The sequence below is a fragment of the Lepisma saccharinum genome, chromosome 1, assembly GCF_977018435.1.
Source record: "Lepisma saccharinum chromosome 1, izLepSacc3.1, whole genome shotgun sequence".
Taxonomy (NCBI): Eukaryota; Metazoa; Arthropoda; class Insecta; order Zygentoma; family Lepismatidae; genus Lepisma; species Lepisma saccharinum.
The window spans coordinates 97,735,734-97,879,912 of NC_139229.1; the positions used below are offsets into that span (position 1 = coordinate 97,735,734).

Here is a 144,179-nt window from a genome sequence, read left to right on the forward strand (position 1 = left end):
AACGCGGTTTCGTTTGTTTCGTACAACAATTCCATCTAACATTTCGTTTCTACGCATTTTCTACTTGTCAAAAGTGCCTTTCATATAGCCCCAAGGCGTTGTCTACTCGGATGCTTCGTGATCGAAGGTCACGTGTACAAAGTTTCAGGATTAAGATTTTCAGATTTTGCATGGTGCTGCTGCTATCAGTTCGGTTCGCCTTCTCAAGGTCGCGCAACAAGCAATTATTTTTCGTCTTCCGATAGGAGAAAGCTTGCCTCTCGCTTAGGTGGACGAACGCGTGGCACGGATGATTTTTTGGCTCGACCATGGTTGGTCCTTTATGTTTCGTCCTTCAGCAACTTAATCTAAGCACGAATCATTCTCATCGCCAAACAACTGTATTTTTTTAAAAAAAATGATGTAATACATGTAAACATAGAGAGAGAGAGAGAGAGAGATAGATAGATATAAACGTTTTCCCTCAACAAACGTTTGCTTTGCTATCGTATCAAGTGAACGTACATGTTAAAATTCATCTAGCATAAATAATCAAATTAGAACAAATTCACATAAAGCGATTAAGTATGCAGAAAATAAATATACCTATTTGTGATAAATACATAGTTAATATGTAAATTCCAATAACCAGAACTTTTGTCACGCCGAATCTTGTTAACGGATGTTTTCAAACGTTTTGTTTTACAATTTAATTTTTTCACTGACATCCAAAACGAAAATACGTATTATAACTTAGTGACTTTCAAGGGGTCAAAGTACTGTAATGTTAGTATGCTGCCGATCATAATTATGAGGCTTCTTCGAAAACGCCTTCGATAACGGTATTTGCTATTCGTAACGGATATGTGTATCACTTTTTCGAAACAGACTTTTGTGGAGGAAAAGAATTGTAACGTTACAAAAGTAACGAGCACAATTATACGAGAGACCTATGTTATTCTCTCCGGAACACGGCATCGGACACGGTATTGCACATCGGAACGTCTGTATCATACCAGCTATAAATAACGTTGTTGCTTTGAAAAAAGGAGTGTAACGTTTTTACAGCCGTAAAAAGGTAAAGTGTTCCCCTGTGCATAGCACCACGCCATGAAGGCGTATAGGTTTTTTTTGGGGTAACGAGCACAATTTTACAGCCGTGACCTCAATTAAGTTACTGGTTAATTGTAACGTTACTATCACTTTCCACACACACTAAAGTTACTAGTCAATACGTGACGAACCTCTTTCTTACCCTGTAACGTTACTGGTTGCCGGCAATGGATGTAACGTTAAAGTGTCACGTGAAGACCTACTCCTTTAGAGATCAGTTATGGTTCGGTACCGTTATGCACACCTGTAACGTAATGTTCATATACCTGAGGTAACGTTTCTGTTCACGAAAAAAGTTATTCTGTTTCTGGTTGTAACGTAACGGAAACCGTAATTGAAAATACCGTTCCATTTCGTTACGTTACGACTCCCTGGTTGACTGCCAAGGCCAGGTTGTCTGGATGACATCGTGGGGCCAAGTAAAAAAAAATGTGAAAATGGATCAAGTTGGTGTAATTAGATCTGTGAAGCACAACAAATTTCAAAACAATCCAAAAAACCGTTGAAAATTCAATTTAAATTTGAGACCCAGTTTTGGGTATCGTGGCCTGGAGAAGAGAATTTTGATCAGAAGGCCATGAGACCCATTTCTGTGTCTCATTTTTTTTGTAAATGACTTCGTTTCTTCAAATAACGAACTTCAATTACTTGAACTATCAAGCTCGTCCAGTGTTGCACGCATATTTTCTGTTTCTTGGTCATACATCGTCAACAGAACATACAACAACAGAAGTGCTTCCTTCCATAAAATATTGCACGAAATGCAATCTACACGTTCAATCACACTGAATATAGTCTTAATTTCTTCTTCTTCCTTTATTTTTCTCCTTCTTTGTTTAATTCTTGCCTGAAATACAACAAATGTCAAACAAGGATGCATTTTTTAATGTGGCCTGTTGTAGCGGCAGTAACTCCTGCCAAAAGAAATAAAGAAATAAACGGCATTATTTTTGGAAACATCAAATAAAATGTTTCCATTCAAAGACACATTAATGTTAAAAGACATTAAATTATATTAAATTTTAATTTCAAACTGTGAAATGAAAGACACATAATTTCTCAATTTTCACGTAAAATCGTAATAGGTATATTTTTATTCTTGCCATTTCTACCGTTGCCATTTTTTCCTTTTGCCATTTTTTCCCTTTGCCATTTTTACTTTGCCATTTTTTCCGTTGCCATTTTTACCTAAATTCGTGGGGGATGATCTTTCTAATTGTCACCTATTATGGCCATTTCTTCTTAAAAGGTGCGCAAACGTTCTTTTCCACGTGGTCGCTCGGTATACTTTGCTATCCAAGTGATCATAAGATGATTACGGTTGCTAAGATATCATTTGATTAATCAGTTTTGTATTGTATTGAAAAATAATTAAGAGAGTAGTAGTAATCAAGGGTGCTTGCAGAAAGGGGCCAGGGGTACACTACCTACCCCCCATCCCACTGGATAAACTTTTTACAATTCGAATGGTGAAATGGTAGCGTGTGAACATGGATCAGGGATGCCACGAAAGACAGTAAAATAAAGTAAGTCTCTGTGCATCGTGAAAAAGTACAAAAAGACAAACTGTTCATGGAAAGGAAGCAAGGTGAATCCAGTTTCTATCTAAATAGTAGACTCGAGTCTTAACTTCAGAACAGCGCCAATTTTTTTATTAAATTTCAATATTATAGCTTCAAAAAACTAGTAATAATAAAAGGTAAATTTGAGTTTTTATAACTGAAGAGAAAGATATGAAATTTTACTCTGCTCCCCAGTGCTCGAAGTGGAAATCCTAGCTTGTGGGAGGGAGCTGCTATACCCAGTTTGGGAAAGGTGAGGGATGCTTGAATGGATTAACATGAAGAAAATGCAATTGGTGGGTGCAAGTTTGATGCTTCTTGTTTTGTTTACACTCAATTCTCGGAAGTATTAGAATATTACTGTATTTCGCAAATTGTCATATTTTCAAATTTCCATTAATTTTCTTTTACCAGTATCATTGAACAGCCACGATAATTCTATATTTAGAAAATAATATATTTATAAATTAAATGATGTAGGCCTACGTATTAGCAATGATTCTTGTAATGAATTTAAATCGGGTATCGGGAGGTCTGTTAGCCTCCCATCAATTGATAAAAAAAATAAAACGACCAAATATTGCAGACTGCAGACTTCTGGAGCTTGCCTATCTCCACAAACAACCCATTCGTTTACGCAAGAGAAAAATCGAAATTCATTCATAATCTGAAAATTGGTCAATGATATATTTTCGTATGTATTTTGAGGATCGCATGTAAATATTTTATTGTTAGAGGGGCATGGCCCCGTTGGGTACAGGGTTGCAGCTAACATTCTAAATGCAGTGGGCAGTACAAGTGATACGTGTGCCTGTTTAGTTTAATTGAACACATTTTCAAAGTCTTTTCTCGGGCTGCGACGCCAAGGGTCCGGGGTTCGAATCCCGCTCGGGCTTGGTTGTTTGTGAATGTCCATTCATCAATTTCATCATTTCATCACTTATCCCCATCTTCGCAAATTAGCCAAGAGGAACAAAACGCGAAGTAAAATAAACTAAATCAAAGTATTTTCTTTGTTCTCTCTTTTGGTCTGTTGACCATAACTTCCTACACCTAAGAAAAGCCACGAGTCGCCACTGAGTGAGACCACCAATATTAACTGGAAATTATCCATTGTCTAGCGCTTCGCGAGAGCACCTCTTATCTCGCCTTCAGGCGAACAATTTCTCTTTATCTGTTGTGGTTGTGGCGATCGAAGTTACTACGTCAGACGTGATCTCACTCTTTATCCAGTCCAGCTTCATTTGAGGCACTGGTACCACTGATTCTGTGCAGTGGCGTGACCAATCGGGCGTGACACAGAAGCTCACTGTGGCAGCTGTATGCAACCTATAAATCCCTCATTCCCGCGACAATAGCCCCGTTCGGCTGGCCGTGGAGATATATATGCGGTTTGGGCTGTGGCGTGCCCAAGATTTTCGAAAGGGAGGGGTTGTGTACACTTTCTCTGGTAGTCAGCCCACATTTCGCCATCTTTTCCTACCTTTGATGTTATTTTTTTTAGGAATACTGGGCCAAAGGGGGGGAGGTTATAACCCCCCCTTGGGCACGCCACTGGGTTTGAGATAATGTTATTACGGGGATGGCGATGTCTGACAACATTCTTTGTACTCAAGATAAATAAATGATACTTTGAAAATGTTGAAATATTGTTTTGAAGTTAGAGAAGTTCATTGTTTTATATGAAGACCACGTTCACTATCTCCTCCGATTCAAAGAACGAAGAGCGTGACTTCGACACAAGATTTGAACAATTAGGCCAGTCAATAAGGGGGTCCAATAAGGAAAAAAATCAGGGAAAGCTGGAAGAAATTTTATTATCTTCACAAAAGGGTTCTTAACAACATACTAATTTTACACCCCTCTACCACGCCGGATTTGGGAGCCATCTTGGAAAAATGGCGCCCAAAATCAGTTTTTTGCAAATACCTCGCTAAGGCAGCATTTTATAGCAAAAGAAGTTATGACAAAAAATAATGCACATAAAATTCTCTACACAAAATATTCTGTGCATTTTTCTTCTAGGATGCGCCGTTTGGGTGCTAGCTGACAGAGTTCCGTCCAGTTTTGAAAGTGCGGAACTCACGAAAACATCTTTTCCATTATGTTTTGTAGTATTTATCTTATATAAAACTGTACTAATTACATTTGTTCTTTCTTACAGAATGTCATTTATGAGTTCAATTGCTTTTATTATTGCATGCAGTTCTTTATGTGAAATAATTTAATGTTAGCTGTGTGCAGGAGATATGTTTGGTGTCAAAGAGAAGATAACTCGAAAGGAGCATGTTGACTTTGTCCGAAAAGGTTGTTTCACAATAAAACGCCATTGTAATCAACGGGCCCCGAGTTCGATACCCGGTGGAGACACATGCACAGTAGTTAAACTATAGGTCTAGTCCCGATTAACCTTACTGTGCGTAAAGTGGACTTAAAACAACAATTCAAACCATAATAAAATGATCAGAAAGCTCTGGGATCTAGTCAGATATAACGAATGAGCCGGGATGCGTTCCATTAAGAGTTGTGGGGGATGGCAGAGGAGTGACCCGACTAAGTGAATTTTTTGCATACTCATTAGTTTCCAGGTAAAATAGATGAGCAGCATGTCGATGCACGAAAGTCTCGTATATCAAGGGATAACCAACATAGGCGTGCGCAGACCCTCTGATTAGGGGGGGCAAGAGCCTTGATGACATTTCAGTCGGGAAGATAAAACACCATTATATCTCACTGTTTTAGTTTCATTGTATTGATGGACATATATATATGCAGCAACATAGGAAATGTGCCGCGCTTCTTTTCCTCCAAACATTTGTGTTCATGCATTTAAGATAAAACTGTTTAGCAGCAAGAGTCTGAAGTACTTAGTAGTTTGTAACTTCTCTCTCTCTCTCTCTGGTAATTTACAATGCATTACAGAAAACAAGAAAATTGCGAGCAAGAAAATTTTTAGATCCAAATTTTTGTAAACTGAAAACAATATTGATTTATTATGGCACAAAAAATTTCATGGGACACCATGGCATCCGTTTTACAATTTTCTTCATTTAGATCGTTCGGGTAGGACCAACTCCCGCCGCCCCCTAGCTACAGCTCTGAACTTGAAAAGTCTAAGAAAAGTAGACACTGCGAGTGAAGGGAGCAAGAAAATTTTACGAAATGTATTATTATTTGTATAAAATTTGTTATCGAGGGCTTCAATTTCCCTTTGTGACACCCTGCAGGTGCTGTTGGCCGTCTGGAAGAAATAATGCAAGAAAGACGTGAAAACTAATTCCATCTTGAGTTTAGGCTACTTTTGTCCTGCTACTCTAAGATTCTACTAGTCTTGCTTTCTTTTACCTCAATGTTTGCCCCCTTTCCCCTAGAATTGATTTCCGTCCAAGGTTGGGGAGGGGCAATGCTCACTGCTCCCCCTGTGTGGATTTCTCACTACACTCCTTTCTACCATAGTCGCTTTGAACTTTAATCGGCTTGAAAATACTTTATTTTCTTTAAGAATATAATAACGTTTAATAACAGCGATAAGATTCCTCTACACTAAATTTCTAGGTGAATGTATACTAATGTAGGGACATCGACGTCTGGAAGGGGGAGCAAGGCTGGCCACACGTCCCCTTTAGAAATCGAATGTCGAGCTAAAAGTATATATTTCACACGTATAATTTGATTTCAGTCATAGTAATTCACGTTAATGCGATAATTTCAAATTCAGGTGTTGTTTTTTGAGGGAGCAACACTATTATCGGGGTAATATACCCCATGAAAAAATATCTTGCTTGTCCCTCCGTTGAAAAAATCTGCGGACGTCCATGATTAGAGGGGGCGACTGTCCCCCTTGTCCCCCTACCCGTGCGCACGCATATGATAAGCAAAACTTTCAGTTCTTTTGTCAGTGAGGCCTCCCCGATGGCGCAGTGATAGCGTCGTCTCCTTGTAATCAAGGGGTCCCAGGTTCGATACCCGGTGGAGGCACGTATTGGTTCGGATCCCACCTTAAACTGTACGTTCATTCCCGATTAGCCTTAATGTGCGTAAAGTAGACGTAAAACTCAAACAACTCAATCAATCTTTTGTCAGCGACTCTTATCTCACCCACCATTCCCTGATTACGGAAGTAGCAGGCATTAAGAAAACCAATCCTTCTGATGCTTATGATGTTGGAATGTCTTCAATGTTGAGTATAGTTGGTAAAAATTTGGCAAATTATCAAGTTTGAACAAAATAAGAAAGTTATTCACTGGAGCGGTCACTTCTGAAGTGAAAATCAGATGTGTTGTATCCAGTTGATCCAGAGTTTTTATTTAATAAATTACTTTTACTAAAAAAAAAACCAGGCCAGGTCAGAGAAAACTTTAAGTATAAACTTTCCCCATACCAGTTATAGCTGACGAAGTAGGGATAGCCAACCAAGACGCCTTCTCTTAATGATCCTCTTTGTACCATTCTCTGAAAGTATCCAAAGAGACAAAGAAGCTGCACCGCCACAGATTCTTCGCATTAAACCCTGTAAACGCCTTAAAGATTGCGCAAGGGGACTTGTAGCTGTAGATAAATTGGGCTAAAATGTTCAAAAACGTGTTCAAAATCTGACACTGTTGCATTTACTTCATAAGATTGGTGGAGCGATTTTACAATACCGAGAATTTCTCCAGTTTGTTTGAAATTCGGCATACTCACTAATTTTGGCCCCCTAATCACGAATCTGCAGTCAAAATTTGGCGTTCACACATGGAAATAGCAAAATAATCGAAACTAAGTTCTTATTTCCACACCCTCGATTTCCAAATTTCCCGCCGGTTCCGGGCTCCGCCCCTGGGGTAATTGACCTACCGCCCCCAACCGCTATCGCGGCCCCGCCTATATTTATAGACTCCCTGTTAAAGGCATGTTAAAAATTGGCCGGATTCACCTGCCCCCAAATAAGCGCCAAATTTATACGTGATCGCCAAATTTTGACTGCAGATTCGTGATTAGGGGGCCAAAATTAGTGAGTATGCCGAATTTCAAACAAAATGGAGAAATTCCCTGTATTGTTAAATTATACCAGATTGGTTTCAAAGAGACACGTGCCGCTTCCGTCTGAAAGCTCCCTTCCTCTTCTATACTCTGTCTCGGGAATCTTTGGAACAAGACCGCGTGTTACGTTAGAAAGGGAGAAAGCTTGTAGGCGGGGCGAAGCAGTACACGCTCCTGTAAGCGGTTAGTAGCTGCAGTAGTTTTCCTTCCACCATGCAATCAATTCTGTTCCCTCTCACGCGTTCATTGGTCGAGTTACTGTCCTCTCGAGGTACTACACGTGCAAACTACAAACACTTGTTTTCGTTCGCTCGCTTCAGAGATTCCCGGGACAGAGTATAGAAGACGAACAGAGCTTTCAGATGGAAGCAGCACATGTCTCTTGAAAACCGATCTTAAAGGTTGGTTTACATTGGTCGAGTGAGCGGGAGAGTTACTAGGAGGAGTTACTGGCCTGTCTGCTCGACTCGACCCTTCTATGGCGAGTAGCTGTTTACACACTTTCTACTCTACTCCAGCAAAGTGGGACAGTAGCTGCAGCTGTTTGGTGCTCTTTTTTCAGAATGAACCCACCAACGTCGTTGTCGATTTTAAAAAAAAGTAGTTCTGAAACTATTTACACACTTTTTTTTCACGAGAAATGAATACAATAATGCACAAGGACATGTCTGGAAATAAAACTAATTTATTTTATTTTTCTATTTTCGATCATTCTTGGTTTAACGTAAATTTCCTATTTTTAATTTTATTTCTCCTACACCAAATACATCAAGTCTCACTCCTCCATATACCCGTAGTTTATTTTGTTTGTTCCTTTAATCGACACAAATTCCATGGACACTCACAGACACAACACAACACAGACTCTATACTGTCCTCAGAAAGCGTTTACTCGGTCGAGTCGCTGTCCTGTCAGGACTGTCCCGACTACTGGAGCGAGTACTGGCTCCAGTGCTCCCCCCAGTTGTTTACGCGGGGAGAGTAGCTCGCTTTACCCTACTCGCTCCAGCTACTCTCCCGTATACTCGACCAATGTAAACCAGGCTTAAGAAATAAATGCAACTTTTCGAACTGACTCGACACGGCAAGCTGCACGTGTCACTCCAACTGGGCCTTGTTCTCAATACCCTGCTTTGTAGCACCTCGTCAGTTTTGCTCGCATACAAGGTGAATGTTTTCCTTTAGACTAAAGGGAGCCGTGTCACCACTTAGCTTTGAAATCCCTATGTAGATTGTGGCCTGTCGCTTTCGCTTCGATCTGCAAGCTCACGTCAATTCTGATGATATATTTCACATTCACTTACAATAATTCTTTATGGTAGAAGACAAGAACAACTGTTTTGGTTTCTAACAGTAGCAGAAATACAGACATTATGTTCATTTGTTTTATGTTAAATATTACAAAATTATGTATTAATTATTATAATTACCACTTGAGAATACATTTTCAAGAAGTCCTTAGAACATTTACAATAGGCATTTTAATAAGAAATAAGGTCTCAAGCTACCATCCAAAAGCGTTTTCTTGAGTTTAGCTCTTTCACTTTCACAATGGAGCGGGGGGAAAGGTGAAAATTCTCGATTCTCTAGCGCCATAATGGTGCTTCCTAGAAGAAAAATGCACAGAATATTTTTTGTAGAGAATTTTATGTAGATTAATTTTTTGTCATAACCTCTTTTGCTGTAAAATGCTTTCCAAGGGAGATATTTGCAAAAAAACTGATTTTAGGCGCCATTTTTCCAAGATGGCGGCCAAATCCGGGGTAGCAGAGGTGTCACAGTCAGATTTATCGCCTACCTGCCTCATTATTATTATTATTCTAATCCTTAGCCTTGAAAAATGTGTTTAATGAAGGTGTTGAGTGTTTTATTTGTATGTATATATATTTGATCTGCCAAGCCAGCGGGAGTAAGGGAGCAAGTCGCGAGTCTGACGGGCGAGCACCAGAAAGGTCACGTTTCAACCGGCAGCAACAAGACCCACCTTCACCGCGGCGGAGGCGCCCGTTCAGAGGCAGGAGACGTCGAAGGGGCCCAACTTGTGCGTCGCCGAGGAGGAACGACGGCTTTTTTCAGAACGGCCAAGTCCGGGATGGATTTTATCAGCGCCACGCCGATAGCAGATCAGTCAGCCCGGAGTCTGATTGGGAAGATGCAGGACGCCGTGGGGCGAGAATGCAACGGAGCCAAGCGAGAGACGAAAAGCGCCGAGTGGACAGCACTGTAAGAAAGAGCGACGTAAGAATACAAGCTGCTACGTAAATGCTCACACTTTAAAGTCTTGTTTTGTGTAAATTTATAGTCCATACGTGAAAGGGTATATATTCTTCATATTATGTTTATATTCATGGTATTAATATATGTGTCTATATGTAACTAGAAAGTCACCGTGTCAGTGCAGTTCAGAAAGTAAATTTTTATATACAGGGTATTCATGGATTTGTTTGTCAATTTTTATATACATGGTGTTCATGGATTTGTTTGTCAATGTTTATATACAAGGTGTTCAAGGATTTGTAACCAAATTTTTTTTGTCCATAAGTCGAGCGAATTTTTTCATGCCTACGAAATCCTTGGAAGAAAGGGGGTGAGGTTGTCACAGTCAGATTTATCGTCGACCTGCCTCATTATTATTATTATTATTCTAATCCTTAGCCGTGAAAAATGTGTTTAATTAAGGTGTTGAGTGTTTGTATGTATATATATTTGATCTGCCAAGCCAACGGAAGCAAGGGAGGAAGTCGCGAGCCTGACGGGCGAGCACCAGAAAGGTCACGTTTTGCGTCTGAAACTTAGGAAATTCGACCTTCACGACAGCCATTCAAATATCTCGGGTGTCAGCAGCCGGACTGAAGTGAAACTCTTACCAGCGCAGCAACATGCATGCAAGGACGGATGTGTGGAGATTCGTTGCAATCAAGCAAGAATTACGGATGCCAGATCGAATTGGTTATAATCGATCAGTTTATGGACACAGATTGCAGTTGAGCTGTCGGCGCCAGGCAGACCGCCACTTAATCCTAACGTACCATACCAGAAGCACGATCTGTCCAGGCTGGGAGACAATGGAGCGAAGAGGAATGACGTCTTGGGAAGCGTACCCTCAACGACCGTCAAGCGTTCTTTTTCGAAATCCGCATAAAACTAAAGGACCTGCCATTTCGACACACAGTTTTACAGCGAGTTCCAAGGAGAACACATCCACGCGCTCCGAACGTTGAGAGTACCATTGTGCCGACTCGTCGTGTGTTGTCACCTTTTTAGTGTGAGAACGAGCGGAAGTGCGCCAGCCTACTGTAGTCTTCAGAGTGAGTTTGTGAGAAGTGGCTGTAAGCGAGATTTTGTCCTTTTGTGAAGTGAAACGCGCATAAGGATGGCCGGCTGACTGTAGAAAAGAGGAGGGGGACCACCCTCGGTCCGCCCCGATGCCAGACGAGACACTACGACGGTTGCCTACATCATGCTGAAACCCGAGCTACGCCGCCTGATGCCTACCAGACGCCACAGAGAGGGAGAGAGATGTCGAACGTTGCCATATCGACGTCCCGACGCTTGAGATCGTCCGACGCTGCTGGAGAAGACGCCGACGACCCATAAACGACCACCCGCTACCGCCCAGATGCGACGTCCGAATCACGCCTGACCACGGAGATGCTCACCGACCCCCGAGAGGAAGAGACGCCGAGGCCCTTGACGTTTCCCGAGCGTCGCCGACGACCCATCGTCACTGATCCGCCGAGGAACCAGGTGCATGAACGCTCTTCACCTTCTCATCGTCGCGATCGAGGAAGAATAGGAAAAATCTTTGGTGTGCATACTGAGTGATTTCAATCGCCCGCGAAGACACCAGGATGCACCGTGGAACCAGAGAGATGGTAACGTATTCATCTGTATGAAGGTCAACACGTACCGGCTCGATTGATATTTAGAGAATGCCCTAGAAATTCGTCGATGGTTTGAAAACGCCCACAACTCGAAACTTCGTATCAGACTCCCGTTGCGCTTAATATTTGTATTTAATTGTCTCAGGTCAATTTTACTCATTTCTTGTGATTTTTAATGTTCTTAAGTTCACTGTTGTTTGTGCTCCTTTTGTATTGATTGAAGTGCGTACTGCTAGAGTAAAGCGCCGCCCGCTTAATTGTTTAATCTATTTGATGTTTTTTCATTTTAGTATGTGTCAGCGCTGTGTCGCTGCTAGCTACGTCAGGTCGCGTATGTGATTATTGTTAGAGTATTTGCCTGGTAATATTAATTGCTCGTCGCGGCGAAGTGTTGAAGTCCCGCCCGCTAGAAAGTATATGTTTGCGTCACTCAACGGAGGTTATTGTTATGTTTAGGACCACGTGAGGTCAAGTAAAAGGAAAAACGTCCGCCCACGTGAGCGTAATTGCTGTTGAGACGCGTTGTTTATTCTGGACAAATAATGTATTGTCACCGCACCGACCTATTTTTAAAGGTAAACTTAAGTAAGGGCTGGCTAGTGATTTGAAGTAGCACTGGAGCAAATTCACAAATGACCTGATTAAACAAAAGTCAATGTAAAAGTAAATGCGAATGCAATAATTAGGGCTCGTCGTCAAAAACCTGTGCATTTTATGTATTATTTTTGTTGATGCGCCCCGTAAGCTGGATGTGTGAGTGAATGTGTGAATGCAAGAGGGGGACCTGTACTGAATTGTTTTTCGTTTTTTTTGTTTTTTTTGTTATGAATAGAATATACTTTTTATTTTTTATGTTGATTTTGTAGTTTTTGTTTTCCCGCGAAAGGGCGTTTACAGAGGGGTGCAAAATTAATATGTTGTTAAGAACCTTTTTATGAAGATAATAAAATTTGTTACAGCTTTCCCTGATTTTTTCCTTATTGGACCCCAAAAGCATCCCGTTGACTGGCCTAAATACAATCTACTCTAATGAATGCTAAGTATGAGACTAAACGTGGTCTGGTAACATTTTTTTCTATTCAGAACAAATATTTTGATTGAACTCGGAATATTATGAAGCTGAATATGAAAATGAACTCAAAATTTATTATAATTACAGTAGACTCGCGATTATCCGAGCTAATTGGGACAGAGATTACCTCGGATCATGGGCACCGACTCCATGGGGCTTGGGGGGGACTCGAGCCCACCCAATGTTAACGATGCGGGGGCAGAGCCCCCCAAATAATTTTGCTTAAGAGAATCTAATGCATTATTTTGCTTCTCTTGTAAAGTTTACTCTGAATTGTGCCACATGAACTTAACTTTAAATACACATTTGAAATGTTCTAGACCATCAATTTGGGGGGCTAAATAATCAACTTTGGGGGGGGGGGCTGAGACGGCTAAACCATCAACTTTGGAGGGGCTATGACCAGAGAGAGACAGCAAAACACATGATTTATTACTATATACTAAGTATGTAATTATGAGTATTGTTAAAATTTTTACTAAAAAGACTTTTAAAAGACGATGTGCATGAACTAGTTAAGTGGATGGGACGTTTGGGCTACAAATTGCTCTAACATGACATTCAGAACGAGATCCATGATATATTAGAGATATCTATCTGTTTTGCGCTCCGTGGTAGCAGATATTAAAAGTCGAGAATATTTTGCTATTACCAGTATGGTTGACGAAACTTGCGACATATCCATCCGTGGACAATTAATATTCTGCATTAGAACTGTGAATATTTTTTTATATATATTTTTGAGGAATTCATGGGCTTTTATGAGATTCCGAACACTGAGGCCAAAACTTAAAAAAAGGGAGAGAGTGAGTCATTCATTAATTTATTTCAGTGATCAGAGCCCCCCCAAAAAATTTTTGACAAGTCGGCGCCCCTGCCTCGGATACAGAAAAACTCGGATAATACGGAGATAATGTGTTAATAGGTCGTAAATGACGAAACAACACTTAAAACTGTATAGTAATTACTTATTACTAGTACAACATAAATGAGAAGATTACTTTTTCCGCTTAGAATAGACCTACACAGACTTAAACACAACCGTAACAATCGGATACACCGACAATGTAACGAACACGTGCAGCACGGACGGTGACTTGACTCCATAAACAAACAGGGGAGGGGGGGGGTGTTATGAAGAGCGATGTTTTCCAACCACTCCCTCGGTTAACCCGGAGCCTCGGTTAATCGCGAGTCTACTGTACTTAAATACAATTAATCGTATGACCTAAGATGATATACCATATTTGCTCCCCCTCTGAGAATAGTAGCTACTTGTTTCATTCTTTCCTAAATATATTTATTCTCCGTAATCCTCCTTTTCGCAGCTTGTATGCTAGTTGTTGCATTGACTAGTTTCATCCACAGACCGCGTGTGACTTTATTGTCGTCCGGCAATGGAGTCCATTAGTGGTGACGTCACAGCAGACGACGCGCTGGGACTGAGTCTTCGCTAGGAGAGAACTTGTTTTCTTCCTATCCATTTCAATGCTATTGCCCTTCGGAAGGGGTATCTTTAATTATTGTGACAGCAGTTATGAAACAAAACTATGGTGCGTATCGTACATCAATGAAAAGATGAGATTTCGGAGAATACGACTATATATCACACATACCTTCCAGAGGATAAGGTAAAGAATAACCGGAGTAAGAAAATCATGCATTTTCAAATCATTCCAGTTCCGAGCACAGCCGAAGCTCACCCGATCTCAAGTCGACCACGCTGCCGCTATGGATGATGGGAAACAAGCTGCCTGAGGCGATTGAACAGACGACGCCCATTGGCTGAGATTTCTTTTGGAGCATTCGCTTTACTCGATTTCCTACTCCAACTAGCCCTGTCTAGTTGGCTGCACTTTTTAACACTCTGTGCACTGCAGGTGTATCCAGTGTCAGAGTGGTGCAGAGAAATTACGTTGAACAACTAGACGGAAAGCGATGTTCGAGTTCAGAAGATTCAACAAATGCCTGTCTGCTGCTTTAAACGGTCATTTGATTAGTTAGCACGCACCACGTGACCATACACCAAACATAGACCAGTCCGAAAGGTAGTGTAGTCGTGCAGACACCAAATATACTACTTGACTCGAAATCAACGAACTAGACGACTCGGTGTTGCACCGTGCAACCAACTAGACGCTTCGGTGCAAAGAGTTCAAAGCGAGTCAAAAAGTGCAGCCAACTAGACGGGGCTAATCTTAAGCCGGAAGTTGGTAGTCACGTGTTTCCTCTCAGATGCATCTTGCAGTTGTCTGGCTCGACGAACGGGGCTATCAATTCCACTACAGCGCCTTGGATAACGTAGTGTGGAAAACGGCACTGTTCTGGCATCTCTGGCTGGTTCCACTCGAAAATGATACCGCTAGAGGCGCTGGCGGTGGTCCCGGTGCGTGGTATTCGTCTGCTTATAATGGAAGTAAATGGGATTTTCGCTGCAACGTCTGATTCTTTTACATGAAGCATTTCTATGAATATGGTAATTGCTATGATATTTGGTACAGTGGTCGCGAAGATATTAACGAACATTCTAGACAGTCGAGCACGTCCTGTTATCGTCATACTTTCGTTAATAATACGGGAGAAAAAGTACGCGTGGAATGCTCTTGGCAACTAAATTTTTGTGTATGAATTAGGTTCATTATTATTATTATCATCATCATAATTTCTTTTAAAGATATACACGCTAAAGCATTTGTATTTTTGATATTTAGTGTCTCTTTTCTTCCGCTTTAAACTAATCGCGCCGATGATGATAATCAGGGCTCGAAAAATCCCGGTCACCAGGTCGCCATGGCGACTAAGAATTTCAGCCTGGCGACTGTTATCTTATGCTGTAATATATACGAAATTTTGATGATTCTAAGTTCAAATTGCAGTACAGCGTAAGTTAGCAAATGATTTTTTTTTTTAATCAACGTTGTGAACATTCCAGAGAGTCAGTAATAATTTAGTACTCTTTGTCCCCCAAAAACCCCATTTCCTGTTTTCTCGAATTATTTAGCGATGTTTTTGAATACCGTGATGCTCAGCTTCTTATACAGAGTGTTTCAAAAGTTGCACATCCCAAACTTTGAAAATGTATATCATGAAAACCGTAAGAGATATTTACACCGGGTTTTCTGCATTATAAAGTCTCATTCATTGAGATATTTTTCAATGCTAAAAATTATCAGTTTTCTCCATACAGAAAATTTAGATAAATTAATAACTGGCGGAAGGCAGCGTTAAATTTTTTCCAGAAATGCACTTTTGAATGAGAAAAATACTTAAGAAATTTTCGAAGGGTCATAATTAGATGTCTGGGCCTCCCACATGGCGCGATGGTAGCGCCATTGCCTTGTAATCAAGGGGTCCCGGGTTCGATACCCGGTGGAGGCACAAGTGGTTCGGATCCCACTTTAAACTGTAGGTCCAGTCCCGATTAGCCGTACTGTGCATAAAGTGGACTTAAAACACCAACTCAAACCAAACCAATAATTAGATGTCTGATGCCATGTCAATCTGTCATTTGCGACCAATATTGCTCATATGCAACATTTGATGGATTTTTTATTGGCGATGTTATGGTTTGAGTGAAAAAGTGCCATTTTTGGGGCATATATGGCAATGCTAGGAGGTCGAAATATTGTCAACAGACGCACGCCACATGTGCCTAAGTATTGGCTATACATTTACGTGAAAAATCATAAACCAAGAATTTGTGCCTAAGTTGGAAATCCTAGTCTGCCTCTGGTTACACTGAATTATCTTCGCTCACTTTCGACGCTACTATGCCTGTTCTTTTAATTGATTCAGCATGGCATATTCTTTGGAGCAGCTCGCGTGCATTGCTGAAGAGTATTTTACCACTCATTCTTACACTCATGTGCAAGAGGTTTTCCAAGAAAAATCCCTGCTTCTGCTGTACCTCACAAAGCAACTGTTTCTTACGACTAGTCAAACACCAACAAATGCTCCCACAAATTGTTAAGAGTTGGTATTATTATTGAAGATTAGCACACACAGGAGATGTACTACGTAGAAAGTTTCAGCGAAAAATGCAGGCTCGACCAGGACTAGAACCTGGGTCTCTGGTGATAATGATGATTGCATGAAACGACAAGGGGAACCCCACAAAACTTTCTTAGTGCCATCGACATGAGTGTAAGGAAACTTTCAAAACAATGGGACAAGCGACACGGGATGTTCACACTGTCACACTAGTGACACACACTTCCAGACTGTAAAATAGCATTCATTGCACATGAGGGTCCAAACAGCAAACGATACGTTCATATGGCGTATTCGCGTGCTACTTGTTACTTCGGTCGGAAACCTCCTTAAAGGAAGGGTGCTGAGACCGAAGCGACGCGCTACAGGGGGAGTTCCCAACTAAGTAACAAGCGACATGGTGCCTTCAGTCTATTAGCAAGTGTTCGCTGCTAATTGTGCGAACAACAGATAGGCGACACGATAAACCGCACATTACAACAACAGATCTAGGCGACAAGGTAAGTCACACGTGTCGCTTTGTCGCTTGTGCGTCGCTCAAACTGGGCCATTACCTCAATAGCTTGCAACATGCCGTGGTTTGTTGTTCGCGTATGCGCGATGCAATGAGTGTCTTGCTTTAGAGAGATTGCGCACTAAAGCGACAAGGGGCACGCGACACTTATCGCTTGAGGATTTCACCAATCGAACGCTGGCCTGTGCTGCCCGTCATGCCGCTACTATGTGAAATGTTGCTCTTGATTGGCTCGTTTCCAAGCATCATGTGTCGCTTCGGTATGAAAGTTGCCTTGAACCGAAGGACCCGTGTCGCTTTGATGTGAAATCTTCGTATCGTTTGTCGCGTGTCGCTTTGGTGTAAAATTTCCTTGAGGAAACGGTGCAGTCAGAACTTGTGTCCCTACGGTTGGAAAAGCTGCATTGATTACAGACTGCTCGCTTTCAAGCGACACTTGTGGTTTGTCGCCTCGATATGAAATATCTCTCTGGATACTATTTATATTCTGATAACATAGAAAAATAAAACTCTAGTACACAATCCAACACCTGACGTCCGGAATTACTTTGCGATGTTTCTTCTTGTGTTACGCATGCTATTTATTTATTAATTTTATTTCACTCTTCTTTCCAAATTAATGTCATTTCGTGAATTCAAATCACTCCACAAATATAACTGTTTCCATCAATTCACTTACCACCTTTCTAGACAAACAAATCTACACAATATATTCCAAAAACTAACTAAGCCGCGTTACTTTCATAACAAAATTAGCACCTGTTCCGATCGCACTGCCATCTATATTTTCATCGTATCGGGAACCAGTTTCTTGGGTCGTTTTCCACACTACGTTATTCAAGGCGCTGTACGAGTAATTCCACTATCAAGGACACGTGAAGTTATTATCTATCTTCTCGCATGCGCACTTTCAACCTAGAGCGACGCTGCAAAGTCCAGGAATTGTGCATTCCTTCCTTTAATCTGTGTTCCTTACTTCGTCCTTACGTTCGAACTTAGCAGAAGTGTCAATCTGGTTTGAAGCTTTTCAGGTATTTATCCCGCTTTGCATTCTAGTTATCTCTTGTTACTTGCTTGTATTGATTTCTTACCAACAATGTTCTTCGCGGGTCGAATTCGTCACATGAAAGAGTTAAATAAGTTAGAGCTGTATTTGCTGGGTAACCGCGACACGCTCCGTAGGTGCTAGGGATGGTATCAGGCAAAGCAAGGGCGCCCGCAGGGAGAGGCCAAAGGGGGGGGGGCACTTGCCCCACCCCCTGAGATTTCTGTAAAGAGTTAATGTAATTCTAATGGTGAAATTGTAGCGATATTTTTATATAAAAAATGTTGTTTTCTGTGTAAGTTACAGCAACCATTTTGCTAAGAAATCATAAAAATTAATTTTTACGTATTTCTCAGTTTGTCATGTTTCAAAAACACTCTTGTAAATTTCAAAAAGCCTAAAAACTGTGGGGGGCAAGTGATCCCCCTTGTCCCCTCCAAGTTACGCCACTACATATAGGTCACACACCAATAATTGCTCGAGATAGACTTCTACCCTGAAGATGAGAGTGACGTTAGCTCTCGAAAGCTTGGAATCTTTTCCACAACAAACCTGGTCGATAGCTCGAGAGAAACTTTTCATTAAATATTTCATTACACGTATTAAAACTACTGGTTTCAGTTCACGAAATTTTATCTCTGTACTTGTAGTGGTTTCTGAACAATCAAATAATATCAATTTGTTCTGTTGTTGACTCGAAATATTAAATGGGCGGTTCGATGTTTAGTTGCAATTTTGTCCTAGAAGTTCTAAGCGCGAGGATGTACGTATTTTCCAGCACCCTTTGCAGGAATCCAAATGCACAAAAAAACGCGAAAGTTGCATCAGATGATTTCCGGGAAATGTCACTGAATAGTACATAGTTTATTCACGTTTCCTGTTTTGGCGACCTATAAATCTGAGGGACGACACCTCATCCTGATACAACCAACTTTTTTTGTTATTTCATTATATAAAGGTGAAATCTAAGTGCCCTAAATTGGAATCAGGGCCTTTTTTTGACTGCAGGAATTGATGCCCTTGCCCACTTCACCACTCAAGTGTCAAAAATTGAAATTTTGTGTCCATGAGAGATATAGGGTGGGCCATAAGTCAGTTGTCACTAGCTAGCAATCGTTAGACTTTGTTTTGCCTAGCGTAGTGGAAGTCAGTTGTGAACTTGACTAGTGCGTATAATAAGATATAAGAATGCTGGGTAATACGCAATAGGCAAGTTCACAACTGACTTCCACTACGCTAGGCAAAACAAAGTCTAACGATTGCTACAGCTCTTTTCAGTTCTTACGTCGTCCGCTCTAGAAGCTGGCAGGGGAAGTGGGGAGCGGGGAACGTGCCGCTGACCAACCAGAGAACAGACCACCTAGCGGTGGAGCCGAGAGTTACGCAGTTGCGGGAGGAAGCTGCAGCGCTAACTTCGTTCTGCACGTTGCTGTGTTGCCAATTCACCGCGTTGATGATGGTGTTTTGCCCCAGTGTTGATTCCTGTTTGTTATGAGCGGAATGTAGGAATAACATACGTGGGAGTAATTGTTGTCGCGTCGTGTATTATCTAACTGCATTGTTTCTTCGATAAACGTGTATGTGGCATGTGATGTGACGTTTATTTGTACTCTCGTTGTTCCATAGGGAGCTTTGTGCTTATTAACGCAGTAAGCATAGGCGCCGACTCCATGAGGCTTGGGGGGCTGGAGACCCCCCAATGTTTTGCTTAAGAGTTCTAATGTATTATTTTGCTTCTCTTGTCAAGTTTACTCTGAATTGTGCCACATGAACTTAACTTTAAATACACATTTGAAATGTTCTAGACTAGACCATCACCTTTGGGGGGCTGAGACCGCTAAACCATCAACTTAGGGCGGGCTGTGACCAGAGAAAACAAAACACATGACTTATTACTATATACTAAGTATATAATTATGAGTATTGTTAAAATTTTTACTAAAAAAAGAGTTTCAAAAGACGATGTGCATGAACTAGGGTAGTGGATGGGACGTTCGGGCTACGAATGGCTCTCACATGACATTCAGAACGAGATCATTGATATATTAGGAAGATCTGTTTTGTGCTCCTTGGTAGCAGATATTAAAAGTCGAGAATATTTTGCTATTATGGTTGACGAAACTTGTGACATATCCATCCGTTGACAATCAATATTCTGCATTCGAACTGTGAATAAAAATTTTGATATTTTTGAGGAATTCATGGGCTTTTATGAGATTCCGAACACTGAGGCCAAAACTTAAAAAAGGGAGAGAGTGAGTCATTGATTAATTTATTTCAGTGATCAGAGCCCCCCCCCCTAATAATTTTGACAAGTTGGCGCCCCTGGCAGTAAGTATCGTACGATGGCGAACAAGAAAGAGGGTAGTTTATGGCCAAGGCAGGAAAATAATCAGTAGGGTTCATGGATATTTTCAAAAGGAAGCAGAAAACAGTGGTCCCTTGGTAAGTGTGCACAAAGTGCAACAGAGTGTGTTGTAAGCTTTTGGAGTGAGTACGCGAACTGTGCAGCGTATTGTCAGGGAAGGCAATGACAGTCTTGAGGCGTCGGGTTCCACGTGATTTGAATCACCGCGCAAACGAATCAAAAGGAACAGTATCACAAAGGCAATCGACGGTTGCGATAAAGATATAATAAGAAGAATTATCCTCGGGTATTATGTAAAGGGTGAACATCCAACACTGAACAAGTTTTCGTTGATTTGCATACATTAATAAGCTTTCAGTGGGGAGTTTCGTCGTAGTGGAGGATACTGAAGTATATGGGGTTAAAGTACAAAAAGAGAAATGACGGTAGACGATTTCTGATGGAGAGAGCCGATATAGTTACAGCCAGAGTAACGTTTTTGCGAAAAATGAATCTTCTAAAAAATAAGGAACCTTTGCCCTATATAGGTATTTCATTTAGATGAAACGTACATACATCAGAATTACGCTCCAACGAAAAACTGGCAAAATAAAGAGGGTACATGGGGTTTAAAAGTGCCCGTGGGTAAAGGTGGGCGCATTATTGTTTGTCACGTAGGTTCCAGTCACACTGGTTTTCTACAGTAATGTAAATTAGTTTTCAGTGGTTTTTGCAGTTTTTAGATCCGCTTGACGAAAGGAACATCAAAGACGCAGTGATTGTAATGAACAATGCTATAGATACCATTCGGTACAGTTGGAAATAATTCTTACAACGTTTACACTTGATATCGTACACTTATCGGTATTCTACTGACCCCAAGATGGGGATAATATGCATTCTTAGGCCATACGCGAACAATGGGACGTCTGTATTTCATGGTTCTTTCGATTTAAACTCTCCTTTCCCGCTACTCTGACATGGCAACGCTGCAGTTTCTTTCTCTAACCGGCCTGTCTCGTTGCGCTGGATAGGTCGTTTTCCCGCTCTCCACTTCCCCTGCCAGCTTCTAGAGCGCACGCCGTAACAACTGAAAAGAGCTATAGTGACAACTGACTTATGGCCCACCCGCATTAACGCCGTTTTATCATAAGACGTTTTAAGGAAAAGAAAACAAGAGATGGGGGAAAAGTATGAAGAATTTAAGAATCCAGACACAGTGAGAGAGAGAGAGAGAGAGAGAGAGAGAAATAAATAAAAAGATATAAGCGAGAGAATTAAAAATGAAAAAGTCAAGAAAACACGCACACAGGGAGGGGAGAGGGAGGGAGAGGGATGGACAGTTGGATAGATATATGAAGGAACGGTAAAGAGAGAGGGAGAAAAGAAATAAAGAATCGACAAAGCGGGAGAGAGAAAGGAAGAAAGATAAATTGAAAAGAGCGAGAGAAAGAAGGGCGAAGTGGGGCAGATAATTTGTTTTAATGGCTCCACCGCGTCTCGATCCCGAGACCCCTTGAGTACGAGGCGACGAGTTTAAAAAGAGTGATAGAAGAATGCGCTAAAGCCGCGAAAGGAAGATCGAAATCTGCGAAGATTCAAGAAAATGAAATGCGTTACATGTGAAAAGGAGACGTGTAAAAAATTAGGCAACTTTTCCTTATTCCTCAAGTGACCTCAAATTTATGTTGGCATCCATACAGTTCGCTGTATACCGCTAACAATGGATCCCCTCAGAATTATTTTTTTAAGCATGAGTATTATTATTATTTTAATTTATGCTGTGGGTTGTGCTAAAATGACCTGACTTTGTTTCAATTTTCAGGGAGGGGGCGTGGCCACCACTTGTCCCTCCCTCTTCCGGACGTTCATGTCTGTTGCGGTTTCTCTTACATTTGCCTGCCGTTCGTGAGACATTTGAAGATGTGACTAGGAAAGAGTTTCTTATATATGCAGGCGTTGCGTGGAGTAAATCCTTGGGTGTTCACAGCCAGCCCAAAATCAGAAAATTTACACCCTCCTCCCCCAGACCGAGGGGGCTACAAACACACACAGAAATCAATTATTCATCACCATCGCAGAGACGAGAACAGTGAACCTAAGTGACATTGGTTAATCGACAAACAAAAGGCGAAATTTTAGCTAGAATCATTTTTTTTCTTCTAGTGCCTTTGCCAAATGTCGAAGAAAAGCAACATAAAAGTACGAATATAACAGCGCGTGTTTAATCGAGGATAGGACCCTGGGACATTGTATTTGTAGCGCATTGTGTAGACACTCTGCCAGAGTGCTTAGCGAAAATACATTTACAAAATAAAGGCCAATTTTAATTTATTGCGAATTATTGTGTCCGCTTAACACCCCCCCCCCCTCCGGTCGTCGTTGAAGACTCCCTCAAAAAAACAAGGAAAAATTACCAAGTTAAACAATGCAAAAAATTCTTTTGCAAGTTTGAATTATTGAAATTCCTTACTTTTCTCCTCGTCGAACTCCATGGCAGAGCGGTTATCACAGCGTCCTACAACTCTAGGGGTCCAGGGTTCGAATCCCGGCCAGGGCATGGATGTTCTTTGTCAATGTCCCTTCATCAGTTTCATCATGTCATTACTCATCCTCATCATACAGCAGAGGGAGTTCATAGCGCCAGATGTGCCCCAGGATCTCGCTGCCTAACCTGGTGAGCTTTCCTTGCCATCAGTCAGGGAAAATTGGGAAATTTGAAACATTGTGAAGACTTTATGAATGAATAAAGCTGCTTTGTAAAATAAGTATATTGAAATGTAGTGTTTTATTGTGCAGAAAAAAAAATTGAAAATTTTCCGTTTTCTGTTGGGGGTTCGTGTGCTGCGTGAACCCCCTTCAGGCGACGCCTCTCGATGCAGCTAGACACGTAATAATCCTATGCGGTATTAATTACAAGTGGCTTATTCAGCTATGGCACTACTCCCAAAATGAATCTTCTATCTTTTATATCGATTGTAGAATCTATTCAAGAGCGCGGAAGAATGAAATGAAGAAATAAAGCTGTTTCGTAATTGGATGACGGCCAGTGCGCAACATCAGCGCTTCCATGTTATCGATACAGCCTTGACAATAATCACATACAATGCTGGTCACTTCTTACAAGGACAAAACCATTGAAGGAGGAAGCAGTCTGTTATCTTCCTTGTTTCTTTGTATTTCTTAGCATTTCTTTCTGTGTATGTGCTTCACATATACCTCATCCTCTATCCTAAATTAAACAAGGTGCGTCCGAGTTGAAATAAAGCAAATTTTTAATATGAAGCTCACGCATCTATTTTAATTTGGGGGCGTACTGGCATCTTAGAAGATAAAAGTTACGTAATTTCATTCAATTCATTTAGAAAAGAACGCCTAACCTTCAAGGTTTCTTATTTACACGATATCGTCATCAATGACCAGAAAGAAGTTCATTCTATCATGCCACTTTACTAGAACCGAGTAAAATGTGTGTACAGTCACCAGTGGCGTAGCATGGACATTTCGGGTGGGAACGCCAAGTCCGAAGGAAGGGTCGGCCCTTTCTTGCTTAATAATTTACTTATGGTATTAGTCGCCACAGGTATTGTTTATTTGCCTGAAGTCAGCTGGGTTTTCAATAAAACATCATCCATGCATGTTTTAGCTAGAAAATTAGATGCCTCACTATGCCACAGATGTTTTGAACTCTGGTGTTCTATACCTTTTTTTATATCTTTCTGCATGACGCAAGTCATTAAAAACCTACCTGAATCACAAGCGCCTCTGCACAACAGTAGACGTCATTGTTGTGGGCGATCCAACTACTGATTGATTTGGTTTATTTTACTTCGCTTTTCTACCACTTTTGGTTAATTGCGAATATGAATATGAGTGATGATATTGATGAAGGGACACTGACAAAGAACACCCGTGCTCACGCCGGGATTCGAACCAGGGACCTCTGTCGTCTTGGCGCACTGTGCAAAACACTCTGACACGGAGGTGGGTGGATGATCCAAATATCGTACACTCTACTGACGTAACAGTGCCGATTAGTAATTCAGATCACTGTTTATTACATCTTGAGAATGCTGATAAACATTTTAAAATAATTTTGTCCAGAGACAATTCGATGTTAAGAGTTTTCAAATGAATGGTAAAAATTTCCATTGACACAATATTAAGCAGTTAGATAATAACGAAAAAATAATAATAATAAAAAAATAATAGTTTTGCGGGTTAAGTGGTAAAGCAGCCACAGGCTGAATTTCTACCATGAGGACTTCACCAACTTATTTGACAAAAACGATGTTGATCTTTTAGTTTCTAATGCACATCGCAGTTCGTGCGATAAATTATACAATGCAGAGATCATTAAGAAGCGGTATATTTGAGATTGGTAAAGTTACGTCAGTCAATATTGCGTATTGTTGCATCACATAACACGAGTTGCATGAGCGCGAAGAACCAAGTAGGAATTCTACCGCTGTCGTCTGCTTCAGAAGGCAGGAAGGGTCACATTAACCAATCACGGTAGACCTCTGCTGCAGCTCCGTACGCTGGCGTACGAGAGAGCATTTACGCGCGTGCTGTAGAAATCGAAGCTTTCCCTCCAGAAAGGCAGCAAGCAATATAGAGTCTTTTACGCCGAACCTGCTCGGCGTCCGGCCGGGAAAGGCATTGAAAAGAGATGCTAGAACGAGTGTTGAGAGTGGAGCGTTGCAAGCGGATCGCGAAAAATAGCTATTATAATGCCATGAAGGTCAAACATATATGGAAATAGTCAAGTTTTACTTTATATTCACAGCATTTACGCATTTTTGAAATTTTAAATCTGGGAACGCCGGTCGTACTATAACGCTACGCCACTGACAGTCACTCGTGGTAGAAAAGGCGAGTCGAGCAGTCAGGCAACTCACGTCAGTTACTGCCCTATCTACTGACTAAATGTAAACCGAACTTTAAGGAGCAGAAGTGGACTGAACGCCACACAAACATTTGAGTAGGCTTATCAAACGAACTACAACATGTTCTTGTGTGCCTATGAAGTAATCATTCAGTTAAATTGTAATTGTACACGAAATTTCTGTGCTCCCTAAATTTCTATGAACTCAAGTGTCTGTTCTCTTTTCACGTCATATTCCAGTGCACAGTCATTTGTTCTGTCAACTCGCTTCTCTCGTGCCTTTTGACACTCCTGCAGAATTTGCCAACACGGGAACAATGCAAGCAGCAGATTGCATCGCCCAGCCTCCCTACGCTAGCTTACGGTTTAAAATTCGATTACAGCATCCCAGGACAAGCTGTAACAATGCGAAACTTACATTTCCGTAATAAAATTGCGCGGAGTACTACACGTTATTTTAAAATTTTGGGTGATCACGGTTAGTTATATTTCTTTAATCGTCCAAACACATAGTGAGAATCTTGTTTTTGATGTCGCACAGTTATCGTTACACACGAGAAATCACATATGTTTTATACTGGACATTACCTGTTTAGCTTTCACTTAACTTTATTCATTGTTTTACATCAGATAGTAATTGCATAAGGATTTGCGTCACTAGTGATACGAGATGAAATTCTCGGTATTCGGAAACTTCTTTCGACCTCACCGTGTACCTGAAGTATACGCCCAAACCGGGGGGGGGGGGGGGGAGGGGGCATGGAGCAGTTTCAATAGGGATCGATATCTAATTGTTGTTCCCTGAAGAAGGATGGATATGCACGAAACTGTGTGACGGCATGCTTACTGAACATCTTAACCAGTGTTCGGAAAGTTACTTATTACAAGTAAGTGAAACTGTAACTGATTACAGTTACGATAACTTATTTTAAAAAGTAACTAAGTTACAGTATTTTAACCTTCTGCCAGGAATTTTCTTGGAATATTTTGGACCCAACCAATGATCATTAACTGTATTAAAATAAACATATGTAGGCCTACACGTGTTTCATTAACATTTATAAGTCTTCATATATTTACATTATTACAACAAATAAAAACCTGAGGAAACAAGGAGTCAGCTTTGCTTGAACGATCGTCCATTTTATTTTACAATCCACTCAAAACACCGAAGTTCTTAGGTGTAATTAGGAATAGAGAATTGTAGTAAAGCGTGGTGTTCTACATTTAGCATGCTACGAAGCCTCGCTTCCTTGCCTTAGGCGATTCCTCAAAACTCCTTTCGCTTTAGCATCCAGAGAACAGACATGGCTGGAAACAGAGTTGCCAAATTTAGCTCTCTCCCCACGTTCTGTTGTTAACGGTACTTCTATTGAAAAACGTAATTATATTACAATTACAGCTACTACTTTGAAAAGTAGCAGGTTACAGTTAAAACTTCTAAAAAAAGTAACTTTTACTTTTACTGCGATAAACTATTTTAACATCAAGTCTTCAATCACACATAGTCATAGTCATTCGCCGAAATATTGAACACAGCACTGAAACAAGTCCTCTGCGCAAGCAGTGACTTGAGAGGGCTCGTCCAATAAATCCGTGAGTGGAAGTGAGTGCATGGAGGCTAAAACGCAGCTCTGCAGCAAAATCATCTTAGAGGCTCGGGTCGTAGTGCTCAGTCCTGACGTCTTATGACAAGGATTTTACAGCGATAAGACGATCGCCTCCAGATTGAGAAGGTAATGGCTGCAGCTAGTTAAAATAGTGAATAGTTAGAAAGAAGGGGAGGGGAGGAGGAGAAAAAGAAGGAAGGATAAAATAGATAAGCAAAATTAAGGAAAAGGGAGAGAGGAATAAACAGATTAAGAAGGAAAGAGGGATAGAGGAACAAAGAAGACAAGGAACGAGTAGATTAAGATCAGGATAATATTTGACACTTTCTCTTTTCCAAGTTCTTCATGAATGATTAGCTAAATCAATATGTGTTTTGTACTAGTCATCTGTATCTTAACATTGTGTAATGTTTTTTCAGAGATAACTGCTAGAATTTCAGAATCATTTAACCTTGTTAGTCACGGCTCGTTGCTCCTTACGTTACAAGATTAAAATGAACGAAGTCCACGTAAGATTGTGTTTTTCCAGTAATGAGTACATAGATTTTCGATGGTTGGGTCTTCTGAAATGATAATATCTGTGGGTAAATAAAAATGGAAAACTTTGTTCAGGACGTCCAATATAATCTATTGCAAACTCAACCACGCAAAGTATATAGAGATCAACCACGCGCTAGGGGAAGGTGCTGCCACCTAGTGACGACCACAGCCACAGGTGTAATTGTGTTTCACTTTTGGGGTGTATCTTTTCTTCCTTTCTTTTAGTGATCGCTAAACCGTCTGCAAAGGCTATTCATTTTACATTAATTAGGGAACTTAAAAGTTGCTCACAGGCTTTGAGTTTCAGGAATCGTTCATTTTCTAAATCGTCGTGTTGAGAAATCATATAGTAATGCCACAGTGGGACTACAGGCAAAAGAACCTGCGCAGAACCGCGTGTCCTCTGCATCTACTCGCGAATGGAGGGGAAGGGGTATAGTGAAGTAGGCTTTTTTATGGACAGATCTGAACGGATGGAGGGGAAGATGCGCGAAGGCTTCTAGTCGAAGGTTATTTTCTTTGTGGTCGCTCAATAACAAATTAACGTTTCTTAGCTATTCGTTCCCCCGGTCCGTGGCTACCCTCATCGTTGATTGATTGATTGATTTAAGATTATCTTACGTCGTTTTTCTGCCAATCTTGGCTAATCGCGACGATGAGGATGAATGATGAAATTGACGGTCACTCACAAAGAACACCTATGCCCAGACCGGGATTCGAACCCGGGACCCCTGTGTCGTAGCGCGTAGTATTAACCACTCTGTCACGGAGTTCGGCTCTAACCTCATCCATCCCCTTCCTATGAGAAAAGTAAGGTGTTTGATGTAACACAATGCACACCAATAACCTTCTTCAGAACATATGGCTACAGTTTAACTATGAGGTAAAAACACACACCCAAAATTGATATTTGAAAAGAAACTGAGCTTGAGTTGTGGTTCAGTATAGTGCTGGTAGCAAATGAGGAAGTATATGGCCTAAACACAAGAAATAAACACAAACTTCACATAAAACACTGCCGCCTTTACTTACTTTCCTCAAATGAGGAAGTATATGGCCTAAACACAAGAAATAAAGACAAACTTCACATAAAACACTGCCGCCTTTACTTATGTAAGAAAGGTCCCTTAAACTCTTCCATAGATCTCTACAATAAACTACCACAAGATGTGAGGAAAGAACCAAAATTGATCCTATTCAAGCACAAGATAAAATCGATGCTTCTGAAGCATGTTTTTTATTCTGTAGCTGAATACATGGAAGCGACTTTTACATAAGACAAAATGTATATAATGTAGTATAATCACATATTCTTTTTGTAAATTTAAATGTCAAGTGAAGGTGGATAATTAGTATCACCTAGAAGTAGGCTGTAGTGTTCTATATCTTCTCATGTTATATCTTTTTGTGATTTTCATATAATACCAGAGTAACACCCAATTTTTTTTACAATTTTTGGGTATGTATTTTGTATTTGTACTTGTAAAACATATTAATGTAGTATTGTATTGTAATGTAAGTATTGACATGTCCTATATTACCATGTAGGCTACTGTTATTTGTACACACCGGTAGTCCTTGGACGCAAATAAACTAAACTAAATTATATTATTATTTATGAATCACATGAATGATATAAACAAGAAATAAAATATGATCCCCGCTATCAAAATGTATTAATTATAATTAACATTCAGTGTTTTTGCTATTTCCTAATCAACTTTGATATTAGGTCTACGCTGAAATTGAGGAATGCCAGCCAGAAGCATTTATCGTAATGACTAATATTCTTGAGAAAAGGTATATTCTTCACCAACCGTTCATAAAACTTCCAGCAATTCTTGGTAAGCAAGATTTGTCACCTCTCCACATATTGTTCATGAGTGCGTACGTACCTAGCATGAAATGTGTCTCAACTTTAGACTTTGTTTTCAAGCTAAGTTCTAAACTTATATAAAATGGGACAAATTGTATTTTTTTTTTTGTAATATCGATGGGACGGTCGGGACACGCCTTCAAAACTGGATTGTTCCGGTCAAAACGTGAAGTATGGTCACCCTACATAATTCCCACTCTACTTCCCCTCCGCCTCCCTCCATCACTGCAAACAATGGGTACTCGATTTCTTACGTCATCTTGACGTTGGTTCGTTATCTTCTTTTGTGTTATGCTTCATTACGACTATGTTGTCTACTGCAGGCTCACAATGAACTCAAACAATATGGAAGGTATTGACGGCGTTCAGCAAAAAGACACTTCTGCCTATGGAGCTAACTACAAGGCGCATAAAACAGGAATTTCCCATGATGCAATGGTGCAGGCATATGACGAATGGGCGGAGAAATACGATGAGGTATGAGACTTGTTTATTGCCCTTCTTATAATACGTTCATTTTATTTCTATAAACTCGTGACATAGCAGCAAATTTAAATAAATCTGGATCAAGTAGGATTATAACCAATGGTTTATCCAGAAATCTTCATCGGAGGGTGGGGGTGTGAATTAGTTTTCAGTGAATGTAAGGGTAAATTTATTGCCAAAGTGACCATAAATTGGGTGTTGTTAACAATTTTGGGATGTTGGAGAAAATGGTGTTGGATAAATCACTGGCTATAACACTCACGAACACCTCTAAGCATATGTTTCAAAAGTCGCGCAACCCAAACTTTGAAAATTTATATCACGAAAACATGTAAGAGATATTTACACCGAGTTTGCTGCATTATAAAGCCTCATCCATGGAGATATTTTTCGATGCTTAACATTATCAATTTATTCCATACAGAAAATTAAGTAAATTAATTACTGGCGGAAGACAGCGTTAAAACTTTTCCAGAAATGCACTTTTGAGTGAGAAAACTATGTAAGAAATTATCGGAGAGTCATAGTTAGACGTCTGATGACTGATGCCATGTCAATGTCTCATTTGCATTCAATAATGATCATGTGATGGATTTATGACTGTCAATTTTACGGGTCGAGCGAAAAAGTGCCATTTTTGGGACATATCTGCGTAGCTGGCAACACTAGCAGGTCGAAATTTGTCACCAGACGCACGCAATAGGTGCCTAACAAAGGGTGACTAAGTATTGCCCATACATTTGCGAGTAGACCTAGTGGCCCGGTTCTAAGCCCTCATTTGAGGCTCGAATCATCATTTGAGGCTCAGTGTTGCCAACTCACCCCACGAAAATTTCACCAACTGATATTTTGAAGCCTTTCACGGTGTATGTTAACCTCACAAGCAGTGTTGCCAACTCGGGCGAGGCGTAGCTTTTCACGGTGTATGTTAACCTCACCAGTAGTGTTTCCAACTCGGCGTAGCCTTTCACGGTGTATAATTTTTTAGCTTTTTTTTGTGTGTGTGAGTGTACATGTGTTCGGGCGAGGCGTAGCCTTTTACGGTGTATGTTAACCCCACTAGCCTCAGCGTACATGAGAGTTCTGAATTTTTTTTTGAGGCTGGAATTATTATTTGAGGCTCGTCGTAGCTTTTTATGATGTATATTTTGAGGGCAGAGTTGGCAACACTGTGGCCTATTACTGTAGCTTTTTATGAGGGGGGTCTATTGCCCTCTGTTTACATCTGGCAACACTGCCGTAGATTGACAGTGTTGTTAAACCTACTGGGTTTTTCACTGTAAATTTTTATTAAAAGACCTGAGGGGTCCATGTATTTTTTATGTTTGGCAATACTGTTGGGGGCCTAGTGTTGGCGACACTGTGGGTTTTTACTGTAGTTTTTTATGAGGGGGGTCTATTGCCCTCTGTTTATATTTGGCAACTTTATTGGATGTTTTTTTTTGAGGCTTGGGTTTTACCAACTCATCCGAAGAAAATTCCACTATATGATCTTTTACTGGCTAAGCTAACCTACAAATAGAAATTGGCAACACTGACGAGCATCAAATGATGATTTCGAGCCTCAAATGATGATTTCGAGCATCAAATGATGATTCGAGCCTCAAATAATAATTCAAGACTCGTCGGTGTTGCCAACCCACTCTACAAAAATTCCACTATATGATATTTTAAAGCCTTTCACGGTGTATGTTAACCTCACAAGCAGTGTTGCCAACTCGGGGGCGAGGCGTAGCTTTTTATGGTGTATGTTAAACCTACCAGCAGTGTTTCCAACTCGTCGTAGCTTTTCACGGTGTATAATTTTTACACGCACGCGCGTGTATTGTGACGAATGCACTCTCTCATCCTTGAAGGATGAATGCATCTTATCGTAATTTTCCAACTGTGGGACCAAATGTTTATATATCGTGACCTTTGTAAACCTCTTTCGGGAACAATATGTCGCACACACACGCGCGCGCGCGCGTGCCTGTATTGTGACGCAAGCAAACAAAAAAAACTTTGCCTGTCATTACAAAAAAAACTTTGACCGTATTCTTAAATAACTAACAAGGACAATGAATCTTTTTGGCTTCCGCAAACAGATCAACATGGAGACTGCACCGCCAAATTTCAATAACCTCTTACCTTCCGTGTTATCTAAACTCAATGGTTTACTGATTGTTCATCTCAACAGCATTTGGACGAAACTGAATGACGATGTGGGCAAGATGTTTTATGTTTTTAATAACAATTTACATTTCTACGAAATTCCGATCGACGGGAAACTTCAAATCACCGTGAATCCGGAAAACGCAGGCGAAATCAAAATTTCTACCGGCAAGAATATTTTTCGAATCAAGCACGACAAGATGCTTTCTAACATTACGTACGATGTTTCTGCAGGAGATTATTATTAACAAGGGCAACAAGTACCTTCTCACCGTCATAGACACGTTTTCGAAATTCGCATGGGCTCTACCTTTGAAGGCGAAAACGGGAACATGCGTCACGGAAGCATTCAAATTAATTTTTCGCGAAAGCGGCGGCAGACAACCACGGTTTCTGCAAACGGACAACGGTAAAGAATTTTACAACGCCGTATTCCAAAAGTTTATTCAAAAACACAAGATTCAACATTATTCGACCTTCAGTCACATCAAAGCCAGCATCGTGGAAAGATTCAATCGAACCTTGAAAACACACATGTGGAAACGATTCACGCTTCGGGGAAATTACAAATGGGTCGACATCCTGCCGGAACTCGTCGACACCTATAATGATACGGTACACAGAACAATAGGCATGAAGCCAGCCGACGTTACCAAGTCCGACGAGCAGCGTTTAATTTCTACAGTTTACTGTCCAAAGTACACACCCACGACAAAAAAAGCTAAATACAAAATTGGAGACCAGGTGAGGATCAGCAAATTCAAACGCACCTTCGAGAAGGGATTCACAAAAAATTGGAGCACGGAACGCTTTACGGTGGTTCGAGTTCTACCCGGAAACCGACACACGTATATAATAAAAGATAGTAGCGGCGAGATTTTGAAAGGAAGATTTTACGAAGAGGAACTCTCTAAAACAAAACACCCCGACACGTACCTCATCGAGAAAGTATTGCGTAGGAAAGGTGACAAACTGTTTGTCAAATGGCTGGGACTTCCGGAAAAAAGTTGGATCGACGCGGACGAAGTGATCTTGTGAGTACGTGGAACGTGGTGAAGCGTCTACCGGATCCGGAAAGTCAAACGAGAAAAAAAAAGAACGGCAAGTTGCTTCCCGACAGCATCCACTGTCTGATCGTAGGTCCTTCGGGGTGTGGGAAAACAACACTGCTCGTGGACAATTTTCTCCTCGCACCGAATTGGTTAGATTGGAAGAACAGGCACCTGTACGTGTTCTCGAAAAGTTTGGAGCAATCCAAATACCAGCAACTGATGAAACTGTACGATGGTCTGGATATTGCAACGTTCGCCTCGGAAATAAAACCACTCGACGATTGTCGTGAAAATTCAGTCGTTGTGTTCGACGACGCCATCCTGGAAAATCAAAATGAAATTCGCAATTTTTTCACGCAAGGTCGTCACAAAAAAATGGATTGCTTCTACCTAGCTCAAACGTTTTCCAAAATTCCAAAACAGTTAGTACGCGACAACGCTAATTTCATATGTTTGTTTCGTCAAGATCACACCAACCTCAAGCACGCGTACGATGACTACGTAGGCGGAGACATGAACTACAATCAATTTTCGGAACGCTGCTGCTCTACTTGCTGGAACGGTGACGATTTCGGATTCGCGACGATCGACATGACGAGGAAACCCAACGACGGAAAATACAGAAACAAAATCAACGACTTTCTAAACGTTGCAACGTTGTGAGAAACGACGTGTATAAATAACGTCATGACGAAACGAAAAATCGAAGACGAAAATCTCAAGCTTCGCGATTACCTCGCGAAACGCTTCAAAGGTTGGAAATCCGAGAATCGCGGATTCTACGAAGAGAAGAAACGTCAGGATCAACCCGTGATCGATGCCATCAGCAGTCTAGGTAAAGAAATTAAAAGTGTCACGGAACAAAATAAAAATTTGATCAACGAACTCGTACCGCTCGCAGCTAAAAGTTACGCCGTACCCACGCCTATTTCGAGCATTCCTTCGACGCCGTTCGAACTGAAGGATGCACCGGCACGACGTCGAGCCATAGGCAGCACGTCTTCGGATAAAATCGAGTTGGGACCTTTGGCACGAGACTACCTGAGCACGGGGAAATTCGACAAGGATGAAGTGTTCGGATTGTATCCCAGCATGGAAACCAGCGAAGGCGGCGGTGTGGTGTGGAAGATTGGGAAATCGAAGGTGACCTTCGAAGGCAACGACATTAAAGTCAATTTAGGCGAGAAGGATAGTTGGAACAGGTATCCGGGTACGGTGGGACTGTGGGAACTCGTCGCCAAAAAACAGCCGAAAGATTACACCGACGAAGATTACCAAAGTTACAAGGAAATTCTGATCATGACGGATGCCTTGTACCAGAACAACGACGCCTCGCAGAATAGGGTGAAATCGAGCAGCGGCGAGAAGTACAGGAATCTCATCAAACCGATTTGGAACCAGGTCAAAACAGGCAGCGGCGTCAAACGCTACAACACGTTACCCAAAGAATTCGTTTGGGTGGACGACGTTAGGAAACTCGTGGACCGATTGTTGGTGATAGCCGGCGAAGAGAATGCAGGCAATCGTAATTTCTACAACGAGAAGGTTGGCATCGTGGACATGATCAGCACGAAACTTTCCAACTTCATCGTGAACGACGACAAGGGCATAGGTTACCTGATCAAAATCATCAACACGCTACCTCCGAAATTTTGGAACGTGGCCGAAGGAAAGGGGCTCGTGAACGACATCATCAACAAGTTACCTTTCGAGATGCATCTACCTGGCTACCAGTACTGCGGACCGGGTACCAAACTTGAGAAAAGATTGGAGAGAGGAGACAAGGGTGTGAATCCGTTGGACGCGGCATGCAAAGATCACGACATCGCCTACAACACCACGCAGACGGATCTGGACGCACGTCACGAAGCAGACAAAAAATTGGAACATGCAGCTTTCGAAAGGTTCGTGAGCAGAGACGCATCGCTGGGTGAACGGGTCGCCGCACTGGGTACCACCATCGCCATGAACACGAAACAAAAATTGGGGTGGGGTATATAAATAACATACCGTAAAAAAACTACACAAGAAAAAATCTCAGAATATATATATAAATAACATACCGTGAAAATAACACATAGAGCATCAACATGAAGCCCAAGGGTGTCGTGTACCAGATACCATACTCCAATCTAAAAAATCTAGGTGCTCTCGATGGGTTACTCACCAAGAAACAACGCGAGAAGAAACGTTCTTGCTTGTCGAAAGGACACGGAATGAAATTACTGCTCAACACACCTCAATTGAAAAGATTGCAGCGTTCGCGGAAACAGCAAAAGATCGGAGGTTTCATATTCAGCATCCCCGCCATCCTGGCAGCATTGGGGGCCATGGGAAGTTTGGCCGGCGGAAGTGCCGCCATCGCGAAAACCGTCATCGACTCGAAGAAGAACAAAGCGGAATTGGAAGAACAGAAACGTCACAACCTGGCCATGGAGAAGAAAGGGGGGAAGGGCGTGATGAAGAAGTTTAAAAAAAAGAAACAACAGCACTCACCAACCGAGACATTGAATCTCTGATCGGACCGTTACGAATCAAACACTTCAGAGGAGTTTTCATGTCCGACTCGTTACCTTCAAGCGTTAAAAGAAGAGAATGCGGAGTAGTCAACTTGGACGGTCAAGAAAATCCAGGCACGCATTGGATATGTTACCACAAAAATGATGATAAAGCATTCGTTTTCGATTCTTTCGGAGGTGTTCCACCTACAAATTTAATTCATTATCTGAAAACGAACAAAACCTCTATATACTACAACGACGAACGCATTCAAAATTTCGGAGACGTGAACTGTGGTCATCTCTGCCTCTCCGTGCTCGCGTTTCTCTCTAAAATAAATAACCCTACGATCGAGGATTTCCAGAAAGCATTGTGGAACCTTAAACAGCATCACTAGGATGGGCGTGTTCCATCTCACGAGCGAATCTTCAATCTTGAAACTCACGCTGCACGACGACATCGTCTGTCCTAAATCCGTGGCTCTGCGTGCATTCTACAGCATGTACCTCATACCTAACGTCACGCAGCACAACAACAAAATTAGCGTCGGAAACGAACACATCGTCGTCACGCCAGGACAATACAATCTTTCCACTTTGCAAGCTCAATTACCCAAAGGCACATACCTTTCTCAAAATTCGGTCACGCACAGAGTGGAAATCCTATCCGCGACGGAGACCGTGGACCTGGGCACCATGGGAGAACTTTTAGGTTTCGAGAACAACCACCCAAAACTCGAATCTGGCATCAAGCACGTAGCAACCAACATTCCTAAATTCTTGGCCATAGAGACTCTGAACGTACACTGCAACGTGGCGGAAGGTATGATCACGAAATCTTCGGACGGATTATTAGGAAGTCACAAGCAGACGGGAATCATAGCCACTTTCAAACCAAGTTCCGAGTTCATGGAACCGATCATCTACACGCCCTCTTCGCCGATCTATTTTCCAGTATGTCGCAACCGCATAGACGACATAGAGTTGGTGGTGACGAACGAGAAAGGAGACGTGGTGGATTTCGCAGGTGCCACTACGACGGCCATCGTGGAGATCAACGTATAATAAATAACCATACATGTAAAATGGAGCAAATCGAAAGTTACGAATTGCAATCTTTCCCTCCCAACCGTCGCACGTTCGCCAATCTGAACGAAGCGAACAGGGAGATCGAATACGACGTGGACGTAGGCGACGGGTTCATTCATCCTCACAGAGCGGACCTCTACCTTCAATTCGACGTGGTGAAGAAGGAAAGCGGAGACGCGTTTCCTGCAGCAGCAAACTTGATACTCGTGGACAACTTCGTGCCTCACCTGTTCTCGCAGGTGGAGGTGAGGAAACACAACACCGTCATCGACAGAATAGATTATCCAGGCATCACGTCGACGGCAGTGGGAACGTTGAAATTATCCAAAACGGACGCAGCGTACTACCAGGCCGGGGGATTCGAAGCCGGGACCAAAATATCGACGAGAAGTCACACGGTGCTCTTTCCCATGCGTCTGCTGCCTGGTTTCTTCTCGGACTACAAGGAGATCATGTGGAAGGGAGGACTGAGGGTCACGTTTCGAAGAGCGGCCAACGACAACGACGCACTAATGCGATACGCTACTTTGGGTCCGGACGGCACCACGCCGATAGCCAACACTTTACCCGAAGCAGCGAAATGCGTCATCCGGAGCATGGAATTGAGAATGCCGGTGGTGGAATACGAAACGAACTACGCCCTCAAGTACAAAGCGGAGATCTTGAAAAGTCCGCAGGTGCCGATTCACTTTCACGGTTACCAGTGCGTGCAGAAGATGGCGTGGGGAAGTCACATGGAATTCGACGTGACGACACAGTTCAACAACATACAGTTCGACATGCCAGATTTCGTCGTAGTGCTTTTTCAGACCGGACGCGATAACGATCAGGAAAAAGATTCCAGCAAGTTCGACGACTGCAAGATCAAGAACGTTTATCTGAAGAACGGTAGGAACGAAGTGTTCCCGCGCGAGAATTACAACCTCGACATGACCAAAGACGATTACCTCAAACTTTACGAAGCTTACACGGCTTACAAACGCGTGACCGAAGGAAGCGTGGACGTGTACTACGCGCCCAGCGAATTCAAAGCACGGAGACCCATGACCGTCATCAACACATCTAAGAGGAAGCAAGTGGTGGTCAACGATCGTACCAACATCAAGATTGTATGCGAGTTCCACGATGCCTTGCCTGCAGATACTCTGTGCAGTGTCATTCTTATTGCAGAGAAAACATTTGTGTATGACGTCAAGAATGAAAGAGTGACTGAACAGTTTTAAATAAATAAATAAAAAAAAATAGCACACAATAAGAAATGTGGAATTTTATATATATAAGTACAAATTGCAATTAGCAGTTTCCAGAAGTTTAATTTTGCTGTGCCATGCATGCATGTAATCGAGGAAGTGGAAGTAAATTAAAATTGTTTTTTTTCGCATTGCCTATTACTTTTTGTTGCACTCTGGGCAGGTCTTACTAGTTTGGAGGCGATAGTGGCCCCACGGAAGTGTATGGACCCCACATTCAAGAATACACCTCTTGTCGTCGTGTGCATCCAGAGCAACTTTCCTGACAATATTAGTTGTAAGCACATGATCGACGCTTTGGATACGATGCTCTTTTTGTAGAATGGGCGATTTTGTTCTGAGGCACTCGAGGTAATCCTCAAACTTGAGGTGCTCCCGAACCACTTGCCTGCTTACACCCTTTGCCTTTTTTGTTACAGAACCCTCAGCCCGGATCGCATAGGCTTTGGCACGAAGTCCAGCAAACTCCACAATCACATCCCTGTCTTTCTCGTCCTTGAGTTTGCCGGGTATTTTTTTGTTCCGGGGCAGAATTCCATACCGGTTTAGCTGGGGATAGCCCGATGTGTCGAAGAGCTTGAGAAGAGCTGGAACTTTGGCTATATCACCATACGCATCGGCCGTGCGAACATGGTACACCAAGCTGTCTGTGTCTGTGTAGAGGAGCGAGATATTGTGGTTGTAGTGTGCACGTAGTATGCCGTAATATGTCTCGAACATGCACAACTTGCTCAGATCCAAAACTGCAGCTCCCACATAGATGGGCTTGTTGAGTAGCACCTTGCCCCGGTTCATGTGAATCAGAGACATCTGTTCGTTGTAAATTGTTCGAGACCTGAACAGCGGGCTTGCAACAAGTCGACGACACTGTGTTTTCTTCGTCACCAACCTCACATCAACGCGATTTCGCACATTCTCCATGGTCTTCCCAAATACCGCATTGTTCATTAATTTGAAAAAATCGCGATCAAGTTCCGAAGTGGCATCAGTGCGATGGTTGGTGTTCAGTTCGATGTACGGCTTCAACCATGGAGACTGCCTAAACAAGAGCACGTGGTAAACTGCTTTGACCGAGACCCCTTGCTGCATTAACCACTGGAGGTTCCGGTAGTGTAGCACATAACGCTTTTTGGGCTCCAAGTCCATGACGAGCTTCGGTTGATCCGAGCCAGGTGGACACTTGACTTCCGGAGCAGGCGAAAGGTCACAGAATGTATCCTGCAGCTTCTCGGGGAAGTCAAGGTCCACCTCGGCAAAAAACCCAAACTCGTCGCACTCTTTTTCGATGTCGTGGTATAAAGGATCAACCCACTTAAACTGTCCTGTTGGGAGTGGCTGCATCATGGAGTGCCCGTAAAGATTATTCACGTCAGTGTACATGATGTAGCTTGATGGTTGGGAGGGGTCGTAACCAGTGGCCATGTGGTGATTGTTGGCGTGTGCGAAGCGTTGCGACACTTGGACCATGCCGCCCCGGATAGCTCTCTCGATGAAAAGCATGATATCATTATCGGAGATAAGTGAAAGTTTAACTTTAGTCAGCAGGAGCATGGCCGACCATGCCAGTCCAGGAAGGCTGTAAAAATATACAGGGTCCAGGTTGTAAATGTTTATCGCAGTTGCCCGAAACGCCTGGAACACATCGGCAAGAAGCGTCACATCAAGCTTCAGGTATGCATCGTGGTAATCACCGAAAGTTCGGCAACCCAACTTGACCCACATAGACTGAGCATGCTTGTACTCCTCGTCGGTAATACCAGAACCTCTCAGCTGGCTGTAGAACTTATCCTGGGCAGGCAGCAACTCTTCTTCGAACTTGGAAGGGTCGGTGACGTACTCGTAGGGGTAGACCCCTTTACGTCTGATGAGTGCGACATCTAAGTTCGGGAAACTTGATGTGGTAATGGCTAGTTGGTCGTCTCTGAGCTTCCCAGCAAGAGCATCGAGGCTTGCCTGGAGGAACCTCAGAGAGTCGAGGAACCGAAGCTCGATGCTGCTGCTTGAGTCGGGGATCGGCACCCACTTGCTGATGCTAATATAACGCTCCTCGTTCTGTGCCAGGACATTGATTCTCGCATTGTCGTACCCTAGATGTGTGACCAAGTGATGGAAATCATATCCCGAGCCATTGTGAAAAAAGACCGGTATGAAGCGCGGGTCTCTGGCTCTCAAGTTACATCTGTTGCACCACGGGCCAATGTAGCTTCCGGTCCCATAATGGTCATGGTGGTGGACCTTTTTGTTATCGTCAGTGAAGACCGAGTTGCAAACAGGACAATTTAGAGCTATTTCGTGCTGATGCTTGTTTTTGGGAGACAGAGGCAGCATGGGCTTGGGGGCCAACAGCACCTTCCCTATCTTGATGGCTTCCTGTTGCATTCTCTCCAGGAAGTGTTTGACCGGGTCGGGACCGCGATACACATAGGGCTCGGAGGCAATATGTTGGTCTCGCCACACCACAACATAGGAGTAACTCGAGGCCTCGTGGATTTGGAAAGGAATGGTAGAGGATGTTTCGGGGTTGGGCTCGCAGTTAGACAGAGGTTGAAGAAAGGCCTCGAAGTCTGCTACAATATAGGCAGGATGCTTCACCATAGCACTGTGCATGCGAAAGCACTCTACTGCACCAGGTTCGGGCAGGATAATTCGTGCAGGCTTGTTGGTACCACAGTAGAACATGTGGCGAGCTAGCTTCTCAGCAGCAATGTTGGGACCTCTGATGCGCCGGTAATCCTGCTGTTCTCGATTATGAAATATAAACAAGCACCTGCGACACACCTCGACGTGGCGACTATCACTGCTCCGTTGGGTCGAAACAAGCCGAGAGAGGGAACGGATAAGGGTGTAATGGTGATGGGTTTCGTCCTTGATGAGCAGGAGGTTGATTTCTCGTACCTCGTTGTTGTTGCTCACGTTGCTCACCCGGATGGGGTGGACCTCATGTTTGTTCTCGGTGAGACCGTAAACATTGATGGCTAATTGCAGGCCCAACAAGTCACGAGCACGAACCTCAAACTTGTGAATATGCGAGACTTCTACAGGGTAGGCAATCCCGGCCATTGCATCCTCCAGTTCCGACTCATACTGCTTGTAGTGTGCAACACGGTACGAGTGGTTTTTCCAGTGAACAGGGTGCAATGCTGCCAGCACCGACCAGAGGAAGCATTTGGTGTCTTTGTTCTGAATATTGAGAACAGCTTTCCTTGCTTCAACCTCGGGTGGCAGGGCAATATAGCTAGACCCTGCCAGTGGCAGGGACTTGCTAAGTTTCAGACGAAGTTCGTGGGGGTCGCCACACAGCGAACCGCCCGAGCCTTTAGCCTTATGCTCCTCGTGCTTTGCCACAAACTCCTCGACAAACTTGTCGTAGATGCTGTCGAGGTCAGTGATATCTGCCTGATGCAGTGTTTTTGCTTTTGTGGCATGGAAGAATTTATATATTTCATCAGACGGTTTCTTATACTTGCAGCATAGCACAGCATAGAATTTAGTGGAGTATGTAGCCAATGCATCGTTGAGGATGGATATTATCTTAGCTCGCTCGCTCTCCAGAAAACTACGCACATCGCAGAAGCTGTCTGATGTTATGTTAAAGTCTTCTAATAAATGCTCAAACGCAAATCGGTCTGCTTTCTTCGCCAGCTTGACGCGTTTGGCAGGTGGCGATGCATCGAGGGAGGTTACTTCTACCTTTCGCTTGGAAGGTTGCGGTAGAGATGTTCCAGTGCTCTTGCAAGTAAGCTGGTGTCGCTTGAAGTTGGCAATAGAAAAATTTTTTCCACACTTAGAGCACAGTTTGGTTGCACATATTCGCTTTCCCGGCACACAAGTACGACAGTGTCTTTGAAAATTTTTACTTGACATAGTAATTTGGCACGTAGGGCAATTTTTTTCAGAACGCATAATGCAGAGATTTTTTGGGGGTATGTTATTTAATACCTAATGCTGTGCAATGCAAAATATAATTGTTAATTTTTTTTAAACTATTTTCTGTGACCTTATTTGGGTTTTTTTTTCGTCAAATTATATGCTTCTAGTCTCCTATACAATACAATATACGAACAATATTGTCAACAGTATCATATTTGAGCAGGTCGCTTGTCACCTAAACACTACAGCTTACAGGTTGGTAAAATCTGACATGAAAGCAGATAATACGCTTATGTCTTATTTATATGTAATTTTCACGGGCGTACAATATTGTCAACAGTATCATATTTGAGCAGGTCGTTTGTCACCTAAACACTACAGCTCACAGGTTGGTAAAATCTGACATGAAAGCAGATAATACGCTTATGTCTTATTTATATGTAATTTTCACGGACGTACAATATTGTCAACAGTATCATATTTGAGCAGGTCGTTTGTCACCTAAACACTACAGCTTACAGGTTGGTAAAATTTCACATGAAAGCAGATAATACGCTTATGTCTTATTTATATGTAATTTTCACGGGCGTACAATATTGTCAACAGTATCATATTTGAGCAGGTCGTTTGTCACCTAAACACTACAGCTCACAGGTTGGTAAAATCTGACATGAAAGCAGATAATACGCTTATGTCTTATTTATATGTAATTTTCACGGACGTACAATATTGTCAACAGTATCATATTTGAGCAGGTCGTTTGTCACCTAAACACTACAGCTTACAGGTTGGTAAAATCTGACATGAAAGCAGATAATACGCTTAAGTCTTATTTATATATAATTTTCACGGACGAACAATATTGTCAACAGTATCATATTTGAGCAGGTCGCTTGTCACCTAAACACTACAGCTTACAGGTTGGTAAAATCTGACATGAAAGCAGATAATACGCTTATGTCTTATTTATATGTAATTTTCACGGGCGTACAATATTGTCAACAGTATCATATTTGAGCAGGTCGTTTGTCACCTAAACACTACAGCTCACAGGTTGGTAAAATCTGACATGAAAGCAGATAATACGCTTATGTCTTATTTATATGTAATTTTCACGGACGTACAATATTGTCAACAGTATCATATTTGAGCAGGTCGTTTGTCACCTAAACACTACAGCTTACAGGTTGGTAAAATTTCACATGAAAGCAGATAATACGCTTATGTCTTATTTATATGTAATTTTCACGGGCGTACAATATTGTCAACAGTATCATATTTGAGCAGGTCGTTTGTCACCTAAACACTACAGCTCACAGGTTGGTAAAATCTGACATGAAAGCAGATAATACGCTTATGTCTTATTTATATGTAATTTTCACGGACGTACAATATTGTCAACAGTATCATATTTGAGCAGGTCGTTTGTCACCTAAACACTACAGCTTACAGGTTGGTAAAATCTGACATGAAAGCAGATAATACGCTTAAGTCTTATTTATATATAATTTTCACGGACGTACAATATTATCAACAGTATCATATTTGAGCAGGTCGTTTGTCACCTAAACACTACAGCTTACAGGTTGGTAAAATCTGACATGAAAGTAGATAATACGCTTAAGTCTTATTTATATATAATTTTCACGGACGTACAATATTATCAACAGTATCATATTTGAGCAGGTCGTTTGTCACCTAAACACTACAGCTCACAGGTTGGCAAAATCTGACATGAAAGCAGATAATACGCTTAAGTCTTATTTATATGTAATTTTCACGGACGTACAATATTATCAACAGTATCATATTTGAGCAGGTCGTTTGTCACCTAAACACTACAGCTTACAGGTTGGTAAAATTTCACATGAAAGCAGATAATACGTTTATGTCTTATTTATATGTAATTTTCACGGGCGTACAATATTGTCAACAGTATCATATTTGAGCAGGTCGCTTGTCACCTAAACACTACAGCTCACAGGTTGGTAAAATCTGACATGAAAGCAGATAATACGTTTATGTCTTATTTATATTTAATTTTCACGGGCGTACAATATTGTCAACAGTATTATATTTGAGCAGGTCGCTTGTCACCTAAACACTACAGCTCACAGGTTGGTAAAATCTGACATGAAAGCAGATAATACACTTAAGTCTTATTTATATGTAATTTTCACGGACGTACAATATTGTCAACAGTATCATATTTGAGCAGGTCGCTTGTCACCTAAACACTACAGCTCACAGGTTGGCAAAATCTGACATGAAAGCAGATAATACGTTTATGTCTTATTTATATGTAATTTTCACGGGCGTACAATATTGTCAACAGTATCATATTTGAGCAGGTCGCTTGTCACCTAAACACTACAGCTCACAGGTTGGTAAAATCTGACATGAAAGCAGATAATACGCTTAAGTCTTATTTATATTTAATTTTCACGGACGTACAATATTTGTCAACAGTATCATATTTGAGCAGGTCGCTTGTCACCTAAACACTACAGCTTACAGGTTGGTAAAATTTCACATGAAAGCAGATAATACGCTTATGTCTTATTTATATGTAATTTTCACGGACGTACAATATTGTTAAGAGCACCAGTTTTTGTAGAGCTCTCTTTTTCCATCTTCCCTCTATACAGTGAAGCTGTAGAAGACACAATTAGCTAACCTAGCATACAACATACTTTCCTAATTAATATGGATATTGTCACACATTCCTCTTATTTTATACTGTTGTAAATGGAAAAAATTATGTACGGTAAATGTTTTGTACATTATAGGGAAAAAATGCAAAATACCCCCCAACTTTAATTCGATCCACCTCTGAATCGAATTTTTTACATATTCTCACGCCGCCATATGTTGTCCTATTTGCTTCTTTTACTTGCCTTGCTTAATTAACTCTCGCTAATTAGCATTTTTTTTGGAAGAAGTCAAATAGAACAACATATGGCGGTATGAGAAATATGCAAATTAAAGAATATTTTAGTAATATAAGGGCCCTAGCAATTAGCTTCGTCGACTAAGAGTACTCTTTTAAACATCTTCAGCTATCGTATTACTACGTGAAGACGTTTAAAATGTTTGGGTGTTGAAAAAGTTTGACCCTACTTTTTATTTCTATTGTTTGCTAATAGATGGCGCTAATAGTACCCCCTCCCCTCCCTCTCCCCTCTTCTCCTCTGCTGTATGACAAATAGCACAAACATAAAAATCAAGATTTTGGAGAGCAAAACATAAAATTTGCATGCATCTGATGTCGAACTAGGAACTTTTATCTTTCGGGGAGTCAACATTATTTTTTTACTCAGTCGTCATATAACATGAACACACGCAAACATTCACATGTGCTTTTTATTATTTTGTGTTCGGTAAGTACAAGTATATTCTTACATAAATTATTGTTTAATTTAATAAATTGTAAACTCGGAGCCTGCTATACTAACACTCCTTCTGTCTATTGAAAGCGAATGTTGCGTGCATACGGAAATAACACAGAAAAAAAAAGCGGATGGAAGCAATTTAAAATCAGTGGAGCAAGGTTAGTATTACGAGAGCGTAAAAACATGTGCTTTCATTCAACTTCGAAAAATAAGAATAAATGTGTGCATACAGAACACATATGCTTTCTTTTCACAGTTGTAAAATCATATAAATTGTACATGAAGTAAGTTGCGGGAAGGCTCTCTTTTTTATGTCTGTGTATATGTATGTTGTACAATTAGGTACAAGTATTGTACAATTAGGTACAAATTGTTGTACAATTATTTTCCCCAGTTGTCCAGTTGGAGTTGGGGGCATAACACTGGTACTATTTGTAATCACAGTGCTTACTCATGTATTTTGTTTAATATTTTATTTCAAATTCACTGTCAGAAACTAGTGTTGCCAGTTCCTGGATGTAGGTTTACCTACTCTGTTGGTTGTCACTGTCAAGCTTCCAGTATTCGTACAGCATAAAAAGCTATAACCCCCCTCTCAAAATATATACATTGTATACGCCAAGATGCTCAATAGCCTAGCAACACATCATGAAAAAACATGCCAAGAGGACCCAATGGGTTTATAAGTCAGTGCTGCCAACTCCTATTTGTAGGTTAGCTTAACCTGTAAAAAATCATATAGTAGAATTTTTGTAGAGTGGGTAGGCAACACCGACGAGGCTCAAATAATAATTCAAGACTCGTCGGTGTTGGCAATTTCTATTTGTAGGTTAGCTTAGCCAGTAAAAGATCATATAGTGGAATTTTCTTCGGATGAGTTGGTAAAACCCAAGCCTCAAAAAAAAACATCCAATAAAGTTGCCAAATATAAACAGAGGGCAATAGACCCCCCTCATAAAAAACTACAGTAAAAACCCACAGTGTCGCCAACACTAGGCCCCCAACAGTATTGCCAAACATAAAAAATACATGGACCCCTCAGGTCTTTTAATAAAAATTTACAGTGAAAAACCCAGTAGGTTTAACAACACTGTCAATCTACGGCAGTGTTGCCAGATGTAAACAGAGGGCAATAGACCCCCCTCATAAAAAGCTACAGTAATAGGCCACAGTGTTGCCAACTCTGCCCTCAAAATATACATCATAAAAAGCTACGACGAGCCTCAAATAATAATTCCAGCCTCAAAAAAAAATTCAGAACTCTCATGTACGCTGAGGCTAGTGGGGTTAACATACACCGTAAAAGGCTACGCCTCGCCCGAACACATGTACACTCACACACACAAAAAAAAGCTAAAAAATTATACACCGTGAAAGGCTACGCCGAGTTGGAAACACTACTGGTGAGGTTAACATACACCGTGAAAGGCTACGCCGAGTTGGAAACACTACTGGTGAGGTTAACATACACCGTGAAAAGCTACGGCTCGCCCGAGTTGGCAACACTGCTTGTGAGGTTAACATACACCGTGAAAGGCTTCAAAATATCAGTTGGTGAAATTTTCGTGGGGTGAGTTGGCAACACTGAGCCTCAAATGATGATTCGAGCCTCAAATGAGGGCTTAGAACCGGGCCACTAGGTCTACTTTTGCGTGAAAAATCAAAATCCTAATTTTGCACCGAAATTTGACTTTTAAGTGTTAATTTACACGCACGTGGCAACCCTACCATCCAACACAGCTGACGAGAGCTTGTTACGAAATGGTACGAGGGGCGATCAGGTTGCTCTGACCCTAACATAGAAAGAGCGGCAATAGGGTATCATTTTTTTTTTATTTTTCAACATACTCCCCTGCAACTCCAATGCACTTTTCCCATCGGTGCTCCAACGCCTGAATACCTTGCAAAAAAAATTCTTCCGACTGGTCCTCCAACCATGAGTCCACAGCGCTTATCACCTCAGAATAAATCAGAAAATTTTTGCCCACGAATGTCATTCTTCAAATGTTTGAACAAATGGAAATTACTGGGGGCCAAATCTGAGGAATAGGGTGGGTGGGGCAACAATTCGAACGATGCATCTGCGATAGCGGCCCTCGCAATGCGTGAGGTGTGGACAGGAGCATTGTCCTGGTGAAGGAGCACACCACGGGTCAACATCCCACGCCTCTCTTTCTTGATGGAATCACGTGATTTCTTGATTAGGGCACTGTAGTATGTGGCAGTGATGGTTTGGCCTCTTTGTAGATAGTCCACAAGAAGGACACCCTTGCAGTCCCAGAAAATTGAGGCCATCACCTTCTTGGCTGACGTTTGCACCTTGAACTTCTTTGTTGGTGGAGAATGTGAGTGTTTCCACTCCATGCTTTGTGATTTTGTTTCTGGGTCGACGTGATGGACCCATGTTTCATCCATAGTTACAAATCGGGCAAAGAAATCGTCTATATCAGCACGAAAGTTGTCAAGAATTTCTTGACTGATGAGCACTCGGGTGCGCTTCTGATCTGGGGTGAGGTTTCGAGGGACCCATCTTGCAGCAATTTTTTTCATTTGCAATTCCTGGGTAATTATGTTTTGCATAGTGCCATATGACAGGCCACACATCTCAGCAACATGACGGATAGTGACTCGACGATCCTTCAGCACGATATGTGGACTTTGTGAATGTTTTCGGTCGTCATGACAGTTTTTGGTGCTCCACCTGCATGTTCATCCTCACAGGACTCTCTCCCACAATTAAACTCACGACACCATCTCTTCACCATACTGTATGAAGGATCAGTGTCCCCTACTGTATCCACCAAGTCCTCATGATTTTTGAATACCGTCCACTTCTTCTTCACAAAATATTTGATCACCGCTCTCACCTCAGTTTTCTCCATTCTGGCACATTGACACAACTTCACTCAGTTAAACCCCTGTAAAAAGAAAACTGTACGCTACTGAGACTTGCAATTCAGAATGAAAGCATATAAAGGATCACTAAACAATAACAAAATATAAAATCAATCATAACGTCATTCCTTCTATGCTAGGGTCGGAGCAACCTGATCGCCCCTCGTAAGAGTGAGTCATAAATGCGGGTACTACACGTCTACTTCTTTATTATGATTACAATTTGGACATTAAGTGTTCCGATTAAATCACTAAACTAATCATGTAGGCTATCACTGGGTTAATAAATGTGTTTTCATTTATTAAAATAAAAGCAATTACAATATTTTATAAACATTCTTAATTTGCTGAAAACATCTGAGAATTGATCTTCAACAGTAAATACCATCTCTTAACAGTATGTGGGATCATTTGTTGTTTAATATTATTGATTGCTATCAAGTCGGAAAACAGAAACAGTCTGACAACAATAGCAAACGTCGCCACCGCTGCGACGCCAGGGGTCCCGGATTCGAATCCTGGTCTGGACATGGATGTTTGTGAATGTCCATTCATCAATTTCATCATGCCGATGTCGGCCCCCGTGGCGGAGTGGTTAGCACATCGCGCTACGACGCCAGGGGTCCCGGGTTCGAATCATGGCCTGGGCATGGATGTTTGTGAGTGTCCATTCATCAATTTCATTATATCTTCACTCATCCGAATCTTCGCAAATTAGCCAAAAAGTGGCACAAGAAGCGAAGTAAAATCAATCAATGAACAATAGTAAACGATAGTTCTTTCTCAATGGAGCGGTACTTCGTGGAACGCATGAGGATTTACAGCGGTCCATCTTCTACTGTTTTTGGCTTTTATTCATAACCATTCAAATGGAACCAAGCTTCATCAGTGAATACAACGCAATCAAGAATTTTGATGCAATTTTCTTCGACGAGAGATGGAAATCATCTGCAGTACTTCATGCGTTTATCCTTATGAAGGTTTCGCAGTTCTTGTAGGGTAGTTTTCTTCACATCCCTACGAGCATTGGAAAGAGAAAAGACAGCTTGGGACGCAAGTTTCCTCAGGTTTTTGGTTGGAGATTGTTAGGAACGTGAACACACATCTCCCACTGCGGTAGGGGTTAAAAACGATTGGCGATCACTTCGTGCTCTTGTCACATGCACTTCTGGTTTTTCGAAATCGACGCACTAATCGTAAAACAGTTGATTTGCTTTCTACTTGCATTCCTTTTCCACACTTCTGCTTTCCGCTTTTGTTCTTTTGTTGTTCTCCTTGATTGCTCCTTCTTTAATTAATTATTTATTTTGCTCCCCCTCCTCCATTTTCCATCTTGCTTTTGCCTTCACACTTTTTCTATCTCTCTACCAGTGGCGCAGGAACGGGGGGGGGTACAGGGGTGCATTGTACCCCCGCAAATTTTTTAAGGGGGTACTGTACCCCCATAAATCCGCAAATCCAATTGTACCCCCTGTATCCCCTTGGATAATTTGACATCAGTGACGTGCGGTGATGTCGACACTTGGGGTAGCAATGAGTGGCATGCCCAACCAATCATAATCCCCCCCCTTTTAGGACCCAGTATTCCTAAAAGAAGAACGTCAAATACAGGAAAAATTGCAAAGTTAGGAATCACTACAAAAAATTGTACACATAACTTCCACCCACTTTCGAAAATGAAAAACGATCTGATTTGACTACTGAGCCAGAGATGCCAGGTTTGAATCTCGGCTTGGCAATGGGTGATCTTTGTGTGTGTGCCCCTTCATCAATTTTATCGTATCGTCTTCGCGATTAGCCATATATGGCGGAAAGCGAAGTAAAATAAACAAAATCAAACAATCAATCAATGAATGATTTGATTTGATTCGCTTTTTGATACATTTGGTTAATCTCGAAGACGATATGACAAAATTAATGAAGGGACAAACACAAAGAACACCCATGTCCAGGTAGGGGTTCGAACCCGGAACTCCTGGTGTTGTATAGCGAGTTGTGATTACCACTCGCCCACGGTTGGTTCATTTGATGGTTGATTTGACATTTTAAGTCCATTTTATACACAGAAAGGCTAATCGGAACTAGACCTATAGTTTAATGTGGGATCCGAACCACTATATACCTCCATTGGGTACACATCCAGGACCACTTGCACTCCCCCACGGAGGTCGGCCGACAACAAACATGTGAGGAAGGCGCTAACCATTCGAATACGTGGGTATCGGTAAAGCAAACTGCATTTTTCCTGAGTAGTAATTTTCAATTGATTTTTTGAAATATCATCTTTATATATGATTAACGTCTTTTCAAAAATTTTGCATTGCTTGATTTTCCTATCTCACGATCTCGTTACTGAAGGATCCGGACTCGAGCCCTGGCCTTTGCATGAGTGTTTCTTTGCAACCACCCTTCACCCGTTTAATTTATTCAACGTTCATCGTCATGGCAGAAATTAGGTAAAGCGATGGAAGAGAGAAGAAAATACAAATAATTTCTTCCCAGTGCATCTGCAGGGCACTGTGAAATCAGGAGCCTAGAATTCTCTGTGTATGATTGTCCCTCACGACTTTCCAAGCTCTTATCTACTTATTCCGATTAAATCTACAGCTAGAAAAAGCGATGGGTAACAAAACACACCTTTAAACAAACCTTTTTTCTACTTTCATCAATGATATTCATTTGGCTTTTTGAGTTCTGGGTTACATTTTTCATTTCTAATTTTTTCATTATTCACTGCAGGCAGAGTACAACACATAAGAACAAGAATGCTGGCTCGTCACGAATTCCGGCCTGAATTGTTCTTTGTGAGGACCGTTCATCAGTTTCATCATATCATCACTCATCCTCATTTTCGCGATATCCAAATGTGGCAGAAAAGCGAAGTAAAATATACCAAACCAACTACAAGAATTAGAACGCGCGTTCTCTTGCCCAATAAATACATCCGTATTTATGTTTGTTTAGCTTATCCATTTATTTTATTGGAGGCCAAGAGATTAGTATATTTAAATAAAACACTACTAAAACGAGAGCAAGAGAGAGCGTGAACAAATATTTGTTATTTAATCATGATATATTCCATATTTAAAAAAAGCATAAAATTTTTGTCTGCACATAAGACGTTCCAATTGCATAAATAATAAAAGTTCATCCATCCCATATTATACATGCATATTGTACAACGTGTAAAAATTAGTGTAAATACAGAGAACAGAAGTACTGCAGAAAAAATTCCCCTAGTTCTTTAGAGGATTTACAAAGGTAGCGAAGGGAATCCAATCCCCTATCTGTCCTATAGGAGATAGATTGGAGGACCTGAAAGCATGGGCTTTCAACCATTGGAGCGGGGGCGAGGGGGCAAGGGAGGTAGAGGCAGAAATCTTATCTTTCCCTTCGAAAACCCGTGTCTACCTGGAACTGTGAGGCGGAGAAAGAGCGAGCTAGGCCGCTGAACGCACCGAGGGACGTGAAGCGCGTGAAATAAAGTGTTATGAACTGTGGCTTCAACAAAACAATAAATATTGTGATTTGAAAATAATTAGATTTGAGATTGATTGATCTATCTCTGCTAGACTAGCTACTCCTCAGTGCACGTCACTGTTTGACATATGCAAGGTGCTACTGTTAAAAGAACCTATTTTCATTTCGCTCAATATGAGACGTTCATATTGTTCATAACTTAATAAGCATAATCTTCCTTACCATAGAAATTCAAGCCAATGTAAACTTCTTCTACTACATTGTGCTTGATAATACTAGTTAGTTCATTGTCCGGTTCTCTTGGGAACCTCTTCAAAGAGATAAAAATTGTTTAACACATGCGTGAACGTTGGAATCAGGTAAAGATTAATTTCAGAAAATCACGTTCCAGACAAATGCTGGTTTGCGTAGGGGGGTACACTTTTCTAAAGTGGTCGTGTCGATACAAGTCTTCATCAGAAGAGTATATGACTGACCTTCTCCTTCTTTTCATTTGCATTTTTCAAATGGAAATATTTGCACAAACGAGACGACACACAACAGACCAACTTGGGGGGTACAATGTACTTTTGTACCTCACCCATTATTTTTATAACTGTGTAAGAGGGTGTTCGGGTAACGATACTTAAACCTATATATTAAAAGATTTTTTTTAAAATACAGATGATACTGAGATAAGAAAAGTCTCTGTTTCCTCTCAAATTTCGAGACGGGAGTGAAATAAATCTCTGCAAAATCGAAGCGAGGCGGAACTTGATAATCGAGACGATTTCGTTTGAAACTCTGGCATCATATTTGAAGAAATTGCTTAAAATAAATGCTGTGTGTCTTATTTAGACATACCTATCGTATATCTTATTAATTTTCTTTTTTCAAATAAGTCGTATATTTTGTTTACTTTAATTGCAAAGTTAATCCGTTAGTGACAATTGCGAACCTGTGTTGCCCGGTTTCATCTATTCAAGATAAAATTCCATCTTTCGCCGGTTCGCAGCGTCGAAACAAAATGTAAAGCAGAAAAACGTTTTTGTGACATGTTGGTGCTTTAATGACATTATATATTTATATATATATATATGGACGTGAAATTTTTGTTTTAACGATAACTCCGAAAAGTTGAGGAAAGCAAAATAAAAGTGTTTAAAATGTATTTGGGTAGGTAAAGGAGGCAAGTTTTCGGTGTTTCGGAATCGCGAAATAACGTGAAGTATGCCATTTTTCATAATAACACCGAATTTTTACACTTTAACGCGAAAAACGCCACGAAATATGCAATATAATCTTGGGATAGCTAATACTTCTTCTGTTAAAAAAGAACTGTCTGAAGCGATATTCTGTCATTTGTAGTGTAGCTGGTAATAGTTAGATTGAAAAGAGATTATCACGTTTCATTTATGGCAGTTTGGCGCAGACATGACTGACAATGTTTTACCTCGTCCTGAGAAAGAATTCGCTCAGGGGATCTTCCCACAAGGGAAATTTCGTAGGAACGGGAACATTTTAAGGGAGAAGCAGCTGTTGTGTTTAGGGGGGTAGGGCGTGTATGATGTGTACACAAAATTGTCGCAGAGGGATTTTTTGGTATTGTTATGGAAATATGTGTATGACAGGGATTTTTTGGCATTGTTATGGAAATATGTGTATGACTATGTTCAAAGATTTGGGTATAATCGTTCAATAAATATTTCATATATAGTGGCTGGTGAGATTAAATAGTTTTCAAATGGAAGAACTGTGGTCATTTCTCACAAACGTTAGTCATATTTCTTTTTGTCATTAAGACTAAAATTTGTCTCCATTTTCCAGAACTGAAATAAGGTGAAAATCTTAAGCATAGAAGGAACAGTAAAAATGCATGTTGTGAAACTTTGAGTGGTGACACGATGTAAGCTACGTGGGTCAGGATGAGATATCTCGCCTTGTAATTAAGAGGTCCCACATGCACAGTGATTTGGATTCCACTTTTAAACTGTAGATCCAGTCCAAATTAGCCTATCTGAGCATGAAGTGAATCTAGAATAAATTTTAATAACTTCTGAGTGGAAACAGAAAAAAAAAGTACGCACAAACAAGAACGAGAAGGACCTCACCACACGGAAGACGAGATGAGGATGTAAAGATTCTCTTCTCATCTCATGGCGATATCATTCCTAGATGAAATAAAATGTTTCCTAGACATTAAAACAGGGTTCAGTTTGTGATTTTCTTAGAGGGGAGACTTATTTTTACCTATGTATTGGGTATACTTAGATAATCTTTAACTGTGACGCGCACATGCTTTTGCTTACATTAAAGTTCACTTTTTCACATAAACGAGGAATTAATTGACATGTCACCCAAAAAGACACGCGTGAATATAAATTTAATACCACTACATACGAAAAGAAACCTTGGCCCGCTCTTCATATTGTCCACAAAAGATTGAAGAGAACTTTCGAGCGTATGGTTTTCTTTGCTTGCTCTGAGATCTGAAGGATTTCGGTGTTGTATAAGTACTGAATGATAGGACTTTCAGTGCTTGAAAAGCGTCATTAGGTACAGCTACTTATTTTATAAATAAATACTTTGTTAAATGTTTTAAAAATTGGTCGGGAACAATTTCAACTCAGTATTCTTTTAAATAAAATTCCCTCTAGTTGTCTGACAAAAATACCGAATACATGATGGGTACACATTTGCCATAAATTGAGACTTTAAAATTAAAATGAACTGAACTGAAGTGGAACTTTACAAGAATGATATGTGCAATAATATGGTTTCTATATCCAGTGGGTGGGAGATGATTATTCCTGGTTGAGATTAGGGATGGCCAAACGGATCCGGATCCGAAAAATCCGGATCCGTTTGGATCCGGATCCGAGAAATCCGGATCTACTTGGATCCGGATCCGTAAATTCCGGATCCGGATCCGAGAAATCCGGATCCGGATCCGAAAATCCCGGATCTGGATCCGGATCCGAGAGTTCCGGATCCGCGGATCCGGATCCGAAATTTCCGGATCTGGATCCGGATCCGAGAGCTCCGGATCCGGGTCTGAAAGTTTCGGATCTGGATCCGGATCCGAGAGTTCCGGATCCGGGTCTGAAAGTTTCGGATCTGGATCCGGATCCGAAAATCCGGATCCGGATCCAAGAGTTTCGTATCTCAATCCCATTATAATATTACCACACCTTAGTCCTACAAGAATTTTTTTCAAGTGTTGTTCCTAAAATACTTTGCTACGCATCGGCTAACACACTCGTGCACAAATGTCCGAAGTGATTTTGTAAATGCCATTGAAACGAATATGTATTCATTCGAATGTATTGGAAATGAAAACACACATAAATGTGAGACATTCCATTCCAGGATGAAACCTTTAACACATATAACAAGATAGAAATGTTATAGAAAAATTATACAATTGTTCTACAGTTACAGTTTTACAAATTAAAATAAAACATTATAATATATGTAGTGTTAAATAATTACAAAGTGTAAGACTAACAAGGGAGGTTATCTAAAGGTCCCCCTCCGATTTCCATGAAACTTGGCAGTATAGTGGGGCCCAAAGGAAGAATTACGTGTTTTTTTGTTTCAGCTAAAAAACGGTTTTAGGGGGCAAAACCCCCTCAAATGTCAAGATGAGGACAAATTGAAGTGAGGATCTGACCCATGTGTCTTTCCGATTTCCATGAAACTTGGCAGGTGTATACTGTATAGTGGGGCCCAATGGAAGAAATACGTGTTTTTTTGTTTCAGATAAAAAACGGTTTTAGGGGGCAAAACCCCCTCAAATGTCAAGATGAGGACAAATTGAAGTGAGGATCTGACCCCTGTGTCCCTCCCATTTCCATAAAACTTGGCAGGTGTATAGTGGGGCCCAATGGAAGAAATAAGTGCTTTTTTTGTTTCAGCTAAAAAACGGTTTTAGGGGGCACAACCCCCTCAAATGTCAAGATGAGGACAAATTGAAGTGAGGATCGGACCCCTGTGTCCCCCTCCGATTTCCATGATACTTGGTAGGTGTGTGTATAAACGGGCCCAAATGAAGAAATACGTGTTTTTTTTGTTTCGGCTAAAAAACGATTTTAGGGGGCAACCCCCCTCAAATGTCAATATGAGGACAAATTTAAGTGGGCATTTGATTTGTGTGTCCCCCTCCGATTTCCATGAAACTTGGCAGGTGTATAGTGGGGCCCAAAGGAAGAAATACATGTTGTTTTTTTTGTTTCAGCTAAAAAACGGTTTTACAGGGCGAAACCCACTGAATTGTCAAGATGAGGACAAATTGAAGTGGGGATCTGACCTCTGTGTCCCCCTCAGATTTCCATGAAACTTGGCAGAAGAAATACGTGTTTTTTTGTTTCGGAAAAAAATTTGTTCTAGAGGGCAACCTCCTCTCAAATGTCAAGATGAGGACAAATTGAAGTGGGGATCTGACCCCTGAGTTCCCCTCCGATTTCCATGAAACGTGGCAGGTGTATAGAGGGGCCCGAAGGAAGAATTACGTGTTTTTTTGTTTGAGCTAAAAACTGTTTCAGGGGGCAAAATCCCCTCAAATGTCAAGATGAGGACAAATTGAAGTAAGGATCTGACCCCTGTGTTCCCCTCCGATTTTCATGAAACTTCGCAGGTGTATAGAGGGGCCCAAAGGAAGAAATACGTGTTTTTTTGTTTCGGCTAAAATACTGTTTTAGGGGGCAAAACCCGCCTCAAATGTCAAGATTAGGACAAATTGCCGTGGGAATCATCTGACCCCTGTGTCCCCCTCCGATTCCCATGAAATTTGACAGGTGTATAGAGAGGCCGTATGCCCCCTGTTTCTTCCTATGCCATATTTACGTGGTTTCGGGGACTTCAATTTCTCCTCATCTTGACATTTGAGGGGGGGGCTCTATACACCTGCCAAGTTTCATGGAAATCGGAGGGGGAGACTTAGACCTCCCTAGTAAGTAAGTGTATTAATTAATTACAAACCGCGCACGCGAGCACACACACTATATATATATATATATGTGTGTGTATGTATATTATATATATATGTATATTAGCAGGTAACAATATGTTATAAGCACATTCTTACTTTCCAAAGAAGCGCATGTGGGATGGCAAAACGGATCCGGATCCGAAAATTCCGGATCCGGATCCAAAAGTACCGGATCCGGATCCGAAAGTACCTGATCCGGATCTGAAAGTACCGGATCCGAAAGTTTTGGATCCGGATCCGAAAATTCTGGATCCGGATCCGAAAGTTCTGAATCCGGATCCGAAAGTTCTGGATCCGGATCCGGATCTGAAAATTCCGGATCCGCGGATCCGGATCCACAGATCCGGATCCGAAAAATTTTAGGATCCGGATCCTAAGGATCCGGAACCAACCGGATCCGGATTTCGGATCCGCGAGGATCCGGATCTGGCCACCCTTGAGATGGCTCAAGATATTATAGGGGGGATCCTCCTCACCCCCTTTAATCTCACCCTGCATTAAAATGAATAGATGTTTTGTTCGCAATTTTCATATTTCAAACTCCTGATTTTCCGTTCAGTTAAATTCAAAATGAGCCCAGAAGAAGGTCCAGAGCATTATATGTTTCGGAATTGTTATCTGGTCTTAAATCTGTTTTTAAATTAACTATAAACTTTAAGAAAAACAAATAAATAAACATATTTTTTCAAATTTTACATTCAAAAACAGAAAATTCGTGTGTGCTGTTCTAAAATAGAATATTTCCGATATATTCACATTATGCCTAGGTATAAGTGAAGTAGCACGCACGCGCAACCCCCCCCACCATATTTCAAGGTCAAGTCGCGCACACACACACACTCACACACATGTGGGGAACTGAATGTTGTACCCCCCAAATAAAAAACGTTCCTGCGCCACTGCTCTCTACCTCCTTTTCTTTCTTGTTCTCTCAAGCTTCATTCCTTTCTTTCACTCTATGAGAGAGAAGCTTCTTTCTACCTATTCTTTCTCTCTCTCTTGCCTCGATAGTGTAGTGGTTAATGCTATCGCTTTGTAATCAAGGGTGCCAGCTTCACTTTCTGGTGTAGGCATATTGTACAGTGGTTATCACCACACTTTAAACTGTGGGTCCAATCGCGATTGCTATCTGAGCCTAAAGTAGAACTTAAAACAAAGTAACGTCGTCGCCTTATAATCAAGGGGTCCCAAGTTCGATACCCAATGGAGGCACATATATAGTGGTTCGGATCCCACTTTAAACTGTAGGTCCAGTCCCGATTAGCCTAACTGTGCATAAAGTGGACTTAAAACAGCAACTCAATCAATCAATTAAACAAAGTCAAATACTTAAGGTTGGGTCTGTTGTTTAGGCTTATAAATTAAAATGGATTTTTCATCACAAGGGAGACAAAATTATTTTTATATCAAGCTCTCAGTATTTCAAGATTAGTAACTACAATTGGAAATAAAACTTTGGTCAGCACGAGATGTAATATTTCATTTTGCATTACAGTATTTTCATTAAGTAGAGATCCAAAATACTCGTAGTTCAAATATTCAAGTTTTTTTAAAAGGAGTAAACCTGATTCGATAATTTTTCCTCAAACTTTTGTCTTTTTCTGTTCACAAAAATGTGTTTAGTTTTTTCTTCAATTAGCTATACTTCCCATGATTCTTGTTCTAATAATTTAAAATTTTCTTCGAGACCTTTTCTTGTACATGCGGCAATAGCAACATCATCTGCATATGCTATAATTTTGGATGATGTAAAGTGCATATCTCCTCTTAAATCTAATTGATCAGAGAATTAAATTGATCTAAGAATTAAATTAAATAAAGTAATTGATAGTGTGTCCCCTTGGCATACTCCTGACGAAACTGTTAGTGGATCTGTGGACAAGATTTTGCAATTTTTCTTCTTTCTTGTGTCTGAGATCATTTGGTATGCCTACCTCGTTTAGTCTCTTGCATATCACATGATTGTCAAAATATCTATGAAGTGTATAGGGCTCAATGTTATATTCATAACATTTTTTAATAATCTGTTGTGTGGCGAATATGCTGTTTGGGGTTGATCTTAGGCATTCCCCTATTAGACTTTCAGTATATTGTATCAGTCTATTTTTTATTAGTGTTACTAATATTTTAATTGTGATATTCAATAAGGATATGAATCTTACACAATACACAATCTTAATTACAATACTGTCTTCTCCCCCTTTTAAAAGAAAGATGTGCCAGTTTTTTATGTATATTGTGAAAGAGAGTCCCCAAAGCCAGTAATTGAACTGGAGAAAATGCAAGGGAGGATGCCTTTCCCTTACAGGAAAATTTCCATAAAACATGGGGCTAACAAGTAACACCCATGCCCAGGCAGGGATTCAAACCTGGGAGCCCTGGCATTGTAGTGCACTGTGCTAACTACTCTGCCATGGAGGTCAGCTACAAAACATTTTGCACTCCCTAATTGAAACTAGCAAAATGTCTGATTGTATATGTAAAGAAGGCTGACACTGGACATTTTGTATTTTATGCTAATAGCTATTAGAAATTTTGTTATTTTTCAGGTTTCCATATAGATGCTTCACTTTCAACTGTATATAAACTGTGCAAAGGTTCAGGAATAACCTTTCACAGGTTTGTGAACATAATTCATCATAATACGGTTTCTTCTAAGAGATAATAAAGTGAAACTCATATTTTACGTTTCTCCTTTAGTTTAATCTTTGTGGTCCAAATAGAGCAAAGTATCAAATTTTCCTGGATTATTATATTTTCCCGCATTTTAAGTTGTATCACCTTGGTCACCTGAAAACGTAAAATCGAGGTTTCACTACAAATATCTTTCCATTGAAAGTTTACAACAATCAGTTAAATGGGGATATTTGATTTAATGGGCGCATGGCTCCTTAATATGATGTTCTATACTGTAGAGCAGTAAACATTTGATTACCTCAAATGACCTCCACAAATGTATTTCTATGGTTATCCGGACTGACATAACTTCAAGTTAACATATCACATTCTTTACTATAACTAAGTGCATTATTACCATCTTCATCTTTTGCATTTATTATTCAAATCAATAAGTTGTGCATGTAAAAGTTACAAAATTTAATTGTAAATTCTAATTCCATGATAAAATAAAAATACTTGCACATGTACAGGATGGTTCAAATGTCTTGTTCAGCTGGTTATCAACATGGAATGACAAACTTGCTATCAGGGTGCAAAATCCTGGGGGAGGGGGGATTTCCCCCCACCAACAATCTTGGCCTCAAAAAATTTCAAGGGGGAGAGTTTTTGTTATACCAAACAAAAGATAAGCAATTACTTTTAATTTGAAATATTCTTTACTGATAGTAATATCGGAAACACACACAAATTAGTGTAGATACGAGTATTGAATGCATTCTCTCTCAAGAGATCATTAACAAATCTACATTAATATGCACAATTAAAGTAAAACAAAGAATGAAAGAAAATTATAACTATAAAATCTTATTGATTTATATTAACATAAAGCACAAACTAAACAAAAACTTGCACATAAGAAAACCACCAACTATTTGATAATTTATTAACATCTTTAACCAGTTACTAAAGGAATTAGTTAGCTGTTTTGCAATATCTGATATGTATAAAAGTAACAAATTAATTTCCTTTATGTAATTAATAATAATAGTAATAATAATATATTTTTAATTGAGTAATTTATTTTTATTTTTAATAATACACATGGGGGGGTTGTAGATTAAGAACTTTCTCCCCCCACCAGTTTTCAATGATTTCGCACCCTGCTTGCTATCTGCCTTCAGATGGCTGACATAAGTAACTATAGTGTGGGTGAATGGTGAGCAGCGTGTGTATGGACACATGAACATCCACAGACCAGTAAAACAATAATGGAAATGCAATATGACTTCATTGCAAGAGTTAACAAAGAGGCCCAACCGAGACAGACAATAATCTCACACAGGACATGCATACAAATTATTTGTGTCAGTAAAATAGTGGAATTCGTACCGACCTTCTGGATCAGTAACTTCGTAAATTGTTCTGCACAGGGTAACAAACATTCAGACCACCCTGCACATTTTTAAAATTTAGACTACTGGACAAATTTGATTTTCATACCTTGTCTTTGCTGCAGGATCTTTGCCCTGGAAGATACAATGGTCCAGAGATAGCTGCAAATACTTTAGAGCAGTATTATCCTGCAGAAGAGAGAAAGAATGTGAAAGTTATTGATATTGCGGCTGGAACGGGAAGAGTTGGCTATGAACTTCATAAACGGGGTTTCAGGTAATTGTTATCCAGTTCTTTTTTATTATCAATGTCTGTTTTGTTTCTCAAGAGAAGTAAATTTAAAAAATAATACAAACACCTTCAATTGCATTGCAAAGAAGTGTAACTACTTATTTTAATAGTAGGAAATTAAATTTTCATGGCAAGGCAATACAATGCAAACACATGTTCTCAGGATTAGTAGTTTATTTCAGTATTTTAAAAAAATAGTTTGCAGTTTTGTTTTTGCAATATTGAAATTGCATGTTAGTTTGCCTGGTTGTTAAAGAAATATATAACACAACTATATAACAATTTCTGACATTGCACAATGTTAGATTTCAATTACACTGGTCGACATTTTTTCAAAAGTTGAACGATGTTTTGAAATGAATAGGTGACTCTGAAAGGATTTTTCATGCTGAATTCAAATTTTAAAACCGTTTTGCTCCACACGTCACAATTTTTCACAAATCGTGAAAACTGAATAGCATATAGGGGTCTATTATGGTATTATTGGGATCATTTGGGGTTTATATAATCATATTACAGATTATATTAATATTACATATTACAGATGGAAGCGGTCCCGGCGCCCACCCAGCGTCGAATAACATGGGTACCTGGGGGAAACTCTGGGGGGGGGGTAAAGGTGGTCAGGGGCGTGATGCTGATCACATCACCCCCACTCACGACCGGATCAAGAAAGTGTGGGGCGTTACCCCCACACCCCTATACGCCTTCATGGCGTAGTGCTAAGCACAGGGGAGCACTTTACCTTTTTTTTTATTACAGACACATAGAATAAATAATTTTTGCAAATATAGTAATCAGTGGGACATATATTGAGATTGTAAAATCTATATTATATACTATATTAATGTACATTTTCATTTACACATGTCTAGAAAGAGATATATAACATAGTGTATTTCGAATTACTGAGACTCAGGATCAAACTTCATTCTTTTTGACTTTCTGCCTTCCCCGACACCCGAAGTAGGAACATCTCTTTTTAACATCCAACAAAAATCTGCCATCATGGAAACATTCCATCGTCCCTGGTATCTCCGTTCCATCTCTGCTATGTCCTTGTGATCTTTCCCCGTGCTCCTCGCTGAAGTGTCCGAGATTACTCGGAAAGAAATCTAGATGTGAGTTAAGGAAATGCAATTTGAGGCTCATTTTACAACCAAGTTTACATAAATTCGTTAGCAGATTTTTCACAAAATGTTCATAGTTAACGTGTTTTTCATTGCCCAGAAAATGGGCAACCACCATTTTGAAACTTACCCAGGCATCCCTTTCCGTAGCAGTCATTATTTCTTCAAAATCTGCATCCAACATCAGTTTCCGTATCTGAGGGCCAACAAAAATACCCTCTTTGAGCTTACCCTCAGTGACGGATGGAAATTTCCTGGCAATGTATTTAAAGCATTCGCAGTATTTGTCTAACGCTTTCACAAACTGTTTTCATTATCCCTAACTTAATATGCAACGGAGGAAGAAGTATTTTAGACGACTGAATTAATTGCCATTGTGTCACATTCTTCTTCCCTGGAGACAGAGATTCTCTACTTGGCCACGTTTTCACTTTCCAATGATTCTCCCTGTCCCGACTGTCCCATTCGCACAAGAAGCAGGGGAATTTTGTGTTCCCAGCGTGGAGACCCAACAACAAAGCTATCACTTTGAAATCTCCACAGACAGACCATCCATGTTCTTCATATTTCACTTTCAGTAGCATGAACCTCAAAGTTTCATAAGTTTTCTTAAGCGACACAGAATACGCAACTGGAATCGATGGGAACACATTACAGTTATTTAACAGAACACCCTTCAGACTAGTCTGTGATGCATCAATGAAAAGTCTCCATTCACTTAATGTTGTTACAATAAACAAGGTTTTCGTCTTCAGTAAAGTATGGGAGTAGCTCTGTCTCTCGATGCCTGTACCATGAGAAATGTGTTCCTGGAGACAACAGGTTTTTCTTACTCAGTCGGGAACCAAGAAGTTGGGCACTCTCCTTTGGTAAATTTAGGTCTCTTATGAGATCATTCAGTTCATGTTGTGTGAAAGGTTGTGGAGTGCCTGTACTTGTACCAGGACAGAAATCGTCACTGTCATCATAGTGTGCACGTTCAACTTCAGTGTCACTTGAAGTGCTGCATTTATCACTATTCGTATGTGGTACAGGTACATCTGGCCCATGAGGCATGGGCCTAATGGCCGATTGTATGTTGTTGGGATAGCTCACATTGCTCTTGTTCTTAGCACTGAAACCGCTAACATCTATAGCACAGAAATAGCAGTCATCAATGTGATTTTTTGGTTCCCGCCATACCATTGGTATTCCAAATGGTAATGCTTTCCTCTTGCCACACTTCCACAATCGCAAAGCTTCCACACATGTTTTGCAAACTTCATGCAGGGCCCAGTTTTTGTCCTGATCACCTACTTTAACACCAAAATATTCGTGGTAAGCAGACCTCACAAATGTGGTGATACGTTGTCTTTGCCTCTTCACTACATAGCTTCCACAAATGTAACAGAATACATGGGGCGAGTTCAAACACTTCCTGGACGACGACGACATTGTCTCTCGACACAACACAGCACGAACTATCGACAATGACGAAAACTTTATCAAATATTTTGCATTCCCTACTGCTATTTACATATATAATATCTACAATACACTTAACTAAGGTTTTCTGATCACGTAACCTTATACACGGTAAATAAATTAAAAACTGTACATTTGCATTAGTTAGTATCGGATAACAAAACTTAGAAACAAATTTATTGAATCATTCATTGTTACTAGGCGTCTTCAGCAATTTTGTTAATCATATAATGTAATAAGAGGTGCACTGCCATCTATCGGGAATATTATTAACTTCTAATTTCTGGGCAGGAATTACGATTTATATAACAATGACGATTTCTAAATAACTGAGGGTGATACAACAAAAACAAGGTCACTTCTGAAATCAGCATCAAATGTAGTTTCAGAAACCACAATTAGTTCCCAAACATCAGAACCCATGTCGACCAGTGAATTATTAAGAAAATGAAAAAAAAAAAAAAAAAAAAAAAAAAAAAAAATCCTTCAATAGACTTGTAAAAGTTTGTAGTGAATAAAGGAGACTAGTTGTAACCAGGAGTCCCGGATACGATACCCAGCAGAGGCACATAGTCCCAGTCAACACACTAATGTTGCCACAACGTTGTATGCATGTTGTATTTATGATGAATGTTGTATGTAGGGGAACAACGTTGTATGCATGTTGTATTTATGATGAATGTTGTATGTAGGGGAACAACGTTGTGATAACGTTGCATCAACATTACAAAAAAACAACAAAAAAACATTCCACTGAATGTGCTTTAGTTTGGATGGTCACCACCATGAGTGCCACAAGCGTCAGATCAGAGTGTTTTGTTTAATCTGAATTTGTGTGTGCACTGTCCACCAAAGCTTATATTTCCTACAGCCAGGTGCGTGCACAGGATTTTCGTAAAGGGGGGGGGGGGGGGTTATGAATCCAACACATTTTCCAGTTCACAGGTCAAATTTCTTGTAATAAATTAGATAATTAATATACTTGGATTTTACCCCAATGAACGCAATCAATGTATTTGCTATGGATGCTTCATGTTTTTATTGCATCATATAAAAGCACCTGCTTGAATATTTCCAAATTATTAATATTTTATATTTAATTGCTCAAATATAATTTGTAAACAAAAAATATGTACACTCAACATTGTAACAACATTAAAGAGATTAAGACTACTTGATGTCTTAAAGACAGTAATAAATAAGGTACCACAGTTCAACAATTTAAATTCTGAAATTTAGGCATCGAGGTTTCTGTGCGAGTTCTGACAATATGTCGTCACAAGTAACTTTTATATCCCGGTGAATGTTCAGAGCAGCTAACCCATTTAATCTTTCTTCGCAAATGGTATTTCGAAGATAGGTCTTCAACCGCCTCAAAGTTGAGAATGATTTCTCATTTGATGTTGTTGTTACCGGGATTGTACATAACATGGGCAAACGTGTCTTTACCCAGGGAAATATTACTTCACTGCACATATCAATTGCTTCAAGAGCATTTACTGGACGTCTTTGCATTGCTGCAAGATGACAATACCGCAGTTTCATTTCAGTGTGAGCGTCGTCGCCTTGTAATCAAGGTGTCCTGGGTTCAATACCCGGAGGAGGCTCATAGTGGTTCGGATCTCACTTTAAACTTTAGGTCCAGTCCCGATTAGCCTTACTGTGCATAAAGTGGATTTAAAACATCAATTCAATCAACATTGTACTTGTTGTGGAGATGATTTTGCTAAATATTGTGTGCATTTTTGGCATTGTATTATTATATTATTGGTCAAAACATTTGTTTGACAGTCGACAAACAAATACGAACCCCTTCAGTAATTAACATTTTCTACTACAGTGTCATTAATATGTCATATTCATTTTCATATTAGGTCTAAGGAAAGGAATTTTGTATGTTGTTAACGTTATGGAACTGAGAAACCAACTGTTGAAGGGGCCACTCCCCCCTTCTTTTCCGAAGCCCAGTACCGCACCACAGGATCTGTCACTGAGCCCGACAAAATCTTGCCAGACAGTGCTCGAAATGGAAATTCGTAGCCGAAAAGGGAAGTAATATTTGATCGATTTTGGAGATACGAGGGGGGACATCCTTATATGGATCAACATGGAGACAATACAGTATGTGGAGGATGCTCAATATTCAAATTATTCTAATTGGGGGTATGCTTTGTGAAACTTTCTTAACTGGAGGCAGCATCCCCTACTTCGACCACTGATGCCAGAAAAGATGCTTTCAGAAAATGAATTTATTACTGCACACACATATTACTTATTGTATTTGGTGCATTTGTACAAGAGAAATATTCAGAAGATTTGTAGGGAATATTTACAGTTCATAGGATGCCTACCTAGTCTATCTCGTGTCCTAATACAAATTTTATCCCTTTCCTACAAAATAATAAAACTGTCCATGGCAACCGTGATTTTATAATGTGGTTGCATACATATACACTGTATAGCAGCACCAAGCTTTCTGGGACCTCGGAAAATACATGAACCACAGGCTTCCCCGTGGCTTTAACTAGCGACATTAGTGCCACTGCTCCGACGCCAGGGTTTCAAATACCTTGGTGGATCTATAAGATCGGTAATATCGTTTTTCGAGGGTTCGTGAACAAAACAAAAAGTAAATGATTTTAAGGTCCATTTTATATTCAGATATGTTAATCGGGACTGGTCTTAAAGTTTAAATCGGGATACGTACCACTGTGCAATGCACCTTCACAGGGGATCAAACCCAGGACCTCTTTCATTACACCACCATCGGTGAGGCCCCTGAAATCATTGAGGAAACTTGTTCATCTTCACGTTCTCTCGCCCTGCGAAAGTTTATTGGTGATATAGGGTGACATCCTACACACGTCTTCCAGACATACACACGCGGGCACCCCCCTCCCCTGCACACACACGATTGTATGCTTACAGCACATGCTGTGTCCTCCCAGAAAAACAATTCTAAATCCGCCTATGGATATATCTGCTATCAAATAATGAACGTCACTTACCTCGACAGTTCCTTGACATAATTTTGCAACAAGGTTTCCAATATCTTCTGTTATGCCTTCTTGTTGAATATCAAGAGTCTGAAAGTTCGCACGTTTCACTCTCGCAATTCGGATGGAATTCCTCTGAACTTAAATCGACCTTTTCTGACGCTCTATGTGTGGAAGGTGAAGCTTCAACTTCCATTTTTTGTTTCTTTTGGAAATAATCTAATAATGTATTTCAACTCTTTTCTCTATCCATCTTTAGTTCCACGTCAAAAATCTATTACACACGCAGAAACGTAACACACAACACGACCACTTCGACTTGCTACCTTGCAGACTGCAACTCGCTACAACCCCAGTGAACACCAGGACTTGGGACAAAGATACCGGGCGGTCGAATGTCTGAACCATGCATCCAGCTTGGTCCAGCTCAAATTACGTCACCAGTGTTGACAGCAACCAGTAGTGTCAGTGTCAGTAGTGTTGGCAACTGCTAAATTATTTACGCAGAAATTCAAGTGAGATCTTTCACAAATGTTACAAGAAAATTCAATAAACTCAAGGCTGGAAATTGGTTGAGAAGAAAATATCTAATTTGTAAAGAGCACAAGAGTAAAACGTATAATATTTTGGCATATTAATTGTTTTTATTTTGTTTATGAAACTGAGTGGGCCAGTTGGGCTATATAACGCATCCCTCCCTTCCTCCCGGCATGCTATTGTACAAAACATCGCTTGCCTCCTTCGTAAAACCATGCTTCGCTACTGCCTGCAACAATTATTATTATTATTATAATTATTGATATTTTGAAATAAATATGCATCCAGGTGCGATATAAGATTTTGACTTACTTTGCCTACTAATTGTAGTGATTCAAATCTCACAGAACTTTGCTCTGCTGGCATAAATGGTATAAGAAGGGGAAATAAAGAAAAGGGAAGTTAGCAGCACTGTCGTAACAGGAAAGGGAGGGTCATTCTCCTAAGAGGGCCATCGTGGGTGAAAGAAAGGGAAGGAGGGATTCCTTCAGTTCGCATTCCAAGGGTTACGGCTCTTTTCTTGACCATACTGGGAAGGAAATTCTCCTTCCTTTTCAGTGACTAAGAATGAATGAATGCCTGTGCATTGCTGTAACTCAACTCCAATAGTATCAAAAGTAATTGAAGAAGCAATACCAATATCATTGCCAAATGTAAACATTTTACAATATTGGCAATTTGGTACTCAAACACATTTATGAAATAAAATTTATTTTTGCTTTGAATTTTTTTAAATGACGAAACCAATGGGGGGGTTTAACCCCATCAACCCCCCCCCTGGGCACGCCACTGCCTACAGCGTACACTAGATGGCAGTTCAACTCAAATGCAAAACAAACATAAGTTTTAGTAACACAAATAAGGATAACTTCAATTGAAATTAGTGAAAAAATGTGTAGGTCCAGACCCAATTAGCATCTGTGCATAAAGTGGACTTAAAATAAAAAATACACCGAAGTACGTATGTGTTAACAGACATAATTACAAAATAAACCATGCAAAATATGCCTGTGCACCATGACAAATTTGCAATTAAACAATGAAACTAATATACGAATATCTGCTGATACTGATTATCAGTTAATCTGCCCCATCCCTGATATATACAAATAATCGCTTTATTTCAGTACCAAACATTTTCTGCTTTGGTTCTTGCATTTCTCAATATGGACATTTTATTTTTCCAGGACATTAGATGGATTAGAGCCTTCTAGTGGAATGATGGCACTATTGAAAAAGAAGAATATTTACCAGAATACTTGGCTAGATTCCATAGGCAATCATCAAACAGAAATTCCAAGTGGTTAGTTTAAATATATTGTTATTAGTATTTTCTTGCCAACAAGTGCTGTGTGTGCTTGTACTCTTTGTACTTAACTTTATTGTTCAGTTCCTGTTCACATTTAACAAGTGGTATGTGCTGAAATTCTTGTAATGTGACCTCCTATCATAAAACATTTATAATTATGGGTGCCTGATTAATCAACCTCAGTGGCGTACGCAAGGGGTGGGTTACCGGGTTACCCTTGGGCTTTTGAAATATTATGGAAAATGCTGTAGAAAAAAAATAAAAATAGCTAATTTATCAGTCAAAGATCTGCGACAATAATAATAATAATAATAATAATAATAATAATAATAATAATTTGAATTATTATTCCCATGCAGCATGAAGAAAAACACAACATTCCAAACACAATCTAAGCGGCCGCAAAGTTCAATTTTAAAATTTTTCTTGCAAAAAGTCGCGCAGTGACTCTTGCGAGAATTGTGAAAATTCCTTGCTTCCTCGCAGTGTGCCGACCTTATTGCAAACGTTCTTCCCGGTACTGATTTCACATCCCCTTGTGAACTCTCAAGTGCTGCTGAATCTACATCCACATCATTAAATAATGTTGAAGAGGTGCTTATTGAATCACCTAGAAGTGATAAATGTGTTGGAATGTCTATAAACTTACTTTACAACGAAAACATAGACTCAGTAGAATTTAGCAACATGTATTTTCGCACTTCATCATCATCATGTGCGAGTTCCATAGGTAAAGGTAATGTAAATTCCCCCGTGCATACAGCATCGTGCCATGAAGGCACACGTAGTGGTGTGGTGGGTCCCAAAGATTCTCGATCTCGAACTATTTTGCAGGTGATGTGATCAGCACCATGCTCCGGCAGCCTTCATCCCCCAGGGTTGCTCTCATGTACCCATTGCTATGAGGCTGGGTGCGGAGACAAGGCTGGATAAATTCCAACCAATTCCGGGAATCGAACCCGGATATCCCACGAAGTTGTCAGACTAGACCAGCGCGGCTCCTTGAATAAGTTTTATATTTCGATTATTTCAATAAATTTAATATATTTGCTTGTTTTTATGGATTTTCTTCACACTTAAAATGTCTCACTTATCATATACAAATAACCGTTGACTAGACAATTATTTTGTAACAAAGAAACAAAAGAAATGTAATTTTGTTCTATTTCTTTCATAAATAGCAGCTACATTAGTAGTAATTATTAGTAGTAATTAAACTAATTAATTAATTAATTATAAGAATTATTAATTTATTATTATTATTAATTAAAGTATAATAAAACAATGGTAATGTGAATTTGTAGAAAGTTTTCGAAATAACACCCCCCTTGATGAAATCCTGCGTACGCTACTGACCAACCTTGAGTATCACCTGCATTGCATATAGTAATTAAATATCCAACTAAACAGGAAAGTAGTGAATGCCAAGGACTACTGAAGATAAAAACTCAAAAAACAGAATGTTCAAGAATTACATCAGAATATTAAAATACATGTTACATAATCACAAAATCTAGTTTTTGCCCAATTTTCAGGATAATTAGACTCCCTCAAAGTGCTATGTGGCATTTTTGTGAACCTAAATGTCAAAAAAGTATCAGCTAGTATTAGTAAATAAATTTCAGTCGATACTGTTACATCGGCATCAGCTAAGCCGTGGTTTAAAATGTGTTGTTCCTGTGGTCAAGCCACAACTTCTGTACGAACTACACTTTTTAACCTCTCACAGTTTACGTGCTACAACCGACTGCATTTTGCAGACTACGAGGCTCTGGCGTCTGGACTCACAGCCAGTATAATCTTCTGTGAGGTTCATATTGTGTGCTGTCAAATTGTGTTTTGATTGTCCTTTTATCCTTTTAATTTTATCACCATTCATGCCCAGCTTAACGATTAGCCAAAAGTGGCAGACAAGCGAAATAAAATAATCCAATTCAATCAATCAAGCCTACACTTGTACTTTTAAGGCTCCGATTTCCAGTACACAAGTTCTGCTTCATAATCTATCCTTGCAGAAGCCAGGTGTAAACTTGGCAAAAATATACGATTACGAACCTTACAACATGCCAAAGTGAGTACCTTTATTATATTGTTTCTATTTAATAATTTATAATATTTGAAGCTTCATTCATTCTCTTTTGTTTTTCAAAGATAAATATGATTGTCTGGTGATAGCAGGAGGCATGGGAGAAGGGCACATTCCAGTAACAGCAGTTGATGAAATGATCAGGATAGTCAGACCAGGTATGAAAAATGCGAAAACTGTGGGAATACATACTATACTATAGAGCGACCACAAACAAAATAACCTTCGCCGAAAAGTCTCCACACACCTCCCCCTTCTTCCGTTCAGCTCGGGCCATAAGGAAGCATGCTCCACTCTGCCCCTCTCCTCCACGCGGAAGTACAGTGCACAGGAGTTGCGGGTCTGCGCAGGTTTTTTTGCTTGTGGTTCCACTATAAGAATGGATATATTACACATTCATTCTACTTATTAAAATACAAAGTGGCTTGTAAGACAGCTGTATTGGGGAAATTCGTCATATGAGAACCAAAAACTCCAAAAATGCAGTTTTCGGTTTTGTTTAAACTCCTCTGAAGTATATTTTGAGTCAAAATGACTTATCTTCACTTCTAATCCTTAGCAGTGAGGTGGAGTCTCGTATCTCAAATTTAGTGACTTTTTTAAGTGTCGGACATATTCCTAAGAATACATTATTTCCTTTCTTCTGTAAATTTGATGAATTGGAATTTGGTAGTTTATTTATTAATATCAATGATTAATTTAACAGAGAAAGTGTCAAGGTCATAACTAGGTAGGTGCTCACCCTCCCACTTTTGAGTTGTTTTTTTTTTTCATGTATAACTAAATTCTTGCAGAACAATGACTGTTTGACTTTTCACCAAAATGTCTTCCATTTGTTCAAAATTGGTACAAGCAGATATACTTTACAGGCCATGAAATTATATCCCTCAGCTTCCCCCATACCATAGTGGAAATACCTTCACCTTGTAAGCAAGGGGTCCCAGGTTCAATACACAGTGGAGGCACATAGTGGTTCGGATCCCACTTTAAACTGTAGGTCCAATCCTAATTAGCCTTTTGTGCATAAAGTGGACTTAAAAACAAATAAAAATTGTATTCCTAATACATGGCACGAATTAATGAGTACTGTGTATTAAATAAAAACAAGCATAAAATATTTGGTGGTACTGATAAAATGGGAATATAATAATAGTTTTGGTGAGAAATTACAATGTATGCAATAAATGGGTATATAGAAGAGCATGTGTGCATGCTTATATATACTGTGAAACCTCTGGAAAACTGGGGACATTGTTACGTACCCAATAGGACCAAATAATGTAAATAGTTTACAAAAGAGGAATAGAGATGGCAGCACCAGGTGTGCAAGATCAAGAATAGGTAAACTATATGTGAATAAATTTATAAATAAGAACAAAGCAAATCGGAAAGATGAAAAACAATAGAATATATTATAAGAAGACATAGAATAAATATAAAAGAAATAAGTTAATATATATATATATATATATATATATATATATATATATATATATATAATTCGATAAATCAAATCAGTGATCATATGTAAGTTAATATCAAAATTAAAGAAGTCAAAGCACTGATACAAGTTTGTGTCAGATATTGCATCTGTCTGATTTACCATTCCCATAGCGGAAATTTTTTTTACATCAGTGGCGGCACGTTCCAATCAATGCCCAACAGCACTTTTGGTTGCGCGTTTCAACCGTAGCACCTACTTGGATGCACGTGTCAGTCGTTTGCACCAAGTATACACTCTGTTGTACCCAGTTAGTGTTGGTGCGTTCCAATCGCAACCACAAGGGAGGATATTAGTATTATTTCCAAAGCTTAAAAGAATAAAAGCTGGATAAAGGAATTCACTAAATCGTCAAAAACATAAATAAATGGAAATCCAGAGGGAAGTTCACAAAGACGACAAGAAGGAAGTCCAGATCCAGAACGTCCATTAAGAAGGAAGTCCAGATAAAAGAATATAGAAATCAAGAAAAGAAATAATAAAAGACATACAAATATAAACTTGATTGTAAACAAGAATTACAGAAGAACGTAGCTTATCATGTAAATATTCTTATTCCACGTATCCTGTGATTAAATAATATATTCGTTTAAACGTCTCCATTGGAAGGCATCCTGTCTGGTTTCGTTGTCTACAAAGAACCCTACCCTGTAGCTAAGCTAGCTAGCTGAGGTTTAAAATTAAGATTTATGCTCCTTGCACCAAATGGAGGTAGCAACATCTTACAAGAATTTATCCTAACCTTTGCTGAATTCACATTCTGGCCCCATTGGCCTTGGGTACATACAGTTCACATAGTTTATAAACCAAATATGTTCTGTTCACATGAATTCTTCAGGCCTGGAAAAATAGTAATCTTACTTTCTGATGTATTGGTGTTCTGCATGGACTGTAACAGTAGAATAAATACCGTAGTTCTTCGAATCTAATGCACAGCTGAATTTTCACATTTTTTTAAAAAAAAATCTTCGAATTTAAGGTGCACGTCTGTCAACAAAATTTGACTACCGATATGTACTGGGAAACTTAAAGATTCTATCTTCCACGCTTTCCCGATTACGAAACTGATAACAATTGAATGACTATTTGTTGTAAAATGGTCATTGTTGTATTAACACAGTAAATTTAAAGGGGAAAAATTTCGTTGAGCATTTTCTTATCAGGAAAACGAAATGGTGATTGTTGTATTGCAGCTATCAGTAATTTTAAGGAGTTAAGAAAAAGATATTTACTCTTTGTAACTACCGGTATTAGACACTGCAATAGATTCTATGTTGTACGTGCATGAAATATGTATATGTAGTATAAACATCGAATCGAAGATGCCATCGAATTTAAGGTGCACCTGAATTTGGATGTCTAAAATCTGACAAAAACCTGCACCTTAGATTCGAAGAACTACGGTATTAATAAAAAGTCATATTATTCTGTGCAGGGCCTATTTTACTATGAACAACTTCAAAGCCAACACATTTATTGACCAGTATATATTTTCCAACCTGCTTCAATTGTACAATGTAAAAAAATATATATGAAAGTAGTATAGTGTATAATCACAAATGCATTGTAGGTATTGTCCATCCACATCTATGTTTATCAGTGATGTAGCAGTATATGACATCACACTGTAATTATCTCCAATTTTTTGCAGGTGGACTTATTTGTATTGTTATGAGAGAAGAATATTTATCCTATGTTCAGGAATATGTTGGAAAGTTAGAGCCTTATTTGGATAATTTGGAAAAGAACAAAAAATGGATAAAGGTTAGTGTCTAAACATAATTTCTTGGAACATTTGATATGTTTGACTAAGTACATAGGCATGTACCCAAAAACCTTTTGTTACCTCACATTTTTGTTAGAAACTTCTCTTAAAAATAAGTTGGGAAAATAAAAGACAGCCATGTTTTAATCATCCCTCACAACTTGCTACATTAATGTATTGGCAATTCAGACTTTCTTTGGTAGGTTCTTGGTGGCTGGTTCAGCCCAAATGTATTGATCACCACATGTACTGTTGCCAATCATGAAATCAATTTTTTCTCATATATGTTGCTTTATCCCAGTTTTCATGAGATTACCACAACCAATGGCGGTGACATTGTGGAGAAGTCATGTTTTGTAGCTGAAGACTTGTTCTAGTTTCAATAAAAATAATAATAGGTATTATTTTAGGAGCAACCCTTGCAGCATAATTAGTTTTCTATGCCACATACAAGTAGGTTGGGTTATGATGCCTAAGTACTGCCTTGTTTTCTTCATTCTCACATATAAACCTTTTTTTAAAAAACAAAAGTCATGAATACTCTAAAAAAATGTTGACATGAGTAGGTTAGGTTGTCTCTGTATCCCCATAGTTCCTCCTTTACATGTAGATAATACCTACTTTTTAAACCTGAAACACACTTCAAACAGCTTAGATTGACAAGCGTAACAACCCCCAACTACTTTTTGTAGTTTGTGCACAATTCCTGCTTGCCACAAATTAACAACAGTCATATTCTAAAGTCATACAATTTTGAGTACGTAAATAACAAAGCATTCATAACAAGCAACACCTTCTAAAATTATGACAAATTCTAATTTTATGTAAAGTGCAAGGATATTTACCAATGGGGGGGTTGGGCAAGTTCAAACTGTTTAATTTTGAACTGTTTACCATTGTCTTGGGTATGAACTATGGCTGCCATCTACTTCATGTGCATGCGAGTTTTCTGCTTCAGACATAGTTCCATTGTTGTTAGGTGGGTCTAGGGCTCAACATTAAAATAACATCCTTAAATGCTTTTGCTGTTAGCTAAATACTTTCGGTACCAGTTAGATATACCAGAAACACATTTAACTCGTTTATTTTTAAATAAAATTCATTTCTACTTACCTCATATGCATAGCGGAACATTTTTCAACTAGCGATTACTTTTTTTCAATGAAAAAAGTGTTCTTTTTAACATTATAAGTATTTATCGGTCGTTGCTAATTGGCGGCCAAATTTTGACTCACGTTGTCTATCGTCAGCTGATATGCAGTGTTTCCAAACTTATGAACCGATAAATGCCACACAAACTATTCACAAAAGGTTTTGGTATAATTTAACAATACAGGGAATTTCTCCAATTTGTTTGAAATTTCGGATACTTACTAATTTGGGTCTCCTAATCATGAATCTGCACTTAAAATTTGGCGCTCACGTATAGAAATTCCTGAATTATGGCTAGCCCCACGGACCATTGGCGCTAGCCCCATGAACCATTGGCACGTGGTTAGGTCAGGCTAGGAAACATAGTTAAAAAAAATAGGGTCGTAGTAATATCAGGAATATATATATATTTTGTTCTTTAAGTATTCGAAACGGAAAATCTTGCGATAAATAATGAGCAATTGTGCATTGTTGGTTTCGATGACTGACCCTCTTATTTTGCAAGTTTGACACGTGAGCGCCAAATTTTAACTTCAGATTCGTGATTAGGAGCCCTAATTTAGTGAGTATGCCAAATTTCAAACAAAATGGAGAAATTCCCGGTATTGTAAAATCGCTCCAAGGTTTTGTCGACGTTAATGGCACGAGCTATCGTGCAACCGAGATACATGTATGTCGAAAAATACCTTATTTACAGGCCGAATAACTTGCACAATTCGAAAAAACACTTTTCCCAGCTTAAGAAAGTCCACAAGAACTAAATTCCGTAAGTATTTTATCGTCTTTTCTCCTGTAAATTTCAAGAAATGTGTTTCTGCTATATCTGATCGTTACCACACTTTCAACAGCGGAGCACATGATATCTAGTCTCAACCACAACCAACCTTTGAGCCTCACATGAAAGTACGGCATTAGGCCATGTCCAAGATGACAATTAACAAGTGACAATTGCTCACTGGGAAGCACAAATGCTTGTTAAGCTACTTTTTAAATCATATTTTCTCCAATTTGGGTGCAGCAACTGACATATGACAAGTATTTAAATCTACCATTGATTTAAAGCAAGCAACTATGTATGCATGTAACATGAGATTAATAACTTTTAACAAATTATATTTATGTCTGTTTCTTTCAGGTGTCCAGAAATGTAGTGCCAAATTATTCATTCAACAAAAATGGAGTTGTGTTTCAATATAAAGTACTTTAGTCTCATCTTAGGTTTCGCCAACTATGATATTTGAATGTTTTTGACAGAAATCAACTGACCAAATGTTCATGTCATGTAATGAATTAATAAAAACTGGAAATAACCACTTGTTTTTAGTTATTCTTACTGAAAATTTCAGACTATTTCCTACAGATTAGTAGCAACACAAGTCAGTAAAATATCAAAAGTTTACAATATCTGTTCTATTCCATTGAATGATGTGAAACTACACTATTAACTGTTACTAGAAAGAAGACAGAACAGATACAATGTTAAACAACAGAAAGTCTATCAACATTTGGCACATACTTTTTCTTTTGGTTCTTCAAATTTTCACATCCTGTAACTAAATATCAAATTCACTTTATGAGAAAACAGAAAAAATTAAGGAGGAGGAAACTGCCCTACCTCAATGTGCACACTTCCATGGATGACTACAAACTAACCTCCAAAACAAGATGGTTGACAATATGAACCTGAAGATAGCAGCACCATCAGTTGGTAGGCATTTGTTTCTGGAGAAAGAGCATCTGATTTTCCTCAATTATCAATTCTAAACATACACATGGCTCTCTATTTGTAACTTTTTCTAAAAAATACTGTCTGCCTGCAGAAATATGATTGCTTATCGAATTTTATTATAAGAAGCATCAGAGTTATGCAATCACAAACAAAAGCACATAAAAAAACTTATTTCTCTGAAACTAAAAATTATGAATGAAACTTAACTATGAACTGAAAGAAATACTTCACTAAATGGATAAAATTATGGTTTGGAAGATGTTAATAATCCTGTGAACTTTTATGCACAGTACGAAAAAGTCATGTGTCATACTTTTGTAAGTGTATCTGGATTGTTTCAATAACCATGACTATGACAGGCATATTTATAAAAGTCCGAGTGTATTTCCTGAAAAAGAAATGGTATGACTTGAGATGACCGGACCCCTCTCAGATTTTCTTCATATTTCACATAGTTACTAATTAAGGCCTGGTAATCACGATTCTGAAGTTAAAATTTGTCGGAAGAAACGTCTAGAAATTGCAAAATAATTGTGAACCATTGATGCTAGCCCCACGAACCATTGACGTGTGGTTAGGTTAGGCAAACAGTTAAAATTTGGTGTCATTGTAGTATCAGGAATATATATATATTTGCTAGTGAAACAAAAAAATTCACAAAAATCTGTTTCCATTCTGAAAACTAATGTCTTATTTTGCAATTTCTAGATGTTTCCGACAACTTTTAACTTCAGATTCATGATTAGGAGGCCTCCATTAGTGATTATGCCAAATATGAAGAAAATCGGAGAGGGGTTTCATCATCTCAAGTCCTTCCAAAGAAATTAATACATACTTGTAATATTGGTTCAGGTTGTCAGTAGCTTTCAGTAGTACAGGAAAAGAGAATCTAATTGATTAACTTGTTTTTCTTTGCTTTTCTGCCACCTTTAGGTAATCGTAATAATGATGAAGCGACACTCATGTTGATGTTTGGGGGGGGGGGGTGAATTCCTTGCCCCCCTCTAATTCTACTGGAATAATAGCTATGAATGCCAAGAATTAGAACATGCTTCAACACAACTCTATGAACCAAAATATATAAAACAAAAATGTTTCAATACATTCCAATGGTATGAATCAGACTTTACATTGTAGGATCAGTTCCAATTAGGTGTTTAGAAAGAAGGTGAAAAAGGAGAAAAGAGAAAGATGGGAATAGTGGAAAGAAAATGGAGAAAGTTGGGGATACTGGAAAGGGAAAGAAAGGTGGAAAAGGAGAGTTTGTGGTTATGTCGTTTGCAGAGATGTTCACCATCTGGAGGTCAAGCTTGTGAGGGTGAGGAATGGAAAGTCATAAGGGTACCAGTGTGTGAGGGTGAGGATGAACCTTGTGCATGATACACAGCTAAAAGTAACAAAGAAAATCTTCATTGGAGGCAGTACCGGATTAACCTCTTTGCTGCTCCTAGGCCAAACAAGCTCTGCAACCCCCCCCATACCCTTTATCAAGAATGAAAAAAAAAATTCTGTATTACTATTATTACTATGCAGCATTAATTAAATGATAGTTACATACAAAAAATGTAACAACGATATGACAAATTATATAAATTACATTTTAATATTTACCTTGTTTTTCAGACTTATTTTTACTTCATTTGGTGTTTTAAGTTCACTGGACCTACAGTTTAAAGTGGGATCCGAACCAATACGTGCCTCCACCGGGTATCGAACCTGGGACCCCTTGATTACAAGGCAACAACGCTACCACTGCGCCATCGGGGAGGCCCACTATATTTAAGTAATAGGACAGAACACACACTGGGCTCATCAACAGCACTTTCCTCACTTTTTTCCTGATTACATTTCTGTATAAAAAAAAGAACTGATTTTTGAAACCTTCTTCAGAAATGCTTCCTGCTTTTAATCTTTCTCCGCTTTTCTCTGTTTGTATTGTGACCCACTGAGTCTTACTCTTTGATCACTCATAATCAGTGTAATGGCATTTTAAATTTACCCCAACAAACGCACGTCAGACACTGACACACGCGAGATGCGACACACCACCTACTTCTTGAATAAAATTATCGAGCAACTAACAGTAGAATAGCACAATGCGAAACCACTTTAATAATGATTGTGCCGACAGTTTAATTCTCAACAATTCAACGTAAATCACATGCGTTCCTGGAACTCAGCCAAGCCGGTGTTGTCTTTCAAAAGCAAGCGACAGGCTCCACGTTCTTTCCGCAATCGCTGACCTGGCTCAGCACAATACTGTACATTCGAAACAACGTCGGTAATTAAAACAACACATTAGTAAACTAATTCCGAGCCCTGGTAATCTCTCTCTCTTAATATTCTTCGTTAACTTATATTTACAATACAACTACATTAAGTCATTCCATTCGTGTGTCCGGAGCAAATAGAGGCAATCCAAGAATTAGGTATTCCTTATACATTTAAAACATGGAATAACAAGGAGTGCACAAATTCCATTTTCTGCACGTTTGCCAGCAGCAATGGTGGCACCAACCCCAGTTTCTGCGTTGGTTCATTCTTCTACTTTGGTTACTGCTGATACTTGTCGATTCGTTTTGGGGATATAGTAATGTTTACTATCTTTGGCAAAAGTGCTGCTCTAGGCCAGGGCCTATGAGGCCTATTGGGAAATCCGGGCCTGATCGGAGGATACCGAACCACATTTGGCTAGAGATGATCTCATCATCAGCTACAGGTTTAGTTGTTAGCCGGCCTCTGTGGCAGAGTGGTTATCACATGCTATGACACTAGGGGCCTTGTTTGAATTATGTCCTGGACATGTCTCTCTTTGTAAGTACACTTTCATCAATTTTATCACTCATCCAATTCACTGTGATTAGCCACAACACTAAATAACAAAAGTCAAAGGTTCAATTGTTGCACTTGGAACAGCCATACTGTTGTCATGAGCCACAAGCATTATGGCAAGATATGACACATTGGGTACGAAATTTTACACTTTTTCCTGAAATACCCAAACAAAGATGTGTTCATCATACGGAGGGCAACCTCACCCTCTGGAAGACTTGTGATGGTGAGGTGAGGGAGGGTAAGGGTTTGGGGGTTTGGGTGAAAATATGAAATTCAGGTTCTGGGCATTTTCCAGAATCCAACGGTGGCATGCTTTGGCATTCCGTATTTCACCAGTGTCCACAACAGCTTTCACCAGGTAAAACCATGACAGTCATTTTACAGCAGCCTCCAGAGCTGGTGAATCAAAATGGTGTCTGCTTTGAAACATATTCTGATGCAACATGCAGGAAAGTCTCCATTTGGAATATTCATCAACATTCAAACAATACAACTTAATGTAGATGTTTTCTTCGGTAATCAACCAGGTGATTTCCGGAGAAGCTTCCAAGTTTCGAGAGCTAACGCCATCTCATCTTCAATTTGTAGAGCACATGCAAAATGAGATGCCGTTAAGTGAAAATATGTAATATTCATGAAATATCTTCCGTGATATAGTCACTATCAGTAACTTTTCCCTAATAAACTTGAATATGCATGCACTTTCCGAAAGTAGTCTGCATTTGTTTCAGTATGAAGCGTTCCGGATTTCACCGAATTTGACGTCCTTTTTTTGTTCACCAGTCCAATGTACACTGATGAATTCTGATAAGCGCAGTAAGTTATGAGGGTGATGAAGGTTGACTTGAAATGAATATGTCTGGTTACTTGTAACTTTAATGTGAAACCAAACCGTCATGTATCACTTGTTGCTTGTCACTCACTGCATCGGTCTGAAAGCTCACTTAAGGTAAAACTTACCATTGGTTGTTCCAATAGCACTCATTCGCCATGTGAAAATACTTCAGATAAAATATCAATGAAGCCAGAGTCCTACAATAAAACAGAAAGGAGGACAAATACTTACAAACAGTAATACAAAAATTCACTTTGGCAAAATATTCATTTCATCACTATAGATACAAAGGAAATATCTTACAGTAATGAACATAGTTTTCACTTATTCTGAAATGATTACATAAGTGCTGAATAAATGCACAGGAAGCATACAAACTGATCATCAACATAAAACAAGTTGTATGTGTCTTTTTATGAGGTAATAATAATCATGCTTGCAATATTGTTATAATGACCAAACAGATCTACTTTGTCACAAGCACAAAACTTATAATACAACAAATTCAACTTTGTTGTGAAATTCATTGTGGAACAAAATGCCTCAATGATTGTTAACACACAGCATCCATGTGCAAAAATAAACAGTGCATTACAAAACGTCTACACAAAGACTAGCATAAGAAAATATTTCTTCTCATTACACAAAAACAAAACTGGAATGAAAATTAATAATTGAAGTATTAGGAGAAAAAAATTGGGGGAAAAAAAGTTTGCAAGTATATTTGGCTTCACACAATACCTGAGATATATCAAATATCACAAAGAATGTTTCTTCCTAGTTGCTGCATATCTATGTTAAGTATCCTATGCGAGTTATATATTTTGAACAAAAGGGAAAATTGAAATTCAAATCAGAAACTATTGAAAACTTTCAGAAAAGAAAATACTACTACACATATGTAAGCGTATACTGCACAAGACCTCCCTACAGTAACAACTCACGTGTATATGCACCTAGCTAGTATATAAGAAATACGTTATTGCCATTCTAGATGTTCCCAGGTCTCTGGCCTAGTAAAGATAACCTAGTATAATAGCTGAAAATGCATAAATATGAACCTCAATTTTCTTCCCATTTTTGGTTACTGTTACACACACAACAGAAAAATATAATCCACTTCGGAGAATCATGATACTAGCACGTACATATGTTGATTTAACAATGAAACAATTCTCAATAAAAATATGATGAATTTGTGTATTTAAATTTTAATTTTCTTATTAAAAATAGCATATACTTTGATAACGAAACCAACACACATCATACAAATTGTTACCATGAAAATAAGGCAGTGTATTTTCACTGCATTTTATTTTTTTACCACAATGTTGGCCAGTAAGAAATTACCGATTTGGAAAACCATTCAAAACCAACAGATCATTAGAACCCCTGGCAATTCTTTGCATCGATATGTTACTACATTAAATTAACCATTCATGTGTAAAACTGCCAAGGACAATCTTACTTTCAAACCAAACTGTTCATCATTATATCATACATATAGGTGTGTGTGTGGGGTGCGGTAGCATTGTGACAATCTCTTATAATTTGAAAATTGGAGGAAAGAAAAGTGCTACTTATACTGTAAGTGCAAAAAGCTTCCATGTTAATACTATGCTTACTGAATATAAACTGTTAGTTGCAGAATACAGGTACAGTCATTTGTACTGGGCTTCATTACACTTAGCAGCTAAGGCACATTAATAAAACTGAATGTTTTCAATGCAATTATATCATTTAATATGCAACTATGATATAATTTTATTTATAAACTGAAACATATCACGTTAGGGACTTTCATATTTCTCCTATGGCTGTGTGACTTATCAAAGTTCTTGGGATATGAAAAAAAAATATCCAACAAGTGATTGATCACAAACATTTTATCAGACCCTTTTTTAACGATTTCATGTTGAAAATATATTTTTAAAACAATTGTATATTTTGCAAATGTACTTTGGCAACAATACACAAAATAAATGTTCTCAATTAGCATGACAAGTATGAGCTAATCTTGAAAATTTCAAAAGCAAAATAAATTCAGACTGAAAACAACTTGTGTTACTTGATATTCAAAATTCCCAACACAAACATTTCAGGATGCGAACTGATAAATAAAAGGTTTCTTATTTGAAGTAATTACTCTGATACATAGAACAATGAACAACAAATGCAATTTCATATTTGATAGTGATTATCCTATTTTTGAAAGGCTGAAAGGTACCTATCATGTAAATATATCCCCCCCTACCAAGCTTGACTAAACTCAGAACTGATATTCAACCATTTCCATTTCCTTACTTACGTACACTCAACAAGCCATGACATATAATTCAGGGAAAATATGTTCAATTTTTTCAAGGAGTGAAGAGCTAATCTAAAACTAATAACAATTGTAACAAAATAATTTATGCAAACTGCATACTTTCATCTAATTTTGGATGTAACAGTCCCCATAAACATGTGAAAAACATGTATCACATAATCTTTACAAACAAAACTCGTCTCTCTCTTCTTTTTACATGAACACAAAAAAATATAATACTGATGCACCTCTTTCTCTCTCTTTCTATAATATATTTATATACATAGGACAACCCTACTACATCCTTACTTATAAAAAATACACATATGTACATGCATGTTATCTGTAACATTTTGTATTCGTTATATGAAAATGTCTATTACAAAAGTAAATGAACAATGTACAAAGAAAATAATGCATATTTTTGGCCCCTCTATTAAGGAAAAGAAAAACATACACAATACATTACTCATACTGAGCTCTATGCTCCTTATGGGCAATATGTAGTATGTATATGACTTGACATATTGTTTCTATTGAGTTACAGATGACAAAATTACTTTCCATTTCAAAACAAAATCCTTACCTTAACAGCACATAACAAAGCAAAAGAAGACTTATTTTTGAAAAAATAAGAATAAGTTTTATTATGAAATAACCTACGACAGGTCTTTCCAAGCTCATGGCACTTTTATACATTATAGGAACACTTTACAATCACAGACAGTTGAAACGATATGGACGGAATGTAGATAAAGTTTATATTCATCCCTTTGAACTAAGAAAACCTATGTTGACTGTGAACTACTCGATCGCTGGCTTGTGGTTGGAGTACTATCAACACTACTATTTGTTTTGTAGCCATGATCTGGGGAGTCGTCAACGCCAAATACGTTATGCTTTGATTCACCTGATATTGCACTGAAATAATAAAGTTAGAAGATAATAATAATAATAACAATAAAACATAATTTTAAACATTTAAAAAAAAATCCAAATTTTAACCAGGTAGCTTGGGAATAAAACGTGACAACCTACACTCCGATCAAAATTGATGTATGAGAGTGACTGAAGTTCCTTCGGTAGCCTGTGGCGGTCAGAAATGCACAGGCACATCTAGGTAAGCCACAATGTAATGGTTGAACTTTCACCTGCTCGTTTCTCGGTTTCTTACTTCCATATAATGGATGACAGATATGCAGCAAGCTTACTATCTTACAATTTTACTTTAGTATGAATCTGAAAAGTACCAATGGATCAATAAGAATTATTGCTGTCTTTGATTTCAGAGATGTCAAGGAATAGTTAACTACAGGCAATACATTTAATTCATCTCTTGTCCCATCACATAATTGACACTGAGCAATACTGTTTCCTCTAAATAACATATTTCTGAATGTTAGAAATTAAAAATCAATCAAAATAGTCACAAATATTACATATCAACTGTACCATATCAATTTACCAGACTGCAATTGAGACACTGCTGATTATCGAGGTTTTAAGTGTACTTTAGGCACATATAGGTAAATCAGGATTATACCTACAGTTTACAGTGGGATCCAGGCAACTACAGGCTTCCATCGGCTATCAAACCGAGACCCTTTGATTATAAGGTGTTCACCTGCTACTTTCATGTTCAATTCTGGTGCACATCAAATGAAAGAAACTGTATGTTAGGATACAGATATCTATTAACTTAATACAAGTACATGGGTCTCCTCGATGGTGGAGTGGTAGGGTCATTGCCTTGTAATCGAGGGGTCCCGTGTTCCATACCCGGTGGAGGCACATAGTAGTTCGGATCCCACTTTAAACTGTAGGTCGAGTCCCGATTAGCCTTACTGTGCATGAAGTGGACTTGAAACACCAACTCAATCAATCTATCAAAATACAAGTGCTTACATAATGTTTCTCTCACAGAGAACTTACCGCATAAAACGTTCAATGCAAGGCTTCAGGTCCTCCATCTTGTATCCAGTCGCCTGCCTTAGAGCTGGGGGCCACTGGGGGGACAGAAGCAAGTTCAACCGTGCAGTTGCTATGCAGCTCGCTGCTATCACAGAAGGCAAAAACTGCCAAAAGCAACGGTCTGCAAGAATACAGGGAATGAATAACAATGTATACCACTTATTTTGGATGAGACCTATTAATCTATTAGACAATATGTTTCAGATTGTCTTGACCTGGTGTTTAAGAGTTAATCTGTCCCAACTTAATACAGTGGAACCCCGATTTTACGTTCCCAAGTTTTACATTTTCCCATATTATACATTCAATCTTGATGGTTCCAAAATAGCAAAATGTTAGAAAATAAGCTTGATTTTAAATTGTCCCACATTTTTTAAAGTGTTTTCACCTTCCCCTGAAAAACGTAAAATCACTGTATCTACTGTTTCCACAGATTGTAATTAACGTGTCATTTTGCCTTGTGCATGCCAGGCCATAACCCTAGTTTACCTGTGACATACAAGAAACTTACTTATCTCACAGGTCCACACTTTTTTTAATCGCAACAGTTACTGAATCACTTTTTCCTTCGTTGTTTACAGAAGTGTAGATGTTTATTAATTATAATAATTACAAAAATTACATCAGTAATAAAAAATAGTACCACATATTTTATCATTCACTACAACTTGCAAAAGATTAATTTTTCATCAATGCTTTTTGTTTTAGGTGTAGTTACATATTAATTATAATAATTACAAAAGTTACCATGATTACCAACCAACCAGTTGTACCCTGTCACTGGCATGAGTGTCTTGAACAACACAGATCCAAAGGGGATGCCTGATAGGTCCACCAAAAGAATTTTGCCTCATATGTACGTTACATTTACATTTTTATGAACAAAAGTAATACAGAAATACTTGGAAATCCCTAGGGAACAATCGAATTTAATTTCAATTCTTTATAAAAAAAATTCAGTTGAAAAATCTAAAAACTAGAGGTGGTTGACCTGACAGCCTCCCCCAATACCCCCTCGGGTAAGCTAGGGTTACACCTGGGAATGTAGGAGAACAATCACTTACGTGAAATTTAGAAAATTTCACTGTTTTCATTCCATCTCGGCTTCAAACACCGTACCATTTTGTGAATGAAGACAGTGGATCTTCGAAATTCATAGGATTTAACCATTAAATTGTGCAATGTGGAAGTGCAAAATTTTCTAAATTTCACGTAAGTAATTTTAAACCGCGTTTACCGCAACCATCATGTAGGTGACAAGATCGTGGAAGCTTGGTGTGGGCGCTTGGTACCAAGTTGCACCGTTGTATTTTGTTTTACTTTTATGCTCTAAAACAACATTTAATAGGTTGCAGAATATAGAAACAACTTGTACTTTGCCTACCTCTTAGTGACAACTCCAAAAAGTCCTTAACATACTGGTGGACAAATGTCTTCAGTTGACTTAAATTTTTGAAACACGCACTACCGTTCACATCCTCCGGGGAGACAGCAAAATACACATAGTATTCCACAAAATGAGCTGCCGTGGGCAAACTAACGTTCCACTTCATGAATTTCAACAGAATGAACTCCAAAGAAATGAAGTCACTGAGTGAATAGGCATTCGTCACATAACGATTAAGATCTGGAATTTTTGGAATCTTAGAATCCTTTTCTTCAAACTTTGCTGAAATATATAAAAGAAAGAATATATTCTTAAGCTACTCTTTTGTCATACCTACTATGCTTCAGGGTTATCTCTACTCATTCTCATGATATATATTCTCTGTAAGTTTCATCAAATACTGATAACCATTTAGAGACAGCATGTTTGGCACTAAAAAAATCCAAATACACAGGCAGAAAGGCTCTAAAAATCTAGAAAATAGACATTCAAAACTTTCTAGCAAAGGAAATAAATCTTGAAATTATGCTCTGTTTAAGTACACAGCTGACTGGAAAAATGCATCCTTCCAGACAGATGTTTTGGGGGACCTGAAACATTAGGTACATATGAAGTGGAATTTTTTCCATACAGAGTGAAAGTACAATGTATTCAGAATATATTAGCTGCTGTACATTTGCATTACTTTAAAGCAATGCAAAGTTAATTTTGAAAATAAGGTAAATAGGCACTAAACATGAAAATATGCAAAATGAGCTTTTGTGTACAAAAACCCTAATACCCTGACATGAACTTACATAAAATCAGTTTGACATCTGTAACAATAAAGAACAGACATTTTGCCTAACGTCCCACCTCATTAATGAACATGAACTTATAAGCGAAGTACAGAAATTGTCCATATTTTCAGTTTTGATGATACAGCACCTACATAAAATAATTTTGTGGCTATAGTTTGTTCAGGGACTCTCACTTCCCAAAGACCATTATATTTCCTAATAATGACACGATTCATATTTTGGGAAATGAGAGATGTGGTAGTAAATTAAGTACATACGCAAATTTTTCTCCATAGACGTGAAAAATTGCAACTTTCATTAATCCAAATCCCATTGAATTTATATATTATAAATGCCCTGAGGCAAGTTTTTCACAGATTAGCTCTTATTTTTCTCGAGCAAGGAAAAGAAAGCTGCTTGGAAAATAAAACTGATTTCTCTCAATTTGTTTACTTTGCTAGTGTCCTTTAAATAATAATGTATCTGACAGACGGAAAATTATTGCAGGATAAGATATCTTGAAGCTGATTACGAAAGTTTGAGTTTGAAATTCTTATAGAAGTAACAATTTTTCGTAGATTAATATATCCCGTAACATTTGTGACTTGTGTTTGTTGTTGAGTTCCAGTATGTGAAATGGCAAATGTAAACTCCGCACCTTAAAGATTGATTTGCTTTATTTTACTTCGCTTGTTGTGCCACTTTTGGCTAATTTGGGGATGAGTGATGACATGATGAAATTGATAAATGGACATTCACCAACATCCATGCCCACGCTGGGATTCGAACATGAGACCCTGGCATCGTAGTGTGATGTGTTAACCACTCCGCTATGAGGGCTGGCACTCTGCACCTTAACTTAAATATTTTAAATTATATATACCATTTAATTGAATTGAATTTGGATATATTGGAATCACACAGACTTTTTATATTGTTAATACATTTGTGTGTGGGTAGGGAGAGGCAGGTAATACATAAGGTTGAAATAGAGAAAACATCTTGTACCCTTCAATTTTTGGAAACTTCTCCTTGAAAACTGGGAATTATACTTGAATTTTATCATGATCGTAGAGTGGCCACCCTGTTAGTACTCATGGTTTCAGCGAAACTGTTTTTAGTTTTGTTATTAATGCTAAGTTTAAGTAGGGTGGCTGACCATGTACAATAGAAGCTAGGAATTGGAAGAAACAGTTTTGCAGAAACAGGAGTACTAAGTATCTCTGTAATTAATGACATCATTGTTAAACAAAACTAGTAGCTCAACAAAAGTTCAAAAGCAGTTACCTGCTACTAGAAGGCTAACTAATGCAACAAGTTGAAGCTTGTTCACCGCAATCGAGTGGTTATCCATAAAAAGATCCAGTAGGTGAATTGATAGGTGGACTGCTGTGTTACATAATTTCTTTTCTTCTGCAATACAACACAGCCAGTCAACAAGGAAGTTGCGGTACTGAAGCTGAAAATAAAAAAAGAGGGAAAAATAACAAAATGCATACACACACAAAACCTCTCTTAACCCTAGAATACTCCCATACGTAAATTTTACGTATGCTTTGCACTCAAATCCCTCCCCTACCTCCCACCTTGCACCCAGTCACCCCTCTGTCTAGCAGTGCCTCGGGCATTCTGTTAGACGCGAGGCAGCACTGTGGTAAGGAGGGTGCAAGCATTGAACGTCTCTAGTTTGTTATGTTGTGCACTGTACATCAATTATACGTAGCACTTGTAAAACGAGAAAAATCTTTCACGTAATTTTGACGTTCGTAAATTCGATTTGGATAGTTAGATTTTAAAAACAAAAGTTTAGAAGCATGCGCTATTTTCTTGTAAGACTTTAAAATTACATTCGTTCATTATTTACAGTGTTATGAATATTATTATTGCTTGTTTTTCATTGTTCTAACTTTTCGCCTTCATTCTTAATGTACGTACGGGCTTGTCAATCAAGACATTATTTTAAAACATTCTATGTTAAATAAAATGATGTTTATACATTTGTAAATGAAGAATAAAATTCCAATATAAGGAAAATAAACAAAATAATGTTCACAAAGAATCGTCATTCTGTTTTCATGATGTAGAGGTTATGTTAAAAATAGATTCCGTCATGTACGTAAAATTTACGTAGCGCTAGTTACACTGTAATATTGGAACAAGATAGTGTTCTAGGGTTAAAAGTAAACATAATCACATTAAAAGAAAATATTTATATTCATTCAGTAATGTAACTAATAACATACCGCTAATTTCACCAGAATGGACATTCCACAGCCAAAGTTCCGATTATTTCATTCCGAACTAATAATGACACACACACATATTTTTTTACATTGCCCGATGTCCGTTAACATGTACATGAGTCTTCATGATTACTTACTGTGTGTTTTCTGGAGAACGATCTTTACATTCTGTATGATTCTTTGCTTGTGAGCATCCATATATTTATAGTCATCTTCGATGCGGACTGATGCTGCCAACTACTTCCCATGCATGGGATGTGAAGGGGTATGTCTATATATACTTTGTTAGGTTAGATGGGCCAGGCTTTTAGGATTAAAACAATATCCAAAAATGCTTTCAGCACCTGATCACATAATGTATGATTTCATGCACAAAACCTCCTTCAAGGCTTGCACGTACATCTGCCAGAAATGCATGGCTGAGACTACTGTAAGCCAAGAATGGCTAGAAGTTCCAAGTGGATGGTGGTAGGGGCCACCAAAATTAATAGAGCCGTTGAAAATAAGACTCAAGGATAAGCCCACCAGCCCCCCCTCCTCAACAGGAGCCCCGCAGAAGCAGCAGGATACGAAACCAAGTCCCCACACCCCCTCCCCGGAGATCGTCACAATCGCGTCGGGAGCAGATACCACAGGAAGAAGAGGAGTCGGCACCGGAAGATTCAACCCGAAGGAGAAACTTCAGAGTGTCCACTGGGAGACGAGGAGCCGCCGCCAGGAGAGGGTTACCCCCGTCCAATCAGCCTGGAGAGAGCCATGAAGGTTGCCCGGAGAGAAGTCGTCGAAGATGAAAATGACATAAAAACCATCTCTAGGGATAAAATAATACAATAGCATAATAACGAAAAAAAAAACAACAACTTTAAAAGTAATATCAGAACCCTACATTAAATCGTGACTAAAGTTTCTTTAATAATACATCCAAGATGAGGGGCCATAAACTCTTAAAAATTTAACTTGAAAATTGCTAGACTTGGAATCTGCTGGAATCCAGTAGGCACCAAAGAGACTTAATATAAAAGGAAATTTTGAACAAACAAATTAAATTAAAATTAATTTTTTAACAATGTAAGTGTAGTAAAAACCATGAACTTATATTTATATACTTATTATTAATTAATATAATCTAATATAAAAGTTTGTTTATCTTTTCCCTTTTTTAAAATTTTTTATTATTATTATTATCAAGTCTACATATAATTATTTGCATTTTTTATGTCATATTTATTTATCTATTACATATCTAACAATTACAGTTTCCGCATAATTAGCATTCTATCAAAACTTAGTACCCGTTAATTCACGTTAAATTGTGCGGCTGTGATTTCATTCCGAGATCTCATAGCAGCCTCAGTCTGCACGGACATTGAACCTCGCACGGCCACTGTCGCTCCCGTGGAATGCAGAGTCAGCTTCATGTCGCATAACCAAGTTGACACGGAGTGCTGACGCCGGTATCTTATCGGGCGTGTGTCCTCAACACATAAATGAAACAACGGCGAGATAAATAAGGAACTACAAAACCTCTTACAGTAAGTGTATATTAGGAATCGACATCCACTAAATTAATGAACTAGCCCAGTATTTCAGTGCATTTAACTTCCAAATAGCAAATTCTCCCCACACACTACAATAAAGCCTGATCTGGAAACCAGACAGGGAACTTGCGTCCGTGCAGACTGATCCAAGCAATCATTCACCCCAATCTAAAATCTCACCCCATCATACTCTCCCCTCAAGCTTAACCATCGGATGCATGTCACTTTTTTTTTCCAACTTTACATATGTGGGGTCAATTTGACCCCAATGCAATTATGCATTGAAATAAGTACGACAGAGTAAATAGTTCAGCTAATATGGTTTATTGATCAATAATTTCTCTGAATATAACATAGGAAACAATTATCCTTTTATTTTTAATATTTAAGCCCCCCCCAAAAAAATAACAATTTATTGACAATTCACTGTTCTACATATTAGTGGTAGTTACACTTCGCTCGCAATTATCAGAGCTTCAGTTGACCTGAGGAACAGTATTTTAGAGATAACACAATACAGCACTAAATATTATTTTATCTAGAAGAAATAAATTTAAAAAAAATGAAAATTAAAAAATAATAGAAAATGAATAACAAGAAGAATGTGCCGGCCTCTCATGGCAATTAAATACACCTCACTCGCATTCTGAGCACACCACAATCACACTGCTGTGGATCTTGCACACAGGTTTCGCACATATTCTGCAACGTTCCGTCGTCTTCTTGTCCTCTTGTGCAGACCTGGCATTTTACTCTTTTCTTTGAAGATCTATCCTCCAGTCTCTGGGCCTGCCTTACTACGCCTCAAAGTTTCATTGCCTCGGTTACTGGTTTCTTCAGGTTCAAGCTTTGGCACCTCTCCCGCATGAGAGGAAGAATCAACTCATTCGCCAACTCGGTAAGGAACATATGGCGTTTGTGACTGACGCCTGAATGGTAATCAGAATGCTGTGACAAGTAGCATGTGCGTGCATTGAGAACGCCTTCATTGATTACATTATAGAAGAGGGCCATTGGCCATCGACGTGTCTGTCTTCTGCAGGTGTATGTTTGAACCAGTTTGTCCATGGCATCCACTCCACTCTTTGTTTGGTTGTAAAACTTTATGACTTCTGGCTTCTTCTTAGAATCATCATCATCAATGTGTATGTCATGATGAATGGTGCTGAGTAGAATGACATTCTTGTTTTTCTTCGGCACGTAGCTTACCAGGGTCTCATTTTCATGGAAGGCGAATTGTGATGTGCAAGGCTGTCTTGTCTTGATATTGGTAAGTGCAGGTGGGATTTCAATTTGTTCTTCTTGACTGTCTAACAATGGATACATTTTGTAACAGGAGATCGATAGCCAAGTCATGAATTGTGAAGAATTGGTCAGTTGTGATATTTCTCCAGAGTTCCGCAGTGTGTAGCACAGTTTCTTCACGACGTTGAAACGAGGTTCTTTTGAACTGGCTCTCCTGGCTGTCGTCCCAAGTAGATTAGACCGTCTTTGCCGTAAAAGTTATCAGCATCGCACAACCAGAAGATCCTGATGCCGTATTTGGCCGGCTTACTTGGCATGTATTGCACGAACTTGCATCTCCCACGGAAAGGCACTAACTGTTCATCAATCGTAAAAAAGGCACCGGGTACCATGATTCTGCGACAGTTTTTGATAAAAAGTGTCCAGATATATCGAAATGCAGCCATGCGATCAGTCTCCAGACGTGCAGCGCCAGTATGTTTGTCATCAGAGCAGAGCAGTCTTCTGATGTCTTCGAAACGATTTACTCCAAAGGTTGCTTTGTACTTCGGGTTGGAGCATTTGTAGAGAAAAAGCTCACAAACAGGATCATCCCAACTTCTCTCAGTTGGTCTCGATCTGCGCCAAATACATATGCGCATGCTCAGTTTGCAGTGCGTCATGGCAGGGCGGGTGGTTGACCTTGAGATGATTGCGTTTAGTTTGGGTATAATTGAACATAATATGTAGGATCAATTTACCTTTATGAATATTTTCCTTCTGTTTTCAGGCTGGGGTCAAAATGACCCCACACATGGAAAGGAGGGCTATTGTTAAAAAAAGTTAAAAATATAATTTAAAATAAATTGTAAAAAATGTATTTATACGTGTTCCAATAACTGAAGTAGCATGGTAAGATGTCACAGAAAATCAGAATTATTTATTTAGATTTTATTATAATACCAGGAAATAAACAGACAGTGGGGTCAAAATGACCCCACACATGCATCCGAGGGTTAAAACAGTTCTGGATACCAGAATGGTTGTCCCTCCTGTACATAGCATTTCCTATAGTACTATCTATACGATAACTAAAACTAACCAATAAACTAACATAAACTAATCCATAACTACTATTAACAAATTTAATTAACTACCAATCATACAAATGCACAGTAAATTTACAAGAAATCTTTAAGACTTGTTCCGGTCACCAGAATGGTCTATTAAAATAATACAAACTAAAAATTATTAAATGTAGCTATGTATAGAATCTCCATGTATTTTATTTTATTTTTTTTGTAATTGTATTTTATGTATGAAAATAAAGATGAGAAGAAGTAGGATAAAAAGGCGGGGGAACCGTTTAAATTCAGGAAACTGACGTCCTGGTTTATTTAAAGGTACCAGGACATTGAGAGCATACCCTCGAAAGTACGCGGGTGGAGGCGGGCTACTTCGGGAGGTTTCCCCCTTTAGATATGTATATGTGCTGTATGTGTATACGTGTATGTATATATGTATGAATATGTATGTGTGTATACATTCTAAAGGCCAATAAATTGTTTTTTTTAGTCTCACGGATGTGCTTATGTATATTTATTAAGAATGGCTGTTTGTGATATAGTATGGATCTTTCGTAAACTACTTTCCAAATAATAATTTTTCCAGTAAATAATACTCAATAAAGCTTTGAACTTTAAATTATTAAAAATTACCATAATTACTATTTAATCTGCCTGTCCGATGAACTTTATGTTACAATGGAATGTCCAATAATTCATTCTTCCACTTTCCTTTCACTTTTATCTAATTGCAACAATGAATGATACTAAATGGTGATAAGATGAAATGACAGAAGAGACAATCACAATCATATATGGGCAAGACACAACACAAGCCCCACAGAGGATTATTCTGGCTGTGGATCCAGATAACAGAACCTCACAAGTCTACAAGAATGCAATCCAGGGTGTACCACATCAAACTGAGGTTGACTTTTGGTCAGCTCACTGCTTACACCCCATTCTTCCAGATGTTATCACAGGTTCAATACCCAGTGGGACACAGTACAGTGGTTTAGATTTCACATTAAACTGTAGGTCCAGTTCTGGTTACCCTATCTGAGCATCAGTGGAGTGTATACAGTGTAAGCTACCGAATCATTGCTTCGGAATGCAATATGCAATAACATAATATATTATGTCATTATAATTACACGATTATTCAATAATATCTACATAAAACCATTCCATTTCTTCGCTACACGTACAACAAATACCAGCCCCTGCAGGTTATGTTAAAAATAGATTCCTTCATGTACGTAAAATTTACGCAGCAGTGGCAGACAGTTGTACGTGCACCTCAAGGTCACGAGCCCTGTGCATGTATTTCTGCTGCAAACGAAGCTAGCATCGGACAGGGAGTTCGTTTACTCTATACAGAGGCAGAGAGTGTACAGGAGTGTTTCAACTCATATTGTTTTCAGTTTTCTTCAGTTTACGGGTTTGGTTTGCCGAATGCATATGAAAGTGTGTGAAGGCATGGACGTCCACAGGATTTTTTCCAGGGAGGGGCGAGGAAGGTATTTTTTTCCAGGAAGGCAAACAAGTCACATTTCCCCCAAAAGAGTGTTGTTCCCTAAAAAACATTGCTTAAATTTGAATTTATGGTGTTCATGCAATAATTAACACATATTATTTTGGCTAAAATGAAATTTTATGTGTGAAATACATAATTTTTGGTTGACTTTCATTTTCCAGGGGGAGGCAGCCCCCCCTTCCGGACGCCCATGTGTGAAGGTACCAGGTAGTATCTAGTAATATAGAACAATGTGTACTATAAAATAACTTTTGTCAAAGCCGTTTTCTGGTCGTTCTTTCTCAGAAAAAAATGAGATAATTAAAAATGGACGACCAACACCAGAACTACCGAACTTGGTTCAAAATTTCTATAAAATTTTGCTTATAGTAAAATTGATATTAGGTCTAATTATTTCAATATCTATTCTTTTAATTTAATCTATTATCAGTTGTAATTTTTATCTTTGATATTTATTCTTTTAATTTAAACTATTACCAGCTGTGATTTTTATCAAGTTAAGCCTGCACCTTGATTTACTATTGCTTACTTAAAAATTATATATTCAGTGCTTCGGCTATCTAAATGGTCACCGCACACCACTGCTGGGCATGAATATTGAGTGGACTAAAGCTAACTTGTTTAGCAAGTACAACTAGAGTTCTACTCTTCACACCACATCGACAAGCATTAAATTCTGAACTTATACTCAAGTTGCCCACTGTCTCAAAGTAACCCAAGTTTTCACAGCAAATACTTACACATGCCAGATTGATTGATTGGAAATATGGGTGTGTCAGCACTTAGGACTAAAATATTTCTACCTGGGTTAAAAGCTGAGACTGTAAAGGAGCACTCAGCACATATAACAGAACAACACGCACAGCCCTACAGAGGATTATACTGTAGCCATAGGTCCAGGTGCCAGAGCTTCGTTAGTCTGTAAAACACAGTCCACGCTGTACTACGAGGAAGTGAGGTTGACATTTGGGTGTACTATGTGGAAGGGTCACCCCTTACACTCGACACATGACAGATTTTCTTATGTCAAAACTGTTAAAAGTATTTTCTTACATTAAATGCAGACTACTGAAAAGTATTCAGAAATTAATGGGTCTTTTGATGCAAAGTGAGAGAATATTTGTTCAGCCTTGCATCTAAGTTAACGCAAAAGTTAAAATAAAATAAATTACATTAATGTTACGTCACTTACCTGTGGAGACTGTCCCAGTGGTGAAAGAACTGTCCTCTCCTTGTGTCGAAGTGCATTTGTGACATCACCGGCATATTCAGTAAGCCACCATTTATGAAGTAATGACATCTAGAACAAGAAAAGGGTAAATGTACTGAGCACACACACACATGTATGTCCACTGTAGTAACACAGAAAGCATAGTAGATAGCAACTAATATACTAATGCCCGTTTGCACCAACATTGCACAAACTTGCGAGCTTGAAAATCCACGATTAAGGGTAACCCTTGAGTCAGGATCATTTCCATTGCACCAATCTGAAAGGCAGAGCTGTGCGTGCAAGTCAAGAAACCCGGCATTTACTTTGGGATAGTAGCACAGCCACCTCTAGAACAAGGCCACGGCGAATGAGAATTGGCAACGTCGCAAGGAGGCTGATCGCAAGCCTCTAGCGCCATTTGAATGCATAGGGGTATAGTGTGCGCTCGCTTGTTTTTGTCCTCATGGCGTTTAATTTGTGACAGTGTTCAGTTGGAAGTTATGTCGGCATGCCTAAGAAGTGTGTTGTTCCTGGTTGCAGGAGTAACTAAGACTCTGAAATTCAAACACAGTGTTTTAAGATTCAAACACAAGAAGACCTCAGAAATGCATGGATTCATGCCATTCCTAGAGCTAGTTGGACACCTACAAACAATTCATTTGTGTGCAAAACATTTTAACCCAGAAAACATCAGTTTAGTTGAAAAATTCAAAGACAAAGAGAGCAACGAAAAAGAATTTGTGAGAAGCAAAGCTGTTTTATCAGATGATGTGGTTCTCTGCATTTTTCCTAACCTGCCTGCTTATTTAAGTAAGCCTTCTAGTAAAAAAAAAAAAGGAAAATTCCCAAAGAAAGAAAAAGAGATGTAGAAAAGTGGCAGAAAGCGAAAAAGGAGGATAACAAAGTGAACTCTTTTGAGTTACTAAGTCAAAATGTACGCTCCAAGCTGACAGATAAATACGAGTTGTCTGTTTTTACCAGTGACACTTGTTTTGTTTACAAGTTGGATATTATTAACTCACCTAAGGTTAGTGCTAGTGTAAGAATAAATCGCAATTTGGGTCTTAATGGCGGTATCATGCGGAATTCTGCCATGAGGGATCACAAATTTTTAAAAAACTCTTCTCTTTCAGAATGGAAGCAATTAACAGCCGGTTTAGATTTTTGTGACAATTTTTTTTTAAATGAGAGGATAAAATAAATGTACTAATCAGTCAAATTGACTCATTTTTAGAAGATCTTAAAACAGGGCTACAAAATGCGGAGGATGCTCCTAATTGTGAATAATAAAATTCTGGAGAGCGGAAATAAGTATTTACGACTGTACAGCTGTTTGAAGTTGCTAGGTGGTTGATGTGTTGAAATTTCACACAGATTCGGTGCTCCGCCCCTGGGGTAATTAATCTGCCGTCTCCCACTGCTAACGCAGCCCTGCCTACTCTCTGGCTCCCCGCCTTTTTATATAGTCCCTTTTCAAGGTAATGTTAGAAACTGGCCGGAGCCACCTGCCCCCCAATACTATTTTTCGCACTGACACATTTAGGTACCAAAGAAATAAGGCTGAAATTAAACCTCAAAAGGTAACTTACCTCTTTATCTCAAGTGTAGGCTGAATTGCGGGCCAAATTTAATTTGAAAGTCCAAAAGAGATGTCAGTTGTATGTCAAAAGTCTTTGTTGTCCTTTTCCACAGAATACTACCCTCCCCTACCATTATAGAAATAAGAAGTTGCAAATTATCCTATCCCACAAGTCATTCAGAAAATACAATTTCCTCGAAGCAGCCAGCAGACCATCTCCCTGCAAGTCACGTATAATGTTACGTACGTCATCCTCTCAGATTTTCTTCATATTTGACATACTTACTAATTGAGGCCTGCTAATGACAAATCTGAAGCTAAGATTTGTCGAAAACGTCTAGAAATTGCAAAATAATTGTGAACCATTGATATGTGGTTAGGTTAGGCAAACATAGTTAAAATTTGGTGTCGTGGTAGTATCAGGATCTAGAAATTGCAAAATAATTGTGAACCATTGATGTGTGGTTAGGTTAGGCAAATGTAGTTAAAATTTGGTGTCGTGGTTTGAAATAGATGGTTTCCATTCCAAAAACTAACGCCTTATTTCCGCTTATTTTGCAAGTTCTAAAGGTTTCTGACAACTTTTAACTTCAGATTCGTGATTAGGTGGACTCAATTAGTGAGTATGCCAAATTTGAAGAAAATCGGAGAGGGGTCGGGTCATCTTTAGTCGTTCCAAAAATGTTTACACATGCGCCTGTGACATGCATCCAATATGGAAGCCCTGAAAAGCCGTATAGACGTAAGGAACTTCAATATAAAAAAAAATGTAAGTTTCGTAGCAGTAGATGTAAAAAAAGAATACCTTCCACGCTATTTAGAAACACCCTTCGTTACAAGAAACTTATTTATTTGACGAAAACATTTGAAATGTTCACAAAATCCAGGGTGTAAGATTTTGGCACCGAGCCATTATTTCTTACATACTACCTGTAAAGAAAAAATAGGTTAAAAAACTAAAATCCGAGGTCTATACATAACACATCGAAATCTATCAATTACAGCATTTGGTGTGATTCACGAGGTGGTACAGTTGATCAAGGTCATCAAAACAACCTCTGGAGGGAGTAAATGGTGTGTAGAATTCGAGATTTTCAGTGTCAGGAAATGGTGAATTTTCCCCGTTTCACACATCGGAGACACATTTTACACAAGAAACTACTTACGGAAATATGTTTCTCCAAGCTTTATAACGTTCGTCGAGGTATTTTCTATCATCGTGGAATATATTTGACTGGGAAATCATGTATTTTTCATGAGAAATATCTCACAGATGCACAATTGCCATTGCTTTCATTTGCTTACCCTACAACAACCGGATGTTGCATACGTTTAATGACGTAAGCCCCTGTCAGTGTTTCAACCCCCTTTTTTCTTTTTACTATGCTTGCCTAACGTAACCAAACCTAACCTTATCGGAAATGGTTCGTGGGGCTATCAGTCAGCTATCCGTCCATAATGTATAATTTCCACCGGTGACGAACACGATAGTACGTATTTTTCGGTGAAGAAGATTGAAACACTGTATACCCACAACGTGAGTCATGATGTGCCCGCCATATTGTGTGTCCCGGAAGCGAAGAAAGGAATAAAAAAAAAACACTGAGAATGTTAAAAATTGAGTTTGTTTTCGTGTAAAATGCATAAGGGCACCTTGAACTATGTTCCGCAATACACAATTGGTAAGTACGAACCATGCGACACAAAATATGCGATTTTAATGTATCTCCTATCTATGAAACTTGTACCAAAAAAATATCCGTCCGATAAGAGACCTACAAACATGCTAACCTCGTGTCGCGTTCGTGTTATTACATCCATATTATCGTTGCGAACTGTCACTTTTGGCTCGTGTGTGGGTTGGCTTAAGAGAAAAAAAATTACAAACGCATGATATTAAAATACTCTCTACAATAAGTATACCATAATTTAAAATAAAAATGAAAAATGTTATTTATGTATTATTTTGTGTTGTACTGGAAAACCTTCACTTGCACGTGCACGAACCTTTCATTGTCTTTCACTCTAGCAGGAAATAATTACTATAGTGTGTGGCAGCCAGATATCTTGTTATTTTCTTTACAATTCATGTTTCCTCTATTCTAAATGGACGCCTCTTTAAAGATTTCATACCTAAAAATGTAGAGAACTTAAAAATTCAGATTTCTACCACACAATAAGAGTACTCGGTACCGGCACTCGTGCACCTCACAAAACGTAAACAATAAGTGTTACCAGAACATAAAGTAAAAAAAATCCGATTGATAACCTAATATTTTCCCTTCGTATTTTCCATCAAACAGGACATTCTTTCATCTCACGTAACAACGAAACTACACGCAGCGTAGCCCACTACGATCACACAAATTGGGAATGTTAGTAAACAAATAAAAACTATTCTTGAGTCCTTCGAGGCACACCGAGGGGACAGAATGGGCCTGGTCAAATCGAACTATTGTAGGTGGCAGCACCCCTGTTGCGTCCCCACGCTTTTGATCGAGATACCAGGACCCTGTGTAGTCCTTTTGGACGGAATTAACCAAAACATTCGCTTAGACGGTGTTAAAGGCGGAGCTACTGCGGAGCATGCGCACTCGTCTGGCTCCCCTGGAACATCCGGTTACGCTTACGGTGTTATGGACGATCATATGAAACGGCAAAGTGGAGATTCTTTTACAAGCAAATAGCGTGTCAGCTGCACAGAATATGGTTGCACAGTTCGATCGGAAACAAATTTATTGAGTCAAGTATCACTTCGTAGATTTCCGAAGGACGTAGAGAGACGAAACCTATGGATACAAACAGAAGGAAAAAAGGATTGGTACCCATGCAAATTTGTACGACTTGCATTTTGTTACAAGCATGTTGATCGCTTATCTGCGTATTGTGTTGTGGTGAAAAGAACGCCTCTTATAGTGGAACCACGAGCAAAACAAACTGCGCAGACCCGCGACTCCTGTGCACCGTTCTCCCGTGGGAAGGGGAGGGGGAGAGTGGACCATGCTTCCTTATGGCTCGAGGTGGAGGGAAGAAGGGAAACCTGCGCGAGGACTTTTCGTCCCAAGGTTTTTCCTTGTGGTCGATCTATAGTAAGGTTTCAAACCGAAGCGACACGCGACAGCAGTGGTTCACACCGAAGTGACAAGCGACACAGGCCCATTTAGTCTATAAATAAGAATTTACCGCGCATGGGAAATCAAGTCTCGGGCGGCACAATTCACGCCATTGGGAATCTGAGCGACACGTGCAGCTTGTCGCGTTCCTTCGGTTCGATACATTTCGTTGATCACTGAGGATTCACTTTCAAGTGGCGCGGATATTACACACCGAAGCGACAAGCAACGGCCCCTTATTCTAAAGGAAACAATCCACCTTGCTTATGAGTACAACAGACCGAGGCGACACTATGCATAGCATTGAGAAAACAGACCAGTCCAAGCGACACGTGCATTTTCTCGTAGTGAATTGGTTCGAAAGGAAGCTTTCAGACTCAAGCGATACGTGTCTCTTGGAAACCAACATTAAAAATAAACAACACCTTCCGAATTAAAGCGACACGACAAATTGCAGGTGTCGCTTTTCGGTTTCATGTCACTCGATCTGGGCCTTATCAATACTGTGCATTGCGTTACCCCCCCCCCCCGACCTGTTATTTGCGCAAGCGTGATGAATGGTTTGCTTTAGATCGAATGCTTCTGTGCGAAATCTCGATATCGCTTGTCGCTTCAGTCTGAAAACTCCCTTGTTGTTTGAAGTAAATTCGTGCAGGTGAAAGTGGCATGTCATATCATAGGTTCTCCCTAAATCCCTCAGGCGGAAAGGCGAAGTTGAAAGCACACATATTTACTAGCATTTGCATGTGTCATTACTTCTGCAGATTTGTTGGCAAAGATTCACTTAAGCATACTTTATAATATAATAATATCACTAGTTTTATAGAATTCTGTCTTCCTCACTTTTCCATTTACAAAATAATTGAATATATCTAAACTTTCGTACGTTTTGAGTTCGTTGTGCGTGTACATGAGATACGTAAAGGCTATACAATTGGCCACAAAGACACATCATGTTCTAATAATCTGCTCTGCAGTTGATCATCCGACAGATTCTTGACGTCCACTCCTTCATAGTAGAACTTTAACAAATACCTTTCTTGACTATCGCCGCACAATTGATGAAAACAAGCGCTCATTTCTTACTTCGTATGCCGGCGAATCTGTACTGGAATCAACGGGAACTGGCCTAAACCGGAAGTTCCAGGGGGACCGGGCAAAACCTCACCAATGTTTATGTTTACATTTTTAACACGGTCCATAAGTTTCGAAAGGCTGAAATTCCCATAAGTTTAGTAGAACAATGTGGACGGAATCTGGTGCGGGTTACGTTGCAAACAGCTGACCACGCAAATAATCTCATCCGAAATTCTACCTTCTTAGATTCACTAGGTGTCAGAGCTAAAATCCCACAAAGTCTAATTCAAAGGGCCCGTTCCGAAAGTCGCACGAGTTTAACGCGTTAAACGAGTTATGCTAACTGGCCGTTCCATAAGTGCTTCCGTGGGTTTCGTGAGTTTCATTATGCTGTCCCAAAAGTCGCATTCCGTGCGTTTCGTGCAAGAACGAGATTCACCAAACGCACGGGCCAGGAGGCTGGTTTGTTCAGTGAAAATCGTCTGCTCCTTGGAGACAAAGCGCGTGCTGATGGATTCAAACTGTACTACTTCGGAAAATGTATTATAATTTTAACATATAGCGATATGAAGCAACATGCACAAGACGAGTATGTCTTGACCGTTCTTAGAATGTGATTAAAATGAGTAACAGTGGCCATAATAGAGTTTATTTTTGCCGTAAGGACATTCCTTCCGCTGACGCCATGCGGAAACTTTCTCTAAACAAAACCAACAAAACGCTGCGCCTGCGCTTTCGCCTAGAGTGTCCCATAAGTCCGTAAAATAACTGGTTTCACCAGATTTACGAGCCCAGTTATTTTCGTTGAATGCGTTCGTTTCGTTAAGACTTTCGGAACGCACCCAAAGAGAGGGCTTGGTCTATGGAATTGAATTTGACGTCTCCGAACAGGATATTTTAGATGGTATTGATTCTCCATTTCGTGTCATATGTGCCAAACGATTGGAAAAAAACAATCTGGAAAGGAGATGGTTCCTCCACCTTAGTCGAAACTAAACTGGTTTGTTTGACCGTTCATGGCAAATTTTTATCGGACAAAGTGCTTATTAATAGTGAACTATTCACGGTCAAACCGCGTGCGCGGGCTGTACTTCAGTGCAAATCTTGTTTCCATTATAGTCATTCGCACGTCCAATGCAGGTCAAAACCCCTGTGTCCAACTTGTGGACAGGAACGTCATGGGGAAGGCTGTACTAACACTCCTTTATGTATAAATTGTAAGGACCCACATGGGGCACTTGACCGAACCTGTGCCATTTGGCAAAGAGAACAAAACATCCAAACTAGAATGGCGGAGGAGAATATTTCTTATCATGAAGCTAAAGATAAAATTGCTGGAACCTATTCGCGATTAAAATTAACCGATATGCCATCTGCCGGGATTTTCAGGAAGTACTCTAAGTAGGATACGTTGTGTTGAAGTCGTTTAAAGCATGGTGAATATGCGAGAAAGTAAGGTCTACTGTTCAGGTTTTTTTTTTTTTTGCTCTAAATAGTTTTATGGGTCAGAACAAATTAAAAGTTTTCATGTGTTTCCACCCCGTGGAATCAACAAAATGAAATTTGTTAATAAATCAGGGAAAGCGTAATTGACAGAAGATTGGTATGGGGGATATAACACTGTAATTCGGCAAGGAAATTACGAAGAATGCACGAGTCTGCTTACTTTATTTATCGAGAGATAAATATATATTTCCATGAAAGTAAAGTTTTAAATTGTACTTTATAAATAAAGCTTTTTTATTCCGAAAAATCATGAAGCGTCTTAACCAATGCGTCCATGTATTACCGGTGTTACGTATGTGTGAAATTTGAAACAGGTGCAAGTCGATTAAGAGGGAAGATGAAAATAGTTTGAGAATGAATTAATGTCAAATGTAACCAGAAAAAAAGTGGATATGCTAATGTTACTGTTTCATTCAGTACGATGTCCTTTTTCAGTGAGTATAGCCTGGTCATGAAATCGTGAATATTATTATTTAACCAGCCTTTCTCTTTCGAGAAAGAACTGCAACGATATGTTCGCAATTTTCTCCTGTCCCAGCTTTTCAAGTACAGGTCAATTTCAATTCCTTTATTTTCAAATAATTTCCGAGAACCCCAGTTACATGACGTGCAGATGATACAGCACTGCTTTGGACAACCAGTGCGTATACATAGTTTCGCCTGCATTTTCCGTGTTATTTTTTCCTATCATAATTAAATGCTTCGTTCTCAGTACAGCTTCACGTTTGTTAGAGTACCTGGAATTCACATCGCATTCGCAATATTTAAAAATAATGCGTAATTTAAACGTTTTCTACCATACCAGTCATGACAACACGCTGCTCTTTTGTACTACTGCTGAATGTAAACAAAGATCTATCCTACTTAGAGCGGCCATATTGGAAGCGACACTAGCGCTCAGGTGGTAATTTTAATCGCGAATACCCCTCCCTTCACGAGGGACGATATCCTCAATCCTCATTTCAACAAACGGGACTTCCCCACATTGACTAATCGTAATTCTATACAGGCAAACCAGACTGGTGTTTCTCATAGTGTCTGGGATAATCCCTTTCATCCATTACGTTCCTGTAATCAGTTAGAAACCTTGCAATCCGCTCCAGAAAATCGTGCTAATCGAAGACCTGTGGAACCGGTCTGACCTCCACACAATCCCCATAGGCCTGTTCCCCAAACGACCTTGGAACACCGGTGTACCGGGAATTTGGACTCCGTAGAAAAGTGACTGTACAGTCAATTTTCTACGGAGAAAAATGACTGCCCCTTTCAGTTCAAGTCAATTAAGCAGGGGGTAAAATATCCCCGTAGAAAAATGACTGCCTCTCAATTCTCACTTAAAAAGGGGGTACAAATTCAACGTAGAAAAGTGACTGCCTCCTTAAATTCTGCTTATATTAAGAGGGGGTATAATTTCCCCGTAGAAAAGTGACTGCCACCTTAAATCCTGCTTATATTAGGAGGGGGTATAATTTCCCCGTAGAAAAGTGACTGCCAACTTAAATCCTGCTTATATTAGGAGGGTGTACAGATTCCCCGTAGAAAAGTGACTGCCACCTTAAATCCTGCTTATATTAGGAGGGGGTACAGATTCCCCGTAGAAAAGTGACTGCCACCTTAAATCCTGCTTATATTACGAGGGGGTACAGATTCCCCGTAGAAAAGTGACTGCCCCCTTAAATCCTGCTTATATTAGGAGGGGGTACAGATTCCCCGTAGAAAAGTGACTGCCACCTTAAATCCTGCTTATATCAGGAGGGGGTACAGATTCTCCGTAGAAAAGTGACTGCCACCTTAAATCCTGCTTATATTAGGAGGGGGTACAGATTCACCGTAGAAAAGTGACTACCCCCTTAAATCCTGCTTATATTAGGAGGGGGTATAGATTCCTCGTAGAAAAGTGACTGCCCCTTAAATCCTGCTTATATTAGGAGGGGGTACAGATTCCCTGTAGAAAAGTGACTGCCCCCTTAAACACTTCTTATATTGGGAGGGGTATAATTTCCCCGTAGAAAAGTGACTGCCCCCTTAAATCCTTCTTATATTGGGAGGGGGTACAAAATCCCCGTAGAAAAGTGACTGCCCATTTAATTCCTTCTTATATTAGGAGGGGGTACAAATACCCCGTAGAAACACTGCCCCCTTAAGTCTTTCTTATATTGGGAGGGGGTACAAATTCCCCGTAGAAAAGTGACTGCATTTTATTTCCTTATTATATTAGGACGGGGTATAATTTATCCGTAGAAAAGTGACTGCCCCCTTAAATCCTCCTTATATTAGGGGAGGGGGGTACAATTTCCCCGTAGAAAAGTGACTGCCCCCTTAAATCCTTCTTATATTGGGAGGGAGTACAAAATCCCCGTAGAAAAGTGACTGCCCATTTAATTCCTTCTTATATCAGGAGGGGGTACAATTTTTCGTTAGAAAAACGACTGCCCTCTTAATTTTCTATTAAACGAGCAGGGAGTCTAGATTCCCCATAGAAGATAAAAGGACTGCCCTTGAAAGTGCTCTCAAGTGAGAAGGGGTACAATTTCGCCGTAGGAAAAGTACGCCCCATTTAATTTTCTCTTAAACAAAAAGTAGTCCAAAATTCCCTTTTAAAAAGGACTGCCCTTGAATGTGCTCTCAAATGAGAAAGTTGTACAACTTCCCCGTAGAAAAAGGGAAATTTATTGTCTTGAAAGTGAAAACCATACCTATAAGAATATTAATCTGTAACTTTTAGACTACTTATATAATGAAAATACTTATTTGTTTTCAGTTTTAGTATCAAGTAAGCAAATTGAAAATTTCTCTCGTGTGACAAGAAACGACATAGATTGGGATGAGGCTAAGCAGATAGGAAGGGAGAAGAGAATGCTAGTGAGAAAATTGGAGTCCAAAGAAATAGAGAAGAAAGGTGAAGAAGACCCAATGAACTGGAATGGGGGACTGAAGTTAAACAAAGAAGGGAAGAAGGTGTTAGAAAGGGTGGAAAGGACAAGAGAGAAAGAGGAGAGAAGAAAGAAGAAAAATTAAGGAAAAAGAGCGTGAGATAAAAAGTCCAACTACATTCTATATGGAAGTAAATATATTTAGCATTTTAGGTGAAAGTACAGTTGACAGGGGAAAGCCACCTGCTAGAAAGTTCCAGGACAACTTTCTAATAGTCTGGAGGTAGTAATGTTTGTGTTTATATAATGCTCTGTTTTTGTATCTTGTTATATTTGTACTTGATACAGAGTCTGAAGAAGACCTTGCTAGAAGGTTGAAACGTTACGTTTAGTTTATGATTTTAATAAAATAAATTACTGCCTTGGTCAGCATGTTAAGTTTTTCATAAAGATATTGCGGGTCTTATATTAAATGGATTTTGTGCAGTAAAATGAACTTATGAGAACTACGTTTGTCGTTTACTTTAAGCCACTCGACCTTCACAAAGTACGGTGTCAAATTCTCTGAATATTTTAGAACGAAAACGAAACGAATGCAGGCATTTTGAATTCGCTGTAGTCGTTTATCTTGCACCTGATTGACATTAATACAGAAAATGTCTCAATAGTCAATAATGAGAAAGACAAGAGACTGGATCAGTTTAATTTTTATGCCGATAGAGTGAATTCAATGCACCGAAAGTTCTTCTAGATACTGAGTTAACGTGCTCTGCCCAGATGAGATGGTGGTAGAGTATCACACTCGTATTAGAGTGATGCAGATTGTGCATCAGTATCCCGTAACTGTGAAAATTTCCAGAATTATGCCGTACAGGAAAGGGTTAGTAGTAAATGTTGACCCTTTCGCATTTAACAGGAAATTGAAAGACAGTCCTTTTGGGTGAAGAGCCAGGCTAAGAAGCAACCTAACGGTCAACGGCTCCAAAGGCGGAAGAAGATGGATGGTCATCTCAATGGCTGAAGAGGCGGAAGAACCAAGAGGAGTAAGACCTCTTAAAAAAAAAAAACCCTTGGTCCATCTGTTTCCGGATGGTAGCACCTTGTATGTGCCCCTTGCCAGGCTTACAGTGTATACCTCAACTGCATCTACGGCTAAGAAGAAACCCTCAGATGGTCGGAGATAGCATAGATGGCGGAAGAGGCAACCCATCCTCTTGGGACAAGAGGAAAGCACTGCCTTGTTGTGAGGGGAGGGATCCCCAAAGGCTAGCAGAAGGAAAACTCTGAAGTAAATCCAGGAGCAGGATGGGCCCTGTATCTGTAGTGAATCAGCCAACCTAAGGGACAGAAACCCCGGAATCATATAATTTTGTCCTCAAGGTTGGGGGTTGAACAAGGGGGCTAAAACTTTGCTCGTTAAGAAACCAAGACAGAGATAAAGCCGAACGGATCTTTTGGATAGACCAAAGCAAGGAAAGAGGATAAGATGATAATGGTTAGCTACATGGAATGCACTCAGTTTATACAGGCCAGGTGCCTTCACCTATTTGAAACCAGCTCTTAAAAAATATAGGATTAGTATAGAAGCAATACAAGAAATGAAATGGAAAAAAGCTAATATAATGGAATCTGGGGATTTTATGTTATTGGACAGTAGTAGTAATGAACGAAATATTTTTGGGACAGGATTTGTAGTGAGAAAGGATCTGAAGCATGCCATAATAAACGTTGAACCTATCAGTGAAATACTTCGTTCACTAAGAATTAGTGGAAAATTTTTTAATGCCTTGCACCAATAGAAGATGAAGAGCAAGAACTGAAAGAGGAATTTTCAAGCAAATTAGAAGTGTTCGGCAGTGCACTTAGAAATGATGTGAGGATTGTGTTGGGAGACATTAATGCCAAGGTGGGGCAAGAATTGATATTTAGACCAAATATACGAATGCACAGCTTACATCCCATAACTAATAATGATGGAATGAAGTTAATCGATTTTGCAATCAGTAGAAATGTGATCGTGTGCAGCATAAAGTTTCCACACAAAACATACACATGATGACATGTATGTCACCAGGCGGAAGTACATATAATCAAATAGATCATGTGCTTATTGATAGAAGACATGAGTCAGATGTGCTGGATGTAAGAAGTTGTAGGAGGCCGATTGTGGCATGATTACGTCTTGGTCAGAATGAACTACAAACGAAGGATTTCATTAAAGAAGGAGAGAAATAGAAGAATTCAAGAGAAATTTGATGTAAACAACCAAGTTGAAAATAACAGAAATATTGCAAGACAATATAAACAGGAGATAGGAAGAAAGATAACAGAATGCACTAACAGAGGAGAAACATCAGTCGAAGAAGAATTAAACATATTTAAAAAATTGTAAGAAGTAGAGCAGAAGAAGTTGTTGGATATTAAACGAGAGAAATTAGGAATCTATGGTATGATGAAGAATGTTAGGCAGTGACTGAAGAAAGAAACGAGCCAAGACAAAAATGTTAATTAGAAGTACTCGAAGTTCAGTCGAAACAGTAGTGGTATTTACAATAGGGACAGTGCCGGAAAGGAAGAGCTCTCATCAAGCAGATTTGCTATACTTAAAACAAGCTCAACATGCCCATATGAGTTTTTTGCTCTAGTATGGCACCCCGTCTAATCCAAGATTTTTGTAAAAAATGCCCTCGGGAATTTTTCAGAAGAGAAGAGAATTTTTCGGAAAGGAAGAGAATTTTTCGGAAAGGAAGAGAATTTTTCAGAAAAGAAGAGCTCCCTCAGATTGATTTGTGCATACTTACAAAAGTTGCATCAGCCAGATTTTTGTCCATAAACTTGTCAAAAATTGATATTTTTTTGGCTACACCTGAAATTAATCAAAAACCCATACATACACACACATACACACATACATACCCGCCCATATATACACATATTCACTTCCAGTTTAAGTTTAATTGATAAACAAGGGGTTCTGGGTTCGAGTCCTGATAGATTGAAATATGTGTGGCACTCCATACGTGAGATTTTGAATAATTACTGCTAGTTGATATACAACTCCCAGATCTGAAAACCTGGTAAAAATGTTATACAACAGAGCCTAGTTAATAGCTGTTGTCTGGGTATAAAATCATATTAACTGCTGTTATATTTCTATGAGGCAAAACTCCCTGATCAATACAACGGAATGGAGGTCAAGCTTGCATGTTCTTCTAATCTTTTAATCAATCCTATGTTTTGGCCGACAATAAATTATGTTTGCCCGGGAAAATTATATTTGTTTTATGCCAGCAGATATAATCTACACTGCGTCTTTTCAGAGAGTTATTCATCATCAAAGAGCAATTGCCTTCTTTCTGTATGCCAGTAGATATAATCTATATTGTGTCTTTTCAGAGATTATTCATCATCAAAGAGTAATTGCCTTCTTTCTGTATGCCTGGGAGATTTTATCTATTAGCTTAACTTGCACTATGCTTTTTCAAAGGGAAATTACATGTCATTTGTCATGGGACTCAAAGAGAAATTCTTATCTACACTGTGCACCCTTTCAGGGACCATCCATCATATTGAGGAAATTCCTGGATATTGGCTTCATGGATATTCGTCATGCAAACTGAATTGTAGCTTTGGTCTTGTCGCAATAACATAAGCTCAAGTCTTTAACTTACAAAATATTGTATATTTCTGTATTTCAGCTTTTGGCAGATGTGTTGTGTTTTGGGTAGGTATAAAAGCTTTTCTGCCACGAGCAGGGGTACTATAAAATTTGGGTAAGTAATATATTTCCTGACGGTAAAGTGTTGTTTTATAATCAAGGGGCCTCTGTGTTTGAATTGGATCTCTAGAATTGCTCTGTGACCCTCTCATTTCTTACATCATAAACATATGATTTTTCACCTATGAGAATAACACTACAAATGGTGTCATCAGGTAATGCCTCGTGGAATTCACAGATAATTTTAATGTTTGTCCTGTCATTCACCACAACTTGTTTTCTTTTTGAAGTGTTGATTACAAACATGGGTCTCTGTGCTTTGAATTCATCTGGTGTGTAATACATGTCAGTATTGCCAGTAGTGACACGTTTGAAAGCCGAAAATGCCTCATATAATTTGAGGAAATCATCCTTGGAAATGTCTAAATTGTAATTTTCTCTAGGAAATACCTCATTTCTGCCATTTTTAAGATATATGTTCTTGATGTTGCAGTTATCAAATTTACTTGAATTTTTTTCCTGATTATTGTGTCTCCCAGTCTGAAACAGTACCACCACAAAATCAGGCATGTCATATTGTATACTGGAGAATGAATTTGTAGCATCAAACTCATAATAAGTACCAGATGCGGGCTTCTGTACACATTGATATGTATAAAATTGCAGAGGAACCTGTGGATTTTTTAGGATATCAGCTTTGTATTTAAGAGCATAGCTGGCCTCATATTCAACAACCGGGATTCTTAACTCCATAGTCTGAATAATGCATTTGCCTTCATCAGGTAGTGTATTAGGCAGAGCTTCCCCGGTAGAGTTTATTGTACTGTACCTCATCAAAGCATTATTATAATTGGCAGCTCTTCTAAATGTAATTCTTAACCCACCCTTCCACATGATATCTTTGTAATCTGAGAAGAATCCTGGCAACAGGCGCATGGGGAACAGCACTGTGTGGTTTTTAGATAATATTTTCTCACCAGCTTCAAATCCACCGATTCTGTAGTAAGAAGCCTCGGTTTTGGATAATTTTAATGTGGCCAAAGCTGTGGAGGTAATGCCGGGATAATCTATTCTGTTTATAACAACACCATGCTTTCTGATCTCAATTTCAGAGAACAGATGCGGCACAAAATTATCCACCAATCTTATATTTGAATTTGCCGGATAATCTGTTCCATCGAGCTTTACAACATCAAATTTGATGTATAAATCTGCTCTGTGGGGGTGTATAAAGCCATCCCCTACATCAAGATCAACCTCGATTTCTGTGTTGGGTTGATTTAAATTGCAAATGTCCTCCTGTTTGGGGGGAATGATTGTAGCTCATAACTCTCAATATTTTCCATTGTATGTATTTTTATTTAAATATTAATCTCTATGATTGCAGTTGTTGTGGCTCCAGCAAAATCAACTAATTCTTCTTTTTCATTAGTGACCATCAATTCAATATAATCTATTCTATTATGGCACACAGGAAAATATAATGTTGGGGATGGATTGTAGATGATTGGCTCCATAAATTCGGAATTAGGTTTGAATGTTGCAATGATCCCAGTTTGTTTGTGAGTGCCTATGCCATTTGATTTGGTGATCATACCCTCAGCCACATTACAGTGAATATTCAAAGTTTCTATGGCTAGGAATTTAGGTATATTCATAGCAGTGTGTTTGATGGCTGCTTCAAGTTTTGTGTTGTTCTCAAAGCCTAACAGCTCTCCTATAGTACCCAGATCCACTGTTTCTGTAGCAGATACAATCTCTACTCTGTGAGTGACAGAATTTTGAGTTAATACTATACCTCTGGGTAATTGAGCATTTAGAGTGGACAGATTATACTGCCCTGGAGTGATGACAATTTTTTGATCCCCTACTGCAATTGTGTTGTTGTGGTGCGTAATATTAGGGATCAAGTACATGCCGTAAAATGCTCTGAGAGCTATTGTTTTGGGATACACTATGTCATCATGCAATTTGAGTTTCAATATTGAATTTTGGCTGGTGAGATGGAATACCCCCATGATGTTTTAAATACCACAGGGCTTTTTGAAAATTTTCAATTGATGGTTTATTTATTTGAGACATATATCTGAGAACAGATAAACACAGATGTCCACAATTAACATCTTTGAAATTTTGAACACGGGCATTATTGTAATAAAGATTAGTTGATTTTAGATATTTTACTAAATTTTCAGGTGGAACACCTCCAAATGAATCAAACACAAATGCCTCATCTTTTAAATATTTAAGATAACAGATCCAGTGAGTGCCCTGATTTTTGTACTCATCCAAATTAACAATGCCACACTCTTTGTTGAGTGGTTGTTCCGGTAAAGAATCAGACATGTACACACCTCTAAAATTTTTGATGCCCAGTGGCTTGATTAAAGCTTCAATATCTTGGTTTGTAAGCGGCTCTTGTTTTTTTTAAACTTATTCATGGCTCTCTTAACACCTTTGCCTTTTTTCTCCATGGCCAGGTTATGGCGCTTCTGCTCATCTAATTCTGCCTTATTCTTCTTGGCATCTATTACTGTTTTTGCTATGGCAGCTGATCCCCCAGCCAAGCTCCCAACAGCCCCGAGAGCAGCTAAGATGGCAGGGATAGTAAATATGAATCCCCCCACATGTGATTTTTTTCTTGATTGCTGTAATTTTTTTAATTGGGGGGTACTAAGCAACAATTTCATACCATGCCCTTTTGCAATACAAGAGTTTTTTTTCTTGCGCTGCTTTTTGGTCAAAAGACTGTCAATAGTTTTAAGAGATTTGAGACCTGCATAAGGTATTTGATACATAACACCCTTGGCCTTCATTGTAGGTTTATTATATACATATTCACAACCCCCACCCCAGTTTTTGTTTAGTGCTCATAGCTATGGTGGTTCCCAATGCTGCTATTTTTTCACTTAAAGAAGCATCTTTGCTTACAAATCTACCAAATGCAGCCTCTTCTAATTTCTTGTCTGCAACATGTCTCTTGTCAAGATCAGAATCTGTGTTGTATGCTATGTCATGGTCTCTACAAGCAGCATCTAAAGGATTAACACCAGGATCACCTCTGTTTAATCTATGATCCAATTTTGTGCCTGGACCACAATACTGATAGCCTGGAATGTGTAGTTCAAATGGCAGCTTGTTTATAATGTCATTAACCAACCCCCGACCCTCAGAAATATTCCAAAATTTAGGTGGTAGAGTATTAATAATTTTTATGAGATATCCAATCCCCTTAGGGTCATTCACTATAAAATTAGACAATTTGGTGCTTATCATGTCCATAATTCCAACCTTTTCATTGTAAAAATTGTGGTTCCCTGCATTTTCCTCCCCAACTATCACCAATAACCTATCTACAAGTTTCCTGACATCATCAACCCACACAAATTCTTTAGGTAGGGTGTTGTATTGTTTGATTCCACTGCCAGTCTTGATCTGTGACCATATGGGCTTGATTAAATTGTTGTATTTTGCCCCACTGCTCGACTTGACTCTTTTTTGTGTGGGATCATTGTTCTGGTATAGAGCATCTGATTTTATTAATATTTCTTTGTAATGTTCATAATCTTGATCTGTATAGCTGCCAGGCCTCTTCCTAGTCATCAGTTCCCACAATCCAGGTGTGCCGGGGTACTTAACAAAAGCACCTTTTTCTCCGAGACGAGATTCTGAATAAACAATCAGATCATCCCCCATAAATGTTACTCTGAAATTGCCAATTCTATGTATGATACTGCCATCAAGCTCTGTGTCAGCATATAAGCCAAACACCTCATCTTTGTTGTCTTTAGGTGTGGTTAAATATTTTTGAGCAAGAAGACCCAATTCAATAGGATCCTGAGTAGCTTCAATTCTTCGAGGAGCAACAGGACTAGGTGTAAGAATACTGGAAAGTGGGGTGAATGGATAATCTAATATGTTCCTAGCAGCTACAGGTACAAGCTCTGTGATCAAATTTTGATTTTGCTCTGTAACAGTTTTGATATTTTTACCTAAATCACTAATAGCATCAATTACAGGCTGTTCTGTTTGTTTGTGTTTTTCATAAATTCCACGGTTCTCTGATTTCCATCCCTTAAATCTTTTTACAAGATAATCTCTTAACTTAAGATCATCAATGATTGGCCTTTTCATGGTTATTTATTTATGTTTCAATGTCTAGAAAATTGTTGATTTTATTTCTGTATTTGCCACTATTGGGTGTTCTTGTCATATCAATTGTGACAAACCCATAACTGTCCTGGTTCCAGCACTTGCTGCAAAATTTAGAAAAATCATTGTAGCTCAAGTCCCCACCTACATATTCATCATGTATGTGTTTGAGGTTGGTATGGTCTTGATGAAACACACATATAAAATTGCTGTTGTCTCGGATCAGTTGCTTCGGAATTTTAGAAAAAGTCTGTGCCAGGTAGAAGCAATCAATGTTTTTGTGTCGGCCCTGTGTAAAGAAATTTCTAACCTTGTTTTGATTATCCAGTATAATGTCATCAAACACAACAACAGAATTATCGAGACAGTCATGGAGCGGCTTAACATCTGGTTCAAAAGTGGCTATATCCAGTCCATCATATAGCTTCATCAGCTGTTGATATTTTAATTGTTCCAAGCTCTTAGAGAAGATATACAAGTGCCTGTTTTTCCAGTCTAACCAGTTGGGTGCCAATAAAAAATTATCAACCATTAGTGTAGTTTTACCACAAGCAGATGGCCCAACAATAAGACACCTAATATTTTCAGGCAGCAGCTTGCCATTTCTCTTAATCTGCTGTTCAGGTTCTGGCAGCCTCTTTATAACATCCCAGGTGCTCATATTATCACTGTGTCTGCATCGATCCAGCTCTGTTCTGGGAGTCCTAGCCATTTGACAAGTAACTTGTTGCCTTTTCTGCGGATGATTTTTTCTATGAGATATGTGTCAGGCTGCTTAGTTTTACTGAGCTCTTGTTCATAGAACCTGCCTTTGAGAATTTCTCCTCGGTGATCTTTTATTATATATGTGTTAAGGGTCCCAGGTTTAACTTGAACCACTGTAAATAATTCAGTGCTCCAGTTTCTTGTAAAGCCTCTTTTGAATAAGTGCTTATATTTGCTGATTCTTACTTGATCCCCCACCCTGTATTTGGCCCTTCTTTTTGTTGGCTGGTATCTAGGATAATAAACAGTCCTGATCAATTTTTGCTCATCTGATGAGCAAAAATTGATCAGGACTGTTTATTATCCTAGATACCAGCCAACAAAAAGAAGGGCCAAATACAGGGTGGGGGATCAAGTAAGAATCAGCAAATATAAGCACTTATTCAAAAGAGGCTTTACAAGAAACTGGAGCACTGAATTATTTACAGTGGTTCAAGTTAAACCTGGGACCCTTAACACATATATAATAAAAGATCACCGAGGAGAAATTCTCAAAGGCAGGTTCTATGAACAAGAGCTCAGTAAAACTAAGCAGCCTGACACATATCTCATAGAAAAAATCATCCGCAGAAAAGGCAACAAGTTACTTGTCAAATGGCTAGGACTCCCAGAACAGAGCTGGATCGATGCAGACACAGTGATAATATGAGCACCTGGGATGTTATAAAGAGGCTGCCAGAACCTGAACAGCAGATTAAGAGAAATGGCAAGCTGCTGCCTGAAAATATTAGGTGTCTTATTGTTGGGCCATCTGCTTGTGGTAAAACTACACTAATGGTTGATAATTTTTTATTGGCACCCAACTGGTTAGACTGGAAAAACAGGCACTTGTATATCTTCTCTAAGAGCTTGGAACAATTAAAATATCAACAGCTGATGAAGCTATATGATGGACTGGATATAGCCACTTTTGAACCAGATGTTAAGCCGCTCCATGACTGTCTCGATAATTCTGTTGTTGTGTTTGATGACATTATACTGGATAATCAAAACAAGGTTAGAAATTTCTTTACACAGGGCCGACACAAAAACATTGATTGCTTCTACCTGGCACAGACTTTTTCTAAAATTCCGAAGCAACTGATCCGAGACAACAGCAATTTTATATGTGTGTTTCATCAAGACCATACCAACCTCAAACACATACATGATGAATATGTAGGTGGGGACTTGAGCTACAATGATTTTTCTAAATTTTGCAGCAAGTGCTGGAACCAGGACAGTTATGGGTTTGTCACAATTGATATGACAAGAACACCCAATAGTGGCAAATACAGAAATAAAATCAACAATTTTCTAGACATTGAAACATAAATAAATAACCATGAAAAGGCCAATCATTGATGATCTTAAGTTAAGAGATTATCTTGTAAAAAGATTTAAGGGATGGAAATCAGAGAACCGTGGAATTTATGAAAAACACAAACAAACAGAACAGCCTGTAATTGATGCTATTAGTGATTTAGGTAAAAATATCAAAACTGTTACAGAGCAAAATCAAAATTTGATCACAGAGCTTGTACCTGTAGCTGCTAGGAACATATTAGATTATCCATTCACCCCACTTTCCAGTATTCTTACACCTAGTCCTGTTGCTCCTCGAAGAATTGAAGCTACTCAGGATCCTATTGAATTGGGTCTTCTTGCTCAAAAATATTTAACCACACCTAAAGACAACAAAGATGAGGTGTTTGGCTTATATGCTGACACAGAGCTTGATGGCAGTATCATACATAGAATTGGCAATTTCAGAGTAACTTTTATGGGGGATGATCTGATTGTTTATTCAGAATCTCGTCTCGGAGAAAAAGGTGCTTTTGTTAAGTACCCTGGAACACCTGGATTGTGGGAACTGATGACTAGGAAAAGGCCTGGCAGCTATACAGATCAAGATTATGAACATTACAAAGAAATATTAATAAAATCAGATGCTCTATACCAGAACAATGATCCCACACAAAAAAGAGTCAAGTCGAGCAGTGGGGCAAAATACAATAATTTAATCAAGCCCATATGGTCACAGATCAAGACTGGCAGTGGAATCAAACAATACAACACCCTGCCTAAAGAATTTGTGTGGGTTGATGATGTCAGGAAACTTGTAGATAGGTTATTGGTGATAGCTGGGGAGGAAAATGCTGGCAACCACAATTTTTACAATGAAAAAGTTGGAATTATGGACATGATAAGCACAAAATTGTCTAATTTTATAGTGAATGACACTAAGGGGATTGGATATCTTATAAAAATTATTAATACTCTACCACCTAAATTTTGGAATATTTCTGAGGGTCGGGGCCTGGTTAATGACATTATAAACAAGCTGCCATTTGAACTACACATTCCAGGCTATCAGTATTGTGGTCCAGGCACAAAATTGGACCATAGATTAAACAGAGGTGATCCTGGTGTTAATCCCCTAGATGCTGCTTGTAGAGACCATGACATAGCATACAACACACATTCTGATCTTGACAAGGGACATGTTGCAGACAAGAAATTAGAAGAGGCTGCATTTGGTAGATTTGTAAGCAAAGATGCTTCTTTAAGTGAAAGAATAACAGCATTGGGGACCACCATAGCTATGAGCACCAAACAAAAACTGGGGTGGGGGCTGTGAATATGTATATAATAAACCTACAATGAAGGCCAAGGGTGTTATGTATCAAATACCTTATGCAGGTCTCAAATCTCTTAAAACTATTGACAGTCTTTTAACCAAAAAGCAGCGCAAGAAAAAAAATTCTTGTCTTGCAAAGGGGCATGGTATGAAATTGTTGCTTAGTACCCCCCAATTAAAAAAATTACAGCAATCAAGAAAAAAATCACATGTGGGGGGATTCATATTTACTATCCCGGCCATCTTAGCAGCACTCGGGGCTGTTGGGAGCTTGGCTGGGGGATCAGCTGCCATAGCAAAAACAGTAATAGATGCCAAGAAGAATAGGGCAGAATTAGATGAGCAGAAGCGCCATAACCTGGCCATGGAGAAACAAGGCAAAGGTGTTAAGAGAGCCATGAATAAGTTTAAAAAAAAACAAGAGCCGCTTACAAACCAAGATATTGAAGCTTTAATCAAGCCACTGGGCATCAAAAATTTTAGAGGTGTGTACATGTCTGATTCTTTACCGGAACAACCACTCAACAAAGAGTGTGGCATTGTTAATTTGGATGAGTACAAAAATCAGGGCACTCACTGGATCTGTTATCTTAAATATTTAAACAATGAGGCATTTGTTTTTGATTCATTTGGAGGTGTTCCACCTGAAAATTTAATAAAATATTTAAAATCAGCTAATCTTTATTACAATAATGCCCGTGTTCAAAACTTCAAAGATGTTAATTGTGGACATTTGTGTTTATCTGTTCTCAGATATATGTCTCAAATAAATAAACCATCAATTGAAAATTTTCAAAAGGCCTTGTGGTATTTAAAACATCATGGGGGTATTCCATCTCACCAGCCAAAATTCAATATTGAAACTCAAATTGCATGATGACATAGTGTATCCCAAAACAATAGCTCTCAGAGCATTTTATGGCATGTACTTGATACCTAATATTACTCACCACAACAACAAAATTGCAGTAGGGGATCAAAAAATTGTCATCACTCCAGGGCAGTATAATCTATCCACTCTAAATGCTCAATTACCCAGAGGTATAGTGTTAAGTCAAAATTCTGTCACTCACAGAGTAGAGATTGTATCTGCTACGGAGACAGTGGATCTGGGTACTATAGGAGAGCTGTTAGGATTTGAGAACAACACAAAACTCGAAGCAGGCATCAAACACACTGCTATGAATATACCTAAATTCTTAGCCATAGAGACTCTGAATATTCACTGTAATGTGGCCGAGGGTATGATCACCAAATCAAATGGCATAGGCACTCACAAACAAACTGGCATCATTGCAACATTCAAACCTAATTCCGAATTTATGGAGCCAATCATCTACAATCCATCCCCAACATTATATTTTCCTGTGTGCCATAATAGAATAGATTATATTGAATTGATGGTCACTAATGAAAAAGAAGAATTAGTTGATTTTGCTGGAGCCACAACAACTGCAATCATAGAGATTAATATTTAAATAAAAATACATACAATGGAAAATATTGAGAGTTATGAGCTACAATCATTCCCTCCAAACAGGAGGACATTTGCAAATTTAAATCAACCCAACACAGAAATTGAGGTTGATCTTGATGTAGGGGATGGCTTTATACACCCCCACAGAGCAGATCTATACATCAAATTTGATGTTGTAAAGCTCGATGGAACAGATTATCCGGCAAATTCAAATATAAGATTGGTAGACAATTTTGTGCCGCATCTGTTCTCTGAAATTGAGATCAGAAAGCATGGTGTTGTTATAAACAGAATAGATTATCCCGGCATTACCTCCACAGCTTTGGCCACACTAAAATTATCCAAAACCGAGGCTTCTTACTACAGAATCGGTGGATTTGAAGCTGGTGAGAAAATATTATCTAAAAACCACACAGTGCTGTTCCCCATGCGCCTGTTGCCAGGATTCTTCTCAGATTACAAAGATATCATGTGGAAGGGTGGGTTAAGAATTACATTTAGAAGAGCTGCCAATGATAATAATGCTTTGATGAGGTACAGTACAATAAACTCTACCGGGGAAGCTCTGCCTAATACCCTACCTGATGAAGGCAAGTGCATTATTCAGACTATGGAGTTAAGAATCCCGGTTGTTGAATATGAGGCCAGCTATGCTCTTAAATACAAAGCTGATATCCTAAAAAATCCACACATTCCTCTGCAATTTTATACATATCAATCTGTACAGAAGCCCGCATCTGGTACTTATTATGAGTTTGATGCTACAAATTCATTCTCCAGTATACAATATGACATGCCTGATTTTGTGGTGGTACTGTTTCAGACTGGAAGACACAATAATCAGGAAAAAAATTCAAGTAAATTTGATAACTGCAACATCAAGAACATATATCTTAAAAATGGCAGAAATGAGGTATTTCCTAGAGAAAATTACAATTTAGACATTTCCAAGGATGATTTCCTCAAATTATATGAGGCATTTACGGCTTTCAAAAGGGTCACTACAGGCAATACTGATATGTATTACACTCCAGATGAATTCAAAGCACAGAGACCCATGTTTGTAATCAACACTTCAAAAAGGAAACAAGTTGTGGTGAATGACAGGACAAACATTAAAATTATCTGTGAATTCCACGAGGCTTTACCTGATGACACCATATGTAGTGTTATTCTCATAGGGGAAAAATCATATGTTTATGATGTAAGAAATGAGAGGGTCACAGAGCAATTCTAGAAATCCGATTCAAACACAGAAGCCTCTTGATTATAAAACAACACTTTGCCGTCAGAAAATATATTACTTACCCATTTTATAGTACCTCTGCTCGTGGCAGAAAAGCTTTTATATATATTACCTACCCAAATAACACAGCCAAAAGCTTAAATACAGAAATATTGCAATAATTATTCTGTAAGTTACAGACTTGTGTGCGACAAGACCAAGCCTAAATGCAATTCAGTTTGTATGACAATATCCAGGAATTTCCTCAATATGATGAATGGTCCCTGAAAAAGGCACAGTGTAGATAAGAATTTCTCTTTGAGTCCCATGATAAATGACATGTAATTTCCCTCGGAAAAGGCACAGTACAGCTTATGCCAACAGATATAATCTCCCAGGCATACAGAAAGAAGGCAATTACTCTTTGATGATGAATAACTCTCTGAAAGGACACAATATAGATTATATCTACTGGCATACAAGAAATATAATTTCCCGGGCAAGCATGATTAATTGTTGGCCGAAACATGGGACTGATCAAAAGATTGGAAAGAAAATGGAATATTTGTTCGCTTCTATTGTATTGATCAGACAATAACAAAACTCTGGTAATTCTTAATAGAGAATAATTTTGCTCTGTTGTACAACATTTTTTACCAGGTTTAAGATCTGGGGGCTATCAACAAAACAAAATTATTCTCAAAATCTCACATATGGAATACCACATATATATTTCAATCTCTCAGGACTCAAACCCAGAGCCCCCTGATTACAAGACAACAATATTAACATTTTGCAATCAGGGGAGGCTTCATATTTTATGAGGACTCAAACCCAAAAACCTCCTGATTACAAGACAATAAAAACCATGCACCACACTCCACTGGGTATCAGAACCCAATAAATATCAATTCAAGATTCCTGGGATTTTGACAGATAAACAATAAGATGATAAGAGAACTTAGCATAGTTTTAAGTATAGACAAATCAATCTGAGGGAGCTCTTCCTTTCTGAAAAATTCCTGAGGGCATTTTTACAAAAATCTTGGATTAGACGGGGTTCCACACTAGAGCAAAAAGCTCATATGGGCATGTTGAGCTTGTTTTAAGTGTAGCAAAGCTGCTTGAGGAGAGCTCTTCCTTTCCGGCACTGTCCCTATTGTAAATACCACTACTCGAAACATTCAGGGAGAAAAGAAAAGTGGTTAAGAAAGTGTTCTGCAAAAAGAAGAATCCATTAAAATAAACAAGTCCAAGAAGCAGAGGAGCTTTCAAGAAATAGACAAGAAAAATGTACCAAAAAACTGGAGAAATGAAGAAAGGGTATCAACCACAATTTGCAGTGTGTAAAACTGGGAAAGGGGATTTAGTGGGAGAAGTAAAATTAATTCTAAAGCGACAGGGAGAGTATTTTAAAGAACAGAGCCACATACTTAGCTACCAGGAAGTCCTGGAAGCTATAAAAGAAATGAAGAATAATAGAACCCCAGGAGAAAACAAAATTAAAGCAGAACTTTTAAAATACGAAGGAGAGAGGATAGTAAGAAAGCTACATGAATTAATACAGATAATCTGGGAAAGAGAAGAGATGCCAGAAGACTGGGCAATGGGTATTATTTGTCCCATTCATAAATTTCATGATAAAACTGATTGTAGAAATTATAGAGGAATTTCGCTGCTAAGTGTCCCATACTAAGCTCTGTCAAGAATATTGGCGAGGATAATAAGACCTTGCAGTGAAGATATTTTAGGAGATTATCAGTGTGCTTTCAGAAAAGATAAATCACCCACAGACCATGTATTCTCCAAGAGGTGTATACTCGAAAAGTGCTATGACCATAACACCACCTTACACCAAACGTTTATAGGCTACCAGAAAGCATATGACAGTAGGAAAGCCTTTTGAACATAATGCAATAATTTGGTATACCACAAAAGTTAGTCAGGCTAATTAAAATGACATTAGTAAACACAAAAGCAAATGTGAAGGCAGGAGGTGAATATACTGAAGAATTTGAAATATCGCGAGGAGTGAGGCATGGAGATGTACTCTCAACACAGCAATTCAACATGGTCTTGGATTTGGTTTGGTTTGATTGGTGTTTTAAGTCCACTTTATGCGCAGTAAGGCTAATCGGGACTGGACCAACAGTTTAAAGTGGAATCCGAACAACTTGTGCCTCCACCGAGTATCGAACCCGAGTCCCTTGATTACAAGGCAATGACGCTACCACTGCGCCATGGGGGAGGCCCCAACATGGTCTTGGAAGAAGCCATACAACGGATAGAAATAAACAAAGGAGGAAATATATTCAACAGAATGAAACAATATCTTGCTTTGCAGATGACGAATGTCTAACAAGCAAAACTGAAATAGGAATGAAGGAAAGCTTTCTACAACTAGAGAATGAAGTAGAAAGAGTGGGTCTTGCAATCAACAAGGAAAAATTATAGTTCAAGATAAACACGCCGGAAAAAAATAAATATCAAGAAGTCAAGGGTGTACAAATAAATAAACAGGGAATTTGAAAGATTTGAGAACTTAAAATATCTAAGGACAATCTTAACACATACGAATAACATAAGTGCAGAGATAAACACCAGAAAGCTGCAGTCAATAAATACTACTTTTCCCACTTGAAATTATTCAGATCAAAGAGCCTATCTAAACATCTTAAAATAAGGTTCTACAAGACTGTAATATCACCTACAGGTACATATGAATCAGAAGCATGGTGTATAACAGCACAAGATGAGAGAAACCTACTCGTATGGAACGGATCATCCTAAGGAAGATATATGGACTAGTAAATGATAGGGGACTCTTGCGTATAAGAACGAAAAAAGAACTCGAGGACTTATATCAGCAACCATATATTGTGAATGAAATCAAGAGGATGTGACTAAGATGGTTAGGACATGTGGAAAGGATGGAGAGAAGGAGGTGTGTGAGAAGATTAATATATGAAAAACCAGAAGAAGAAGAGCAGGAAAGCATAGGAAGACGAGGCTGCAAGAGGATGGGGAAGATCTAAGGAAGCTCTGAGTGAGAGGATGGAGGAAGAATGCAAGGAAGAGACCCGTCTGGTAGTTCTTGTGTGACGAGGTCAAGGTCCTACAGGGGCTGTAAAGCCACAGGGTAAGGTAAGGTAAGTATTAATGTACCTGACATATTTACAACTAATGATGGGTTAAAACTTTCCTAATAGAACTTTCTATTAATTTCCTGTTAAATGCGAAGGGGTCAAAATTAGCTACAAACCCTTTGCGCTATGGAATAATTCGGGAAATGTAACAGAGATGCCAGATACTGATGCACAATTTGCATCAACCTAATACGACTTTGTCACTCGATGCCGAGTGATTCCTTCCTTCAATCATCTAGCTGTTAATACATACGACAACTGACGCTAGTAATATATAGAATCTGGGTACTTCCCGCAAAATATGGAAGTGAATTTGCTTTCCTTCTGTAGGATATCTCTTATGTGTGCAGCCTCTTTTTAGTTTTGTATCCGTTAAGATTTCATAATCCTAAAACTACTTGGTAAGCTACGTAAAAATATGTCTTCGTAGAACGTGTAAATATATTATATACGCAATAAGAAGTTCGTAATTGCTGTATTGGTAGTATTTTTTCTATGGTGATTTTTGGACTCCCTGCACGTTCACAAGAAAATTAAGAGGAGAGTACCCTTTCTACGTGCAAAATATATCCCTTCTCATTTGAGAGCACATTCAAGGACAGTCCTTCTTCTACAGCGATTTTGTACTCCCTGCTCGTTTAAGAGAAAATTAAGAGGGCAGTTCTCTTTCTACGGGGAAATTGTATCCCTCTTAATAAAAGCAGGATTTAAGGGGGTCGTCACTTTTATACTGGGAAATTATACCCCCTCTTAATATAGGCAGGGTTTAAGGTGGCAGTCACTTTTCTACGGAGAAATTATACCCCCTCCTAATATAAGCAGGATTTAAGGTGGCAGTCACTTTCCTACGGGGAATCTGTACCCCTCCTAATATAAGCAGGATTTAAGGGGGCAGTCACTTTTCTACGGGGAATCTGTACCCCTCCTAATATAAGCAGGATTTAAGGGGGCAGTCACTTTTCTACGGGGAATCTGTACCCCTCCTAATATAAGCAGGATTTAAGGGGGCAGTCACTTTTCTACGGGGAATCTGTACCCCTCCTAATATAAGCAGGATTTAAGGGGGCAGTCACTTTTCTACGGGGAATCTGTACCCCTCCTAATATAAGCAGGATTTAAGGGGGCAGTCACTTTTCTACGGGGAATCTGTACCCCCTCGTAATATAAGCAGGATTTAAGGTGGCAGTCACTTTTCTACGGGGAATCTGTACCCCCTCGTAATATAAGCAGGATTTAAGGTGGCAGTCACTTTTCTACGGGGAATCTGTACCCCTCCTAATATAAGCAGGATTTAAGGTGGAAGTCACTTTTCTACGGGGAATCTGTACCCCCTCCTAATATAAGCAGGATTTAAGGGGGCAGTCACTTTTCTACGGGGAATCTGTACCCCCTCCTAATATAAGCAGGATTTAAGGGGGCAGTCACTTTTCTACGGAGAAATTATACCCCCTCCTAATATAAGCAGGATTTAAGGTGGCAGTCACTTTTCTACGGGGAATCTGTACCCCCTCCTAATATAAGCAGGATTTAAGGGGGCAGTCACTTTTCTACGGGGAATCTGTACCCCTCCTAATATAAGGAGGATTTAAGGGGGCAGTCACTTTTCTACGGGGAATCTGTACCCCTCCTAATATAAGCAGGATTTAAGGGGGCAGTCACTTTTCTACGGGGAATCTATACCCCCTCCTAATATAAGCAGGATTTAAGGGGGCAGTCACCTTTCTACGGGGAATCTGTACCCCCTCCTAATATAAGCAGGATTTAAGGGGGCAGTCACTTTTCTACGGGGAATCTGTACCCCTCCTAATATAAGCAGGATTTAAGGGGGCAGTCACTTTTCTACGGGGAATCTGTACCCCTCCTAATATAAGCAGGATTTAAGGGGGCAGTCACTTTTCTACGGGGAATCTGTACCCCCTCCTAATATAAGCAGGATTTAAGGTGGCAGTCACTTTTCTACGGGGAATCTGTACCCCCTCCTAATATAAGCAGGATTTAAGGGGGCAGTCACTTTTCTACGGAGAAATTATACCCCCTCCTAATATAAGCAGGATTTAAATGGGCAGTCACTTTTCTACGGGGAATCTGTACCCCTCCTAATATAAGCAGGATTTAAGGGGGCAGTCACTTTTCTACGGGGAATCTGTACCCCCTCGTAATATAAGCAGGATTTAAGGTGGCAGTCACTTTTCTACGGAGAAATTATACCCCCTCCTAATATAAGCAGGATTTAAGGTGGCAGTCACTTTTCTACGGGGAATCTGTACCCCCTCCTAATATAAGCAGGATTTAAGGGGGCAGTCACTTTTCTACGGAGAAATTATACCCCCTCCTAATATAAGCAGGATTTAAGGTGGCAGTCACTTTTCTACGGGGAATCTGTACCCCCTCCTAATATAAGCAGGATTTAAGGGGGCAGTCACTTTTCTACGGGGAATCTGTACCCCTCCTAATATAAGCAGGATTTAAGGGGGCAGTCACTTTTCTACGGGGAATCTGTACCCCCTCCTAATATAAGCAGGATTTAAGGTGGCAGTCACTTTTCTACGGAGAAATTATACCCCCTCCTAATATAAGCAGGATTTAAGGTGGCAGTCACTTTTCTACGGGGAATCTGTACCCCCTCCTAATATAAGCAGGATTTGAGGGGGCAGTCACTTTTCTACGGGGAATCTGTACCCCTCCAAATATAAGCAGGATTTAAGGGGGCAGTCACTTTTCTACGGGGAATCTGTACCCCCTCGTAATATAAGCAGGATTTAAGGGGGCAGTCACTTTTCTACGGAGAAATTATACCCCCTCCTAATATAAGCAGGATTTAAGGTGGCAGTCACTTTTCTACGGGGAATCTGTACCCCCTCCTAATATAAGCAGGATTTAAAGGGGCAGTCACTTTTCTACGGGGAATCTGTACCCCCTCCTAATATAAGCAGGATTTAAGGGGGCAGTCACTTTTCTACGGGGAATTTGTACCCCCTCCTAATATAAGCAGGATTTAAGGGGGCAGTCACTTTTCTACGGGGAATCTGTACCCCCTCCTAATATAAGCAGGATTTAAGGGGGCAGTCACTTTTCTACGGAGAAATTATACCCCCTCCTAATATAAGCAGGATTTAAGGTGGCAGTCACTTTTCTACGGGGAATCTGTACCCCCTCCTAATATAAGCAGGATTTAAGGTGGCAGTCACTTTTCTACGGGGAATCTGTACCCCCTCCTAATATAAGCAGGATTTAAGGGGGCAGTCACTTTTCTACGGAGAAATTATACCCCCTCCTAATATAAGCAGGATTTAAGGTGGCAGTCACTTTTCTACGGGGAATCTGTACCCCCTCCTAATATAAGCAGGATTTCAGGTGGCAGTCACTTTTCTACGGGGAATCTGTACCCCTCCTAATATAAGCAGGATTTAAGGGGGCAGTCACTTTTCTACGGGGAATCTGTACCCCCTCGTAATATAAGCAGGATTTAAGGTGGCAGTCACTTTTCTACGGAGAAATTATACCCCCTCCTAATATAAGCAGGATTTAAGGTGGCAGTCACTTTTCTACGGGGAATCTGTACCCCCTCCTAATATAAGCAGGATTTAAGGGGGCAGTCACTTTTCTACGGAGAAATTATACCCCCTCCTAATATAAGCAGGATTTAAGGTGGCAGTCACTTTTCTACGGGGAATCTGTACCCCCTCCTAATATAAGCAGGATTTAAGGGGGCAGTCACTTTTCTACGGGGAATCTGTACCCCCTCGTAATATAAGCAGGATTTAAGGTGGCAGTCACTTTTCTACGGAGAAATTATACCCCCTCCTAATATAAGCAGGATTTAAGGTGGCAGTCACTTTTCTACGGGGAATCTGTACCCCCTCCTAATATAAGCAGGATTTAAGGGGGCAGTCACTTTTCTACGGGGAATCTGTACCCCTCCTAATATAAGCAGGATTTAAGGGGGCAGTCACTTTTCTACTGGGAATCTGTACCCCCTCGTAATATAAGCAGGATTTAAGGGGGCAGTCACTTTTCTACGGGGAATCTGTACCCCTCCTAATATAAGCAGGATTTAAGGGGGCTGTCACTTTTCTACGGGGAATCTGTACCCCCTCGTAATATAAGCAGGATTTAAGGTGGCACTCACTTTTCTACGGAGAAATTATACCCCCTCCTAATATAAGCAGGATTTAAGGTGGCAGTCACTTTTCTACGGGGAATCTGTACCCCCTCCTAATATAAGCAGGATTTAAGGGGGCAGTCACTTTTCTACGGAGAAATTATACCCCCTCCTAATATAAGCAGGATTTAAGGGGGCAGTCACTTTTCTACGGGGAATCTGTACCCCTCCTAATATAAGCAGGATTTAAGGGGGCAGTCACTTTTCTACGGGGAATCTGTACCCCCTCGTAATATAAGCAGGATTTAAGGTGGCAGTCACTTTTCTACGGAGAAATTATACCCCCTCCTAATATAAGCAGGATTTAAGGTGGCAGTCACTTTTCTACGGGGAATCTGTACCCCCTCCTAATATAAGCAGGATTTAAGGGGGCAGTCACTTTTCTACGGGGAATCTGTACCCCTCCTAATATAAGCAGGATTTAAGGGGGCAGTCACTTTTCTACGGGGAATCTGTACCCCTCCTAATATAAGCAGGATTTAAGGGGGCAGTCACTTTTCTACGGGGAATCTGTACCCCTCCTAATATAAGCAGGATTTAAGGGGGCAGTCTCTTTTCTACGGGGAATCTGTACCCCCTCGTAATATAAGCAGGATTTAAGCTGGCAGTCACTTTTCTACGGAGAAATTATACCCCCTCCTAATATAAGCAGGATTTAAGGTGGCAGTCACTTTTCTACGGGGAATCTGTACCCCCTCCTAATATAAGCAGGATTTAAGGGGGCAGTCACTTTTTACGGAGAAATTATACCCCCTCCTAATATAAGCAGGATTTAAGGTGGCAGTCACTTTTCTACGGGGAATCTGTACCCCCTCCTAATATAAGCAGGATTTAAGGGGGCAGTCACTTTTCTACGGGGAATCTGTACCCCTCCTAATATAAGCAGGATTTAAGGGGGCAGTCACTTTTCTACGGGGAATCTGTACCCCCTCGTAATATAAGCAGGATTTAAGGTGGCAGTCACTTTTCTACGGAGAAATTATACCCCCTCCTAATATAAGCAGGATTTAAGGTGGCAGTCACTTTTCTACGGGGAATCTGTACCCCCTCCTAATATAAGCAGGATTTAAGGGGGCAGTCACTTTTCTACGGGGAATCTGTACCCCTCCTAATATAAGCAGGATTTAAGGGGGCAGTCACTTTTCTACGGGGAATCTGTACCCCCTCGTAATATAAGCAGGATTTAAGGTGGCAGTCACTTTTCTACGGAGAAATTATACCCCCTCCTAATATAAGCAGGATTTAAGGTGGCAGTCACTTTTCTACGGGGAATCTGTACCCCTCCTAATATAAGCAGGATTTAAGGGGGCAGTCAATTTTCTACGGAGAAATTATACCCCCTCCTAATATAAGCAGGATTTAAGGTGGCAGTCACTTTTCTACGGGGAATCTGTACCCCCTCCTAATATAAGCAGGATTTAAGGGGGCAGTCACTTTTCTACGGGGAATCTGTACCCCTCCTAATATAAGCAGGATTTAAGGGGGCAGTCACTTTTCTACGGGGAATCTGTACCCCCTCGTAATATAAGCAGGATTTAAGGTGGCAGTCACTTTTCTACGGAGAAATTATACCCCTCCTAATATAAGCAGGATTTCAGGTGGCAGTCACTTTTCTACGGGGAATCTGTACCCCCTCCTAATATAAGCAGGATTTAAGGGGGCAGTCACTTTTCTACGGAGAAATTATACCCCCTCCTAATATAAGCAGGATTTAAGGTGGCAGTCACTTTTCTACGGGGAATCTGTACCCCCTCCTAATATAAGCAGGATTTAAGGGGGCAGTCACTCTTCTACGGGGAATCTGTACCCCTCCTAATATAAGAAGGATTTAAGGGGGCAGTCACTTTTCTACGGGGAATCTGTACCCCCTCGTAATATAAGCAGGATTTAAGGTGGCAGTCACTTTTCTACGGAGAAATTATACCCCCTCCTAATATAAGCAGGATTTAAGGTGGCAGTCACTTTTCTACGGGGAATCTGTACCCCCTCCTAATATAAGCAGGATTTGAGGGGGCAGTCACTTTTCTACGGGGAATCTGTACCCCTCCTAATATAAGCAGGATTTAAGGGGGCAGTCACTTTTCTACGGGGAATCTGTACCCCCTCGTAATATAAGCAGGATTTAAGGGGGCAGTCACTTTTCTACGGAGAAATTATACCCCCTCCTAATATAAGCAGGATTTAAGGTGGCAGTCACTTTTCTACGGGGAATCTGTACCCCCTCCTAATTTAAGCAGGATTTAAGGTGGCAGTCACTTTTCTACGGGGAATCTGTACCCCCTCGTAATATAAGCAGGATTTAAGGGGGCAGTCACTTTTCTACGGAGAAATTATACCCCCTCCTAATATAAGCAGGATTTAAGGTGGCATTCACTTTTCTACGGGAATCTGTACCCCCTCCTAATATAAGCAGGATTTAAGGTGGCAGTCACTTTTCTACGGGGAATCTGTACCCCCTCCTAATATAAGCAGGATTTAAGGTGGCAGTCACTTTTCTACGGGGAATCTGTACCCCCTCCTAATATAAGCAGGATTTAAGGGGGCAGTCACTTTTCTACGGAGAAATTATACCCCCTCCTAATATAAGCAGGATTTAAGGTGGCAGTCACTTTTCTACGGGGAATCTGTACCCCCTCCTAATATAAGCAGGATTTAAGGTGGCAGTCACTTTTCTACGGAGAAATTATACCCCCTCCTAATATAAGCAGGATTTAAGGTGGCAGTCACTTTTCTACGGGGAATCTGTACCCCCTCCTAATATAAGCAGGATTTAAGGTGGCAGTCACTTTTCTACGGAGAAATTATACCCCCTCGTAATATAAGCAGGATTTAAGGTGGCAGTCACTTTTCTACGGGGAATCTGTACCCCCTCCTAATATAAGCAGGATTTAAGGTGGCAGTCACTTTTCTACGGGGAATCTGTACCCCCTCCTAATATAAGCAGGATTTAAGGGGGCAGTCACTTTTCTACGGAGAAATTATACCCCCTCCTAATATAAGCAGGATTTAAGGTGGCAGTCACTTTTCTACGGGGAATCTGTACCCCCTCCTAATATAAGCAGGATTTAAGGTGGCAGTCACTTTTCTACGGGGAATCTGTACCCCCTCCTAATATAAGCAGGATTTAAGGTGGCAGTCACTTTTCTACGGAGAAATTATACCCCCTCCTAATATAAGCAGGATTTAAGGTGGCAGTCACTTTTCTACGGGGAATCTGTACCCCCTCCTAATATAAGCAGGATTTAAGGTGGCAGTCACTTTTCTACGGGGAATCTGTACCCCCTCCTAATATAAGCAGGATTTAAGGTGGCAGTCATTTTTCTACGGGGAATCTGTACCCCCTCCTAATATAAGCAGGATTTAAGGGGGCAGTCACTTTTCTACGGGGAATCTGTACCCCCTCCTAATATAAGCAGGATTTAAGGTGGCAGTCACTTTTCTACGGGGAATCTGTACCCCTCCTAATATAAGCAGGATTTAAGGTGGCAGTCACTTTTCTACGGGGAATCTGTACCCCCTCCTAATATAAGCAGGATTTAAGGTGGCAGTCACTTTTCTACGGGGAATCTGTACCCCCTCCTAATATAAGCAGGATTTAAGGTGGCAGTCACTTTTCTACGGGGCATCTGTACCCCCTCCTAATATAATCAGGATTTAAGGTGGCAGTCACTTTTCTACGGGGAATCTGTACCCCCTCCTAATATAAGCAGGATTTAAGGTGGCAGTCACTTTTCTACGGGGAATCTGTACCCCCTCCTAATATAAGCAGGATTTAAGGGGGCAGTCACTTTTCTACGGAGAAATTATACCCCCTCCTAATATAAGCAGGATTTAAGGTGGCAGTCACTTTTCTACGGGGAATCTGTACCCCCTCCTAATATAAGCAGGATTTAAGGGAGCAGTCACTTTTCTACGGGGAATCTGTACCCCCTCCTAATATAAGCAGGATTTAAGGGGGCAGTCACTTTTCTACGGAGAAATTATACCCCCTCCTAATATAAGCAGGATTTAAGGTGGCAGTCACTTTTCTACGGGGAATCTGTACCCCTCCTAATATAAGCAGGATGTAAGGGGGCAGTCACTTATCTACGGGGAATCTGTACCCCCTCGTAATATAAGCAGGATTTAAGGTGGCAGTCACTTTTCTACGGAGAAATTATACCCCCTCCTAATATAAGCAGGATTTAAGGTGGCAGTCACTTTTCTACGGGGAATCTGTACCCCCTCGTAATATAAGCAGGATTTAAGGTGGCAGTCACTTTTCTACGGAGAAATTATACCCCCTCCTAATATAAGCAGGATTTAAGGTGGCAGTCACTTTTCTACGGGGAATCTGTACCCCCTCGTAATATAAGCAGGATTTAAGGTGGCAGTCACTTTTCTACGGAGAAATTATACCCCCTCCTAATATAAGCAGGATTTAAGGTGGCAGTCACTTTTCTACGGGGAATCTGTACCCCTCCTAATATAAGCAGGATTTAAGGGGGCAGTCACTTTTCTACGGGGAATCTGTACCCCCTCGTAATATAAGCAGGATTTAAGGTGGCAGTCACTTTTCTACGGAGAAATTATACCCCCTCCTAATATAAGCAGGATTTAAGGTGGCAGTCACTTTTCTACGGGGAATCTGTACCCCCTCGTAATATAAGCAGGATTTAAGGTGGCAGTCACTTTTCTACGGAGAAATTATACCCCCTCCTAATATAAGCAGGATTTAAGGTGGCAGTCACTTTTCTACGGGGAATCTGTACCCCCTCGTAATATAAGCAGGATTTAAGGTGGCAGTCACTTTTCTACGGAGAAATTATACCCCCTCCTAATATAAGCAGCATTTAAGGTGGCAGTCACTTTTCTACGGGGAATCTGTACCCCCTCGTAATATAAGCAGGATTTAAGGTGGCAGTCACTTTTCTACGGAGAAATTATACCCCCTCCTAATATAAGCAGGATTTAAGGTGGCAGTCACTTTTCTACGGGGAATCTGTACCCCCTCGTAATATAAGCAGGATTTAAGGTGGCAGTCACTTTTCTACGGAGAAATTATACCCCCTCCTAATATAAGCAGGATTTAAGGTGGCAGTCACTTTTCTACGGGGAATCTGTACCCCCTCGTAATATAAGCAGGATTTAAGGTGGCAGTCACTTTTCTACGGAGAAATTATACCCCCTCCTATATAAGCAGGATTTAAGGTGGCAGTCACTTTTCTACGGGGAATCTGTACCCCTCCTAATATAAGCAGGATTTAAGGGGGCAGTCACTTTTCTACGGGGAATCTGTACCCCCTCGTAATATAAGCAGGATTTAAGGTGGCAGTCACTTTTCTACGGAGAAATTATACCCCCTCCTAATATAAGCAGGATTTAAGGTGGCAGTCACTTTTCTACGGGGAATCTGTACCCCCTCCTAATATAAGCAGGATTTAAGGGGGCAGTCACTTTTCTACGGAGAAATTATACCCCCTCCTAATATAAGCAGGATTTAAGGTGGCAGTCACTTTTCTACGGGGAATCTGTACCCCCTCCTAATATAAGCAGGATTTAAGGGGGCAGTCACTTTTCTACGGGGAATCTGTACCCCTCCTAATATAAGCAGGATTTAAGGGGGCAGTCACTTTTCTACGGGGAATCTGTACCCCCTCGTAATATAAGCAGGATTTAAGGTGGCAGTCACTTTTCTACGGAGAAATTATACCCCCTCCTAATATAAGCAGGATTTCAGGTGGCAGTCACTTTTCTACGGGGAATCTGTACCCCCTCCTAATATAAGCAGGATTTAAGGGGGCAGTCACTTTTCTACGGAGAAATTATACCCCCTCCTAATATAAGCAGGATTTAAGGTGGCAGTCACTTTTCTACGGGGAATCTGTACCCCCTCCTAATATAAGCAGGATTTAAGGGGGCAGTCACTTTTCTACGGGGAATCTGTACCCCCTCCTAATATAAGCAGGATTTAAAGGGGCAGTCACTTTTCTACGGGGAATCTGTACCCCCTCGTAATATAAGCAGGATTTAAGGTGGCAGTCACTTTTCTACGGAGAAATTATACCCCCTCCTAATATAAGCAGGATTTAAGGTGGCAGTCACTTTTCTACGGGGAATCTGTACCCCCTCCTAATATAAGCAGGATTTGAGGGGGCAGTCACTTTTCTACGGGGAATCTGTACCCCTCCTAATATAAGCAGGATTTAAGGGGGCAGTCACTTTTCTACGGGGAATCTGTACCCCCTCCTAATATAAGCAGGATTTAAGGGGGCAGTCACTTTTCTACGGAGAAATTATACCCCCTCCTAATATAAGCAGGATTTAAGGTGGCAGTCACTTTTCTACGGGGAATCTGTACCCCCTCCTAATATAAGCAGGATTTAAGGTGGCAGTCACTTTTCTACGGGGAATCTGTACCCCCTCGTAATATAAGCAGGATTTAAGGGGGCAGTCACTTTTCTACGGAGAAATTATACCCCCTCCTAATATAAGCAGGATTTAAGGTGGCAGTCACTTTTCTACGGGGAATCTGTACCCCCTCCTAATATAAGCAGGATTTAAGGTGGCAGTCACTTTTCTACGGGGAATCTGTACCCCCTCCTAATATAAGCAGGATTTAAGGTGGCAGTCACTTTTCTACGGGGAATCTGTACCCCCTCCTAATATAAGCAGGATTTAAGGTGGCAGTCACTTTTCTACGGAGAAATTATACCCCCTCCTAATATAAGCAAGATTTAAGGTGGCAGTCACTTTTCTACGGGGAATCTGTACCCCCTCCTAATATAAGCAGGATTTAAGGTGGCAGTCACTTTTCTACGGAGAAATTATACCCCCTCCTAATATAAGCAGGATTTAAGGTGGCAGTCACTTTTCTACGGGGAATCTGTACCCCCTCCTAATATAAGCAGGATTTAAGGTGGCAGTCACTTTTCTACGGAGAAATTATACCCCCTCCTAATATAAGCAGGATTTAAGGGGGCAGTCACTTTTCTACGGGGAATCTGTACCCCCTCCTAATATAAGCAGGATTTAAGGGGGCAGTCACTTTTCTACGGGGAATCTGTACCCCTCCTAATATAAGCAGGATTTAAGGGGGCAGTCACTTTTCTACGGGGAATCTGTACCCCCTCGTAATATAAGCAGGATTTAAGGTGGCAGTCACTTTTCTACGGAGAAATTATACCCCCTCCTAATATAAGCAGGATTTAAGGTGGCAGTCACTTTTCTACGGGGAATCTGTACCCCCTCCTAATATAAGCAGGATTTGAGGGGGCAGTCACTTTTCTACGGGGAATCTGTACCCCTCCAAATATAAGCAGGATTTAAGGGGGCAGTCACTTTTCTACGGGGAATCTGTACCCCCTCGTAATATAAGCAGGATTTAAGGGGGCAGTCACTTTTCTACGGAGAAATTATACCCCCTCCTAATATAAGCAGGATTTAAGGTGGCAGTCACTTTTCTACGGGGAATCTGTACCCCCTCCTAATATAAGCAGGATTTAAGGGGGCAGTCACTTTTCTACGGGGAATCTGTACCCCCTCCTAATATAAGCAGGATTTAAGGGGGCAGTCACTTTTCTACGGGGAATTTGTACCCCCTCCTAATATAAGCAGGATTTAAGGGGGCGGTCACTTTTCTACGGGGAATCTGTACCCCCTCCTAATATAAGCAGGATTTAAGGGGGCAGTCACTTTTCTACGGAGAAATTATACCCCCTCCTAATATAAGCAGGATTTAAGGTGGCAGTCACTTTTCTACGGGGAATCTGTACCCCCTCCTAATATAAGCAGGATTTAAGGTGGCAGTCACTTTTCTACGGGGAATCTGTACCCCCTCCTAATATAAGCAGGATTTAAGGGGGCAGTCACTTTTCTACGGAGAAATTATACCCCCTCCTAATATAAGCAGGATTTAAGGTGGCAGTCACTTTTCTACGGGGAATCTGTACCCCCTCCTAATATAAGCAGGATTTAAGGGGGCAGTCACTTTTCTACGGGGAATCTGTACCCCTCCTAATATAAGCAGGATTTAAGGGGGCAGTCACTTTTCTACGGGGAATCTGTACCACCTCGTAATATAAGCAGGATTTAAGGTGGCAGTCACTTTTCTACGGAGAAATTATACCCCCTCCTAATATAAGCAGGATTTAAGGTGGCAGTCACTTTTCTACGGGGAATCTGTACCCCCTCCTAATATAAGCAGGATTTGAGGGGGCAGTCACTTTTCTACGGGGAATCTGTACCCCTCCTAATATAAGCAGGATTTAAGGGGGCAGTCACTTTTCTACGGGGAATCTGTACCCCCTCGTAATATAAGCAGGATTTAAGGGGGCAGTCACTTTTCTACGGAGAAATTATACCCCCTCCTAATATAAGCAGGATTTAAGGTGGCAGTCACTTTTCTACGGGGAATCTGTACCCCCTCCTAATTTAAGCAGGATTTAAGGTGGCAGTCACTTTTCTACGGGGAATCTGTACCCCCTCGTAATATAAGCAGGATTTAAGGGGGCAGTCACTTTTCTACGGAGAAATTATACCCCCTCCTAATATAAGCAGGATTTAAGGTGGCATTCACTTTTCTACGGGGAATCTGTACCCCCTCCTAATATAAGCAGGATTTAAGGTGGCAGTCACTTTTCTACGTGGAATCTGTACCCCCTCCTAATATAAGCAGGATTTAAGGTGGCAGTCACTTTTCTACGGGGAATCTGTACCCCCTCCTAATATAAGCAGGATTTAAGGGGGCAGTCACTTTTCTACGGAGAAATTATACCCCCTCCTAATATAAGCAGGATTTAAGGTGGCAGTCACTTTTCTACGGGGAATCTGTACCCCCTCCTAATATAAGCAGGATTTAAGGTGGCAGTCACTTTTCTACGGAGAAATTATACCCCCTCCTAATATAAGCAGGATTTAAGGTGGCAGTCACTTTTCTACGGGGAATCTGTACCCCCTCCTAATATAAGCAGGATTTAAGGTGGCAGTCACTTTTCTACGGAGAAATTATACCCCCTCCTAATATAAGCAGGATTTAAGGTGGCAGTCACTTTTCTACGGGGAATCTGTACCCCCTCCTAATATAAGCAGGATTTAAGGTGGCAGTCACTTTTCTACGGGGAATCTGTACCCCCTCCTAATATAAGCAGGATTTAAGGGGGCAGTCACTTTTCTACGGAGAAATTATACCCCCTCCTAATATAAGCAGGATTTAAGGTGGCAGTCACTTTTCTACGGGGAATCTGTACCCCCTCCTAATATAAGCAGGATTTAAGGTGGCAGTCACTTTTCTACGGGGAATCTGTACCCCCTCCTAATATAAGCAGGATTTAAGGTGGCAGTCACTTTTCTACGGAGAAATTATACCCCCTCCTAATATAAGCAGGATTTAAGGTCGCAGTCACTTTTCTACGGGGAATCTGTACCCCCTCCTAATATAAGCAGGATTTAAGGGGGCAGTCACTTTTCTACGGGGAATCTGTACCCCCTCCTAATATAAGCAGGATTTAAGGTGGCAGTCACTTTTCTACGGGGAATCTGTACCCCTCCTAATATAAGCAGGATTTAAGGTGGCAGTCACTTTTCTACGGGGAATCTGTACCCCCTCCTAATATAAGCAGGATTTAAGGTGGCTGTCACTTTTCTACGGGGAATCTGTACCCCCTCCTAATATAAGCAGGATTTAAGGTGGCAGTCACTTTTCTACGGGGCATCTGTACCCCCTCCTAATATAATCAGGATTTAAGGTGGCAGTCACTTTTCTACGGGGAATCTGTACCCCCTCCTAATATAAGCAGGATTTAAGGTGGCAGTCACTTTTCTACGGGGAATCTGTACCCCCTCCTAATATAAACAGGATTTAAGGGGGCAGTCACTTTTCTACGGAGAAATTATACCCCCTCCTAATATAAGCAGGATTTAAGGTGGCAGTCACTTTTCTACGGGGAATCTGTACCCCCTCCTAATATAAGCAGGATTTAAGGGAGCAGTCACTTTTCTACGGGGAATCTGTACCCCCTCGTAATATAAGCAGGATTTAAGGTGGCAGTCACTTTTCTACGGAGAAATTATACCCCCTCCTAATATAAGCAGGATTTAAGGTGGCAGTCACTTTTCTACGGGGAATCTGTACCCCTCCTAATATAAGCAGGATTTAAGGGGGCAGTCACTTTTCTACGGGGAATCTGTACCCCCTCGTAATATAAGCAGGATTTAAGGTGGCAGTCACTTTTCTACGGAGAAATTATACCCCCTCCTAATATAAGCAGGATTTAAGGTGGCAGTCACTTTTCTACGGGGAATCTGTACCCCCTCGTAATATAAGCAGGATTTAAGGTGGCAGTCACTTTTCTACGGAGAAATTATACCCCCTCCTAATATAAGCAGGATTTAAGGTGGCAGTCACTTTTCAACGGGGAATCTGTACCCCCTCGTAATATAAGCAGGATTTAAGGTGGCAGTCACTTTTCTACGGAGAAATTATACCCCCTCCTAATATAAGCAGCATTTAAGGTGGCAGTCACTTTTGTACGGGGAATCTGTACCCCCTCGTAATATAAGCAGGATTTAAGGTGGCAGTCACTTTTCTACGGAGAAATTATACCCCCTCCTAATATAAGCAGGATTTAAGGTGGCAGTCACTTTTCTACGGGGAATCTGTACCCCCTCGTAATATAAGCAGGATTTAAGGTGGCAGTCACTTTTCTACGGAGAAATTATACCCCCTCCTAATATAAGCAGGATTTAAGGTGGCAGTCACTTTTCTACGGGGAATCTGTACCCCCTCGTAATATAAGCAGGATTTAAGGTGGCAGTCACTTTTCTACGGAGAAATTATACCCCCTCCTAATATAAGCAGGATTTAAGGTGGCAGTCACTTTTCTACGGGGAATCTGTACCCCTCCTAATATAAGCAGGATTTAAGGGGGCAGTCACTTTTCTACGGGGAATCTGTACCCCCTCGTAATATAAGCAGGATTTAAGGTGGCAGTCACTTTTCTACGGAGAAATTATACCCCCTCCTAATATAAGCAGGATTTCAGGTGGCAGTCACTTTTCTACGGGGAATCTGTACCCCCTCCTAATATAAGCAGGATTTAAGGGGGCAGTCACTTTTCTACGGAGAAATTATACCCCCTCCTAATATAAGCAGGATTTAAGGTGGCAGTCACTTTTCTACGGGGAATCTGTACCCCCTCCTAATATAAGCAGGATTTAAGGGGGCAGTCACTTTTCTACGGGGAATCTGTACCCCTCCTAATATAAGCAGGATTTAAGGGGGCAGTCACTTTTCTACGGGGAATCTGTACCCCCTCGTAATATAAGCAGGATTTAAGGTGGCAGTCACTTTTCTACGGGGAATCTGTACCCCTCCTAATATAAGCAGGATTTAAGGGGGCAGTCACTTTTCTACGGGGAATCTGTACCCCCTCGTAATATAAGCAGGATTTAAGGTGGCAGTCACTTTTCTACGGAGAAATTATACCCCCTCCTAATATAAGCAGGATTTAAGGTGGCAGTCACTTTTCTACGGGGAATCTTTACCCCCTCCTAATATAAGCAGGATTTAAGGGGGCAGTCACTTTTCTACGGGGAATCTGTACCCCTCCTAATATAAGCAGGATTTAAGGGGGCAGTCACTTTTCTACGGGGAATCTGTACCCCCTCGTAATATAAGCAGGATTTAAGGTGGCAGTCACTTTTCTACGGAGAAATTATACCCCCTCCTAATATAAGCAGGATTTAAGGTGGCAGTCACTTTTCTACGGGGAATCTGTACCCCCTCCTAATATAAGCAGGATTTAAGGGGGCAGTCACTTTTCTACGGGGAATCTGTACCCCTCCTAATATAAGCAGGATTTAAGGGGGCAGTCACTTTTCTACGAGGAATCTGTACCCCCTCGTAATATAAGCAGGATTTAAGGTGGCAGTCACTTTTCTACGGAGAAATTATACACCCTCCTAATATAAGCAGGATTTCAGGTGGCAGTCACTTTTCTACGGGGAATCTGTACCCCCTCCTAATATAAGCAGGATTTAAGGGGGCAGTCACTTTTCTACGGAGAAATTATACCCCCTCCTAATATAAGCAGGATTTAAGGTGGCAGTCACTTTTCTACGGGGAATCTGTACCCCCTCCTAATATAAGCAGGATTTAAGGGGGCAGTCACTTTTCTACGGGGAATCTGTACCCCTCCTAATATAAGCAGGATTTAAAGGGGCAGTCACTTTTCTACGGGGAATCTGTACCCCCTCGTAATATAAGCAGGATTTAAGGTGGCAGTCACTTTTCTACGGAGAAATTATACCCCCTCCTAATATAAGCAGGATTTAAGGTGGCAGTCACTTTTCTACGGGGAATCTGTACCCCCTCCTAATATAAGCAGGATTTGAGGGGGCAGTCACTTTTCTACGGGGAATCTGTACCCCTCCTAATATAAGCAGGATTTAAGGGGGCAGTCACTTTTCTACGGGGAATCTGTACCCCCTCGTAATATAAGCAGGATTTAAGGGGGCAGTCACTTTTCTACGGAGAAATTATACCCCCTCCTAATATAAGCAGGATTTAAGGTGGCAGTCACTTTTCTACGGGGAATCTGTACCCCCTCCTAATATAAGCAGGATTTAAGGTGGCAGTCACTTTTCTACGGGGAATCTGTACCCCCTCGTAATATAAGCAGGATTTAAGGGGGCAGTCACTTTTCTACGGAGAAATTATACCCCCTCCTAATATAAGCAGGATTTAAGGTGGCAGTCACTTTTCTACGGGGAATCTGTACCCCTTCCTAATATAAGCAGGATTTAAGGTGGCAGTCACTTTTCTACGGGGAATCTGTACCCCCTCCTAATATAAGCAGGATTTAAGGTGGCAGTCACTTTTCTACGGGGAATCTGTACCCCCTCCTAATATAAGCAGGATTTAAGGGGGCAGTCACTTTTCTACGGAGAAATTATACCCCCTCCTAATATAAGCAAGATTTAAGGTGGCAGTCACTTTTCTACGGGGAATCTGTACCCCCTCCTAATATAAGCAGGATTTAAGGTGGCAGTCACTTTTCTACGGAGAAATTATACCCCCTCCTAATATAAGCAGGATTTAAGGTGGCAGTCACTTTTCTACGGGAAATCTGTACCCCCTCCTAATATAAGCAGGATTTAAGGTGGCAGTCACTTTTCTACGGAGAAATTATACCCCCTCCTAATATAAGCAGGATTTAAGGGGGCAGTCACTTTTCTACGGGGAATCTGTACCCCCTCCTAATATAAGCAGGATTTAAGGGGGCAGTCACTTTTCTATGGGGAATCTGTACCCCTCCTAATATAAGCAGGATTTAAGGGGGCAGTCACTTTTCTACGGGGAATCTGTACCCCCTCGTAATATAAGCAGGATTTAAGGTGGCAGTCACTTTTCTACGGAGAAATTATACCCCCTCCTAATATAAGCAGGATTTAAGGTGGCAGTCACTTTTCTACGGGGAATCTGTACCCCCTCCTAATATAAGCAGGATTTGTGGGGGCAGTCACTTTTCTACGGGGAATCTGTACCCCTCCAAATGTAAGCAGGATTTAAGGGGGCAGTCACTTTTCTACGGGGAATCTGTACCCCCTCGTAATATAAGCAGGATTTAAGGGGGCAGTCACTTTTCTACGGAGAAATTATACCCCCTCCTAATATAAGCAGGATTTAAGGTGGCAGTCACTTTTCTACGGGGAATCTGTACCCCCTCCTAATATAAGCAGGATTTAAGGGGGCAGTCACTTTTCTACGGGGAATCTGTACCCCCTCCTAATATAAGCAGGATTTAAGGGGGCAGTCACTTTTCTACGGGGAATTTGTACCCCCTCCTAATATAAGCAGGATTTAAGGGGGCAGTCACTTTTCTACGGGGAATCTGTACCCCCTCCTAATATAAGCAGGATTTAAGGGGGCAGTCACTTTTCTACGGAGAAATTATACCCCCTCCTAATATAAGCAGGATTTAAGGTGGCAGTCACTTTTCTACGGGGAATCTGTACCCCCTCCTAAAATAAGCAGGATTTAAGGTGGCAGTCACTTTTCTACGGGGAATCTGTACCCCCTCCTAATATAAGCAGGATTTAAGGGGGCAGTCACTTTTCTACGGAGAAATTATACCCTCTCCTAATATAAGCAGGATTTAAGGTGGCAGTCACTTTTCTACGGGGAATCTGTACCCCCTCCTAATATAAGCAGGATTTAAGGGGGCAGTCACTTTTCTACGGGGAATCTGTACCCCTCCTAATATAAGCAGGATTTAAGGGGGCAGTCACTTTTCTACGGGGAATCTGTACCCCCTCGTAATATAAGCAGGATTTAAGGTGGCAGTCACTTTTCTACGGAGAAATTATACCCCCTCCTAATATAAGCAGGATTTAAGGTGGCAGTCACTCTTCTACGGGGAATCTGTACCCCCTCCTAATATAAGCAGGATTTAAGGGGGCAGTCACTTTTATACGGAGAAATTATACCCCCTCCTAATATAAGCAGGATTTAAGGTGGCAGTCACTTTTCTACGGGGAATCTGTACCCCCTCCTAATATAAGCAGGATTTAAGGGGGCAGTCACTTTTCTACGGGGAATCTGTACCCCCTCGTAATATAAGCAGGATTTAAGGTGGCAGTCACTTTTCTACGGAGAAATTATACCCCCTCCTAATATAAGCAGGATTTAAGGTGGCAGTCACTTTTCTACGGGGAATCTGTACCCCCTCCTAATATAAGCAGGATTTAAGGGGGCAGTCACTTTTCTACGGGGAATCTGTACCCCTCCTAGTATAAGCAGGATTTAAGGGGGCAGTCACTTTTCTACTGGGAATCTGTACCCCCTCGTAATATAAGCAGGATTTAAGGGGGCAGTCACTTTTCTACGGGGAATCTGTACCCCTCCTAATATAAGCAGGATTTAAGGGGGCTGTCACTTTTCTACAAGGAATCTATACCCCCTCGTAATATAAGCAGGATTTAAGGTGGCACTCACTTTTCTACGGAGAAATTATACCCCCTACTAATATAAGCAGGATTTAAGGTGGCAGTCACTTTTCTACGGGGAATCTGTACCCCCTCCTAATATAAGCAGGATTTAAGGGGGCAGTCACTTTTCTACGGAGAAATTATACCCCCTCCTAATATAAGCAGGATTAAGGGGGCAGTCACTTTTCTACGGGGAATCTGTACCCCTCCTAATATAAGCAGGATTTAAGGGGGCAGTCACTTTTCTACGGGGAATCTGTACCCCCTCGTAATATAAGCAGGATTTAAGGTGGCAGTCACTTTTCTACGGAGAAATTATACCCCCTCCTAATATAAGCAGGATTTAAGGTGGCAGTCACTTTTCTACGGGGAATCTGTACCCCCTCCTAATATAAGCAGGATTTAAGGGGGCAGTCACTTTTCTACGGGGAATCTGTACCCCTCCTAATATAAGCAGGATTTAAGGGGGCAGTCACTTTTCTACGGGGAATCTGTACCCCTCCTAATATAAGCAGGATTTAAGGGGGCAGTCACTTTTCTACGGGGAATCTGTACCCCTCCTAATATAAGCAGGATTTAAGGGGGCAGTCTCTTTTCTACGGGGAATCTGTACCCCCTCGTAATATAAGCAGGATTTAAGCTGGCAGTCACTTTTCTACGGAGAAATTATACCCCCTCCTAATATAAGCAGGATTTAAGGTGGCAGTCACTTTTCTACGGGGAATCTGTACCCCCTCCTAATATAAGCAGGATTTAAGGGGGCAGTCACTTTTCTACGGAGAAATTATACCCCCTTTTAATATATAAGCAGGATTTAAGGTGGCAGTCACTTTTCTACGGGGAATCTGTACCCCCTCCTAATATAAGCAGGATTTAAGGGGGCAGTCACTTTTCTACGGGGAATCTGTACCCCTCCTAATATAAGCAGGATTTAAGGGGGCAGTCACTTTTCTACGGGGAATCTGTACCCCCTCGTAATATAAGCAGGATTTAAGGTGGCAGTCACTTTTCTACGGAGAAATTATACCCCCTCCTAATATAAGCAGGATTTAAGGTGGCAGTCACTTTTCTACGGGGAATCTGTACCCCCTCCTAATATAAGCAGGATTTAAGGGGGCAGTCACTTTTCTACGGGGAATCTGTACCCCTCCTAATATAAGCAGGATTTAAGGGGGCAGTCACTTTTCTACGGGGAATCTGTACCCCCTCGTAATATAAGCAGGATTTAAGGTGGCAGTCACTTTTCTACGGAGAAATTATACCCCCTCCTAATATAAGCAGGATTTCAGGTGGCAGTCACTTTTCTACGGGGAATCTGTACCCCCTCCTAATATAAGCAGGATTTAAGGGGGCAGTCACTTTTCTACGGAGAAATTATACCCCCTCCTAATATAAGCAGGATTTAAGGTGGCAGTCACTTTTCTACGGGGAATCTGTACCCCCTCCTAATATAAGCAGGATTTAAGGGGGCAGTCACTTTTCTACGGGGAATCTGTACCCCTCCTAATATAAGCAGGATTTAAAGGGGCAGTCACTTTTCTACGGGGAATCTGTACCCCCTCGTAATATAAGCAGGATTTAAGGTGGCAGTCACTTTTCTACGGAGAAATTATACCCCCTCCTAATATAAGCAGGATTTAAGGTGGCAGTCACTTTTCTACGGGGAATCTGTACCCCCTCCTAATATAAGCAGGATTTGAGGGGGCAGTCACTTTTCTACGGGGAATCTGTACCCCTCCTAATATAAGCAGGATTTAAGGGGGCAGTCACTTTTCTACGGGGAATCTGTACCCCCTCGTAATATAAGCAGGATTTAAGGGGGCAGTCACTTTTCTACGGAGAAATTATACCCCCTCCTAATATAAGCAGGATTTAAGGTGGCAGTCACTTTTCTACGGGGAATCTGTACCCCCTCCTAATATAAGCAGGATTTAAGGTGGCAGTCACTTTTCTACGGGGAATCTGTACCCCCTCGTAATATAAGCAGGATTTAAGGGGGCAGTCACTTTTCTACGGAGAAATTATACCCCCTCCTAATATAAGCAGGATTTAAGGTGGCAGTCACTTTTCTACGGGGAATCTGTACCCCCTCCTAATATAAGCAGGATTTAAGGTGGCAGTCACTTTTCTACGGGGAATCTGTACCCCCTCCTAATATAAGCAGGATTTAAGGTGGCAGTCACTTTTCTACGGGGAATCTGTACCCCCTCCTAATATAAGCAGGATTTAAGGGGGCAGTCACTTTTCTACGGAGAAATTATACCCCCTCCTAATATAAGCAAGATTTAAGGTGGCAGTCACTTTTCTACGGGGAATC

General features: G+C 39.9%; 2 protein-coding genes across 2 annotated transcripts; one reads left to right on the forward strand and one right to left on the reverse strand.

Annotated features, from left to right (window-relative positions):
- Positions 1-18,025: 18,025 nt before the first annotated feature.
- Positions 18,026-76,136, forward strand: LOC145985231 (methyltransferase-like protein 27). Its single transcript, XM_083118995.1, has 7 exons — positions 18,026-18,167; positions 29,766-29,919; positions 60,713-60,864; positions 68,194-68,309; positions 70,467-70,559; positions 73,554-73,666; positions 75,955-76,136. The coding sequence occupies exons 2-7, from the start codon at positions 29,773-29,775 to the stop codon at positions 76,024-76,026; spliced, it is 693 nt and encodes a 230-aa protein (XP_082975121.1). The 5' UTR covers positions 18,026-18,167; positions 29,766-29,772; the 3' UTR covers positions 76,027-76,136.
- Positions 76,137-80,484: 4,348 nt separating this feature from the next.
- CycJ (Cyclin J) lies at positions 80,485-98,778 on the reverse strand. Its single transcript, XM_083134920.1, has 6 exons — positions 98,756-98,778; positions 95,462-95,569; positions 87,951-88,122; positions 85,882-86,166; positions 84,459-84,618; positions 80,485-83,447 (listed from the first exon to the last, which is right to left on the reverse strand). The coding sequence occupies exons 1-6, from the start codon at positions 98,756-98,758 to the stop codon at positions 83,315-83,317; spliced, it is 861 nt and encodes a 286-aa protein (XP_082991046.1). The 5' UTR covers positions 98,759-98,778; the 3' UTR covers positions 80,485-83,314.
- Positions 98,779-144,179: the final 45,401 nt, after the last annotated feature.

Excerpts from the sequence above, each read along its gene's own strand:
- LOC145985231 (XM_083118995.1), top strand. The coding sequence starts at position 29,773 with ATGAACTCAAACAATATGGAAGGTATTGACGGCGTTCAGCAAAAAGAC. Across the intron at positions 29,920-60,712 it reads GGGCGGAGAAATACGATGAG|GATCTTTGCCCTGGAAGATA; the intron begins GTATGAGACTTG and ends TCTTTGCTGCAG. Across the intron at positions 73,667-75,954 it reads AGAACAAAAAATGGATAAAG|GTGTCCAGAAATGTAGTGCC; the intron begins GTTAGTGTCTAA and ends TGTTTCTTTCAG.
- CycJ (XM_083134920.1), bottom strand. Across the intron at positions 88,123-95,461 it reads CACTGGGACAGTCTCCACAG|CTTCAGTACCGCAACTTCCT; the intron begins GTAAGTGACGTA and ends TTTTATTTTCAG. Across the intron at positions 86,167-87,950 it reads AGTTAGCCTTCTAGTAGCAG|CAAAGTTTGAAGAAAAGGAT; the intron begins GTAACTGCTTTT and ends TATATATTTCAG.